A 144,179-nucleotide genomic window follows, 5' to 3' on the forward strand; every position below is an offset into this window, starting at 1 on the left:
CTCAATGCTATTTAAATGCCTGTCGGTGGTAAAGCAGATAATTGTCCAATCAGAGAGAGGCCAGGGAAACTGTGTCAAGGAACAATAAATAATGGATGACCAGCTTAGAAACAAAAATAGAAAAGCTGATAGAGACATATTACCTTGGCGGCTGTTTTAGACTCAGTGGGAAATATACTCTACTGCTGTGAAAACATCTTAAAAGTGTACAATGAGGTCGCATAGCTGTGAGACTAGGTACTTTATTTTCAAGGGCAAGCACTCGTCGGTATCCAGTAAGTCTATATAAACAATCAAAGACATATGACACAAAAGGCGAAAGAATGAATGCATGAAAAAGAGTTATTTATTGTGTCGGTATATAAAACCATCTACAATACAATAAATAAACCAGCAAAAACAATATACGTAAACAAGCCACAAGAGACAGAGCTCTAGTGGAAAGACTACTTTTGCATCTCTGGGTTCTTCGTTAATTTCTTTTCCAAAACTTAGAAGCCACATTTCACTTTTTCGTAATGTAGCCGACATGTTTTGAAGTAGCACCCGTAAAACAAAAAGAATTGCCACAGATATTGTTCTTATTCCAGTCTTGAAGATTGTTTATCAGTATTACCTGCAATGCTCAAGCAGCTCCAGACATAACCCGCGGATGAGATCCAGAGATTAATGTCCAGAGTTGGAAATCTGATATAAATTGGTGAATCTTATTGGGGTTTTCCATGCGCCATCAAATTGTCTATAAGGTAAATAAAACACTCTAAAAAGTATAAATGTTTTTGTTCGCTTTAGCATTCATAATAAAATGCAAGTATGGTTATCATTGCTTAGTGTCATGAGGTTGAGGTACAACTACTCCAACTAATGGCAAGCGTGAAAATGACATGGAATTTCTGGGTCGACTCTAGTGCAGTGGGACACCGCACCGGACACTAACTTCGGATGGGGACTCCTTTTTAGCAAGCATATTATGGTTTTAAAGCACCTGCTGCAGAGTTCCTTGTCACCTGCAATGTTCAGGCAACTATAAAAATGTCAAGATAACTCCGGTGATTAATGGCCTTCCTGGTGAGAGATCAAGTTTTATCTAGTGGAAGTTTCCACTCATCGCGAGGTAGCGAAGAGGGTTCATATTCTGCCTGCTGTAAAGAACGTGTACTATGCAGATTAGAAAGTGCATATATTGTAAATAGGTCTGTGGGTTATTGCTTTTGTCATAGAGGTGCTTTTTTACTTGCAGTTTCTAAGTTAAAATCCTAATATAGAACAGTAACTATTAACTGTCAACAATAAGTTGCATGAAAACTAAAAGGTAAAGATTAGAGCATTATGATTTTTTCCCGGTCTTTCTTTATAGTAAAGTTGCAAAAAGGGTTAATTTGGCTAGAAATCAATTCTAATTATTAAAAAGAAGCCTAACCATAGTTACATTTTAATTTCTGAGTTTGTGCTTCTCCAAACCAAGCACTATTAATGTATACTGTCTGCCAGTATGGATGACATGTGGCTCCCAAACTTGGTAATCCTCTGTCTTATGTAACATTTCCTATACACTGATTTTCACATGTATGATTGATTGTCTCTATGTAATGTGTGTGTGTGTTTGTGTGATGCACTCTGACCCCAACACTGGTATGAGTGGCACTATACAACTATTACATTCATCTAAAGGACAGTAGTTATGGAGACTTGAGGGGCACTGTTTAAGGGTAGTAGTGAGAGAATCAGTGTCACAGGTGGTAATTGGGGTGCACGAACAAAAATTGTCGGACAGGGCGTCACCATCTTTAAAGCAGACCTTCAGCCATTTGCCTCCAGCTAATGGCTGAAAGAAGCTAACCCGAATCACACTATCTCTGTACTTGCAGGTACTTTTGTTTGGTAACAAAAGCTATCTAGATAGTACATTACTTTTACTTTGAGGGCTCTACATCAGGAGTCATTGCATCATGGGAGTTAAGTCAAGAGATTTTCCATGACAGGAAAGGGATATTTCCTGTGCTATAAGTGCTTTTGCATTAATAATATACATAAATATGTGTGTGTATGTGCGTGTGTGCATGTGTTTGTTTGTGTTGCACTGGTGGCAAAAGTCCCCCTCTGAGTCCCCCTCTGCCTCTGAATCTTGTTTGTTGTATGGCGTTTTAGATTCCGAATGGATTTTCCCGATTCATGCCCCTATATAGGTAGAATTCACGTTGCCCTTATATAGGCATTGACATAGAAATCAATGGCCACATGCATCACTGTAAGTTTTTGCGATTCCTTATTTGCGATTTTTAGGGAATCGCAAACAAGGAATCGCAAAATGGGATGCATGATTTTATTCGCATAATATTTGCGATTCGGTAAAAATCGCAATTTTTTGCGAATCGCAAATATTATGCGAATTCCTAATTGTGATTTTGCAAATCCCATTGATTCCCATGGGCCAAAAGGCCCATAGGAGTCAATGGGAAGGCATTTAAGAATTGCGAATTTGAAAATGTGATTCGCAATTTGTTAATGCATTCCAAGGGTGCAGAGGGGGGTCCAAAGGACCGCCCCCCTGCACCCCTGAAATGTATTTTAAAGTGCATGTTTCACACACACATGTCCTAAGGTCACGTGTGTCTGTAACATGAAAGTTAAAAAAATGCATTTTTGAGCATTTTCATAATTTTTCACAAATTACCACGAGGTTCAACCTCGTGGTCATTTGCACCCCCTAATTGCTAATTCGCAATTTGAAAAACAACCATGCATTGCTTTTTTGCAAATTTGCGATTCCTTAAAAGCAATCGCATTTTTGGAAATCGCTAAAAATAGCGAATTTCACAAAAATGTATGATGCATCCCAAAAACTTATTTAGGAATCGCAAACGACCGAATTTACCGATTCGCACCGTTTGCACTTCCTAAATAGGTTGATGCATGTGGCCGCAAGCCCTTATGTAGAAATAGCCATGCAGCTCAATACAGGCATGGCTACTTCCATCCGTTCACCAAACATCACAACGATTTCTTGGAAAATCAGCTCAAGCCATTAGGGACTTCCCTTGCTTGAATATTGATTTCTCCAAGAACTCAGTTGATTTTACAATGAACATCTATTCCTTAGGGGCTCATTCATTAAGGTCATATCCCCGACTTTACGTCAAACTTGGCATTCCTAAACACCTTCAAGGTATAAATATACCTTAACTTGCTATGGCAAAGCACGGTGGTTCGAAGCAGTTCGACAACCTACTTGCCCGAAGCAGCTCGCTACAGCAAGTGTCGAAGGAAGCTGACTCTCCAGCTGACGCACTGACCAGGAAGCTGCCCTCCTCTGCTGAGAAATCGGAGAATTCTTTAAAAAACTTCCAGAGACAATATTTGACCTTATCCACATAACACACACTTTTATGTATTGTAACATGGAATGGTATCAGCCTTTTTTTCTGTATTTACGAGCCATTTCATAAATGTATATTTTCATGATTCATTCAGATAGCATTTTTTCAAATTTCAACTATATGCTTAGAATGAAACATTGCTTAAATGCATACAGCACAAATGCTCCTTTCCTGTACAACCGGTACCATTAAATTTTTATGCATTTTGGGTGGGTTTTAAACACTTGTTGTATAGATAGTATTTAGATTCATTTATTCATGTTTAGAACTTAATATTTAGAAGAAGTCATACATAAGAAAGCGGAGTGGGTGTTGTATGGCGTTTTATATTCCAAATGGATTTTCCCGATTCATGCCTTATATAAGTACAATTCACGTTGCCTTTATATAGGCATCGAAATCAAGCCCTTATTTTGGGAATAGCCCATGCAACCTAAATACAGGCATGGCTACTTCCATCCGTTCACCAAACGTCACAGCGATTTCTTGGAAAACCAGCTTAAGCCGTTAGGGACTTCCCCTTGCTTGAATATTAATTTCTCCAAGAACTCAGTTAGTTTTACAATGAACATCTATTCCTTAAGGATTCATTGATGATGTTTATATGCTAACTTTACGTCAAACATGGCATTCCTAAACACCTTCGAGGTATAAATATACCTTCACTTGCTATGGCAAAGCACGGTGGTTCGGAGCAGTTCGACGACCTACTTGCTCGACGCAGCTCGCTACAGCAAGTGCCGAAGGAAGCCGACCCTCCAACTGACGCACTGACCAGGAAGCTACCCTTTTCTGCTGAGAAATCTAGCTCCAGTGTTTCTGACTCCCCTTGCGGGGTGTTAGGAAATTGAGTCCCGAGACATAGATACCAGACTCCCTTCATTCTAAGGTATGGAGCTGTTTAGAAGCTAGAGAAACATTGGGTAGATTCTTGGCAAAAAGTAAACCTATGATAAAGACCATACTTACTTCTTCCCTCATACTAGACTTAGGTTAGGTACATTGGGGTAGGTGTATTTTAGAAGCACCACTTGAGTATTTTAGCCTATGTTATTTATGTATGTATTTTTATATCTCTTAGAAACCATACAATGCTATTACAGTATTACTTCATAATACTATTCTCGCTGTACGCATTATACTTTGCATTCTGTCTAACGATTGTAGCAGTTCACCTCTCTTGCATGAGAAAGAAGACTGTTCAATATACCTTTTATTGAAAACACCCATATCACTATTTTTCTGCAAACTCTGTAGAAACGAAGCATGCACGATTGACCCAGCAAAATACTTATCTATTGTAACATCAAAAACGGTTTCAGCACTGCAAAGACAATATTAGTAGAATTTTATATCACATTCAACTTCAGAGAAACTTTCTTTATACAGATAATATACACATAAGGAAAGAAGATATCCAGATTTGATACATGTGTTTCTTCTTCCAAAAACTTTTCTTTTATTGATCACAGAACAGCTACTTCTTCTATAGGCCAATTCATCATAGCCATAGCTAACGCGTTTCGTCTAACTAAGAGACTTCTTCAGGGTTTCAAATCAATAGTATAGGTTTATATTCCTCAAGACACGAAATAGTATTTATTCACAATGGCAATATGAGTGGAACGCTCGATAACGTATTCATATAGTCCTAAACTGGCATGATAACCGCACAAAAACCAATCCATTCAAGGGTGGATATCTTCTTTCCTTATGTGCATATTATCTGTATAAAGAAAGTTTCTCTAAAGTTGAATGTGATATAAAAATCCTACTAATATTGTCTATGGAGTGCTGAAACCGTTTTTGATCTTTTAGTATTTGTAAGATTTTTTTTGTACTCTTGGGGAGTGGAGAGGGAAGCACTCCCTGGTTTCGTGCACCTAGAATTAAATCAGGGGACACTTTTCATTTGTTAGGTGTAGATTTTATTAGCACCTGCCCTCTGCCCTTTTGTGTATACTTATCTATTGTTTCCACGACTCTGAAGATAGTTATTCCAGTCCTATGGAAGTAAAGGTGTCATATTTATGCGGTTGTCAGAAACTAATCCCTTCTTGTGAATTACGAGAAAGTTTCTAGTGACCTCTGAGCTAGCTGGCACTCACAATTAAGTTTAGTGTATTCGATAGAGACCTACTGACCTAAGTCCTACGTCATATCTATCAGATATATTATTCCAATGCACAGAGCCTATTGGGAATATAGGAACTACACTACATCTTGATACACTCCTCATAAAGCTTACCTTCCTTCTGTTCTTCTCCTTGACTCTAAAATATTTTTTGTTTTACAATCCGCAGTCCTTTTAGTCTCCTGCATGAATGATAGGCAAAAGCTGCACTCAATACTCCTGCTTACCTACCAGACCATTCCAGATAAGCACCTAAGAGTGATGGACATTCCAGAGGCGAATACAGATGCACCACCTAATTTTGCAATAAAGTGTAATTTTTCTTATAGCAGTCATATTTGGAGAACTGGGTGGGAGGGTTCACTACCAACATAGAAGAGAGAACATTTAGACATCTGATAACTTGTGCCTCAGGGGCAGTAGGACTGTTTGCAATGCATTTCATTTTACTGTGTCATACTCATTCCTTTGTTTCGTCCCACAACAGATTGATGAGGAATGATGTGCAACTCATTGCCCAGATCAATCTTGATCTTGTGTAGTGTTTGTCTTTTTCAAACCTTTCCCCAAATCCCTTTTTCCATCCATTCCTAAAACCCCTAACTCTCTTCCCTCGGGCTGTGTGATTCATTTAGGTGTGGGTTAATTTACACCATCGATGGATCACACAATTTGATGTGGCGTATGTGGTGAAAGCAGCACCAGCTCACTGCAGGATCTTCTAACCAATAGCCCAAACTGGCCACATTTTGCCTACTCGTGCCTAAAAGTGATCCATATTTTAGAGATATTATGAAGAACATCAGTCGTCAGTATCATCATTGTGTTGTGTAACTGTAAACGGCTTACCTAAGCTTGTCCACTCCAGACTTTGAGTCCATTTTTTATGACTAGAGAATTACGTAAGTTACTAGTAGCTCCCCATTGCTCAAGTTACTACTATTGCTATTTTTTGTTATTTTATCACTATCAGGATAGCTTATTGCATCATCATGTAGTAGTCTGGTCTCAATTCTTTGTAAAGCTTTGATGTCATATAAATCACTAACTCAGTGTTTTTATTTCCATTTAGTGGCCTGTGATTGATAATCCTTCCGATTAATCCTACAGTTGTAGTTCACCTGGGTGGAAGTGGAACCTCGCTTGTGAAGTTGTGATGACTTCCCTGTTATTGCTTCGACTATATTTAGGTAAGAGACTTTGGAATGATGTGAATCAGTTAAGTTAGTAATTAAGTAACTAACTGCTATTGCAAGTAACTATTTATCTAGGTTGTTGTAGACAATAGGATCCCCTCTATTGGTAAAGATAGTTAGAGAGTTATAACTTTATAGCTAAGTGGTATATTCTTACAAGCACATAAACACTAAAGGCAGCAGTGCAAAGTAAAAGTAAATTAAAATACTTCAGGCATACATTTCAATAAAATAGAATGTTTCCCCTTTATTTTCTTTTTACAACAAAGCCACTCTCTCTACCCACACAGGCTCATCCCTCTCTCCAAACAAACTGACCCAAACACCAATGTCCAAAAATCTGAAATGTCTAATGAACAAAAAAAGCCCAGTCCCAACTCCCTTCTCACATTCTCTGCCCACAACAAGTCTCTCTCACCAGAATAAAATTAATAAAGAACTAGAAGAAGGTATTTTGTATTTGGGTCGGGAGCTTGTCTAGGTTCCGCTCCATCATGATGAGCTGACTCTCTATAGTGTCCAGCCGCTGCAGGATGGAGCACAGTAATGGCCTGCTGTTGTCAGAGTGGAAGGTGGCAGCAGCAGTTGCTGTCGACTGGCAGTGCCTCTGGCAATGGAATGGCCAGGAAGTTAGAGGCTGAGGGGGACCGATTGCACTGGGGCCTGGTTGAGACTGACAGGTAGCTATTTCTGCCTCTTCTTCCTCCAGGACCACCAGCCACCAGTATTCTAACTGGATACATTCCAGCTTCTGCTGCCCCAGACGGACCACTATCTCCTGCCTCTTGTTGATGGGTGCTATTGGTGGGCAAGAAGGAGTAGCTATGCTGAGTAAAACAAAAAGAAAAAAGACAAATTGTAAATAATGCTCTGTGCAAACAATTGTCTGAAATTAGTAGGTGTTACAGAAGCAGTACACTGCTGGTGACCTAGGTCCTTTGGAATTTGATGTGATAATGATTAGGACATTCACAAGGCAAATTTTATTTTTTACCCACATATACCTCGTAAGAAAAGCACTGACTCTAGGCAGAAAAGTATTACGGTAGAATAAGAATAACAACAGATTAAAAAAAACTGTGATTTCATTTTTTATATTCTAAAGGCTTCTCAAGTAACCAAACAGAAAAATAAATTATGCAATATGGAGTTGTATGTTGTGCTAAATTAACAGAGCCATGCTCATTGCTAGTCAGTGCGTCAGGTATTTTGCTATTGTCTGAAGCTGGGGCGGCTGTAGTTGACAATTATCTGTTTTTAATTCCAATGGCCCTATTCTTCTACAAATGCCTTTCTCTTTCTATCCTGAGTCCAAAGAGGCAGATGAATAATAATTAAGATACTACATCACACACCTCACGTGTGAAATGCGGATATTATTATCATGTCTGCCGAATGTAGACTTTGGGGAAGACAATGCACTGCACTACAGGGAAAGGAAAAAATTAATGTAGAGTGTATATAGCACAATCATCACAGCATACACCATACACCAAACTTGACATCAAATCATAAACTTACTCCCACTTTACACACTGGTCTCACCCACCACCTCATATTATTTCCAACAAATTAATTCGCTGGGCATTAAGACAAGAAAACTTGACTTACTCTACTGCAGGGTAGGGTAGAGGACTTAGGCAGGTAAGGTAGAGATTCCCATATAAAATAGAGGCGTCACTACATTGATCATCAATTTGTCATCCTTGGCTCAATCAGTCACTGCACTAGTTGACGGAGGTCGAAAGGGAAAAATCTAGACAGGCGTAAAATAAATCTGTTATGGCAAATCATGACATATATTTTGGAATCACTTCACTTGCTATAACATCAAATGCAGCACATGCCAAGAAGTTTCCAATGTTTTGGTAGGCTGGGATGGAGGAAATTAGGAAAAAATAAAGGAGTGAAGTACTTTGAGGTGACTTAGTGGGCGATGGAAAATACACCCTGGGTGCTCGGTCTGCAATGAATTGAAAACTTTGTAAATGCTGCATTAACTGAAGCTGACACACATAGCCCAGCCAACACTGCAGTGCTGAATTGAACCTTACTGTATTTCAGTCATTAGTGGCAAAATCCCTTGGGCGGGGGGGATGAATGATGGGTGGGATACATCTTCCTCACTTAACAAATACAGTGAGTCAAGGGAATAAAACAAAAATATAAAAAATACCCACCACTTTGAACCATAGCTTTAAGAACCCTACATAAATGAAGTAAGCGACGTAGGTGAGCAGTATGCCCATCTCCATGAAAAGAGCTGCCTTGCTTATTCATCCAAGCAATCCAAATATTTATTTATCCTGTCTTTTTTATTCAACTATAGCCACCATGAATGAGCTTTACTTTCTCTCATCCAATCTTTCACCAAAAGTTCTAATCCATTATCCAGCCATTCGATATCCACCCTTTCGTCCAACCATGCTTTTTCCCATCCATCCCTATACACCTACGCACCCTTTCACCCAAGTTTCAACCACCCTCCCTCCCTTCCACCCACCCACCCACCCACCCTTTCACTCATATACCATTTTTCTTTCTTTTAACTCTACCTTCTTTCTCATTTCCCTCAAGCCACCAATGCTCATTATGTGAGCTTTAGGTGAGTTGCAGATAGAGGAGACCATATTAAGTCAACCACCACTGCAGCTGGTAAAGTTGGGGGATTCACAGTCATGAGTTCATGGTGCCCTTGTTAATAGTAATTGTCAATAAGCAAGGAATTTTGTGACTAACTAGAGTCCATCCCTGCCACTGCTTCTCCCCCTCCAACTGGTGGTCTGTGTGGCTAGAATGAAACATTATATATAATATTTTAGATGCCAGATATGGCTCCCCTCAATTTTTTCAATTAAGAAATATAGAGCCCTAATACATCACTACAGTTCTGTTGGATCACTGACAGAATACTGATGACCACAATTTCAAGTTACCAAAATATCAGGACATAAATATTGTTGGCAATAATATTAAATTCCTATCTTCATAATGGGAAGTACAAAAATATCGTGAAAAAATATCGTCAAAATATTGATGTAGAAAATATCTTTTTTTATATATAAAAAAAATAATGTTAAAATAAAATAAATAATACATTTAACTTAAATAACATTATTTAGATTTATTTGTAAATGTTAACAATTATAACAAATAAATGTAACAAAAAACTAAAACATACATATATAAAATGTAATATTTATTTACTTAAAAACAATGAATAAATAATAATTTAATGAATTTTAAAAGGTTATAAATATATTAAAAATCATGAATAAATATATATACATATATATACACAAAACAATAACATAAACATTCACAAATACAATTTTTTATTAGAAAGTAAAATATTAAAATATTTAGGGCCTCATTTATGAGAAATGGCGCATCGCTTTGTGAAAGCAGCGATGCGTCACTTCTCAGTGCGCCCTCCTTGCGACATGATTGATGCGTCATATTTACTGCATGACATATCATGTCGGAAGGAGTTACAGATACGTCAGTATTTCTGACGTATCTGTATGGTGCAAAAGTGACGCATTGCTGGAGTGTGTCACAAAAGTGACGCAACTCCAGCAATGTGTCCTTTCACATGGGACAAGTCCCATGTGAATGTGCCTGCATCAATCTTACGCCTGCTGTGAGGCAGGCGTTAGATATTGACGCATTTGTGTCCTAGAAGTGGCACAGTGAAATCGATTACACTGTGTCACTTCTATGACCCTTTCTTGCATCAGAAAGCCCCCCCCCATGCATATATTATACCTGGTGCAGGTATAATGTGGTTCAGGGGTTTACAAAGGGAAGCATCTACCTAGATGCGTCAATTTGTAAACATAGTGCAAATAAGCACATATTTTATGCCGCTGGTGCGTCACAAAAATTGACGCACTGGTGGCGGAAAAGTGACGCATGGCCTCATTAATAAGGCCCTTAATATTTTTTAAACCTACATTATGCAATACATTGAGTGCAACAGCAGAGAAAGTGTTGAATAGCGGAGAGGAATAATTTACTATTCCCACTCCAATGAGTGCAAAAGTAGGGAAAGTGTTGGATAACTGAGGGTAAAAAATTGCTATTCCCACTTAGATAGTGCAACATTAGGGAAAGTCTGGATAGCAGAGGGGATAACAAGACTATTCCCACTCCAACAAGTGCAACAGTAGGAAAAGTGTTGGAATGCGGAGGGGAATAATTTACTTTTCCCACTCCAACAAGTGCAACAGTAGAAAAAGTGTTGGATAGTGGAGGGTAAAAAATTACTATTCCCACTCCAGAGAGTGCAACAGTAGAGAAAGTGTTGGATAGCGGAGGGTAAAAATTTCTATTCAAACTCTGGCGAGTGAAACAGTGGGGAAAGTGTTGGATAGCGGAGGGGAAATATTTACTATTCCCACTCCAGCGAGTGCAACAGTAGGGAAAGTGTTGGATAGCGCAGGGGAAAATATTACTATTCCCACTCCAGCAAGTGCAACAGTAGGGAAAGTTTTGGATAGCAAAGGGATGAAAATGACTATTCCCACTCCAGCTAATGCAACAGTAGGGAAAGTGTTGGATAGTGGATCGAAATAATTGACTATTCACACTGAAGCAAGTGCAACAGTAGGCAAAGTGTTGAATAGCAGAGGGGTACAAATTACTATTTCCAATCCAGCTAGTGCAACAGTAAGGAATGTGTTGGATAGAGAATGGGTATGAATTAGAATTCCACAGAAAAAAAAATCATTTAAAAACAAACAAAATATCAAATACAATACAAAATATAATAAAAAAACAAAAACAAAACATATACAAAAATATGTAAAAATTACAAAAACATATACAAATATTTAATTGTAGCAAAAATCTAAACTTAACATAAAAATACATCTTTTTCAAATTTAGCAAACAATTTACAAACAAATAAATATGTTGTAATAGAAAATAATCTTAAATCAAAAAATAAAATTGACATAAATGTTATATTTCTTTCCTACCATATAACACACACAATTTACAACACATATTTAAATTAAACAAAAAAAATGTCCTCCATAATTAACACAATTAACTATCTATTAAATAAATAATAATAATTTTAACACACATTTAGAAATGTAAAAATTAATGTACAAACCAAACGTTACATCTTTTGAAGCTAAATCCCAAAACAACATAAAAACAAAACAATTACCAAATATATATATATATATATATATCAATTAATAAATGAATATTAATGAAAAAGTAATGATTATTTAATTTCAACAAAATTACTTTCCATCCTCTACCCCAATAAACACAAAAACACACACCTAATCATATTTACACAATTTCCATAACAAATGTTTCATTATTAAATTAATATCAATTAACAACAAATCATTAATTAATTTTTTTTATAAATTACTTCCCACCATTTACCACTATAAACCCCACAACTCACACATTAAATTATTACACAATTGGCATTTTTAAATATTAATTAAATAATTAGCAGTAATAAGCACATAATTAATCATTTATAAATAAATTACCTTCCACCATATTACCCTATGAATGCCACCACCAATTTAGTAAAACATGACACAATTAACATAATTAATAGCAATTAATTAACTAATGACAATTAACAAGCAACATATAAATAATTATTAAAAAACTTAATTCACATATTTAACAATAGAGAATAAAATTAGTTAAATATTATATTAAAAATAGTTATAAATGTATTAAAATTACATTACTTCCCACCACACTCTCCTATGATCCCACAACCTGCTCCTAAAAATAACAAAATGAACATATTTACCAATTAATTAATAATAAACAACCAAGTAATAAATAATTAATAATACATTAACTCTCACAATTAACCATGTAGAATATAAAATAATTAAATATTAATTAATAAAAAATAATAATAACATAATTATCATTAAATTACTTACCACCCTACTCTACTATCAACTCAGAACCTGCTCCTAAAAAAATGACACAATTAACATGATTAAAACACACAAGATGATGGACGGAATGTTGCACATTGGCAAAACATTCACCCCAGTCACAGATCTTGGTTTAATCCATCGTTATTTTGCTCACCACTCCACCCCAGTTCAGAAATGGCCATATCAAATCAGCCTTGACCCTCTGCCTCATGGGAACAGTCCTGCCCGAACTGCCAAGCCATGTTTTCCCTGGACCAGAATCAAGCATACTAGTACCGGTTTCTGGCTATCAGCCGTTATCAGCCAGGATAACTTAACTCCAGTGGCGTAGTGAACACGGACCCACGTCTGGGCATACCCTTCCCACATAGGGCGAACAGTAAAACACACAAGATGATGGACGGAATATTGCACCTTGGAACAACATTCACCCCCAGTCACAGATCTGAGTTTAATCCATCGTTAGGGAAGACATGGCCTGGCAGTTCGATCTGGACTGTTCCCTTGAGGCACCAGGTAAAGACTGATTTGCATATGGCTATGTCTGAACTGGGGTGGCATGGTGAGTAAAATACCAATGGATTAAACCCAGATCTGTGACTGGGGGTGAATGTTTGACAATGTTCAACATTCCGTCCATCATCTTTTTGTGTTACACTTAACATAATTGCCAATTAATTAATCCATGAAAATTAACAGCCAATTAATAATTAATTAATTCATTATAAATTACTTCTCACAATTAATACTATAAAATCAAAATAAATAAATACTAATACATAAAAATTAATATTCCATTAATTATAATTATATTACTTCCCACCCTATTCCTTTATAAACTCACAACCCGCAACGGATGTATGACATTACAACGCATGCTTTTACCACGCATGCCTTTACAACGCGGTTTTTACATCGCAATCCATTACAACGCATAACGCTTTGGGGTGCTGGATAGCGAAAAGTTTAATTTACTATTCCAACACCAGTCCCCGTGGACACTAGGGAAGGTGTTGGATAGCAAATTAAACTTATCCTAGAGCGCCCCACAGCGCAATGCGTTGTAATGGTTTGTGTTGTAAATACCGCGTTGTAAAGGCACTGCGTGGTAAAAGTTGCATTGTAAAGCCTGTTTACCCCCGCAACGGAACTAAAACGCTAAATTTAAATAAAATAAAATTAATTACTTCTAAACATTTAACACATATATTTAAAAACAAATGCAATACTCAAAGAAAAAAATAGAGCACGCACATTTAAAATACATACTAAAATACATAACACTAACTAAAAAAACAAAACATTTTTAACTATATTTTTCAAACAATATTAATGACTTGGATATTTGAGAAAAAATATTTGTTACCTCAAACTCGATATTCTTGACCACAATATACTTTTTTAGTCGCTATTTATGTATCTCGATATTTTGCACTCAATATTAGTGCAAGTCAACATTTACTACTCGATATTCTGAATCTTTACCAGTTCTGTTAGCACTGCAGCATCTTCTAATCTTCTAACAATAATATTACCCCAGGCATTTGGTTATTTGACAATTTTAGACAAGCCAGGGTTAGTAAAATGGTCAATGAAGACATTTAGGGGCCAATTCTGACCTGTGTCGGAAAGCTTTCCGACCGAGCCGGATCCGGAGTGTTTTCCGACCGAGCCGGAGTCCTGAAGTCCGACCGAGCAAGTACGATGCGGCCGTATGCTGCTGGACTCGGTTTGGTCGGACTCCCATAGAAGTCAATGGAAGTCAGTTGTACAACGTGTACATGGGCGCCCATTGACTGAATGGGTATGTATCGCACAAGCGCGCCCCCTACAGTGGGTACACATTGGTGCCATCCGCACCGTACATGCCTGTGTTCGGGAGACCCTTGGTAGTAGACAACAGAGTACCAAAAATGTGATCTTCTTAGGGCCCAGTTCCGATGTTGGACGGACCTGGGTCCGTTTCAACATCGGCTAAGAACCATGACCGAACAACCTACTGTAGTCGGTTACGGCCCTGCAAGTACAAAGCGACCAAACCATGTTCGGTCACACTAGTATGTTTCACAATGGGAGCATGCATTCCGAGCGGAATGCATGCCCACATTGTGAAATGGAGGGGTGCAGTTAATCCCTGCACCCTGTGGCCTGCACACCAAGGTGCCTGCCACCGGGTGCAGGGATGAACAGAGGGGCACCATAGGTGCCCCCAGGCCTTGTACCCATGGGGGCCCTACTGAGGACCCACCAAAGACAGTTTCCGACTGCCTTTTTGTGCCGGAAACACTAGCACGAAAAGGCAGTGAAAAACTACCATTGTACTCCCTCAGTCGTAAAGAGGCGACCGGGGAAGTACTGAAGGATTTCTACATGGCAGATGGGCTCTCAAAGCCCGTCGTAAGCCATCCAGAAATCCGAGTCGGATTCCTTTCCTACCTAGCCGTTTGCATTGGCTCGATCAGAAAGGAACCTGATCATCGTTCGGAGCCCTTCCGTCCGAAATCGGAATCGGGCCCTTTGTCTTATTCTTACAGTACCACAAGATTTATAGGCTAGAGGGAAAAATTGCCAACAAAGTAAAAGATAAGTGAACTATAGACCGGAAAAAGTCAGCTACCCAAAAAAAAACACCACGTAATATAAGGAAAAAAAACAGGAATGAAACAAAAATGTAATAGATTTTGCTTTGCAAAAGTGAGTTTGTATCCTGTCCTCATTCAAATGTGGAAAAAAGATGGCAGGTAAGGGTGTCCGAGAAACTTTATTTCTCACCAGCAACAACAGCCTCCAGGCAGCAACTCCCATCCTGGAACCCAGCACCAACATTCCAATACCCCAATATTCAATCCTAAATTCCCTGCAATTATAAAGTCTAAGAGAAATAACAATGATACATATTAGGACTTACTGAGGTTAGCAGAGCCCTCTGCAGTCTCACTGGTGCTCAGTGCCTCCGCTGATCAACTACACCTGACCCTATACAACATCCCTCTTCTTGCCCTTGGGTGCTGATGTAAGAAATGAAGATGAAACAAATAGATTAGTGACACAGCTAATCTCCTCAAAATTATTATGACAAGCGAATGTGGTCACATAATTGTACTTCTCTAAAATAGATCACCTATAGTACTAACAACTACTAACAACTATTGTTGAGGTGCCCATACTAATCCTAAGCATGGGCGAAATTTGCGAATTCGCGTTCTGCGAATTAGCGGATTTCCCCGCGAAGTCACAAAAAAATCTGTGAATTTGCGAATTTTCCCGCAAAATCGTGGATTTTTTTGCGATTTGCCCTGGAGTACTTTCTACTGGCTACTCCAGTAAGTGCTCCCTCATTGGGAAAATGTATAGTGCTTTTACTACACTGCAGCTGCGTAAAGGGCCAGAAGATGTGTCTCCAGTGACCATGTGTGCCAGTAACACAGGCACAGGTACACATGGTCACTGAAGATACATCTTCTGGCCCTTTACGCAGCTACAGTGTAGTAAAAGCACTATGGGGCAGATTTACAAGCCGCTTGCGCCTCTTTTGCGCAGCAGTTGTGTCACTTTTGTGACGCAGCGGCAGCACAAAAGATGCACATTGGTGCTGGGTATTAACAACGTGACGCATCTGAGAGATGCGTCACGTTGTAAAGGCCTGCGCCATCAGGAGGCGCTCCAGCGCAGGGGAGGACGTTCCTGCGCAGGAACGCCTCCTAAAAGTGGCTGCGTGAAATCTACAAGATTTCACTCAGTCACTTTTAGGCCAATGTTGCGTCAAAACCCTGCGCCTGCTTGAAGCAGGCGCAAGGCTTGACGCAGCATTGGGGAGATAGGGCCCCCCAGAGAATTGCTGGAGCTGCGTCACGCTTGCGACGCAGCTCCAGCAATGCGCTGCTTTTACGGCACAGATGCGAGACACATCTGTGCCGTTTTTGCCCCATGGGTGGCGTAGCTGTGGCGCACAATAACTGGCGCATTCCTGGGGATGCGTCAGGTATTGTAAATCTGCCCCTATACATTTAGCCAACGAGGGAGCAATTACTGATTAGACAGTAGAAAGTACTCCAGTTGAGTAGAGGTATTGCTCCAAAAGGTTTTTATATCACCACAGTTAGGACAGTGGACTGCTCAAAGAAAGCACCAATCCTAATATCACCAGTTAAATTTGTTAGCAAAATCCAGCGTGCACTTTCCAAATGCTCCCTGTCCCAAGAGCATTACCCAAACCTTGGGTAAAAAGTCAATGTTTGTCCTGTATGGAAAAGCACCGCTATACAAGTTGGTCTCCTCTGGTTAACAGAGACTATTCAACTTTTTTCAATTGTCCTCATATACAGACGCTGAGTCATGATATACAGTTGCAATATTCATTTAATGATCCATTTAAAGACAAAACATCAGCCAACGCGTTTCGTTCTGAGACCAGAACTTCTTCAGGGCGCAGCAGTTGAATTCGAGGCGTTTTAATTTCCAATTTCAATATTTTGTGGTATCGATTAGAAAGAAGCCATGTGTGTCATATTCTGTCTTCTAGTTTGATATTGTCTTTGACTATTTTTTCTTATTGACTTGCAGTCTTTAACAGAAATTGGGAAACGAAAAATCCTTAGTTTCCCCGCAAATAATTTTGTATTTTAAAGAAGCGTAATCTTTAGTAAAGGAAAATCCGTCATGTATGATTAATATATTTCGCCTCTTGTTCGTTCGAAAATAGTGGTGCTAAGTATCCTTATGGTAGTTGCCTGGTAAGTTGAGACCAGTATGTCAACTCTTCGGCGTCCTACGGTCTTAACACGCCTTCATCTCCGCTTCTTTAAACAAACATTGCTCAAAAAGGTGGCATATTCGTGGACAAACACGCAGGGCGGGATTCATTCTGCCCCCTATTAGACTCGTTTTTTGTGCCCTTCTGCCCTCTATTAGACTCGTTTTTCCCTTGTTTTTCTGCCCTTCTGCCCTCTGTTAGACTCGTTTTTCCCTTGTTTTTCTGCTCTTCTGCCCCTTTTTTAGACTCGTTTTTTTGTCCTTCTGCCCTCTGTTAGACTCGTTTTTCCCTTGTTTTTCTGCCCTTCTGTCCTCTGTTAGACTGGTTTTTTGTGCCCTTCTGCCCTCTGTTAGACTCGTTTTTCCCTTGTTTTTCTGCCCTCTGCCCTTTGTTAGACTGCTTTTTGTGCCTTTCTGCCCTCTGCATCACCACATCATCACTCAGCGCTACCCCAGCATCACTCAGCACCACCACATTATCACTCAGCACCATCACATTATCACTCAGCACCACCACAGCACCACTCAGCACCACCACAGCATCACTCAGCACCACCACAGCATCACTCAGCACCACCACAGCACTACTCAGCACCACCACAGCACCACTCAGTGCCACCACAGCACCACTCAGCACCACCACAGAATCACTCAGCACTACCACATTATCACTCAGCACCACCACAGCACCACTCAGCACCACCACAGCATCAGTCAGCACCACCACAGCATCAGTCAGCACCACTACAGCTTCACTCAGCACCACCACAGCACCACTCAGCACCACCAGAGCACCACTAAGTGCCACCACAGCATCACTCAACGCCACCATAGCACCACTCAGCACCACCACAGCATCACTTAGCACCACCACAGCATCGCTCAGCACCGCCACAGCACTAATAAGCACCACCACAGCACCACTCAGCGCCACCACAGCATCACTCAGCACCACCACAGCATCACTCAGCACCACCACATTATCACTCAGCAGCACGACTCAGCACCACCACAGCATCACTCAGCACCACTCCATCATCACTCAGCACCACCACAGCACCACTCAGCCCCACCCCAGCATCACTCAGCACCATCCCAGTTTCACTCAGCACCACCACAGCACCACTCAGCATCACCACAGCACCACACAGCACCACTACAGCACCACTCAGCGCCACCCCAGCATCAATCTGCACAACCATTCAACAACAACTGGTTCAAATATGTTCTCTCAATGTTTCAAGCTTTATTACAAATGCCACAAAAAGATGTTAATATTTCACTTCTGTTCTTGGATTTTCGTCACAATAAAATACACTGAACATAATCTTCACAAATTGTTATTTACAAAAGTTTAAGCTATTGCCATTATAAATTAAAATCACTTTTATTTAGGTATTAATTATTTAAAAAAATTAAAAGCCATTGTAATTTGTAATATCAATACATCTAAGTCACGTAAATACAGAACATGTTGCATTACAAATGCCATAGGTGTCACATTTGCGAAAGTTACAACTATTGGCATTGTAAATGACAAAGCTATTAATGTAGCTATTTTCAAAACCAACACATAAATAAAAAAATTGTCATTTACAAGAGCAATAGCTCAAACTTTCCTAATGCGATACCTATTGCATTGAAAATGCTTGTTTTTATATCTGTCAGTGCTTCCTGTTGAGGTTTAATTTTCGTGACAGGCGCCTCATTGCCTACTTGTAAATATTCTCTGACCCTGCTTCAAGGGTCAGAGCAAGGTCAGAGAATAGTTGCAAGTAGGCAACGAGGCGCCAGGAAGCACTTACAGGCTTACAGCAGCAGGTGCCCAAGTTGAAGTTAATTTCTTTGTAACCCTTTTGTAAAAGGTTGCAAAAAATTAGCTTCAACTTTTGCACCTGCTGCTGTAACCCTGTAAGTGCTTGGCTGAAAGTTCGTCCCCACTGATTCGCGTATTTTACCGCGGTTTCGCGAGATTCCCGGATAGCGAAATCGCGGAAAATCCGCAAATTCGGCGAGCGGAACAAATTTTCAGCCCATAATCCTAATCCTAAAATCCAAATTTCCTCAACAAAATGTACATTTGGAACTAATGGATTGCAGTGAATGATCTTTGATTCTATTCTCATTTATCAACCCCCTTTAAGGATCAATTCAGTCTTTTTGCAAAGCATAGATGCATACACATCGCTGTTAGCTTGGAACTGTAAGACCTACGTAAACAAAGTCACAGTGGGAACGCTAAATTACTGCTATCACTGATTCACTATGGTGACAGCAGGAGAGCAGTCTGCAATGGCTTATTAGTTAATCGGCTAAAGCGAGCGCGAATGAGGAGTATGATTGAGTAGCGCTGATCACCTGCATAGCAGAAACAAGAAAGTGGATTACATAATAATAATAATATTATTAACATAAACAAAATGTGACTTAACTCTGAGTGTGAGCTGCTATTTGGAAAAAATTCTAGCATTGTAGAAACACAACAAATAAATAATACTCACTGAGCCCCGGAATGTCGACCCCGAGCAGGTTGAGCAGGTCCTGCTCCCGGTTAAGAATATTCACCCAGCTGGATGGTGTGATGAACCTGGCTAGTACATAACACACACTGGCGCACCTTCCCTCACTGCAGCTGATGCTCCTGCAGGAGGTATCCACTACCGGGACAGCTACCAGCATGGAATGAGGGGGGTGCTGCACAATAAAAACCGCTAAATAATCCTCACTGAAGATCGCCTGGAGCTGCACACCCCTAAGGCAGACAACTCTCTGCCATGGCACTAAGTGGTGTAAAGAAAGATGAGATAAGAAGGAAAAAGAAGAAAGGGAAGAAGAAATGAGGAAATAAGGAGAAAAATAAACGAAATACAAAACACAAAAAACACCTGAAAAATTACAAAAAGCATAAGATACACAAAGACACACATTAATATAGTAAAAATATGAGGGGTGGATATGGTTGATAGAGGCAGTCAAGAGATTAGAAAAGGATTGGAAATGAAGTGCATCACCATAATAGAATTGAAAAACAAGATGGCCACACCCATGCGATCTGCGTGGTGCCATTCGTGCATGATTGAAATGCGAGGACACACATGAGAACAGTGAGGTGCTATTCGTGCCTGATTTGGAATGAGAGGATGCACTCCATGTTGCTAATCGATAACGGGTGCGCCGGTAAACTCCACTTACCCACAGACTGCTTGTAGCACGGTGAAGTATTTTAGCCAGGGCCAAGTGGCTACTGACGCTCACCTCACTTGCAGTCAGCTATTGGTCAAGTATGGGGTACAAGAGATTAAAATGTCTACATCTACCATGAGGCCCTGTACCTCAAACTCTGAACATGAGGCACAAGATTTGTTTGTCCTTACTCACTTGTCAGCCATGTGACTACTGATGTTCACCTCACAAGCAGTTAGTCATTGGTTAAATGTGGCGTAAGGGAGACTGAAATGACTACATCTACCATGAGGCCCTGTATGCCTAACTCTAAACAAGAGTAGGCCTGGGTGTAAAACTCCGCTTAGGGAGTTTGCACAATTTGGCAAATCAGCGTTCTGTGTATAACGCAGAGTTACAGATAACTCTGTACTCTGCAAAGGAGTAGAGTGTTTTTTTTGGTTGCCGTTCTTAAAAGGTTGTTTCTCACGTGAAGGAGCAACTTGCCAGGTGCTTGTGAGCACCCACAAGATTTCCTAGCCATTTTGGAGTGCCATGAGATTTGCTAGCCACCACCAACTTCTGGTGGATGTTTTTGTGACATACGTAAATGCACACGATATATCCCGGCTGCAACCTGGGGATGATTCTCTCCTCGTGAAGCATCTAAATCTTCCTGAAAGGGCAATTTTGAATAAAAAGCCTCCTCAAATGGACCGTTCACGTTGGTGTTTTGTGCGAGGAGTCCCTTTTTAAAACTTTTTTTCCAAGAGTAAGATAATGCTCCTGAGTCTCAAACTTCCTGTTCCTGTCCAGCAGGCTCCTCCCCACGCTTTGTCCATCTCTGGTCACTTTTCATTTGGATTTGGAGCTGTAAGCTCACTCTTTGTGTCTGCTGCATATATACCATTGGATTGAAGGACTTTGTATTTGAGATTTCACTAGTAATTCAAAAAACTGTTGTCTAAGGGTTTTGTTGATAGAGGGGATGCACCAGGATTTATTTCTACTTTTATATTATTTTTAAAACGTATTGTGTAGAGGTGGCCTGCAGTTTCTGTAGGGGCCAAGTTATTTTTTGCACATAATATTTCTTATTTTGGAAATGAAAGAAGTAGCACAGTACAATACATTTTCTCCATGTTCTTTAATACATTTGCAATATTCTTTTAATTCGCTATGTGGCCTAGTTTGCCAATGGGCCTTCCATCCAGTAGGTCTAGTACTAGTCATGGGTGTATGAAACAACTGTTTCTGTGGTGTCTAAAGAAATAAAACATTATTTAGTCCATGGATGGAATTGGATTAAAATACAAAATATATTCTTTGTGGTATTTCAAGTTTTAGTGTAAATGGTGGGGTAATGTCTATGGAGGGTGTGTGTCATTGTAAAAATTGTGAGTGTATTTACCATAGACCACCATTTGTCTTTTTTCCACATGCCATGTGGCCAGGGTTCATTTTGTATAGTCAGTGTACTTAGGCCTGCATGTGTTCTTTGTTTTTCATGCTGATTGCTTGTTGTTTTGACCATGTGGCTGGCGGGCATTTTGTGTAGCCGGCCAGTTTGCTTTTGCTACAGACCTGCATGTCTTCTTTGTTGGGGCCTTGCCTTCTTGCTAGTTGTTGTTGATGTGGCCATGTGACTGGTGGGCCGTTTTGTATAGGCAGCCAGTGTGATTTTGCCACATGCCTCAATGTTTTATTTTCTGTGGCATGCCTCCTTGCTTGGTGTTTGATAATGTAGTCTGTGACCATTTTGAGTAGGCAGCCAGTGACTTTTGGCATAGGCCTTCAAGTTTTCTTTGTATGCGGCCATGCCTTCTTGTTGGTTGTTGTTGTTGTTTTCTTGCATGTAATATTTCTTATTTTGTAAAGGAAAAATGTTACATAGTTCAGGATATTTTCACTGTGTTATTTAATACAATTCCAATATTCTTTTAATTCACTATGTGACCTAGTTGCCAATAGGCCTTCCAGCCAGTTGGCCCAGTGCTAGTCATGGGTACATGAAACAATTGTTTCTGTGCTGTCTGTTGATATGAAACATCATTTAGGCCATGTATGGCATTGGATTAAAATACAAAATGTGTTTTTGTAGTATTGCAAATTTTCTTTTCATCTGCAAACAGTGTATAGGGTTGGGTAATGCCTTTAGAGAATGTGTATTGTTGTAAAAATGTTTAGCCCTGTTAATTTCTGCTTTTGGCATTGCTGAATTAATGCTGTGTTCTCTATCTTACCACCATGCCTCATTTGCCTGGCCAGGGTGTGAGTGTGTTGGCCATATGCCACCATTTGTGTTTGTTACCCATGCCATATGACAATGGGTCATTTTGTATACTCCGTGTCCATAGGCCTGCATGTGTTCTTTATTTTCCAGGCTTCCTGATTATTGTTGTGAGCATGTGGATGGTGGACATGATGTGTAGCGAGCCAGTGTGCTTTTGCCATAGACCTGCATGTCTTCTTTGTTGAGGCAGCCAGTGTGCTTTTATATCAAGAATCCTATACTGGTTGTGTCGTATAGTTCCTATATATCCTATACAGTATCTGCACATTTGGATATCATAACCTGTGGGTTTGGTGGCAGACTGGTTCCGAGCACCCCCACCGGATCTGTTAGCCTGTTTGAAATAGCTAGATCACATTGCCACTAGAATCTCCTCTTACTGGGGAAAGAATAGCTTCTGGCAACCTCAGAACATGACAACCCTAATCCCTCAGAATCATGGAAACAATATACTACTTTTCGCTCAGTCACTCGTGCTCACTTTTTTTGGCTCAGAGAAACACAGAATAAACATTCTGGGCGTTTCAATTAGAACTTATTGAACAGTTGTTATTCTAGTGTAGAATAGATTTGCAGGAACAACCATTAGACAGTAGCAGAGATATATGATTAGCAGTACTATGAAAGAAAAGGGATGGTACAGTTCTACCATTTTACAGTAATCATGAATGTATACAAGTACATAAAACATATGATAAGAAAATGCGTACTCCTACTATGCCTCCCTAACTAGATGCACCTAAATGTACCTAGCATCTGTGTAGGTGTTATGTAGTATGTCAAGAACCCTCTAAGGTATAGTCAACCCCATTACCTGAGTAAGGAGATATTATGGGACCTCGTCCAGGTCTCGAGTTGGACACCCCTCGAGGGATGCATCTGCATGCAGTAATCTCAGCGTCTCTGGTCCGTGTGTCAGCCGGGAAGTCACTGTCCCCTCTGTCAGTCTAAGCAAGGCATGATGTATATATACCCACAGGTCTCCCCAGGGGTCCTACCTTGCTGTGTTACTGAGTCGGCCTAAAGGATGACGTCGGGCTTGAACTTTTTTTTAAACTTTATTTATCAGTTTTTTTTAAAAAGCACAAGGTAAATCGGGCATACAGGTTCACTGTCATCAGCGTAGCATCCAAATATTAAGGAAGGCAAAAAAGGCGAAGATAATGTGAAAAAACAACATGTTCTTATCACACATCAGTCATGGTACAAGCTGTGTAATTCCAGTAATACATTGACATATTAAAATAAAAGTAAAGTCCCACAGGGCAGTCCACTCCTGTGTATTCCGGCAGTTAGCGATTGGTAATACAAATTTGTCTCTTTTAAGTGGCCGCACATACATAATACATAGTACAGGTATTGTGTGAAGATGCATGCTTTACCCCTCGCCTTCTGGAACTATACCATGGTTTAATTGAGTGATAGAAGCCTGTCACTGTGTTACTGCATATGTTCTGTAGGGACCCCAAATCTCCCTAGGATGGGAAGAGCTTGGCAGGAGACCGGCATAGATCCCGCAATTGGTATTACAATAAGCCAGGCTACGCAGCCAGCCCGCCAATGTAGGAGAAGTCTTACGGCCCCATATCAGAGCAACTTAACGTTTAGCTAACAGTAAGCTGAGTGATGCAAAACGTCTGACTGATTTAGAAAAGTTGTCAGTGTTTCCCAGTAGTGCTACTTTCCGTATGGGGGTAAGGGTCCGTTTTGTAATAGTCCCTAGCGCGTTGTGTATTTCCTCCCAGTAGGTGTGTAGTTTAGGGCAAGTCCATGTGAGGTGGGCAAAATCAGCATAGAGGGCTGCGCATTTGAGGAAAGTATGCAGTCTGGTTGGGTCTAATCTGTGCGCCCTGGTGGGGTTAATATAAAGTCTATGTAGGAACTTAAAATGCAGGAGTTTATGTGTGCTGTTTGGAGAGACGTCATGATGGGGCGGCCTAAATCTGCCTCCCAGTCTGCATGAACTTTGGCAACATGCACTGGCCTCAAAGACGCTCAGGCTTTGCATAGTTTAGAAATAAAATGTGCCCCGCTAGTGCTTTCAATTACTAGTGTAAGGGGCAGGAATGGATCCGGCTCTAATGGGAAATTAGGCAACAGGGCGTGTAATGCAGAGCAGAGACGACTGAGCACAAAGATGTCCATAAACGTGCTTTCTTGAAACCGAGTGTCTTCTGATGGGGAGAAAATATGCCCCTCTGAGTATAGGCCCCCTAGTGTTGTGAAAGCGAATTTGGTTAAGGTGCGCTGGATCAACTTTTCGCCAGTGATTGGAAGCCTACGGGTGTTTGGGAGGGGTAAGGCAAAGTGATACAGCGTGGGGACGTTTGTGAACCATCTTAGCTTGTCCCAGGCACAGCTAGTGGTGGAGACAGTCTGTATGTCAGTAGGATCTCTGGGAGCACCTTTGGGAAGTAAGGTGGACAACTGTTCAGGGAGGACGAGATCTGCCTCAGCGCAGATAGGGGATCCGAGTGTCTGGGTGGAACCATACGTAGGCATAGCTGCATTGAGCCACCAAGTAATACAGTAGGAGATCTGGTACACCATAGCCATCTCTATCATATGGTAGGGGAAGAATTTGCCACCGGATGTGTGCCTGCTTGCCCCCCCACACTAGCCTTATATGGTGCTTATGCAGTTGTAAAAAAATCCGTTGGTAAGAGGAATAGGAATATTATTGAAAAGAAACAGAAATTTTGGAAGCACTATCATCTTAAGAATCACGACCTGGCCGGCGATGGACGAGGGTAGATGCAGCCATCTCTCAACCTGAGACTCCTGGTGGCCGACCACACTGGGAACAGCACCAACACCCACCAACCATGCACGCGATCTAGGATTTATCCTCGACTCCTTCCTCTCCATGTCTAAGCAGGTCAATGCCGTCTCCTCCTCCTGCTACAACACCCTCTGCATGCTCCGCAGGATCTACAAGTGGACCCCGACCAAAACAAGAAAAACGGTGACACAGGCCCTCGTCAGCATCAGACTGGACTATGGCAAAGCACTCTACGCAGGAATCCCAGCCAAAAACCTACGGCGACTACAACGCATCCAAAACGCCTCCGCCCGACGGATCGTCAACGTCCCCCGCTGCAGTCACATCACCCCCCACCTGAGAGACCTACACTGGCTCCCCGTTGACAAGAGGATCACCTTCAAGCTCCTCACCCACGCACACAAAGCACTCCACAACGCCGGACCAGCCTACCTGAACAGCAGACTCAGCTTCCACACCACCACCCACCAGCTCTTCTCCGCCGGCCTCCCCTTTGCCACTGTCCCCCGCATCCAACAAACGACCTCCGGCCGCAGATCCTTCTCCTACCTCACCGCCAAGACCTAGAACACCCTTCCTCCCCACATACGGCAGACCCAAGACCTACTCGCCTTCAGAAGACTCCTCAAGACCTGTCTCTTCGAGCAGTAGCAGCACCCCCTCCCTCCCCTCAGTGCCTCGGGACCCTCACGGATAAGTATCACGCTTTACAAGTACTCTGATTGATTGATTGATTGATTGATTGATTGATTGATTGATTGAGATTCAAGAGTGGTAATCGTGCACCCGTAGTTGAGGCAAAGAATCTGGGCAGTGTCGAGATATATATGAATGCCCTGTCGGGCTTGAACTTTAACATAGATATTATACAGGAGATCCAGACAGTCGTCAAAAACAGAGCTCTCGCTTCAAATACAAAATGACGAAGAGCAGACCCTTAAGTTGCTGGTGCAAAGTGATTCGTTTATTTGTGCCAGCGTGTCCGCCATGACGCATTTCGCCTCGGGAAGAAGCTTGATCACATGACATACTGCATGCTGGAAAGACAGACTTTTACAGTGACAGTGCAATCACGCTAGTGGTCAAGTTGTAAACATAGACAAAATACTGTGCAAAAGAACACAATGGAATAAATAAATAAATATTGTTCCATACATCAAAAGCGTTGAGGTAGCAGCATTATGGGGCACATTTAGAAATATCCATAGTTAAAAACATGTATAAAAAATTAATATGGTGGCAACAGTGAGATAGAAACTCTCTTTCCGTCGCACACATTGGTTTTTTTTGGGGCCCAAAAAAACAGAATAACCCCAATGCCTCCGGGCTCAATTACATAATGCCGCTAAAGATTATGTACCTCTGTTTCAAATATTGCACAATCCCAAAATTAAGGATAACAACTGTCCAATATACCATCCAGTTTCATACAGCCCTAGTGGGCAATAGCGATGGTACACGTCTGCCCAATGATTTAAAGTGCAAAGTGCAAAGTGCGAATGAAATCCTGCAAGATACTCTAATAGTGCAAAAGACAAACAGATCATAAAAATATTCCTATCTCAAGTAAATATACATCGCTCAGCCTCAACCTGTAATTAACTTAAATCACAAGAAATAATTTCATAGAGTCAAATCCCCCGGACAGGCAACATCTTACTGGTTAGTCTTTAAATACATGTGTGCAGGTCCTCCCTATCGTTTAATCCATTTGGATTTTTGCTGTCTAACTCCAATATATATCTCGTCTCAAGAAGACAGAGCTTGGCCTCTCGATCTCCTCCTCTCCTAAATGCTACTACAGTGTCAATGACATAATATTGGAGTTGACCTGGATTACCTGTATGTTTCCGTTCGAAATGCCTGGCAACCGGGTAAGCCTGGTCATGCCCAACAATCGCCCGGATGTGTTGAAGTATCCGTTTGTGGGCGGGTAACCTGGTACTCCAACACATACACTGCATATTCAGTCCTGCATGTTAACCTCTTAGTGATCTCGATTGGTCACTCTTTACTAGGTTCCAATTCTTATAGACTATCTTTTTAAGCTCCCCATGTTGACAATTATATGTTAATATCATACGTGATGGTATATTGGAATCCTGACCTCTAGCTTGATCTACCCTTGTCTTTGGAATCATTGCCTCCTGCCTAGTGATGGTCTGAGTGCGTTTAATGGCATTAGTAAGAATTTGGTTAGAATACCCTCTAACTAGGAAACGTTTCTTACTGTCCTCCTGAGCTGCCGCACATTCGGAATCTGTGCTACAAATCCTTCTGATCCGAAGAATCTCCCCGTAGGGGATGCTTCGGATCAGATGAGCCGGATGGTGGCTGGCAGCGTGTAAGACCGTGTTACCGGCAGTAGGCTTCCTGTATAACTTGGTCGCAAGGGTATTATTCTCAACATATACCTCCACATCCAAAAAACATAATGAGGTAGCACTAATGTTGGATGTGAAGTTGAGATTTAATCTGTTTCTATTCAATTCTTCCACAAATGCCATGGCACAAGCTTGGGAGCCCTTCCAGATAAAAAATAGATCATCTATATAGCGCAGATATAGGAGGATGTTATCCGTGGCAATCTCTAAGTGTTGACCATGCAGGACCTGCTCCTCCCACAGCCTCATGTGCAAGCACACGTAGCTGGGGGAGAAGCAGGCCCCCATGACCACACCCCTGACCATGCTGATAGATGGCATTATTGAAAATGAAAAAATTCTGCTCCAGACAGATCTGTGTCATGCTCAGTAGCATTTTATTATGGGCAGCAAAATTCATGGGACGCCTATTAAGGAAGAATTCCATGGCTCTCAGTCCATCATGGTGTCTTATAGAAGTATATTAGGCAGAGACATCCAAAGTCATTAAAAACATATTGGGTCCAAAAGAAAACTGCTCCACTTTGGGCAAAATATCAAAGGAATCCTTGACATAAGAATCTAATGACTTTGCCGAGTCCTGGAGAAAATAGTCAATGTACTTGGACACATTTTTCTGTGGAACTGTCAATCGCCGATATTATGGGCCATTCTGAGGGTCTATCAGCCCCCTTGTGGATCTTAGGGATCAAATAGAAAGATGGAATCACTGGGTGTTCTTTTTTTAACAACCAAAATTCGTCCTCTGATAATAGGCCCACACTTCTCCAGGCTTGCAATTTCAGATATTGATCCGCCCATGCCGCTTTTAAGATTTGGATATTGCTCCTTCGGTAGCATGAGGAATCACCCAGATGAACCTCAGCCTCCTTTACATACATCTGTCGGTGCCACAGGACCACGTTGCCACCCTTATCAGCTTGTTTTACTATGATGTCATGATTTAATTCCAATTTGCTGATAAGTTGATTGTAACACCAATTTTGTTTGCTAATACAGAATTTCTTTTTGTTAGTGGCGGTGTATAGTTTCTTCAAGTCCTGTACGACAATCTCCTGATAAGTATCCAAGTTATCATGGATCATGATTGGCTGAAAGATGGATTTAGGTTTAAAATGAGTATTGCAATGGCCCATGGATTCACTGCCGGAGCATCCCCTGGCCTGACTAGATTCCTGCTGTTCATTTTGTAGTGCCCAAATCCCCTCAAAGGATTCCCAGTCTTCAACTGCCAGGATTGCGGGACTATGGATTAATTCTGGCTGACTGTTCTTCTTCGGTTGTAGCTGGAAAAGCGTACTTAGCTTTAATTTACGGGTGAATCTGTAAATGTCCATTCTGGTGTCTGCATAATTCATGTTACAAGGTGGACATTATGATAATCCCAGATTCAGGACCGCAGTCTCGCCCGCAGTAAGTTTTAGGTCGGTGAGATTTATTACTGATCTTGTTGTTTCTGTTGTTCCCTTTCCTCTTCTGGAACCAGTTCCAGCGACCTCGTTTTCCCTGCTTGCCTCCGTTTGTATTTGCGGGTATGGCATTTCCGCTGCTCGCTCCGCTTGAAGTTTCCCCTTTGTCTTTTGTGCCAATAGGTTTTCGTGGCCTCAGTGTTTCTCGACGGTCCTGGCACAGACAAATGACTTCTTGTGCCAGGGATAGCTTGATAAACCCCAAATTCGGGTCTCTTGCTGGGTCCCCTTCCGGATCACTCTCAGCAGCTGAACTGAGGTCAGAGACCGATACTGATGTAGCCGTAATCTCACTGGCTGTACGCTGAGCTGATCTATTCCCTCTTGCCCTAGCCTTCACAGCCTCATATCGTCGCGCAAACGCGAAGACTTGCCCATTTTGGTAATCGGCTCGGTCTCTTTCAAATTTAAAGGCTTTTCTTCTCTTAATGGCTTCTTCATCCTTGTTCAGCCTGAACATCATTTCCTCCCTCATCCTTTTAGTCTGGTCCGTCAATTCCAATTTTGATAAGTCATATTCTAAGGCGTCAATTTCCCCTTGTAATTTAACGCGGTCACTTTCAGCATACTTGACCAGTATATGCATTAATTTACTGGAAGACTCCAAGTTCGACTCCGCCCACTCTGCCAACATCACAGGATCCGAGTTGTCGTAACTTGGGGCTATGGTAATCCGTAGCCCCCTTGGTACACGTCCAACTTATAAATACTGTGATAGGGACCGGTTGTCCCACCATTAGGAATGCTTCGAGCGCATTAATCGCTTCAGTTTTCTAAACAAGTCTCTCATGGTGGGGCTTCCAGTGTTGTGGTTGGTGTTACAGTAGTTGATCCCCCGGCCGGGGGAATCTGTAAACATGCAATCTGCTGCCTCAGCTTGGCTGCGCAGTACATCGGCGGACATGTTTGTATGCGCTTTAATGAATGGCAATATATTGAATGCACTTCAAAGGACAGCCGTTAGGACTTTAACAAAATGTCCTGCCCAGCGCCGTGCACACTCCCCACTGACAAATCCGTTCTGGTCCTACCTGGCACTGATTGCCAGAAATCCGCTCCAAAGCCCGGGACAGGACTCTCTGACTTCTTCCTCCCAGACAGTCAGTCAACAGGAGAAGTTCATCCTGCTGTGAGTCCTGCTATGCTTTCAAGAAGCCTCATGCATAATTTATGAGTATCGAACCAGGGAAAAACCTGTGTTCTGAATTCAGTGTCGTATCAACGTAAAAGGTCAGTCCCTATGAACTGTTATGTATGAAATATAGGGAGGGATATAGGTGAAAGGTTGCAGTGTTACCTGCGCCTATATAGGGTACCAATATGAAATATAACACCCACTCTTCCGACTGGACGACACATGTAAGCTATATGTGTACTACCACTCTAACTAGACGTTGGTAAGCACTAAGGTGCTAAAAATATTTCTTTAGTTAAAATGTTTAAAAACATCTAAAAAGTTATAAAAAGACTTAAAAACATAAAAATGGAAAGTTTTTGCAGGCCCTAGCTCTAAAATGCGTCCATTGTTATAGTCCGAACCACTATAAGCATTATTTGTATTTTTTTTATTTAATACGTTTTCTATAGTGCTGGCCTGACCCTAGGGTATCGGAGCGCTTTACAACAGGTGCATAGCAAATAATCATCAGATTCAAAATAGAAGAGCGACATATTACTAGAAGAAGACAAAATAAAAGAGAAACACGTAGTTCAGGACAGTTTTTGCCTTCAGGATTCCTGGAGTCTTAGAGCTGGAGCAGAGCTCGATGTCTGCTAGCTGTCCCGAGCTATCCACTCCCTAGGGAGCGGTTGAGGAACAGGGTTTTGAGTTGGCTTTTGAATTCTACAAAGGAGAGAATGGTTCTGATGTGAGGGGGAATGGAGTTCCAGAGTTTAGGAGCGCTTCCGGTGAAGGATTGATCCGCAGTTTTTTTTCTCTAATGTTTGGTGGGATGAGTAGGAGGGAGTTTGAACTTCTCAGGTTCCCTGTCTGGCTGGCTTTTTTGAGTTTTTTGCCAGGTATTCGGGTTTGCTGGTGTGAAGGGCTTTATGGGTGAGGCAGGCTGTTCTAAAGCTAATCCCTATTTCGACTGGAAGCCACTTAAATTCCCTGAGTGCAGGGAAGATATGATCGAATTCTTGATACCGGTGATCATTCTGGCAGCCGCATGCAACATTGTTTTGATGGGAGTCAGATGTGAATTTGAAATTCCTGAGAGGACTGCGTTTCCATAGTCCAGTCTTGACAGTACCAGAGATTGGGTGGCCTTGTTGAGATCATTGGACGGAATGAAGGGTTTTATTTTGTTCAGTAGTCTGAGGTTAAGGAAAGCACTGTTGGCCAAATTCTTAATGTGTCTCGTCATGTTCAGTTTTGGGTCTAGAGTGATGCATAGAGATTTGACAGAGTCTGCTAGAGTGAGATTCCCGTTGAGCGCATCGATGGCCTTTAACCATTCAGCAATTTGGGGGTTATCTTCCTAATTCGAGATGAGGAGTGTCTCAGTCTTGTCAGGATTTAGCTTAAGGTGGTTGCATGTCAACCAATGTTGGACATCTCTCAGTACATCATTGAGTCTTTGAATGTCCTAGAGATAGGTAGTTTCCAGATAAATCTAGTATCATCAGCGTAGAGATGGAAGCGAATGTTGGCTTTTCTGAGTAGTTTGGAGAGCGGTTCCATGTTGATGTTAAAGAGCTGCAGTGATAGCACTGAGCCTTGAGGGACACCCTTGTTGACTTGTTGGAGGTCGGAAGTAAAGTTTTTGATTTTTATTTTTTGTGTGCGATTGTGTAGAAAGGAGGAGAACCATTTGAGGACTACCTCTTCAAGACCAGCTCTTTCTTGGAGAGCCCTTATGAGGAGTTTGTGATCTACTGTGTCAAATGCTGCCGAGAGGTCAAGGAGAATGAGGAGGAAGCATTGGTCAGTCTAGTGATTCGTGGATATAGTCGATGATGTTGAGGATCGCGGTTTCTGTGCTACAGCCTTTTCTGAAGCCAGACTGGTGTGTGTCCAGGAGGTTGATGTTGTCCAGGTGTTGGGTTAGTTGATGTAATACGCATCTTTCTAGGGTTTTTGAGAGAAGGGGGAGGTTCTACACAGGTCTAAAGTTGTTCAGATCTGTAACGTCTAGGTCGGTTTTTTCAACAGGGGTCTGACTTGACCCATTTTAATGCAGTCTGGAACGACTTCGTTTTTCAGGGAGCTATTAATAATTGTGCTCCAGAGCGGAGCAAAAGCGCGCTTCAGTTTTTAGGTCAGTAGGGAAGGAATTGGGTCTAGGACAGGAGCTGAGGGTTTGGAGGTGGAGATTAGAGTGACTATTTCAGTGTCTTGAATGGGGCGCAAACTTAGCCAGGAAATGGAAGAGGTACCATGAGAAAGATCAGGAGACCCTGCCGCGATGCTCTTCGTGGGGTGCGTGTTGTTGACGTCCAGTGAGAGTTTGATTTTAGTGATCTTATCATTGAAGAAGTTGGTGAAGTTATTGCATAGTTCTTTGGACGCCTGTCTAGAGGAAGACACAAGCTTGGAGGTTTGTTGTCTGATGATGCTGTAGAGCTCTTTGGGTCTGTTTTTGGCACTGTCCAGCGCCAAACCAAAAAAGCTGGATTTCTTGTGATTGTTGTACTTCCTTCTTTCTTTGCCTCTTAGTTTTCTCCTTTCAGAATTAAGGTTGGAGTTGAACCATGATCTGGATGGAGTGGCTCAGCTCTTTTTCAGCTTTAGGGGAGGTAGCTGGCCAAGCATGGACACTAGCTTTGCGTTGTGGCACTCAGTGAGTTCATTTGTGGAGAGGTGGTCGTTGGTGTCGGGAAGAAGCAAGCTTATCCATTCTTCAAGGACTCCCATGGGCAGCTGAGAGAAGTTTCTCAACCATTTGGGGGGGTCTTGCATAGGCATTTGCAAGAGAGTTAGTTGGTTGATATGAAATAATATAGGTGGTCTGACCAGTCAACGGGGAGTATGTGATTGATTGTGATTGTGTTTCTTTGAGCGATGATAGCATCTAAGGTGGCTCCTTTGTAGTGCGTCTCCTCCGGGCAGTACTAGATTAAATTGTTGTCACAGAGGAGACTTGATAGCGATTGGATTAGCGGGTTGTTAGTCTCATTCCACCGCAGGTTAAGTTCGTCAAGAATTAGATTATTGGCATCTCCGAGTGCACCATGAGCTATCAAGTCAGATAAGTGTTCCCCGAATGCGTAGGTGTTGCCTGGAGTATGATAGAGAAGGTGGCAGAGTAAAGTTCCATTATCTTTGGTCTTAATGTTGGTTGAGAGACATTGAAATGTGCTGTAATTGCATGAATCTATTTCCGTGATGACCATGTTGTCTTTATGGATGATAGCTACCCCTCCCTATCGCTGGTCTTTTCTGTCTTTGTTAATGATGGAAAAACCTGGGGGTACAAGCATGTCTAAGCATGGTGAGGATAGCTCATAGAGCCAGGTTTCCGTGATGAACGCAATGTCGATGTCATGCGAGAGGATGGCCTCTGAGCAAGCAGTTGGTGAAAAGCTCTTTGTTGCTGGGGGTCTTTTATACTTTGGGCGCCCTAGGTAGGGTGGTGAGGATGGGAGGTCTCGGGGTCTTGTGCAGGGAAGGTATTTTCGGAGACCCGTGATTACTTGGATTTTGGATTTAGGGGAGTCAAAGGGAGGTGTGTCATATGAGGAGGCTAGATTGGCTGCTTCATTGTCGGACATGGCTGCTTCTGTTCTAGTGGGTCTTGAGGTCGGGGGTTTGGTATCAGTATTTGAGCATCTCTGAGCCCTATTGGGGACGACTGCGTTTCTTGAGGATTTTTGTGGCCAGGGTTCCGTTTCCAATCCTGGGAGTCTCTGAAGCTGAGTTTCGTTGGATTCTAAGGGCCAGGAAGGGCTCTTGTGGCTGATGGTGTTGGAAGTGGGGAACCCAGGGATGGGATTGGTGGGGTCTGTGTGCCTTGTCTAGGTTGGAGATGATTTTGGACGATTTGGACAGGCCTCGGGAGATCGAGTCTATCTGGTTTTCTAGTGACGCGAGTCGCTGCGCCACAGAGTCATGGAAGGGGGTGGGGGCATCTTGGGGGGATTCGCCTTCTGTGGTGTAGGTCAGGCTAATGGAGTGTTGTCTATTGCTCATTATGTAGGATAAGTTGTCACCTTTTGTAATCCTGGAAGGGGGGTGAATTGGGTCATGACATAAATTTGAGTTTCTGAGATCTGTGCGGGAACTAGTGAAAATAAGGGTCACTGTTGGCGGAGCTCGTTCATGAGGTTTCGGTGGGTGGGTCCAATTAGGGAGTGGAATTGTGTTTTCCTTAGGGAGTTGTAGAGCATTCTTAGTAGGGGTACTTTAGTGTGAGGTGACTCGAGGAAGGTGGACAGTGGGGGTATGGGGTGTGGTGGATTCTGTTTCCTGTTGGGGCCGATTAGCTGTAGGTGGGAGCTGGGTTGAGGCGGGACGAGGCAGGTGGGGGAGAGCGGATCGTAGTTTGGGGAAGAGGGAGTCGAAAGCTTCATGGTTCTCATTGTTTGCCTGATTGAGTACAGTGCCGTTAATGTAGATGGTCAAGGATGTGATCCCTCTTCTTGACGAACGATTAGGTGGCATGGATGCTAATTTGCTGCTGTGTGGTGTGGATGTGGTTTTTGCGATGTAAATTTGTGAGAGTGGAGATCCAGCCTTCTGGTCTCTCCGTGCGGAAAATTAGGTTCATCTTAATCAGACCTTTGAAAGAGGAGTGGTAGATGTCTGTAAATAGGGTTTCTCTGTGTTGTCGGATTCGTTTCTGTTTGAAATGTTGTCTTCTTTTATCCGAAAGGTGGGGGGAAGTTAATAGTGTATGAGTTCAGGCTGTGAGGATTCAGATGGGTATGTAGGGAATGGGTGGGGTGAGTTGTCGTGTTGTGAGTCATAGTGTGAATTCTGTACGAAGGGTGATCAAGCCTCTGAAATGGAGTTTAAGGGAGTTGGGGAGAAAGGCAGATCAGCAGTGAGTGAGTTGGATGTTGAGTTAACGGTTGTCGTCGGTGTTGGCCCTGGGCCTGTTTTGACTTAGACTTAGAACTCCGATGGTCGGGTGATGGCAATCTTAAGGCCAGGCAGAGTCTCGAGAGGAAAAGTAGCTCCACATAGGGCTTATGCTCTAATTTTCAACCTTCTTCTTTTGATCGTGAAGGGGGCCGATGGTAGCCCCTTATGTAGAGCCCTTGCCTCTGGTATTGGTTATTAGGGCTTGTCAGATGGTAGGCTGTGGTTCTTAGTGCTCAAGGGGGCAGCCATCATGAGGCCAAGCAGTCTCTGCAGGGGGCGTGGGGCTTCCTGAGGGGCTATAAGCTCTTGGAAAAAGTTCCTACTTCATTGCGGCAGAAGGGATCCTATCACAAGGAGTCTTGTGCCATAAAGATGTAAAGAGCCAGATCTAGAGGCTGAAGCAGCACAGCAAGGATTGGGGATCCGCCATCTTAAAGTCAGGTGGACTTAAAGGGAGAGGTTGCGCTTCTTTTAGGATTTGGACGTGCTGCAGTGCCAATATGGGGCACTTCTGGGCACAATCCTAGGGATGTGAGGCCTCTGATTTTGAGGCTGGGGGCCTTGGGGGTTGTCGGGCCCTATTAGTTGATGATGTGGTCACGCATGGTGGCCATTTTGAGGCCAGTCATTCTGCACAAGGATCTTTCCGAATCTAGGGTCTGCAGCTCTTGCTCAAGCAGGAGCACTTGTCTGGTCTCAGGTGCCCTTATAGGTAAATAGGGGTATGTTGCCTCTGATTTTGTGGTAGGGGGCCTTGGTGCTCAGTGAGCTCTAATCCTCGGTGGAATGGTCGTGCGTGGTGGCCATTTTGAAGCCTGCCATCCTGAACGTGCATTTTGCTGAGTCCAGGATCTGTAACCTCTGCTCAAGCATGAGCACTCGTCTGGTTTGTGGTTTCCTTTGTGATTGTTAGGGGTGTGTGGCCTCTGATTCAGTGGATGGGGGCTTTGTTGCACGGCGGGCCCTATTTCTTGATGGAATGGTCGCACGTGGTGGCCATTTTGAGGCCAGTCGTCTTAGACGTGGATCTTTCTTGGTTAGGGATTTGTGGCCCTTGCTCAAGTATGAGCACTTGACTGGTTTGGGGTTTCTTATGGATTGCTCGACTGTGTGGCCTCTAATTATGAGGTTGGGGGCCTTGGTGCTCTGCAGGCCTTAATTCTTGCTGGAATGGTCACGAGTGTCGGCTATTTTGAGGTCAGTCGTTCTACCTTAGACACTGCTTCGAGGCAGATTCGGGACAGGAATCCTTCCAAATTCAAGACCTGCAGGCCTTGCTCAGGCATGAGCATTCGTCTGGACTGAGGTTTTGTTTAGTGGTTTCTCATGTGTCCGTCACGGATCCTGGAGTGCTTGCTGGAATCATACACGGAGTCCTGGCAGGGCTGCTGGCAGTTCTGAGGGATCGGCGAAGGACGAATTTAGCCAGGCACTGCGATTTGCGTCGATGTCGTTTTCAGGTTTCGTCGTTCCGGTGAGTCACGTTATGCTGTGTTGCGGGGAGAGTGGGGTATCGGGAGAGGGATTCAGGAGGGGTATCACTGATGAAGTGAACCCGATCCAGGGTGCCAGGTTTCAGAGCTCCCTACCCGAGGCCACTTAAGATGTAAGCCATTAGAAAGTCATTTATGAGTTCCAAATTGAGCTTGTTATTAAAAAATGGCAAATTTCTTCCAGCACCCAACGAGCCAAAATGAGTCAATCGTTTATGTGTCCTAACTGGTAGCCACAACATTTTCGTTCCTCGCTTCCGCAGTAGACAGCCCTTGTAACACCTCTCAAATTTAGCACAGATGATCTTCTGCGCTGTCTACAGCCGGTGCTGGGGAGCCTGTGTGCTGGCCAAAGCCTGGGTGTCAGTGGATGAGCTGGTGTTCATACCAACAGGTGTAGTTACAACCACGGTGGCTCAAGGAATGCCACCAACAACATAGGAATACGTTGAGGACACTGCAGAACATGAGCCATTATTGGTTCCAGTAGAGCATTCACGTCTGGTTGCGCACATGATGGGTGTGTCAAACAAAGGTCTAACACACATTCTTCTCTGCAAAACAAGCATAGGAGGACAGGTAAGATGCAGTCCATCCAGACAGGTCAAAGTGACAGGAACCAAGATCCACTTAGTTGTGTCAGGCGTACCTTGGTGCAGTACCATTCGGTCATGGTATTTCCACTCCAGGAGGTCTTTTTCCATCTCCTTGGTGACTGGGATGTCCATTGGATAGCAGGTAGAAGACAATCAGGATACTTGCTATTAGAAACAGGAGCAGTGGAAGTCCTCTAAAGATGTTTCCGAATACGGAGTGTATGAAGTTTGGTATAACTCCAAGTACCCTCTGAGAGGTACATAGAAGTCCAGAACCTATGGTCTTAAATAGGTAGACAAAACCAGACATTGAAGATTCGATTTACCATTTCTACGAAATGAAAAGGGCAATTTGTATTAATAAGCGCCTGTATCTCAGTTGGAGACCTTGCGATCTCGAGTTCAAAAGTCTCTCGAGCAGAGGTTAAGGGCACAGACTTCTATAAAAGCATGGCTTTCATTCCACCTAGAGTATCAAACCGTTTTAAAGAAACATTCAGTTAAGGCCATAACGCCGCCTCCCTGACTGTATGTGTTGGTAGAAACAATACTTGCATTCAACAAGTAAACCTGGAAATCACGTTAATCAGATATGCGATGCCCGGGAGCATTCTGCAGCAGCCTTGACTGTTTAGCATCAAGTAACTCCCATTTGAAAGTAGCCCGAATGCTGGAATAATCACTGCAGCTGCGGCACCCCTCAGATGACAGGACAAGTTTGCTACAGAACCATTGCAAGTCCCGTGCAGCATAATATACTGACATATGAGTGATCCACTTAAAGCTAAACCTGTATGGTAATTCCCAAGATATATTTTTCTTACCCATTTTTTCATATTTGCCTGCCTGCCTTTGTTCAAGGCAATATTAAAACTGAAAAGTAGTGACCAGTAGAGTTATATGGCCATGCATAAGCAATTCTGTATGTGGTGATTCTGCCACTGTGAATGGTAATCTAGCCAGTTTTTCAATACGCAGCATTGTGTATTTTTCTCCCCTTTGTGCCATTTCTATCTGTTTATCTGTTAGATTGTACTCAGAAAATATAGACGTACAGTTGATAAAATGCCAAAGCACATAGCCTGCGCGCACAGATTGCAGCGTCCAGCTGAACAACATAATAGAACGTAACTGAGATTGCCTGTGTTGTATTATGGCCAAGTCTTGATCCAGTATGTCTATCAGAGAAGATACAATGTTTCCTAAGGAATATATCCTGGAGGTCAATGTTGCTACCGATTGTCTACCACTGCTAGAGATTTCTCTAAATGAATACTGTCTATTTCCTGTATTCTCTCTGCGGCCTCTTGTTGGGATATTTTCCAATTTCATTGTAGGCAGCATAAATGCTAGCATATTTGAAACTTTTCTGACGTTGCTTCGTGGGACCTAGTAAATCCCTAAGATCCATATCTTGTGTGAGTAAGGATAAGTGCTGTTTCACCTCTGTGAGTGTTGAGGTTTCTATCCAATCAAGGCACAACTTCCCAAGACTGTATGAAGTCACTACCCCTGAATGTTGTCTCTGTACATATCATGGATCTGACTTATGGATACTAAACCCTTCAGTTCTACCCATGAATCTTTTCCGACAACCATTGGTGTCTGTGGGCCAAATCAACCATTTCTTCCAACCAGGGTCTAATCAGTTGTTTGAATGATGTCATCTAATGTAACCTCCTCTTTTGATGTTTTATTACCCTCGGACAGTGAAGGTGTTGGCATCCAAGGTGTGTTTGTGTCCTTGCATTTGGCCAGGCCAAGGCAAGATGTCTGATGCACTCTCATTCAAAAACATAATCTGTTGAGGGATGAGGCATGCTCTAAATAAAGCTTATGTCCCCTGCACTTGCCTCTCTCTAGTACCCAACACAGATATTATGTCTATGGTGTATTTCCATAAGTCATAACTTTGTTCAGACAACTAGGCAATAAAGGATGCAGATTAAATCTGTTTAGTGTTCAACATATTTTTCTATGCTGATGTTTGTGCAAACTAATAATATGAGGCTGGGTCAGACATATTAAACCCTGAAAAATATGGAAACTTTAGTGCAAATGTTTTTGAACTGACTTTTGGCGGTGTTGGACAATGTTCCCACTGGTTATATGTGAACACATTTGCAGGATTAGCAGATTTATGCAAGAAATGATGACCATATTGCTGATAACAATACATTGTTTCATAATCTACTGAGCTCTCCAATGTTTCACTATTGGAAAATGCAGCAGATTTTTCTAAATTAGACAACATGTTATTAACAGTTTTAACATCCCAATCATCAGAAAATATACTTGAGGTTATGATATCACTTAATGATATATTATATAAATGTGGACTTTTTAAAATTTTTGCCGGGCCAAATATATCAAAATGAACCTTGTCCCAAACTTTACCATCCGGTATAGGAACTGCTGTAATGTTCACTGACGACAAGTCTCTTTGTTCACGATGAGATTATTGATGTGTTTTCAAAATTATATTTACCTTTTGGGCTGCAGAGCTTTGCCGAATGTATTGTCGACAAATAAGCATGTTAAAAACTAATATTAAGCTTAACCAGAAAATAAAGAAAAGAATCTCGGAAGATACCCATAGTTCTACCCATGGCGATACCAGGTAAGTCTTTCTAAGAAAGTACGAAAAGTCTTTAACTTGCTGCTTGCATATTTTCTGGGCTGGCGTTGTTTCAGGTTCACTTGGATCAAAAGAAAACTTATTAAAGTTTATGAAGTAGTCAGAAGCAGTTCGATCAGTTGTTGGAAATTCATCAGGATTTGTTGAAATCGTATTTTGCTCTTGTTGAGGCATGTTGACGAGGACGTCTGCATTTGGTCAAATCGCAACTTGAGAGTTATATTGAGTTTCATTTTGAAGTTGAATTTCAAGTTCAAGAGGAACAAGTTCCATAGCATTGTTGTATAGTGCTTTAATCCATACAGGTGACTCTTCAAATGTGATGAGTCTTTTAGTTTGAACTTCTTGAATAGTAGCGAAAGGAGGGCGTCTGCTACTTTGGAGTCCACGTGGACTACTACTTAGTAGTCGCCACATAGTGTGGTTTGATTAGGTCAATTGAGACAAATCTTTTCTTCTTTTTTTCAGCAAGAGACGGTAAAAGTACAATTCTCCTTCGTTCAATTGCTAGGACCGGTACAGGTCTTCTGTAGGACGGCCCAAATTCTTTCTTGTCTGCTATTTTCTCTCTGACCAGATCCTTGACTTTTGGGATCCAGACAGGTTTTGCCGTGACTGTTTTAACTTCCCCAGTGGCGGTCTGTTTCAGGTGGACGTTACTTAGTTGTGTACTGGATTCATTTAGTTCCTGTGAAACAGCCAAAGGATCATGGATGTCAAAAGGCTTTTCATCCGCCACTGCGCCTTCACAATAAAGATCAGGTACCCACATTCTTGTCCAAAATAGGACCTTATATGGAGTGAACCCCTTAGAGACTTTCTTGGCATGGTATTGAGAGCCCGCTGGACTCCATAAAGATGTTTAGGAACCTTTCATCTGCTGGCAGATGTCAGATTTCAAGACGTAGGGCTCCATTACGATGACGGGTGGATGTTCCGTAATGGAATGCAGGACCATCCGCAAGGGGTGCGGTGGTCCTGCACCTGAGATAAGGATGCCACTGCCACAGTGGTGGTGGCAAGCTCTATTCCCAACATTGTGGCAGGCGTTGCTCACAGCACTGCCCGCCACAATGCTGGGAATTGATGTTGTGTTTTGGCATGCATAAGGTGACAGGCACCGCCTGGTGCCTGCTACTTTGTCCATGCCAATGCAGGGGGTACTATAGGTACCCCCATGTGCACCCCCCACCACCCCAACTTTCTGGGGGCCCACTATGGGGACCCAAAGGTAAAGACTACATGCATTTCCACGGCGGCAACGCCACCATGGAAAGGCACATCTCCGCCTGCATGCCTATATGGACAGGAGTGTCTTGCAGACACCGGCAACATAATTACCATGTTTTCCGCCGGTCGATAAGTTGACCAGCGGAAAAGCGTCTGACGGTCTTTCCGTCTGCCGCGGACTCCCCAGCCATCCTAATATGTCGGTGGGTCTTTGAATGAATGAATGAATGAAATGGCATTTGTAATGCACAACTATGCCCAATGGGCATCAAGGCGCCTAACTCAAATAACTAGCTGTCAGCAATCAGAATCAGAGCTTACTGGTATGCTTTAATGAAAAGCCAAGTTTTCAATGATTTCCTAAAAAGGTCAAGAGAAGGCAGTGACTTGATCTCAAGGGGAAGTGTATTCCACATCTGGGGTGCCAGAATGGAGAAGGCTTTACTCCCCCAACTAGCCTTCTTGGCACGAGGGATTACCAGTTGATTAAGGTCACTGGAGCGTAAGCATCTGTTTGGGACATACCTAGTAAGTAGGGATCCAAGGGCATCAGCCAGACCTGCAGTTAGGGCCCTGTATGTAAGACATAGAAGTTTGAGCATGATCCTTGAGGGAACAGGGAGCCAATGGAGATTCTTCCTCGCCAAGGTCATAGATGACAGCCACGGCAGGGCAAGGGCAAAACGCGCTGCCGCATTTTGTATGACCTGCAGGCGCTGCAGAAGGCCCTTGTTGGCCCCGGCGTAAAGTGAATTACAGTAATCAAGCCTTGAGCCAACAAGAGCGATCACAACCTGCTTCCGTGCCTGTGGGGAAAGATAGTGGACAATCCTTTTCAAAGTCCTGATGACGCCCCAACAGGTGGCCACCGTTCTATTGACCTGAAGCTCCATAGAAAGCTGGGTGTCAAAGATGACACCAAGGTTCCTGGCAGATTGTGTGGGTGTGGGGCAGATGCCTAAGGATGGAGGCCACCACTCACCTGACCACATGCCCTGGTCTTTGCCAAAGACCAGGACCTCTGTCTTGTCCCCGTTCAACTTTAGGGAGTTGGAGATCATCCACTCTGCAACAAGTTGCATGCAGGACCTAAAGTTTGACGCGGCTACATTCACAGAGTGGGTGAGGGATACCATAATCTGCGTGTCGTCGGCATACGACACTACCTCCATTCCCTGAGATCTTACTAGTCTTGCAAGGGGGGCCACATAGACGTTAAACAGGGTCGGGCTCAATGCCGACCCCTGTGGCACCCCGCATTGCAAAGACTTAGCAGGGGAGAGGTACTCTCCTAGCATGACACGCTGCTCTCGTTGATGTAAAAAGGAGCTCAGGAGACTGAGGGCTGGTCCTTCTACCCCTGCCTCCCTTAACCTAGATGTTAAAGTAAGGGGAGACAGGGTGTTGAATGCTGCTGTAAGGTCCAGCAGTACCAGCACGGTGGTTTGACCCAGATCAACTTTCCTGCGGATGTTATCCATGACTTTAGTCAAAGCAGACTCCGTGCTATGCAGCTTTCTAAAGCCATGTTGGGACCCATCCAAGAAGCCTGAAGCATCGAGAAAGTTAGAAAGATGCGAGTTCAGATGAGTCTCCAACATCTTAGCAGGGGCCGGCAGAAGGGATATGGGTCTGAAGTTCTTCAATATGCCGGGGTCTAAGGTGGACTTTTTCAGAAGAGGCTTTACAATAGCTTTCTTCCAGACTAATGGGAAAGTACCTTGTTCCATGGCTCCATTCATTACTTCCAGCATCGGAGGAAGAATGATATCCCTACAGTCCTTTAGTAATTTCAAAGGAACTGGGTCCAGTGGGGAAGATGATTTAGTTTTGTCCAAAAGGAGATTGAGTCCCTCCAAAGAGAGAACAGGGAAATGGTTTAGGACCTGGGGGGCATCTGTATTCCAGGATTCCAGCAGTTTAATTCGAGAGGAGTCCTCATCACTAAGAGAGTTCCTCTGTGATTGTAGAGCTATGTAGATATCATCTATTTTTTTATAGAAGAAGTCTGATATATTATTACATAGCTCCTGAGAGACAACCACAGGGTCTGGTACCTGGAGAGAGCACAGCGAGTCCACAATTTTAAAGAGCTCTTTGGAGGATGTGAAAGAACAGGTTAAGTTGGTAAAGTAATCCTGTTTTTCCTTAATCACTCTATTTTTGTATTCTCGTAACAGGCTCTTATAGACTTCTCGATCTTTGGGATCCCAGGATTTGCGCCATCCTCGTTCCTTCTGTCTGCATTTTTGTCTAAGAAGCCTCAAAGCACTTGTGAACCAGGGGGCAGTTGGCTTCTGTCGAGCTACAGATTTCAGAGAGGAGGGGGCTAGTTCATCTGCGGCTCTGGTGATAGCATCAGTGAGTTCTTGAGCCGCCTCATCCACCACCCTCTGGGATGTGATGTTAGTATTGTGGATGAAGGGAGCCAGGGCCTCATTTGTAAAATTTCTGAAGCTCCTTTTGTAGCATTTTTTGCCTGTGCCCAAATCAGCATCAGGGCACGGGATATCTAAGGACAGTGGGACTGCTAGATGGTCAGACCAGGTTATCGGTACCGGCATGCCGACAGTTAATCTAGAGTTGTTAGAAAAAATCCCATCAAGGATGTGCCCCGCCTTATGGGTCGGGTGGAGAACTCTTTGGACAAAGTCACAAGCCTCCAGAGAATTAAGCAAGGAGGAGGTGTCTTTCGAGGCCCTATCCTCTAAATGAAAATTGATATCACCCAAGATGGTTAGATGAGATCTACCAAAGTAGGGTTCCAAAATTCTAAAGAGTTTTGGGCAGAAATTAGCTCTGGAACCAGGAGGTCTGTAAAGTAGAATTCCAGAGAAGGAGCTCGATGGAGAGTGCACAATACAGAAATATAAGGCCTCGAATGGGTCCGTGGGAACCGATAAAGGTTTTATAGTGCAAGAGAGTGTGGATTTAAGGAGAATAGCCAGTCTTTGAGGTGTGGATGGCGAGTTGATCGCCCCCGCCGGGCCAGCGGTGACTACCACCGGCCCGGCGGGGGCAATCAACCAGCCATCCTAATGGGGCCCTAGTCTTTAGTCTGCTTTGTTAAACCTGGCCACCAATAACGTTGTTTCAATAAAGAAACAGTCACCGAAACTTCAGCATGCGCAGAACCTATCCATTCTTGTGCTGCTAGGATTAAACCTTACCTACGATCCATGTTTCGAATAACTCTGCCCCCCCCCTCCATGAATATGAGTAAAAGGAATGTTATTGACATCTAACTTGTAGGAGTACTTGAGTGGAAATCTGTACTGCACCGCTGTTTTTGCCTGGCGCAATAACAGCCACCATAATCTCACTGTCTGTTCTCATTTTAGAACGAGTTATTGCAGCTATGGAAGCCATACGTACTGCCCCCTTCGCGGCTTCATCAGCCAATGAATTCCCTTCAACGTGAACGCCAGTGTATGTATCACGTAGTGTAGTCCTTGGTAGTACGGATTTCATCTCCACTTCCTGTTCCCATAGCATTCTATGCTTAATTTTTTCGCTTTTTGAAACCATTCTGAACCCAGTATTGCAAGTATTCATTATATGACTGCAAACAGTAAAAGGAATTGCACACAATTAGTGTGGGGAATTCTCGATCCATATTTACAAGTGCCAGTATCAGTGCTTTTAATTCTGCCAACTGTGCTGTGCAGTCTCCTACAGATTCGTTTTAAGACAACTTGGATGGAACTTTCCATCCTGCATCCGCGCTTTATCAATTGCACATGCCGTGCTACATTTTTGATTGCTTCCTATGGCCGTGTGAGCAGATCCGTCAGTGTAAATGATATATTCATACTGATCCAGAGGCATGATTTGATTAGGTAGAGGATATTCTTGTTCGTATTGCAGGAATGCTTGTGCCTTTAAATTTGGGTCGTACCTGTATTCTACATCTGTTGCAGTGAGAGATTTATCCCATTGTATCTACCTTGGATGTAAGTCATTAGCGTTAGGAACGCTTGTCTTTGTCGCAGCCTCTAAGGCTGGAACCGGAGTCAAGACTATTATTCGTTTACCTGAGCCAGTGCTCTTTCTCTCGCTACAGCAGTCTGTATCGTTGTCATAATCGTTTCAGTAGTTGCGAAGCACATCTCAGCATTTGTGTACAAATGTGATTTGTATATCATTGGTACTGTTTCACCTTCATTATATGTTAGATAGGTGTACCCAAATTGACCAGCAACTATATGGATCACCACGTTGCGTACGTTTATGCGTGTCTATAAGTGTTTGGAAGCTATCATGTAAGCTTGTATTGAATATAGTGTATCTGTGTGTTCATGTATCCAATTTTTTTGCCGAGAAATCAGGTTTAATTAAGTCGCAGAAAGGTTTCACTCTTTCTGCGTAAACTAAAATGTATGTTCTACCAAAATTTAGGAATCCCTGTATTGATGTTAGATTGTTTCAATTATTTTGGAGGTTGGAGCAACGCAAATTTTTCTACAAAATTGGCTGCCAGGCTTTTACCTTTACTTGAAAGCTCGACTCATAAAAACAGGACACTGAGGTAAGCAATTTTAGATTTTTTAAAGTTAAATTAGTAACCCTCAGATGCAAATCCCAAGCATATGGTATTCACCCTATTAAAGTGTTCATCTAGGTATCATCCATTAGATAAATATCATCAACATTGGACAATGCCTCTTCATCCAATTTTTGTAGTAGCTCTGTTACTCTGGCCGAAAACAACCCCAGGTAATACACGTACCCCTGGGGGAGTAGCTGAAATTGCTGCTGGAACCCTAGCGCGGAGAATGCTGTTAGATGCCTGATTTCAAGTGCTATATTTTGTTTTTTATTGTTTTCGCACAATGTTATTCATTAATGCGGCACTGTGTGCATTTTGAACTGCAAATGTCTGGGTGCAAGTGTTTAAATGCAGTAATCTAAAACTAAACAATATGTATTGTCGAGTTTCATGACTGGAAACAAAGGATTGTGCATTTGAGACGGACATGTTGAAATCCCCCCTTGGTAATCAAGTTGATCTAAGATGTCCCTGACCTATTTTTTTAGCTTCTTGCTTTATTGGATACTGCCTCTGTGCAGTTGGAGTATTTTTTAAAGGTATTATGTGGTGGGTTGAATCCTCATCCCATTCAACATGGTTTTTATATAAGGCTGGAGCTTGGGCTACTGCCCACTCCCATGCATATGTGTATTACAAATGCCTGGGAATATGGTCTGAGAATGCTGGGAGAATTACTGTTTCTCCTTTAGGGCAATCCATGACGAATGCTAGTGACCAATCTTGTTCAGCTAACAAAATGTCATAGCCAAACATAAGGTTATCCCAAAAAATACTTCTAACTTTTCTACACTTGTCACTTCTACATCTGGAGCATTATGTCATACAATGTATTTGGGGCAGAGACCCTAGGGTCAGGTGTTTCTACTGTGATATAATCATTCAAGTCTGCTGTCACTAGAAATTCTACCAGGTTCTGGCCGGTTATTGTTACTTCTGCCGTATTGTCTAGCATCGTCAGAGCCCATTCCCCGATCAATAGTGGAATTTTCAGAATTCTGGGCATGTCTGATCTTTAGACCTGCAACCTTCTTCTTTTTGCACTGTTGCTTTTGCTTTGGTTTTTTTTCTTTTTGGAGTGAAATCTTGAGTGTGCTGCTTGTCTATAAACTTTGTACGTTCTTCTTGTCTGTATTCTAACCGTCCATCCCTCTCTGAGTTTTTCGATGAACCCTGAAAGGAACAAGAGGATCATGTATCAGTATCCTGATACCTGTCAGGTTTTCTAATATTATTCCTATTCCTGAGAATATACCTCTTTTCAGAAGGCTCCTGTGAAGGAGATCTACCTCCTGATTGAGATCTGCTTCCCTTAAATATTTGTTGTTTTTTATTGTCCCCCTTCTTTTTAGAAGAAGCAGGTGTCTGCTTTGAAGTGTCCTTTTCAGGACTGCCCATTAGCTGTGGTTTTAATGCTTTCTCACCCAAACTGTCTATGCCTAATTCTGCATATGCAGTTTCAAATATTTTAGGTAGTTTGTGCTCCTGTTCTAAAGAACTGAACTCTCTTAGGCGTTGGCGGATAGCCACTGAAGCTGTTAATATTAGCTAAAATTATGGCTAATACCAGGGCATAGTTACCTAGTAACTTCATCCCTAAGCTCAGAGCAGGATCTGGTCCATACTCGCTCTGTACTTGTCTTAATATATCGGGTATCACTGCTAATGAAGGAATACCATGAGTCCAGGCAGCAAATACTTTACCCCAGGTGGTACAATCCTCTATTTGTGGTGTTATCGCCATGGGCAAGCAGATTGTTAGAATTCTGTGTTTTTCACATGGGGTAGTATTCGGAAATACTGCCTCTAATTGTGTTATTTTCGGAGCTACCTAGAATGGCATTTGTTTGCGTTTTGTGGGCATTTTGCCCATCACTGCATGTAATGTTTGTGGTGTAATTTTAGTTGCTGTACCCTGTGATTGAGTTCCATTTGTTGCAACTGTTGTTGGTTGGACTGTGAAAGTCCTCATGACGAATTGCGTCATGTTTCTATAGATTTTAATTACATTTTTGTGTTGCATGAGTAAGTTTCCTTGTGGCATTGTTTCAATGTCAGGATGTAGTGTGTAGGCTGCTACTATCCACCATGTTGCCCCTTCTCCTCCGAGTGGGCCTAATCTTATTCTACTTCTTGGGTGGGGTAAGGCACCTTTAAACCAGTAAAAATGTTCCCGGTACGTGAGTGGAACCTCTATGTACTCGAACGGACCACTTTCCAATGGTGCATGTCCTTCTGTGTAAGAGTGAAATGTCTTTGCTCTTGCATTTGCTGCTGGGAATGTAACCCACAAATAAAATACCTCTGTTTTGTTTGATTTGTGTGCCTCAATCACAAAAACTACTAAGCCACCCCTGGTTGTTAAATCATTTTCTAACAGTCTAATGGTAACTGTAAGTCTGAATTTTGGTGCCATTTGTATTGCTTCTGTATCCTCCTCATTTACGAGGGGGAGAGCTTGTTGTAGTGTGTCCAAAACCGGGTTAGTCATTGTTGTTTAAGAACACAAAATAACTCTTCAAGGAAACCAAGATAAGGTTTTTATGCACGATTTTAGGAACACTGTGTCCTTCAAGCTTTATTAACCAACAGCTAATAAATAGGATTTTTCACCTACTCAGCTGTGGCGGAGTGTTATGCCCACCCACTCCAGATGTTTCTGGTATTTTGTGAGTAGGGGTCTCTGAGACTAGCACGACTGAACTACTCAGATTCTATTGTTAAATAAGTACCCAGCCAATGTTGGGCAACATGTTGTGTAGTTCTTATATATCCTATACAGGATCTGTGCCTTTGGATAACATAAACTGTGGGTTTGGTGGCAGACTGGTTCTGCGCACAAAAATCCTGACAGCAGAAAACAAATCCAGGGAGATTTTTGGTATAGTCAACGACCTAGCCTATTCTGATAGAGCCTCACCCCAAATCCCTCCAACCCAGCCCCTGTGTGACCAATTAAATTCTTACTTTCTGGACAAGATTGCAACCATCAAGGCTAACATCCCCCCCCTCTTCTATTTTTGTTGATCCTTCCCCCCCCCACTGTTCAGTGCCATCTTTCCTCAATTCCCCCCCTCACTGAGGAAGTATTCTTGGAGATACTTCCTAAGGTCAAATCGGGTTCTCCGGCAGACATCTGTCCGGCACGAATCTTACAACAGATCTACTCTACTTGTCCCCAGCCCCCTATTACTTTCCTTAATAGTTCCCTTACCCAGGAAGTGGTGATCCCCGCTCTTAAATCAGCCACAATAGTGCCCATCTTAAAGAAGTCTGGCGCTGACCCGTCCATCTCAGCCAACTATCGCCCCATTTCCCTGCTGCCCTTCTTGGGCAAGGTGCTTGAGCGCCATGTCACCTCGGTACTCAGCACCCACGTAGAAGCAAATGGGGGCTTGGCATCTCGTCAGGCCGGCTTCCGCCCCAGGCACTCTACCGAATCCGTCGTGGTGTCGGTCCTGGACAACCTCAGGGAGGGCATGGATCACAACAAACATCAGGCTCTGGTGCTCCTCGACCTCTCCGCCGCCTTTGACACGGTGGACCATATCATCTTGCTTTCACGTGTCAGGGCGGCGGGAATTGAGGGCTCAGCCCTGGTCTGGCTATCCTACTTCCTGAGGGACCGCACCCAGGCGGTCCGGCTGGGGGATTTCACGTCTACTCCACTCCAAGTCACCTGCGGTGTTCCCCAGGGTTCCTCTCTTTCTCCCTTACTGTTCAATCTCTACATCTTTCCTCTAATCTTCGCACTTCAGCAGCTGGAGGTCACCGTATATAATTACGCGGATGACCTCCAGCTCATCTTTAACCTCTCTTCCTCTCCCCTCTCTATCTCAAATTTCCAGTCTACTATGATTTTGATCAGGGACTGGATGAACCACAACCATCTCAAGCTGAACCCGGACAAAACCGAGTTGGTTCTCACAGGTGGTTCTTCCAGTCCCTGGAACTCTCTCTTCTGGCCTTCTTCTCTTGGTCCTTCCCCCACTCCTTCCTCCACAGTTAAAACCCTGGGCGTCAAAATGGACAACCAACTCACTTTACACTCACAAATCAATTCTGTTATTTCTTCCTGTTTCCTCACTCTCCGAACCATTCGCACTGTTTCCCGTTTTTTTTCCCCCCAGGCACTCAAACTGATCATGTCCGCGCTGGTGATTTCGCGGCTGGGTTATGCCCATGCCCTGTACAACAGCATCCCAGCATACAGCCTGCGGAAGCTCCAGATGGTTCAGACCCAAGCGGCTCGTTTGGTGTATGGTCTCCCACGTTTTCATCACTCAACACCCCTCCTTAAGGAGCTTCATTGGCTTCCTATCAAGGAACGCTCCCTTTTTAAAACCGGCTGTTTGGTTTTTCAGGCTCGCCAGGGTACTGCCCCCGCCTTCATTTCCTCTCTGATTAACGAATATGCTCCTGTCAGAGAGCTTTGTTCTTCTTCTAAATCCCTCCTGCAAATCCCACGTTTCAAACGTAAAAAGTGGGGAGGAGCCAACTTTTCAACTTTGGCTCCTACCTTTTGGAACTCCCTCCCCGACCACCTACGATTTGCTACACACTATTCCTCCTTCCGTAAAGATCTAAAAACTTTTTTGTTTAAACAGGCCTTTTCCTTGTAACTTGTCCCTGCTTTCTCTGCGTCAGGCTTCCACTGCCCTGAGTTGCTGGACCTATCTCTATAGCGCCAAGAAACCGTAGGGTGAACGTTGCGCTTTACAAATGTTTTAAATTCAAATTAAATTCAAATTCCCACCAGACATGCTAGTCTATTTGCAGTAGCTAGCTCACAGTGCCATTAGAATCTCCTCTTATCGGGGAGAGAATAGTTTCTGGAAACCTCAGAAAATGACAACCCTGATCCCTCAGAATCGTGGAAACAATTTACTACTTTTTGCTCAGTCACTCATGCTAACTTAATTTGTCTCAGAGATACACAGAATAAACAGTCTGGGCGTTTCAATAAGAATTTATTGAACAGTTGTTATTCTAGTGTAGAATAGATTTGCTGTAACAACCATTAGACAGTAGCAGAGATATATGATTAGCAGTACTACACTGTAAAGGGATGGTAAAGTTCAACCATTTTGCTGAACTCATGAATATATATAGGCTTTCCGGTTTTCAGTTTCTATTTTTGGTAAATTCTGGTGGTGTTTTTTCAGTGTTTTCCAGTGATTTCAATATGTCATAAAAACAGTGCTTTTCAGTGGTTACTCGTTTTCGCGCCATAAAAAATAACTAAAACAGTGTTTTACCGGTGTTTATGGAACACTATTCTTTTATTATTGCTTGTTTCTGGAAGACATTTCGTGCAACCATCTATGCTACATCAAGTCAAGGAATCCCTCAACAGAGGCCCTACAGAAGATGCTTAACTACCAATTCTAAGGGTATAAGCATTGGTCTGATGCCTACAGCGCTGCAGCACGTTCCTCCCACATACAAGTGTAAATAAATGACTGCCACAAAGGTGCTCGTGAAGAGGGAATGTGGTGTGAGTTTCGAAACTTGACTGTGGCCGCGTACAGCCGGGGCTGTAGATGGCATCTCAGTTCTACCCCATTCTGAGATACCTCTCAGTCTATGTAGTGTCAGTGTCAGGCATCTCTTGTTGTGAGAGCAGTGTCCATAAGTTGCACCTCTTGTGCTCTGGGTGGTGTCTCTAACTAGCACCTCTCCTTGCAATGCTATCAGAGAGAGGCACCTCGCATTGACTGCGCCTGAGAGACACTGTCCTAGCTGTATTTGTGTAATTGTGGGATGGGGGTGGTATTCATCTGTGTAAGGATGGTGTGCAAGCTGGATGTGGAATTGAAAAAGGGAGTAAGTTTTGGGAGGTGGTGTAGGAGTAGATGTGCACATGGATAAAAATGTGAGAACGCTGTAAGTCAGTGTGTGCGTGGAGTTGGATGTGGGAGTGTGGGGAGCTTGTGTGTGTGTGTGTGGCTGTCCTTGTGGAATGTGAGAACGCTGTAGGTGTTAGTGGGCATGTAGTGCTGGAGGTAGGAGTGTGGGGAGATGGTGTGGGTGCGATTGTGGTGGTCTGTGTTGGAGTGCGGGAATGCTGCGGGTATGAGAGTAAGTGGGGTGGTAGTTTGGTGCAAGTGCTTGTTGGTATGAATGCCATTGTCATTTCTATTGTCCACAGTTTCCCTGCATACCCGGGTCTACAAGCTATCGGTCTGCAATCTGAGGATGCACAGGATAATTTTGTTCAGGTTCTTTGTCCATTTTCTTAATTTTATTTTTAAAGAGACACCTTCAGCCTGCTGTCCCCTCCCTCGGCCTCTGTTTCCTGAGCTCAGAAGCAGTTGAGGCCTGAGATAAGGATCGTGCAGGCGGGTCAAGGTGTGTGCAGCTTTTGATGGCGTTTCCTCTTTGCTTCACTACCCCAGACCCTGGCACCACCTGCAAATAAAATATCAAAGGAGCGTTGTTTGTAATGGGGGCACTTTGCAGCCGGCCTTTGTCTTGTGATGGGACAGGGTGCGGGGTGGGGGTGTTTGCATGTCTTATCAAATGTCTCCAACTATTGAGTGGCAAGGCCCTCCGCCTTAAAGGGCCAGAGGCTCCCAGCTATCTCTGGAACCGGCCACCCAATCTCCCAGATAAACTCCAAATCCTCTTTGAAAACACAGCAGCCACTAATGTTATGTAGTACCTGCTTCAATAGTGTGCCAGCGTGCAGCCGTGCTTCCATAGTACGTCAGAGTTAGGAAATGACTGAATTCCTTCTTGTATTTTTCATTATTGGGGCATGTATGCTGAAACTCTAAAAAAGCCCCCAGTCCCTCTTCGAGTTATCATATTGTTTAGGAGCAGCCATCATCCCACATAATTCCCAGGTGGTCAACGGGTTTCATTTGATTCATCACTTCAGTGTAGTGCATGTTAGCGCCTGGGATTGGAGCTCCTGGCTCCTGATCGACAGGGGCATCATATGGAGTGGCTGTGGACATTTCTGAGCCTGTGTGGAGATCCAGCAGCTGCTCTTTGCCATCAGGACTATACTGGCACGAGGACTAGGAGGGAGGTGAGGTCGGATCAGTACCTACATTTATGGGAAAATGTGGACTTCCAGCAGCCTGGGGCGCCCCGAGACTGAATAATCTTTAAAGAGCGCTATGTAAATGAAGCTTTGAGTGGAAAGAAAGGCCAGGGACTCGCTTGTCTGGCCTACATCACAGGTGTTTTATCGGCCTAGCTGGCCCATTGTCATGTGCAGTAGGACAATGGGCCAAACTGAAGAGGCACGGCATGTGGTGGGTTTCCTCCCATCCTGGGTGAGCGCGACAGTAAGGCCTCAGGGCGAGCACTAATGTTGCAGGGGCAGGGGGGAGGGGCTGTGCCGTGAGCTGGATTACCAGTGGTGGCCTGTTTAGAGGCTCTGACTTTTCCTCCAGCAAATGTCAGACGAGCGTGGGTGCGCGCTAGCACCTTGTCAATTTAAAAATTGCAAGGGGGGGGGCGTTCTCCATTGAACGAAAATAAAAAATGACGCATAACAACCAATAGGAGCAAAAAGAAAACGTTTTTTGACAACCCAATTACATTTTTTAAACGTTTCTGTGAAAAATATTCATCCAGGGACACAATGACTAAGGGAAGGTAGAAAACAAATGGAGTGGCGAGTAACAAAAGTGCAGAAACGATAGTGTGTGTTACCTGTGTGGGGTAAGGGACTTACGTGTGGGGAAATGTATTACATGTGTATGGGGATAGATGTCTTGTGTGGTTAGAGAGACAGGCTACATGTGCGTGCGTTGCCTGTGCATGTGTTGTGCGCTGGAGCGAGGCAGGGGCATTCGAAGCATGTTCCATGATGGCAGCAGCAGGCAGGACCGGTGCAGGCCACTCCGCACGCTAAGTGACACATGTACAGAAGCTGGTGACTAAACACACGCGCCAGGCAGACATACACATGAACAAACACTGTCTTCACACACATACAAGCGTGCACCATGCACAGAAGAAAAGCACACACCAGGCACACACACAAACAAAAAACATAGCCTTCACACACAAAAGAGGCACGTACGCACCATGCACGGACTATAAACACACACCAGGCAGAGATACACTTGAAGATGCACCGTCCCATCATACACACAACACATGCATATCATACACGGAGAACCAGGATTTTAAAATCCAATACGTGGGGCATTAGGACGTAAATACAGCATGCAAGTGAAAGGTGCATATCTTCTTGCTACTGTAATTTTACTATTTATGTCTGTTAATCTTATATTTCTTGGCTATTTGGTATTGTGTATTGAAGATATTGTGCCCCAAAGTCACTACAAAGCAAACCCAACGCCAACTTCCGAAGTGAGGGTTGTCATTTTCTACCATTTGAACATTTTTTTTTTCAACAAAGGACCTGAAACGTATCTTAAAACGTGTGCAGGAAGCACCCTTTTCCATTAAAATATATTTATATTATTTGATTTTCATGGTACAAAGCGCATCAATACTCTTAATGTACACACAAAGACGTTCCAGAAGAAAAATGGGAAGCTAAAATAAGTATAGATTCTACAGGGTTAGGCCCCTCGTGTTTTGCTGTTGTCTTGTACCCAGACATGTGCCAAAACCTCAATCAATAAAGACTGTTTCTGTGCTCGGCTTCGCCCCCAGGGGCTCTGAGAAGGGGCGAAAGAACAACAAAGCCTTGTTAAGCAAATGGTCTTTTTAAAGACCTCTGAAGTACTCGCGTGCGGCCGCAGTAAGGCAGACGGCAGACCGCAGATCACAACAGCTCCTCTTCCCCACGCCAACTATGAAAAAAAACAGTGACGCTCGGTTTAAACCGGGCCAGCTTTTTTTCATTTATTAGTGTACTTTCGGCTACAGTCGGTTTTAACCGAATTCCGAACAGCCTAAATATATACAAGTACGTAAAACATATGATAAGAAAATGTGTACTCCTACGATGCCTCCCTAACTAGATGTACCTAAATGTACCTAGCATCTGTGTAAGTGTTATGCGTTATGCCAAGAATCCCTCTAAGGTCTAGTCAATCACATTACCTGAGTAAGGAGAAATATGGGACCCCGTCCTGGTCTCGAGTTGGACATCCAGCAAGGGATGTTAGACCATTACTAGCTGGAGCGTCTGCATGCAAGAACCTCAGCCTCTCTAGTCAGTTTGTCAGCCAGGAAGTCACAGTCTCCTCTGTCTGTCTAAGCAAGACATGATGTATACATACCCACAGGTCATTCCAGGGGTCCTACCTTGCTGTGTTACTGTGTAAGCCTAAAGGATGATGTCGGGCTTGAACTTTAAGCTAGGTATTATACAGGAGATGTTTATCCTGCTGTGAGTCCTGCTGTGCTTCCAAGGAGCCTCATGCATAATGTATGTGTATCGAACCTTGGAAAAACCTGTGTTCTGAATGCAGTGTCGTATCTAGGCAAAAGGTCAGTCCCTATAAACCGTTATGTATGAAATGTAGGGAGGTATATAGGTGAAAGGTTGCAGTGTTACCTGCGCCTATATAGGGTACCTATATGGAATATAACAATTGCAGTGTCTTTGTGGCCGCGGGCCACAAAGATTGGCTGCTCCAGCCCCCCAAAAAAATCTAACCCCTTCTTCCACACCGGAACTGAAGGAGCTCGGGGGTCTTTCCATGCTTTAGCTACGTCTCTTTTGGCAATGGTCAGGCCCAATAACAATAGATGCCTCTTATATCTGTTCTCCCCCCACCCCGTCCATCACGTGCAGCAGACCTAAGCACGATGTGCGTGGGAGATCCCATCCCGAGACCTCGGTCAAACAATCCAACATTCCTTTCCAGAATCTAGCCAGTGAGCTACAACTCCACACCGTGTGGATTAACGTCCCCACCTCTCTCTCACACCTAAGACAATTTGGGGATGCAATGAGGCCTGCTCGCCACAATCTCTCCCTAGTATAGTAGACCCTGTGCAAGAAAAAAAAATAATCACATTTAAATTTAACTTTTTTATTTTTCTATTTAATTTTTAAACTGACTTTTGTGTAATATTTCTGTTTTATTTTAACTGTTTTCTATTTTTATTTAAATTTTTGTTAATAATATCAATTTTCGAATAGTTTTAATTTATTCACCTACATTTTTTCCCATTCTCCTAATGTCTGGCATCAAACCCATGTCTGTTATATGCGTGCAACAGCATTCATTGTCTAAGGGTTATTCTATTTTCACCTGCACGTCCCTGAATGCCAGATTCCACTCCTAACTTGATGCACATAATGTAAACAGTTTCTTCTGTATGTTGTTGTTATTATTGCTCTTTCTTATTCTTCCCGAGTGTACGCCATGAAAGTTTATGTTGATTTTGGCTTTACGGACGCATTGTTAATTATTGTTAATTATATTGTAAATTGTTTTTAGTAACTTAAGTAACCAGTGACCACACTAAATTATATTTTTGTTTATATTAACAATTGAACTGCAACAATGCCATGTTTCACTGATGTTCTTCTTGGATGTTTTCTTTCAGGTGCAAAAGTACAGTACATGCAGCTACTTGTCTATGATTGTTGGTAGTTGTAATTACTCTTGCCAAATTGTCATGAAATAAATTATTGTAAAAAGGACTTTTCTTCTCTTTTACTAAGCCCCTGCGTATTCTTGGTGCACACCTTATGAATTTTAACTTCTTTCCTTCTCCTTCATTCTACAATATCATTTTGGTTTTACAATCTGCAGGCCTTCTCTCTTACCCTACCGGGCCTCATCAGACAGGCAGGCACCCAAGATTGATGGACAATCCAAAGAGAATGCAGATGTACCTCCCAATTTGGCAGTACAGTATCATTTTTCTTTTAAAAATCATTTTTTAGAACTGTGTGTGTTATTTGTCTCACTCCTACATAACTTTATTTACTATTTCAATTTCCAAACCATGGAGACAGAACATTTAGATATATAATAAATACAACTTGGGTCTCTCTGGGGAAGCTGATGGACTGTTTGAGTTGCACTGCAATTAAGTTAACTGTGTCATAATAATTCCTTCATTTCCTTTTCCTCCCCCAACAGGTAATGGTTGGATGTTCATTGTCGAGGTGAGTATTGTCTTTGTGTAGTGTTTGTCTTTGTCACACCTTGTCCCATCCATTCATCAAACCCTTTACCCTCTTCCTCGGGCTGTGTGATTTATTGAGGTGTGACTTCAAAATGTACACCATTAATTGATCACACACTTGAAGGGGTGGATGAGGCGAAATCAACACCAACTCGGTGCATAATTCGTCATCATCATTGTTGTGTAAACGCTTACCTTGTTCCTTTCACTGTTCGAGTATTTTCTACTTTAGTTTTAATTGACACCATTGCTCTGAATAATTTTGTACTACATGTTATATTTTCACTATCAGGTATTCTTTATTGCTTAGTAGTCTAGTCTCAATTGTTTGTAAAGTTATGATATCATATATATAAGCCACTAACTCAGTTTTTATGTAACTTTAGTTGCCTCCAATGAATAATCCTTCTGATTAGTCCTACAGGTGGGGTTCACCTTCACTGTTAATGCACTAGCCACTACCACCAGCATGGCACCTTGGGAAAGCATGCTTTATCTATTCAGGTAAGAGAACTATGTAGCATTGTAAGACAATATAGACAGTGGAAAGTTGGAACCCCCCCACATCTCTATTTATTGGTTAATATTGCAAACTACAGAGACTACGAGATTTGTAGTAGTAGTACAAGGGTAACGCATAACTAATTGTTATACACCATCAGCTGATTTTAAAAACAGACAGCTGCTAAGGTAAAATGCAACAGTTCAAGGCTGATTTGCATATAGCCATTGTCTGACCTAGGGTGGTGTGGAGTGCAAAAAAACGATGGATTTAGGCCCAGATCTTGGTACCGGGGTGAATGTAAGACATTGTTCTGCATTCTGTCCATCAACTGTGCTTTTTGCAATTTTCACCCCGAGTGGGCTGGGGATGCTCAGACGTGAGTCCCAGGCACTCCACATCACTGGAGTCAAGCTATCTAGGCTGAAGAAGGCTGATAGCCAGAAACCGGTCATTGGATGCTTGATTCCGGTGTAGGAAAGACATGGCTTTGTAGTTCGAGCTGGACTGTTCCCATGAGGCACAGGGCCAAGGCTCATTTGCATATAGCCATTGTCTGACCTAGGGTGGTGTGGAGTGCAAAAAAACGATGGATTTAGGCCCAGATCTTTGTACTGGGGTGAATGTAAGACATTGTTCTGTATTCTGTCCATCAACTCTGTTTTTTGCAATTTTCACCCCAAGTGGGCTGGGGATGCTCAGACGTGAGTCCCAGGCACTCCACATCACTGGAGTCAAGCTATCCAGGCTGAAGAAGGCTGATAGCCAGAAACCGGTCCTTGGATGCTTGATTCCGGTCTAGGAAAGACATGGCTTGGTAGTTCGGGCTGGACTGTTCCCATGAGGCAAAGGGTCAAGGCTGATTTGCATATAGCCATTGTCTGACCTAGGGTGGTGTGGAGTGCAAAAAAAACGATGGATTTAGGCCCAGATCTTTGTACTGGGGTGAATGTAAGACATTGTTCTGCATTCTGTCCATCAACTGTGTTTTTTGCAGTTCAAAGTAAAGCACCTGAAAAAAGATTTGAAGCATAAATGATGTTGGGCCCAATACACAAAGTAAATTTGAGTCAAAAGTCTAACTTTATGACTTTTGGAATTCATAGAGGTCATTTCCGAGTCAAATCTTTACATCCGCAGTCGGGCCGAAATCTCTGTCTCACCAGCTCGGGCCAGATGAAGTGTAATCAATGGGCTAGAAAGCAATTTGTACAAACAAGAACATTCGGAATGGGAGGGAAAGAGTGTGGCAAGACACTACATCACATCCCAGAGAAGTTTGCTACTTTGCATCATGTTACATGCTGTCCACAATTTGTGCTCCCCTCACTGTTGACTGTAGTTTTATACCAACTTTGGTGTAACACTACAGTCAATATTGAGTTATGCAGGAGTGGGCAAGCAGACCCCCTACCCAGGCCAATTTCGATCTGGGACTCCGTCTCCCAGGTCCTGGCCTTATTATAAAGTAGGGGTTTAATGGGCATCCAGAGTGGGTCTTCATCAGGACAGGGGTGGGGAAGGGATAACATCCACTGTCAGTGGATCCTAATGAATCGGAATCCTACTGGAACCAAAAGTGCATAGAAGTGTCAGCCGTCCTTGTCCGATGTTTCTCTTTTTCAAAGCACAGGTTCGCCTTTGCGGCCACCCCTTAATTTACTTCAACCGGCTGCTACTTCAACCAGTTTTCTAGTGAAGTTTGCGTAAATAATTAGGACCATAACCTACCGGTATGAGTCGTAGGTGTCGGCTGACACCTCTATGCACTTTTTGTTCCAGTAGTATTGCGATTCATTAGGATCCACTGACAGCGGATGTCATCCCTTCCCCACCCCCTGTTCTGATGAAGACCCGCTTTGGATGCCCATTCATCCGCTCCAATTTCTAGGGTCGAAACATCAATGTTACCGTCATTATCAGTCCACGCAATCCTGAACTGAAAAGGAAATCATAATCCCTGTCGAAGGTTTATGCTTGTAATTTGGTCCTGACTATAAAGTGCCTTTTCCCCCCATTTGTATTCACATGTCAACCATGTCACTTTTGTACAGCACAATTGTCACCCATCATGATGAGTCACTTACTGTACATTTGAGCCCTAAGTAGTTTTTGTTGTTTGTGTATTGTGAAACATGACAGCCATTTCAATATACTTTGAAAAGTAAAGACACTACATCACAAAAGAGTACCTTTTACTGCGTATTCAAGTTGTGTTTTCTTGGTGTGTTTCTTGGAAACGTTTTTACGTATTGAATACCATGTACAAATCATTTGTCCTACCTGACAGAAACCGTTTTCCTTATTTTGTATACTAACCCAGGTTCTGAGGGACACAGGGTCACCCCATTATCTTTAATGGTTTATTATAAAGGGGAGGGCACGCATCCCCCCTACCCAGGCAAATATTTGTCCCAGAGACTCCATCCCTGGGCCTGCACAGTAAATAGTGGGTGCCCTGGAGCCCATCCAGGGCACCTTCTTCATATTTAAAAGGGGGAGGTGGCACGCAGCCTCCTCTCTGGGCTAAGTATGGCATATAAGAACTTATCTTCCAGGGCCGCTGCCTTATTCTTAAGGGGGAGGAGGGTATGCAGCTCGCTTCTCAGAGCCAAAGATGGCCCCGGAGTCCACATTCCCCAGGGCCTGGTCAGTACCCAAAGATAGAGTGGGGCATGCAGCGCCCCTCGCTGGACCAATATTGACCACAGGGTCCCTATCCCTGGGGCCTGTCAAACACTGATAGGGGAGGGGCATATAGTCCCCCTTCGTCGGACCAATATTGGACCCAGGGACCCTATCCACTGGGTCCAGGCCACGCATCACACTAAAGGGAAGTGGGTATGCAGCCTCCCAACTCATGCTAACATAAGCCCCAGGGACCCCATCCCCAGGTCTGGTGAAACATTAAAGAGGGAGGGGGCATGTAGTACCTGTGTATGGCTTTGTATAAGTGAACTACGAGACAGGCTTAACTTAGCAGGCAAGCTTAACTGAGGAGACAGGTGTGTACAGCATTTAAAAATACCAATACAGTAAATAAGTAAGACACAATACGCAATAACAATTTAACACCAATTTATAAAAATAGGAAATCTTTCCATCATTAAATAAAATGTCAGCAAAATGATAAAAATCCAATGAAGGGAACCAGAGATACACATTTTTGAAGATTAAAACTAGTGGTTAAAAGCAACTAGTGCTCAAACGGTAAAAAGGTGTGTACTAGATTGGGACAAAGTCAAGAGTTCAAGCTGCCTGCGATACATTACTTTTGTGCTTGCTTCCAGTAGTGTTTCTTTATATAAGAAAGTGTCCCTCAGCACCAGCCAAGAGTTCAGAAGCTCTGGTTTTCCTCTCAGGGTCTGGGACTCCTACTCCCACAATGCACCTGAACAGACTAAGTAAAATCAAGGTGAAGCTGGTCAGGTGTAATTGTCTATGTTGTTGATATCCTGTTGTACACTTTCAGTCCCACTGCATTGCTGTTATAACTGTGTCAGGAACATCATGGCCAGTGCATGTCTTCAGACTTATCAAACCCGAAGACATGTGCGTTTTAGAAGGGCTTCAAAATACCTACATTGGAAAAGGTTTCCCCCTGCAATTAGGACTGCATAAAGACATTTCCTACGCCAACTCAGAAGTTCACCAGAAAAGTGAGATGTACTTCCAAGATCTTGATCAGCAAACGAGTGCTTCTCAGAACAAAGTGTGCACGCTGCCAGTGAGGAATGGCGCACTTCAACTGAAATCTGTGAGGCTCTGGTAGCGTCTCACCTCGGCGCAAATTTTCTGAGGAGAATGTATGCCTTTTTTCAAAACCGATTTAGAGTCTTGGCACAGAAAAACGTGCAAGTTAAATTCCAGCAATATCCTCAATTTACCAGTCATACTCATCGTACCAGAATTGCTGAGTCTCCTGTTGGAATCCCAATGTGTATTCCAGATAGTGTCTCAACCTGTATGCAAGAATACACTTTCCAGTATGAGTCACCAACCAGGTAAGAAAAAGACTATATTTTTTTTCACTCAACAAGAGAACAGTACCAGAGGTAAAGCTCATGGAAGTACAGAAATGATTCTGATATAAACTGGTTACAACAAGACATTGGAAAAGCGTTTTTTCTGTACTAATATGAACTCCAACATTTTTACAGGGAGAATTCTTTGGCTTAAGTCCTACAACTAATATATCAGCTGTATCATACAAGAAATTAGCAATTGCCTATAATCTATTGGGTAATTAGAGTATACATTGACATGACATGTTTCAGACTGTAACTGAAATAGGAAGGTTAATAAGGTATGCTTGTATGACTCTTTATGCTATGCAGGTATAACATGATAGAGCCCAAAAAGAAGAATAGAAGGAGATTGAATAGAAGAACAATATCTCTTCTGCAAGGCAGTATCTCTTTTATCCACTTCCCTTTTCCCCCCTGCAGTTGCCCTCAGCAGGGGATAGTGCCTGTTGGTGGAAGTACTAGAAGAGGGGCTTTGGGTCCATCTTTGATCCCTGTGGAGCTTGACAAAGGTACCTTCTGATGGATTAAAGTGCCAACAAAAAACATTATTTCCACCTGAGTCGAGAATGGCGGAGGGGTTGGAATTAAAATCCCTGTCAGGAATTTTAGAAAGTCTGCAAAATCAATTAACCAGTGCAGTACAGGAGAATAAGGGTTTTAGAGAGGAAATACAAAGGTGCCAACAATAAATCCAAATAATTAATCAAAGAATTAAGGAATTTGTGGCTGGGATGTCCCCATTACTGGGCAGTGCAGATGCTGGTAAATGGTCAGGCTTGCACTCGGCATCAGAAGTAGCAACCCAGGTGATTCACTCAGTTTCTCCAATAATTCCTTTAGCAAATCCAGAAATATATAGTGGGGATCCACATAAGGTGCAAGAGTTTTTAACACAATGCTTGTTACATTTTTTATGTAGGACTGTAGTTTTTGCAGGAGATCAGTCAAAAGTCACTTTCATGATGTCTTATTTGAGTGGTGATGCAGCCTTATGGTCAATGCCTTTGATTTCTCCTAATCACCCCAATCTTACATAATTTTGAACATTTCAAAACAGAGTTTCTAAGAATTTTCGACAAGAGATCTGCAAACAAAGCAAATTATAATGAGCTATTGGATTTAAAAGAAGGGAATCCCATAGCTTTTATAGCTCAGTTTAATACATTAATAGTGGAAACAGAGTGGCCAGAAAGTAAACGCTCAGCAATTTTCAATTGTGGATTCAAGGATGAACTCAAGGGAGCCTTGACCCAAATTCTGAAATGTCCGCAAGAAATCTCTGAATTAATAGATTTGGTTTTACAATTTGAGCATAGGCTTTATGAAAGAAAATCAGAGAAGAAGAAAGAATTTCATCCTTTTGCTCCTCGATTGGACAGGATCAAATTTGAATATAATAAGTCCGAATCCCATACAAGTGAAGAACCCATGCAGATCGGATCCTTAAGAGGACCCTTTTCCAAAGAAGGATGAGAAAAGAGAAGATTGATGAATTTGTGCATGTATTACAAAAGTTCAGGGCATTTTGTGAAGGACTGGCCAAAAAATCCAAAGACAAATTCGGGGTTAAAAGACAGATCCTACCAGTAGAGGGAGTTTTCCTGGTGGGAAAAGAAAAGGAGCCAACTCCGGAATTTCAACAGGATATCAATACTTTTCAGTCTGTGGCTCCGCATTTAATTGTTTCATTAAAAGCAAGATTCTGACATATCGAAGTTAAAGAATTATCCGTTATGATAGATTCTGGAGCCCCTTGCAATTTTTGTGACCTAAAATATGCCAAAGAAATCGGAATCTGTTCCATCAAAAGAATAATCTTGAGGTGGTCAGAGCAGTGGATGGAACACATTCAACTTCTGGACCCATTACAGAAGAGATGGAAACTATTAAACTATTGGGTCTGAAAGGACATCAAGAGTTTTTAAGATTCAATTTGAATGATGCTCCTCAATTTCAACTAATACTAGGGTTGCAATGGTTAACAGAGCACAATCTGAGAATTGATTGGGAGAGACAAACTGTAGAGATATCTTCCGAATATTGCAAGAAACATTGTTTTCATGGGAAGAGAACAAAGTCTGAGGGTTTGCCTGATTCCGAATCAGCTCAGCTTTCCAGTATGATTTGTGTCATGGAATTGAAAGAAATTCCGAAGGAATATCAAACCTGGCTCATGTTTTTGACAAAAGGAATATGGAAAAATGTCCACCTCATAGTGAATATGACTGCAAGATAGAGTTGGAACAAGCGCCGATTCTTCCTTCTAGCAGTATTTTTGCCCTTACTGAGGCCGAACATCAATACCTCAAGATGTATTTAGTAGATTATCTAAGTAATGGGTTTATCTGACCATCTCAGTCCCCTGCATCATCTCCATTATTTCGCCTTCCTGAGAAGGATGGGAGTCTTCGCACCTGCATTTTAATTATTATTATTATTTGTCAAGCGCAAGATGAATCATCCCCATTGGGAACTCTCAGCGCCACAATAACAGGCAAAAGGCGTGGAGACAGCTAGTTAGTGGTTTAACATCCAGGTTTTAGGAGGTTTTTTGAATTGTGTGAGGTTAGTGCAGGAGCAAATATGAGCGGGAAGTTTGTTCCAATGACAGGGAGCCAGATATGAAAATGAGCGGCCGCCCATTCTGGTTTTGTTTTTCCTCAAGGGGCACAGCAACCGCTGGTCGCTACAGCTAAGTTGATGGGAAGGACTACACGGTTTTAGCTTCTTTTTCAAGTAGCCTGGACCCTTCCCCTGTAGTATTTTAAAGACCAGACACAGAAGCTTAAACACTGCCCATTTCCTTATGGGCAGCCAGTGGAGCAGTCGCAAGAGAGTTCGGATGGTGTCCGAGGGGGTCAATAAAGGGCTAGGGGAGCAGCTGTTTTCTGCACTACCTTCAGCCTTGAGAGTAGACCTTCCCTTATCCTTACCAGTAGGGAATTGCCATAGTCCAGTCTACTTACTATTAGTGCTTGAATCAGAGATTTTCTTGCTGAGAGAGGAATCCTTGGGAATACCTACCTGGGCATTCGCATCAGGCCGAAGCATGTGACCGAGATGCTTTTCACATGTTTATCCATGGAGAGTTTGTTATCCAATAAGACCCCAACATTTTTCACCCATTTTTTTGGGGTAGGAGGTTCACCCAGCTCAGAAGGCCTCCAGTCAGTAGACCAAAACTTGTCCGCCTTTCCGCATAGAAGAATCTCTGTTTTGTTTGTGTTGAGATGCAGAAAATTTGCAGTCATCCACGCAGCCGTTTTTAACATACAGTTTTTAAATTTTTGCCTAGACGTAACGGGGTCTGGTTCAATGGTTATAATCAATTGTGTATCATCTACACATGAGATGGTATCAAAGCCACAAGATCTAATGACAGTGGCCATGGAGGACACATACATCTTAAATAAAGTGGGGCTTAGAATGGATCCCTGTGGGACCCCTTTGTCTACAATCGAGGTCTGAGATGTAAAACAAATCTAATTGGACTAAATGTGTTCTGTCCGAGAGAAAACTTTCAAACCATTTTAGTGCCATTCTGCTGACACCTATCTTTCATAACCTTTGCACTAGGATTCAATGAGAGATGGTGTCAAACGCTGCTGACAGGTCTAGGAGGATCAACATGGTTGGGGTACCCTTATCTAAGGCCAGCTTAATCATATCCGTTACTTCCGTTAGAGCGAATTCTGTTCTATGTGATGCACGGAAACCTGACTGGAAAGGGCCAAGTAAATTGTTCAGTTCATGAAATTCTGTTAACTGCTTATTAACTAATGCTTCCATAATTTTAGGGAAAAAAAGGAAGTGGTGATATGGTCTATAGTTCTGCAGGTCCTGTGGATCGGCCAGGGTTTTTTTTAGTATGGGTCTGATTCGAGCCTTCTTTAATTTCTGGGAGAAGGAGGCTGTAGTTAGTGATAGGTTACAGACTTCAGTAATCGGTGCAGCTAGGGCCGGGTCCAGAGCTGAAAAGATGTAAGGAGGGGCCTGGTCAAGAGGAGAGTCTTATTTAATTTGTACTAGTAGGGCCTGGACTTGCTTCGGAGTGATATCATTAAAAACTTCCAAAGGGGAAGAGATTAGATCTGGAACCTCAATGTTATGCGATACTTCGCTTAGTTCCTCTTGATTGCTAAAAGAGCTGTAGATTTCATCAATCTCTTGATGTAAGTGAAGTGCGAGATCATCACAAATCTTGAGTCAAATGAATAGTTGGATAATTTACCCTAGGGTTAATGAAATCGTTAGGAATCTTGAAACAGCTCTTTGGAGCCTTGAACCAGGTTGCCGTCAACAATCTAAATCCTTTGCCTTTGATTTTACAATTTCTGGATCAAGTGAAAGGAGCGAAAATCTACACCAAGTTGCATCTGGGAGTGGCATACCACTTGGTAAGAGTGACTGAAGGCGTTGAATAGTTGACAGCCTTCTGAACCAAATATGGCCTCTACAAAAATCAAATGATGCCCTACAGTTTGAGTAATGCTCTGGCAGCTTTTCAGCATCTGTTGAATGATGTCCTGTGAGAATATTTGGACCAAGCAGCAGTAGTTTACATCAATGATATTTTGATATTTTCTGAGAACGTAGATGATCATGTGAAACACGTCAGAGCCATTTTGCAAAAGTTACTCCGAAAATCATCTTTATTTGAAATTAGATAAGTGCTCAAATCAAACAAACCCGGTGGAAGTTTTGGGATTTATCCTGTCTGCAGAAGGAGTGGCGAAAGTTCCATCCAAGGTTAAAGTGATAAGGAATTTTTCAAACCCAATGAATGTAAAAGAAGTCCAAAGTTTTGTAGGGTTTTCCAATTTTTACAGAAGGTTTATACCCAACTTTTCCTCGAAGGTCATCCCATCACTCAATTGTTGAAGAAAGAAGTAATATTTTTGTGGACAGAAGAGGCTGAACTAGCTTTTACATTTTTGAAAGAGACATTCACCACAGCTCCCATCTTGATGCATGCAGATCGGAAAGAGGCCTTCTACGGCAAAACAGACACTTCAGATCTTGCAACAGGTGGAGAGCTTTCTCAAAGAGACAGGTCAAATGCACCCAGTGGCTTTTCAATCCAGGAAACTGTCTGCCCCTGAAATAAACTGCTCAATTGTGGATAAAGAACTGGTGGAAACTTTATTGTTTGAATAATAAAAATCATTACAATGGTGAACGTGCGAACAATATAAAACATGTGTCATGAATAGTTATTAAAATATTTTCATTTGGACCCTCATAATGAAGTTAAAAAGTAAGATTTCATCAGAGAAACATTTGAAAATCCTAAAAACCTATTGTTAAAAGTGGTTAAAATCCTTGGTTCTCCATTCCTGTTTTTCCATCTAATCAAACCACATGCAGATATTTGCTCTTAAGAATTAACAATTAATAACTTTGATAGTGCAGTTCATAGTTTGTGGTAAGGATCCTCGGGTTACAGTCCGTTTATGTGATAAGCCCCCTGCATACAACGTTTCAGCGGATTCCAGAGATGCTGGCGAAGAACAAGTCAATTCTACGCCAGGACCATTGTCGGCTATTCTTGTATAATACAGAGGACTATACAAATCGGAAAGAATACAACATGGGAAACCATTGATGGCTTACAGGGTCTCGCAGTTTGTAAATTTTCTTGCTGTTCTTGTAACAAACTTGGTGAACCTGATGTTAAGCCGTGGATTATCCGGGTTCATTGATGCAAGAATAGCCTGACGGCGTGTACGAATACCAAGTTTGTTCCATTCGTTTTTTAACAATTTCCTCCTGTCGTCTTGAGCTGTAGGACAAAGGCATACCACATGCTCGATTGTTTCTGGACTGCTCCCACATCCTCTGCACGTTACGTTTGAATTTGTGCTTTGCCATCTCGGCAGGTGATACAGGAATGGCCATTCACCCATCCTGAGGGCCAAAAATCTTTTTTTCCACAGTGCTGAGTAGGTACATGACAGGTGTGGACCCATGATCCCTGTCTTAAATCCTGATATGACTGTCCAGGCGTGCTTTCGTTGAACCAATTGTGCTCTGTCCAAGTGGAAGGACCAGAGACGGACGTTTCTTTTGATGTGGGATTTAAGTACCTGCTGCGCTAGATTGGAAGCCCAGATTTCTTCGATATCAAGGAGTTTTAAGGAGTCCTGCGAATAACGCCGGTGAGAGCTTCCAATTTGGCAAGCTGAAATTTCCAGCCACAAGAGCGCCTCCAGGCTTTCCTCTCTGGAGCTGCGCAGCTTGTTGCACAGCCTTTGTACAATAGGTTACTGACTCTTGTCCCAGCAAGTTTTGGAGGATGGGAGTTAACTTTGTCTAGTAACTCTGGCAGGTCGGAAATGAAGAGGTTGAAGAGTAGGGGGGCCAACACACAACCCTGCTTAACTACACAAGTTGTTTGTGTTTTCCTAGAGATGTGTGATCTATCCCCAAGCTTTTTGCGAATCCATGTGTTGGAATGTAGTGCGATTATGGCTTGTAATAGCCTTGGTGGAATCCCCCATTTCTGCAGCTTGAGCCATAATCTGTTTCTGGGAACACGATCGAAGGCAGCCTTGAAGTCGACAAAACAGCCATGCATCAGTGTTCCTGAGATGGGCACTTTATCCAACAAGACAGAGATTGCGAGCAGGTTTGGTATGGTGCCTGATTTTTGCACAAATCCTGTCTGGTTGAAAGGTATTAGATGTTTTTTGCGGCCCAGGCCGATAAATCCTGAAGAAGCAATTTAGCGTAGTATTTCGATTCCACGCCCAATAGGGTGATCATCCTGTAGTATTTTGGATACAATCTCTTGCCACCTTTATAGATTGGGTGTATAATAGCTCCTTGCCACGATTCCGGCAAAACTGAGTTAATCCGGCAGTAGGAAAAAAGCGGAGCCAACTTGTTTGCCCAAAATTCTAGGTCCTGTTTAAACAGAGACTGGGGTAGACCGTTTGGCCCTGGCGCTCCATCTGAGCGACCCTCTGTTATAATTCGGGCGATCTTTCCCCTGGTTGTTTCTAGGGTTATTGGAGCGCTTTGTGATGTTTCTATGGGCTGTGGCAGAGATTCCGTATCGGTTGTTGTTAGTGCCCTTGTGTGTAGTTTGGCGTGGATTCCTGATGTCTTCACATCCATTATGCCTGATAATTATTCAATTTTGGGTTGTAGAGCAATGGCTGATGGTTTAACCAATAGGGTTTATTTTTCGGGTTCGTCAAAATTAGTTATTAGATAGGATACCCATTCAATTTCAGAGATATTCGTGCTGCTTTGTCCTCCTTGTTTGCGTGTTTCAGAATTAACAAGTGACCAGAAAGACTTTGGATTGTCATTCTTGCTTGCATGTATCAGTTTTATCCAGAACTGCTCAGATCATTTCTTTTTCTGAAAATAAATATTGCATTTCGGAGGGCTTTTTGAGCTTGCTTGAAGTTGTTTAGATTATGATCTACTCCTGGGAACCTGCGTGCCTGTCTTAAGGCCCTGTTACAGGCTGATTTTAATTTCCTGATTTGGCCGGTTGTTTGGCCTGATTTCCTTTTTCAGTTTTTCGTGTGATACTTGGATATTTCTTGAGCAGTTCTTGGTAGAAGACTTCCCATAATGTAATGGGCCGTGGCGTGTCAATACTCGAGCAATCATGCTGAGATCTACATTGGCTCATTATTGCTGGAATGGTTTAGTCAGTCCATTTCAGCCTTTTGAGATTTTCAGTGTAGTTACCTTCTGTGGTCTGGCTGGTCACGGCATGATGGGTTAGGTGAAATGACAGAGTGGTCACTTGGGGGTGATGGTCACTGTGTCCTCGAACTGCTATGGCATAATTCTCGATGAAAGGGAGGATTTCCCTACTACAGATGGTGTAATCTAGAAACAAATGGGTTTGACCGTTTGATCTTGTCCAGTTAGGAGGATTGTCCTCGGGGAAGCGACCATTTATGATTGTGTAGCCCAAAGCAATAAGTTGTAGCACCATGTATTCGCCTAGTTTGCTGTATTTATTGCCAGCGGGTTTTGTTTGTTCCATGGTGTCTGGCCACGGTACGTCGAACTCTTCCGGAACTTCTTGAAAAAGATTTGTATTGTAGTCACCAGATATTATGCAGGCTGTCTTTTGTAGTTGCTTTGTATATTACACAGAACCTGGATTAGATGGTTAAACTTCGTTTTTTTCTCCCTGGCGCTTGGTGAAATATAAATGTTGATCAGGATCAATTGTTCAGTCTGTGTAGAGTTGCTAATCAATAAGCCAGAAATCCAGTCTTCTTCAAATGTCAATTGTTTTATATTAACATTTAACTTGGTTGAAATGTAGATCGAAAGGCCGCCACTGGGTCGGCCGGACTTGTGCAACTTCTGGGCGAGTGTTCTATACTCCAGGTAACCTTCTAGTGGAAAGCTAACCAAAGACCATGTTTCCTGCAGTAGTATAACCTTGTGATCTTTAAGAAAATGTATCATGTCTATGGATTGAAGTTTTAATGGGAGGCCATTGATATTCCATGAACAAATTAAAAGACCGGGTTGGGTTCAATTGTGGTTACCGCCGTCCAGGGCCGCTGGCAGCCAGGCCCAGTCTGCTGCTGTGGTTTTTGCCTCCTAAATTTTTGGGTGGCTCACCCTTACTGGGGAACAGCCTTTGGCTGATCTTAAGACTGAGAGGGATCGTGGACCCTGATTATCTGGTATGGCCGAGGATTTTGCCAGGACCAAAGTATACCATGGTTCATCTTGCAGTACGACTTTAATGCCCCATTTGTTGAATAGGGCTAACCTTGATATTACTTCCTCCTTGAGTGCTACAGTTGAAAAGGTGATTAGCGTTGGTTCTATGAACTGATTGCTTCTCATCGGCTGAAACTCAATTGAGATTATTTTGTTGGATTCAATGTGACACAATTCAGGGATACATTTAAAAAGTTTCAAAATGTTCGCTCTGTTTAAAATGTCATGGGGTCCTTGACCATGATATTCAGGAACAAATAACAGGTTTTTTTTTTAATTGTTTGGTGTGGGGTCCTGGCAAGGGGTCTTATGGTTATCTTTGACAGTTGTTTGGGATAGGTCAATTCTCCTTTGAATGTGGGGCTATTGTAGCCTGTGTTCCGCATATTCTCCGGTGGTCTTGTGATTGTCTTCGACCCTGATTTGCAATAGGTCGGTTCTCCTTGGTATGTATGGCGGTTGTTGCCCATTTCCCCTGTCTTCACCTCGAAGATTATAATCAACTTTGTTGGGTAAAGATTTGCCCGTTTGCGATGTTTCCGGGATAAAGAACTGTTGGCGGTTAAAGTTGCCTTTCAAGATTGGCGACCTTATATGCTCGGAGCAAAGCATGTGGTAACTGTCTTTACTGATTATCGTAATCTTCAGTTGTTGAAGTCTGCCAGAACGCTCACTCCTTGACAATTAGGGTGGTTTTACTTTTCTGATTTAAATTTTGTAATAACATACAAGCCAGGAGCCATATATGGTAAAACCAATGCTCTATCATGATTACATGTGTCTGAAGATATTTAGGCTCTTCAAGCAGAACCCATCCTTCCGTCAATGAAGATTGTTTGTGTCACTCGGTTTATCCCATGAAAGATGTGGAATAATGGGCAAATGCAGATTCAAGAAGAAAAGCTGAGAATAATATTCCCTACTTTGAGAATACCCTTCACTTACCTACAAAAAACTCCAGAACAAGGCATTAAAGAGTTGCCATGAGGATCCAATGGCAGGCAATAAAGGAATAAAAAGACCATAGGTATGGTTAAGCAACACTTTTGGTGGCCTGACATGGTTGCTCACATAGGACAGTATGAATCAACTTGTGAAAGCAGCATAAAAGGAAAAACAAGTAGACAAGCACCCCATGGGTTCCTACAGCATTTACCTAATGCACCTCATCCTTGGCACACTGTGTCAATGGATCTAATTGTGGATCTCCCATCCAGTCAGGGGTACAATGCGATTTGGTTTTTGTCTACTCCTTCTTATAGATGAGTCACTTTCTTCCATTGAAATCTATTCCAACGGACTCTCAGTTAGTTCAATTGCCTAATCAACAAATAGTTAGATCACATGGTACACCACAGGCCATAATCTCAGATTGGATACCACAGTTTGTGTCAACATTTTAGAAACAGTTAATGCACAATTTGGGAGTTGATATTCAATTCTCCACCAGTTACCACCATGAAACTGATGACAAACTGAGAGTTAATCAGGAATTGGAAGAGCATTTGCGACTGTATCTTTTAGAACAGGAAGGGAATTGTTCAAATCTGCTTTGGACCGCAGAATTTGCTTATAATAATGCAGATCATGATTCGACAGGTTATACCCCATTTTATTATAGCACAGGAACACACCCAAGCATAGTGTTAGGGAAGAGTGATGATTCAGTTCCAGCAGTGAAGGATATGATAAAGAACTTGCATTGCACTTACAAAATGGCACAAAAAATGTGTCAAAGGCTAAGGCATCATATAAAAGGTATGCAGATAGGAAAAGGAGAGCAGGACCAGTTTATGTGGAGGGAGATCAAGTCTGGTTGTCTTTTTGTCATCTTCATTTAAAACGTAATCAAAAATGTAAACCCAGATTTATTGGTACATTTACAATTGAGAAAATAATCAATTCAGTGGCAGTAAAGTTACAGCTTCCAAAACAGTGCTGTATAATGTATAAATCTTTATTGCTTGATTACTTAAAATCATTGCAATCACAACAACTTCACATCGCAATCAAAATACCTAGATTACTCATTAAAAATTCATTTACAAAGACATCTTCCCAGGACATAATATAAAAACTATCCGATATATACAATTTTAAAACTTATCAAAAGAATAGAATTAATTCACATAACATCAATAATTACAGAATAACATGTACATTTTATATTTTAAAGGTGACGTTGTGCACAAAATACTATTTCCTTATACAAATGCAAAAATTCCTGAAACCAAAAATGTTCTAATGTACATTTCCTGCACAAATTACATTTCAAAGTACTAATGTGAATTCATTGCCGCAACCATCATATCAAAGCAATAATAAAGAGCGTCATTTTACTATGAAGTGCTAATATGCAATTATTGTACTAACCATCACATTAAGTCAATTATAAAGTGCGTCAATTTACAATAGTAGTGGCACGCCTATTTTTAAGATGTCACGTTATCACCCTTATAACATTATTATTAAGTGATAAAACGTATATGCCAGATAATACTGGAGATCTACCTTATTGTATCAAAGATTCTTCCACTGCCAATAACAATTTTACTAAATGACACAATAATTGAATCGATTCACCAGATAAAGACATGATTAATGCCCGAGGAGCAGATCTAACCCCGCTCTCCAAGAAATGAGGTCTCAAAACTGTACGTCAAAGCTTAATCAACTTGGGGCACACACACACAATATAGACAAGAGTTTCCTGTGGCCGAGCACAAAGTCTACAATAAGAGTCGAGCCACTGCTTAATCCACGACAGTTTAAAATCCACTCAGTTTTTCATGTAGCACTCTTAAAGAAAAACCCTCCGAATGTAAGGTTGCAAGAATCACCCATGTCAATAAGAGTAGATTCAGAAGAGGAGTTTGAAGTTAACAGAATTTTAGACACCAAGATCTCTAGGCACTAATTGTATTATCTGGTTGAGTGGAAGGGTTTTGTGCCAGAGGAAATATCTTGGGAGCATTCTCTCATGTTCATGCTCCTAGGTTAATAAGACATTTTATTAATACTAAAAGAAACCAAAATCCGTAGGAGCCTTCTTGGAGGGAGGTACTGTCAAGAGCATCATGGACAGTGCATGGTTTCAGAATTATCAAACCTGAAGATATGGTCGTTTTAGAAGGGCGTCAAAATACCCACATTGGAAAAGGTTTTCCACTGCAACTAAGACTGCATTAAGACATTTTCTACGCCTACTGAGAAGTTCACCAGATAAGAATTCAGGAAGGGAGACGTGCTTCCAAGATTTTGATTAGCGATCTAGTGTTTCCTGGCGCGCGGAGATCGAAGAGCGAAGTGCACACGCTCTAGCGAGGAACGTCGCACTTCAACTGAAATCTGTGAGGCACCAGTATTATTTCACCCCAGCACGGTTTTTCGGAGGAGGATTCATGGCTTTTTCCAAGACTGAGTTAGTATCTTAACACAGATCTTGCGTAGCGCATTTCGAATGAGTGTTTCTGACCTTTACTGGCATCAATTAGTTTTTTTCAGGGTGCATGTGTGGTGTTTTTTTAATTTTACCTATTTCCCTTAACATCAGTCAGTGTAAATAAAAGCACTGGTGAAAGTAGACTATTTATTAATTTCCTAGAAAAAACTTGAGCTCGAGTAAGAATTAATTTTTCAAAAAACTTGTGAGGTAAATTCAAGCAAAATCCAACATTTTACAGAGAGAATTCTTCGGCTTGAGTCCTACAACTATTGTATCAGCTGTATAATACAAAAGAGATGCAATTGCCTACAGTCTATTGAGTAATTAGAGTATAAATAGACATGATATATTTCAGAGTGTAACTGAAATAGGAAGGTTAATAAGGCATGCTTGTATGACTCTTTATCCTATGCAGGTACAATGTGACAGAGCCCAAAAAGAAGAATAGAAGACGGTTGAATAGAAGAACATTTTCTCCTCTGCAAGGCAGTCTCTCTTTTATCCACTTCCCCTTCCCCCTGCTGTTGCCCAAACCAGGAGATAGTGTCTGTTGTTGGGAATATTAGTAGAGGGACTTTAGGTCCATCTTTGACTCCTGTGGAACTTGATACAGGTACCTTCTGACATACTGTTGTTATTTTGTGCTCTGTTGTCAATTGCATTTTGTTTTCAGCTAGCCGGCCCACCTTGCCACTTGCTTTCCTGCGACTTTGCCACACCTGCCTTGCGAAACCCAGTACCTAGCGCCCTGCCCAGGACTTACTTGATAGAGGATGCAGCATGGAGATGCTAACAGCACGCCGAAGGCATACCAAAGGTAAACCTGTCTGTGCCCATTCATGCCTGGGTGGCAACTTGTGCCAGGAGCCCTGTTCTTCCACCCCACAAAGCTAGGCAGCCGCAGACCACCGAGCCCTAGATTGGTGGCGCATCAACAACAACTGCTTGCACACATCCCCAAACATCACCAAATGACCATTCTGCTACCAGCAATGCCACTTCACCTTCAACACATCAACAACACCGAAGACACCACAAACCCTACTGTGTCCACCACAATCAATCAATCAAACAATATATAGAGCGCGCTACATACCCGTGAGCGTCCCAAGGCGCTGGGGGGACGGGGGCTGCAGCTAGTGGTCGAAGAGCCAGGTCTTGAGTAGTCTCCTGAAAGTCTGAGGGTCTTCTGTCTGCCATAGGTGGAGAGGGAGGGAGTTCCATGTCTTGGCGGCGCAGTAGGAGAAGGACCTGCCTCCGGAGGTGGTTCTGTGGATGCGTGGGACGGCAGCCAGGGAGAGGTCGGCGGAGCGGAGTCTCATGTTGGGTGTGTAGAATGAAAGTCGGTTGTTGAGGTATGCCGGGCCGGTGTTGTGGAGTGCCTTGTGTGCGTGGGTAAGGAGCTTGAAGTTGATGTCGATGGGGAGCCAGTGCAGGTTTCTCAGGTGGGGGGTGATGTGGTCTCGGTGGGGGACGTCGAGGATCAGGCTTGCGTAGGCGTTCTGGATTCTTTAAAGTCTGCTGAGGAGTAGAGGGCGTTGCTGTAGGCGATGAGGGCGTGTGTGACGGTCTTTCGTGTGTCGGTAGGGATCCATCTGTAGATCTTGCGGAGCATGCGGAGGGTGTAGAAGCTGGTTGAGGAGACTGCATTAATCTGGTTGGTCATGGTGAGTTTCGAGTCAAGGATGACTCCCAGGTTGCGTGCGTGGTTGGTTGGTGTAGGGGCGGTGCCCAAGGAAGTGGGCCACCAGGAGTCGTTCTAGGCTGAGGGGTTGGGTCCGAGGATGAGGATCTCTGTCTTGTCCGCATTAAGTTTGAGCTGGCTTTCTTCCATCCAGTCTGTGACCACTTTCGTGCCGCGGTGGAGGTTGGCTTTGGTGGTGCGGGGTTCGTTGGTGAGGGAGAGGATCAGCTGGGTGTCGTCGGTGTAGGAGATAATGTTGAGGTCGTGGAGTCTGGCGATGCGTGCAAGTGGTGCCATGTAGATATTGAAGAGCGTCGGGCTGAGGGATGATCCTTGCGGGACACCGCAGATCGTCTTGGTGATTCCGGAGTGGAACGGGGGAGGCGGACTCTTTGGGTTCTGTCGGAGAGGAAGGAGGTGATCCAGTCCAGGGCCTTGTCGTGGATCCCTGCATCGTAGAGGCGTGTGCGTAGTGTGTGATGGCAGACGGTGTCAAAGGCAGCGGAGAGGTTTCAGGAGGATGAGGGCCGCTGTCTCACCATTGTCGAGCAGGAGTCTGATGTCGTCTGTGGCAGCGATGAGGGTGGTCTCGGTGCTGTGGTTCTTGGGGAAGCCCGACGGGGAGGAGTTGAGGATGTTGTTGTCTTCTAGGTAGCGTGTGAGCTACACTGACCAAGACCGGCACGACACAACTCCGGGGCATTCTCCTCAACGTACGATTGCTCAGCAAATCTGCCACAGAGATATGGGATGAAACCTCATCTTTCACCTGAAACCTACCTCCATGCTGGATATCACCATTTTCCACCACCAAAGGCTAAAATATAACGCACCAGGAAAAAAGCAACAAAGTCCCTTGTGATCTTGGTGTGGGACCAATGATGAAGCAAGCCACAGGTGTTATATGTGGGTGAAGACCCAAAAACATATATACAAATGTATATCCAAGAAATGTGGCGTGGGCACTAATTTACCTGGGTGCTATCTGCACACTCAATTGTGATTTTTTAAACGTCCATGCACACCACAATGCAATAGGTATAATAGAGGATTAATTGGTTGCACCCTCCCTTTTGTGAGTTGGTGTTGTGGACCATTAAGACCCAAGAAAGACTTCCAGAGAAAAAGGAAAGCCATGCTGGACCCTTGGACTTTACAGGGCTACCCGCAACATCTATAAATCAATCCTTGATTTTTAAAGTTCTGCAAATAACCTGTGAGAGTCTCAAGGTGCTGGAGTTTCTAATTGCTTTGTGGTGATCTGTTCATTCAAACAGCCAGCTCTTGAGTCCTTTCCTTAATTGTGAGAGCGATGATGCAGTTCTAAGGTGCAGGAAAGATTGTTCCAAACTCTGGCCACCAGGTGTAAGAAGAAGCGTCCTCCGCTGTTGCCTTGATGGATCCAGGGGATACCTAGGAGGAAGCGGGAGGAGTATTGTATGTGTCTGGTCGGTTCGTGGAAGGTAATGAGTTTGCTGATGTATGCAGGTTCTTCTTTGTGCAGGGCTTTCCATGCACGCGTCAATACCTTGAACTAGCAACTCTTCTGGATTGGAAGCCAGTGTAACTTCTTGCGGTGGAGTCTGATGTGGGTCTATCTGGGGAGGTCGATGATGAGCCTTGCTTCTGAGTTTTGTATTGTCTGCAGTCTCCTCAGGAGGTGTGCTATGATTTCTATGTAGAGTGTGCTTCCGTAGGGCCTGTTTGACGGTCCTTTTGGTGTTGACTGTAAGTCACTTGAAGATCTTGTGGAACATTCACAGGATGTGAAAGAAAGCAGGTGAGACTGTGTTTTCCTGTTTTTTCATAGATAACTTGTTGTCCAAGATGATGCTGAGGTTGCGGGCTTTCTATCAGGGCATGGTATGGGATGAGTTCAGCAGACCACAATGCATTGTTCCATGGTGATGTGTTGTTATCAAAGATGAGGACTTCTATCTTGTCTGAATTGAGCTTGAGACAGGTGCCCTTCATCCAATCCACAACGTTCATCATACAATTCTGGAAGTTGCCACTGTTCGTGGAGGGGTTTTCTGACAGTGAAAGGATGAGTTGGGTATTGTCGGCATAGGAGATGATGTATCGTCAGTGTGATTTGATGGTGTTGGCCAGAGGGGTCATGTGTGTTTTGAAAAGGATTGGACTGAGGATAGTCCTTGAGGGTACAGCAGATAATTTTCTTGGGTTCCTTGATGAATGATGGGAGAAGGACTCTCTGGATTTTTCCCGTGAGGTATGAGACGATACATTAGAGAGTGTCTCCCTGGATTCTAATGTGGTTGAGTCTGTTGATCAGTATGTGATAGGAGACAGTGTTGAAGGCAGCTGCTAGGTCGAGAAGTATGAGGGCTTGCATTTCACCATGGTACCGGAGGGCCCTGATGTCATTATTTTCTAGCACTTGCTTAGCTTGATACAGCTTTTGATAGCCCATTCCGGGTTTTGCGGAGAGCTGAGAGCATCAGGAGGCCAGACCGAGAGATAGCGAGCAGCGTGAAGAAGTGGGAGCATTGCACGGGAGCCAGGAGTGCAATCCACCCCTGTGCAAGAGAGCTTTGTCCAGACACCACCGCCGGTCACAGGTCCCAGATACTGTTGCATTGTCGGAGCATTCCCCCAGCCTTAGCTCCCCTCAGCAGCCGCCATTAGTGAGTGTGTGCCCTTGGGGGCACGGTGGAGGTGGCCTGAATAGTTCAGGTGCAGCCTGTGATCCTACCTCGAGTGCCCCGTTTGCCACAACTGGCCCCGCTTGCCACTTGCCACAACCCTTCCTTTTGACACTAACTTGTGCCACTGCAACAAAGCAGATATTAAGCAGGCTTCCAGTGGCAGAGGGAAGGAGGAAGGTAGAAAACACCAGAGGAATTCTTTTCCACTCGGATCTAAGGTACGAAAGGGGCTAGAGGTAAGGGTTGGTGTATAGAGGTGAGGGAACCAGGGTGGCAGCAGAATCCCAGCAAGGTTGGGTGTGGTTTGTGGCACTCCCGAGTGCTCACTCTCAGTTTTGCTCTTGCCCTGGGTTTTTACAACTTTAAGACACTGCTCAAAACCAGAAGATAAAAGAGGATCCTAGAAAGAAGGAAAGAATATAGAAAGCTATAAACTAAGCTTTTTACAATTTGTGCAAGGGACTATTGTCACGAGACACGATCCACAGTGAGAACCCCCGTAGCAAAATGGTGTATGAAAAATTGAGATCACAAACAATTTTCATGAAAAGATTGGGGACCGAACAAGCAATAAGAAAGAGTGCTGGAAAGAGAGCCCGACTAGGAATCTCTGTAAGGTGTTCTTCTTAGTTTCTTTCAGAAAGTGTTGGTACTGGTTGAGTCCTGTTTTGAAGGTGGCATGGTCTCCTGTCTTTTGGCTGGTTTGCCACTTCAGTTCTAGTTGCTGGCAGTTTATTTATTTATTTATTTCAATTTGTATAGCGCGTTATCACCCGGGGGTCTCTAAGCGCTTGTACCAGACAAAACATGCATTTGGTGGATTTCAGCTCCACTGTTAACCAGCTGGCTGTTCTGGCAGGTCCTTTGGATCTGGCTGGCATGGCGGGTGCCAATGTGTTGACAGTTTCTGTGATGCACTGAAAGTGGTCCTTCACTGCTTCTTCTGGGTTTGATGTTGTGTCAGGGAGGTGGGAGTTGAGTAACAGTGGGATGTCAACTACGGGGGCAGTGGCTTATCTGGATGCCTGTGGTAATGTCAATTTCAATTTTCAATTTCAAGACTTTATTTCGACTTCATGAAGAAACTTTAAAAGTAAACATAGACAATTTTTAAAAAGACATTGGAATTAATCAACCATAAAATCACAATACATGTTTACAAAATTTTTCTAAAACCAAATTCCATCAATATCTATTTCTGATCACCAAAGCTGATCTAATAAAGTTTAAAACTGCATTATTTTTAAAAAAAGAGAAAAGGGGATCAGGGAAACCAAAAACTTTTCGTAGCTAGAAAAAAAATATTATACGAAATTCTAATGAAAGAAGAAACAGCATTTTTACGTTGGCCCTTGTGTTCTTGATATCTGGGTGGATGGAAAGCTTGGATAAAAGTCATGTAAGTCCCAGATACAAATTGGGCCATCCCCCTCTTTATACTTGCAGGATCGTAAGTAAGGGGCTGTTTTCCTTTGCTTGAACCTAATTAGGACCAAGTCCCCTGGAATGTTTTTTGGCAAAGTGCCCAACCACCCCACCCTCCTAACACTTAAGATCCCCCCATCTAGGTCAGGTGGCAGAGGTCTGTTAGTCTGTAACCAAAACATGGCCTTATGTAGTAAGTCTTGGCGTGTTTCAACTTTTCCGTGAGTTAGTGGTGGAATCCCGGAGACAACGGTCACATAGGGGGCGGCTTCGGGGGTAGGTTTATTCGTGGCATTCTAATAGGTTCAATTTTTGCCTCAATGTGGTTTGTTTGTACCAACGATATAGTTTGAGAATGCGCATTCCTGCGGGAATTCAGTATGGGTTTTTCCAGGGCAATGAGGGGGATCGGAGGGTCTGATGATGCTGGTTTGGTTCCTGATGGAATATGTGTTTTAACTATCAGTTCAATGTTAGATATCCTGTCCCCCAGATCGTTGATTTTTTCCACCAATGGTGAAATTAGGGAGGTTAATAGGTGCTCGAGCTGGGCCAATAAAGTTGGTTGTGGGAATGATGGGGAATTTTCCATTTTTCCATGCTCCATATCCCCCGACACAAAGCTGACATTGGAGTAGTGCTGAGAGGGACTGGGGCATAGTTTTGGAGTTTTGGCTGTCTTCCCGTTGATGATGGCATCATCGGTCTTTCTTTTGGTGTTCTGCCCACCCGGTAGTGCTATGAGTGGAGATTGGAGTTTGTTAACACACAGAGGTGACATCTGCAGGGTGGCGTTAAAAACCTCTGGGTTGGTGTCTGTGCTTATGGAGGGTAAAAGGTCAGGGATATATTGAGTTCCACACATGGCATTAAGCTCCTCCCAGATAGACATGGTATGATGCAAAATAGCAAACAGTGGGCTGATAGAAATGGTAAGGGGAATCACAGTACCTCTTTGATGAAAAGGAAAAGTAAGGGTGGTGGCCCGTCCCGGCCTCTTTGTGCCTCTGAGGGCCACAGAGGACCCGCCCTTTGCCCGGGCTTAGCCCGGCGCCGTCCCGCGCGCGTCCCACGGGGTGGGAGGTGTTCCGCGTTCTTGAGGCACCTCCAGGCGCAGCGGGAGCGTCACGAGCGCGCCAGGTCCCGGGGCTGCTGGGAAATGTGGTTCCTGGTTCCCGGTTTGGCCTGGAGCGTCCCTGGTTTGTTGTCGCGTTTGCCGTTTCCCTCACGGCTGGATAGGTGAAGGGTTTTCCTGGCTGCTCCCCCCACGGCTCCCCACCGCCACAGGTAAGGTTTTCTGAGATGCCCCCAGGCACGCTCGGTGCTCCGCGTTCTTGAGGCGCCTCCAGGCGCAGCGGGAGCGTCACGAGCGCGCCAGGTCCCGGGGCTGCTGGGAAATGTGGTTCCTGGTTCCCGGTTTGGCCTGGAGCGTCCCTGGTTTGTTGTCGCGTTTGCCGTTTCCCTCATGGCTGGATAGGTGAAGGGTTTTCCTGGCTGCTCCCCCCACGGCTCCCCACCGCCACAGGTAAGGTTTTCTGAGAAGCCCCCAGGCACGCTCGGTGCTCCGCGTTCTTGAGGCGCCTCCAGGCGCAGTGGGAGCGTCACGAGCGCGCCAGGTCCCGGGGCTGCTGGGAAATGTGGTTCCTGGTTCCCGGTTTGGCCTGGAGCGTCCCTGGTTTGTTGTCGCGTTTGCCGTTTCCCTCACGGCTGGATAGGTGAAGGGTTTTCCTGGCTGCTCCCCCCACCGCTCCCCACCGCCACAGGTAAGTTTTTCTGAGTTGCCCCCAGGCACGCTCGGTGCTCCGCGTTCTTGAGGCGCCTCCAGGTGCAGTGGGAGCGTCACGAGCGCGCCAGGTCCCGGGGCTGCTGGGAAATGTGGTTCCTGGTTCCCGGTTTGGCCTGGCACGTCCCTGGTTTGTTGTCGCGTTTGCCGTTTCCCTCACGGCTGGATAGGTGAAGGGTTTTCCTGGCTGCTCCCCCCACGGCTCCCCACCGCCACAGGTAAGGTTTTCTGAGATGCCCCCCTGTGGTAATGTCGTTGGCAGCTGTTGTCAAGGCCCTGAGCTCTTAGGGCAGGTTGAGTGTGTTAGGTCACAGCAATGCAGAAGATGGCAGAAGCTTGTGCTGCTCTTTATAAGTTAAAACCACATTTCCCACAAAAGCATGATAGCAGTTATGCATGTGCCAATGTATTCACCGGGAAAGAGCATGACTGGATTGTTTTCTTCTTTTTCTGTCCTTGCACTGCCTCCAGTGACTGTCAATAGGGTAAAGGGCATGAGCGTGGGTAGGTGTTAAAGAAGGCAGCCCGTGCGCACAGTTGTGCAAAAGGAGCTAGTGCGCATGGTGTCAGTGTTGCTACGTTCTAAGATGGTGAAGTGGATGCTTTAGTGGTCGGTCTAGGTGTGCTGTGAGATGTGCTCTTACTTGACTCTTTCGCTCAACTTGAAAATGGGTCAAGCGTGTGTCCTGCGATTTGAGTAAGGTCGGTGGCAAGTTGCTTGAGGCTGATGTTGCTCATGCTTTCCAGGAGGTCATTGCGTTGGAGTCACTGGGGTCATCGAGGTGGAAGTTAAGATCCCCTTTGAAGATGTAGTGCTCGGAGGCAATGAGTTCTGGGATGGCACTGCAGAAACAGGGGTGTGGTCCTGGTAGTTTGTAAGTGAAGGTGCCTTTAAGGGTGCATTTTTCCAGCTGTGTTGAGGTGGAATTTGAGATGCTCTATATCGAGGTTGAGTGATCTAAGTAGGTCATACAGCGGATGGTGTCCTTGCAGCTGATCACAATTCCACCTCTGTGTTTGTTGGTTCAGTCCTGGGGTGTTACCTTGTAGCCTTTGGGTGGTGATGGTGAACGCCAGTGCAAAATCGGGGTTGAGCCAGCTCTCTGTGAGGAAGATGACATTTGGGGTGAGAGATTGTCTACCAGATCTCCATGACTTGTGTAGCGAGTGATCATGCATTGAGTAGAATATATGGGAGTTGTGCCGTGGTGGTCTCGTCAGCATCGTGGACGTAGTTGTGTTTGTTGAGTCTCCCGCATTTTTGGTTGCTTCGGTGTTGCAGGTGAAGCAGCAGTGCTGGGAGGAGAATAGTCCTCTGCTGGTGTGTGTGAATGCGCAAAAGCATTTGTTGTTGTTGATGTGCATGGGGTTCAGTGCTCTGAGGTCTTCAGTGATATAGCTACATGGGGTGGGAAAACTAGAGCTCCTGGCGCTGGGCATTCTCAAGGTGTAGATGGACTTATCTTTGACTTACCATTGGTGCGGCCATGCTGCAGCATCCCTTAGGTAGGAACTGGGGGGCGGGTGGAGGGTGGAGGAAGGTGTGCTAGGTGACAGGATGTAAGAGGTAGGAGTGGTGAAACGTCAGGAAAGCAAGTGAAGAGGCAGAAAGGTTCGCTGAAAACAAAATGCAAATTACAGCAGAACACAAAAAAACAATAGTAACATCAGTAAGTGCAATGGGGATAAAATGTTTTCTATTGGAGGAACAGATGCGATAGGTGGTGGTGGAGGTGCTGACGAGATGAAGAAGTAAAAGGTGTTGCAGAAACCAAAGAAGAGTCCTTTTTTGATGTTTTTGGTTTGGACGCCTTCTGATGTCTTCTTTCCACATGCACCAACCTTGTGGAATGAACTCGCCAAAAGTGTTTTCTCATTCCTGTGGTACTGAACCAGTATTGTTTCATATTCCCACAGAATTTTTTTTTATTGCATAGGTTGCAGGCATAACGTTTCGAACCATCCAGTTGGGAATGAAAAATAAAACCCATGCAAAGGATTCCTTAAATTTCTTCTCCCACTCCACCTCTACTTCCTCCTCTTGCAACACACAGGATCATCTCGTTCAGCTATTGCAGTTCAGCAAATGTTCAGTGATGGCTTCTGAACAAAAGATATTCCCTCAGCCAAAGAGAGCAACTTTCTTCTTTGAAGATAATAAATTGCATGGGGCTAAAGAGTGTACACTTCAGAGTTCTAACCAAATGTAATACTGGTTTGGGAAAGCTGTTATATCCTTCATTCATTCTTTGTATTTCCCTTTTAAATGTGTTTCCCTTTTATGCATGTTCTATTCCTTTAATTATGGCACATGCCTTACAGTTGTGTATGACATCACTTAGAATTGTATTGAGACCATTCTGGTTATGAACCTGGCTGTAAGAAGTACTGTGCTCCAGAAGATTAAAACCTCTTTCAATTTATCCTGGATTTGGCTTCTTCTTTGGAACTTAACATTGGGGACGAGGAGAACCTAGTACCTGCTACTATTGGGAGCCCAGGAGCGGTACAATTACTTTGGGATTTATTACTATTTTTTTTAACTCTTATCGTGGATTTCGTGGATTTTACTAACTGATTTCCATCTCCTCACCTTCGGAGAAATCTCTGCGTGCTGTTTGGGAATTTCTGGAGTTTTCCCATCATTTTATATTCAATTTTGAGCGTTTTAGCAATTTCACTCGCAAAGATTCCATGTTACCTGATTCTATATTTAAAAATCGCACTGTTTGTCGTGCACGTGTGGGCCCCGAGATGACAATTCTTCTGACAAGAGCTGCGGAGCTTCAGACGTCAGCTGCCGTGATTCCTTTGCAGACGTCAGCTGCGGTGATTCAGACGTCCGCTGCCGTGATTCCTTTGCAGACGTCAGCTGCGGTGATTCCCTTGCGGCGTGTGACGTCGACACGCTCTACATAAACGTCAGCATCAGCGTCGGCGGCATTTTGAAATCTCCATGACAACCCCGATGCGCACGGGAGCGCATTAATTTTCTTCAATCAATCAATCAATCAATGACACTTATAGAGCGCGCTACATACCCGTAGGGTCTCAAGGCGCTGGGGGAGGGGGGGTGCCGCTACTGCTCGAACAGCCAGGTCTTCAGCTTCTTCCTGAAGAGAGGTGGTCTTGGGTCAGGCGCAGGTCGGTCGGGAGGAAGTTCCAGGTCTTGGCGGCCAGGTAGGAGAAGGACCTTCCTCCTGTAGTCGCGCTTCGGATGCGGGGGACGGCGGCGAGGGCGTGGTTGGCTGATCGGAGGTGGCGTTTGGGAGCGTAGAAGTTGATCCGGCTGTTGAGGTAGCTCGGGCCTTGGTCGTGTAGGGCTTTGTGTGCGTGGGTGAGGAGGCGGAAGGTGATTCTTTTGTTGACGGGGAGCCAGTGAAGGTCTCTCAGATGTCCGGAGATGTGGCTGGTTCGTGGGATGTCGAGGATGAGTCTGGCTGAGGCGTTCTGGATCCGCTGGAGTCTCTTCTGGAGCTTGGCGGTGGTACCGGCGTAGAGGGCGTTGCCGTAGTCCAGTCGGCTAGTGACGAGGGCCTGGGTGACGGTCTTCCTGGTCTCGGTGGGGATCCACCAGAAGATCTTCCGTAGCATGCGTAGGATGTTGAAGCAAGCCGAGGAGATGTTGTTGACTTGCCTGGTCATGGAGAGGGAGGAGTCCAGGATGAAGCCCAGGTTGCGTGCATGGTCTGTCGGTTTGGGTGCGGTGCCCAGGGCGGGAGGCCACCAGGAGTCGTCCCAGGCGGAGGGTGAAGAGCCCAGGATGAGGACCTCCGTCTTGTCAGAGTTCAGTTTCAGGCGGCTGGTCGTCATCCACTCGGCTACCTCTTTCATCCCTTCGTGCAGGTTGGCTCTGGCGGCGGCGGGGTCGTTGGTCAGGGAGAGGATCAGCTGGGTGTCGTCGGCGTAGGAGATTATGCTGAGGTTGTGTTGGCTTGCGATGGCCGCGAGGGGGCTCATGTAGACGTTGAAGAGGGTGGGGCTCAGCGAGGATCCTTGAGGGACGCCGCAGATGACTTCGGAGGCCTCTGACTTGTACGGTGGTAGGCGGACTCTCTGTGTTCTTCCGTCGAGGAAGGAGATGATCCATTCCAGCGCCTTGTCCTGGATTCCGACGTTGCTGAGGCGCTGTACTAGGGTGCGGTGGCAGACAGTGTCGAATGCCGCGGAGAGGTCTAGGAGGATGAGGGCCGCTGTTTCTCCGTTGTCCATCAGGGCTCGGATGTCATCGGTGGCGGCGATGAGGGCGGTCTCGGTGCTGTGATTGGCTCGGAAGCCGGACTGTGAGGGGTCGAGGGATCCATTCGTCTCGAGGAAGGCGGCCATCTGCTTGTTGACGGTCTTCTCGATGACTTTGGCTGGAAACGGGAGGAGCGAGATGGGGCGGTAATTCTTGAGTTCGGTGGGGTCCGCTGTGGGTTTCTTGAGTAGAGCGCTGAGTTCGGCGTGCTTCCAGCTCTCAGGGAAGGTGGCGGTGTCGAAGGATGTGTTGATGATGTCTCGCAGGTCGGGTGCAATGACAGCGTCGGCCTTGTTGAAGACGTGGTGAGGGCAGGGGTCGGTCGGTGATCCGGAGTGGATGGAGTTCATCGTGTGGATGGTGTCTTTGGTGCTGATCGGGGTCCAGGCGTGGAGGGTGGTGGTGGGGGGTGGTTGTTCGGTCTTGGTGTGCGTTGGTTGGTTGTTGAAGCTGTTGTGTATGTCCGCGATCTTGTTGTGGAAGTATGAAGCGAGGGAGTTGCAGAGGTTTTGCAATGGGGTGATGTCGTTGTTTCCTGCGCTGGGGTTGGATAGCTCTTTCACGATGTTGAAGAGTTCCTTGCAGTTGTGTGCGTTGTTGTCCAGCCGGTCCTTGAATGCAGTTTTCTTGGCGGCGCGGATCAGCTGGTGGTGCTTCCGGGTGGCCAGCTTGAAGGTGGTCCTGTTGTCCGGTGTAGGTTCCCTTCTCCAGACTTTCTCGAGGGCTCGGCAGTTCTTCTTGGAGCTCTTGAGTTCGTCGGTGAACCACGGAGCTTTCTTGCTGCCGGGTCTGCTGGGCGGGGTCCTCAGCGGGGCGAGCTCGTACGCGCAGATGCTGATCCACTTCGTGAGGTTGTCGGCGGCCTGGCTGGGGTTCGCTGAGCTGGCAGGAGGGTGCTGGCTCAGGGAGGTGGCGAGCTGGTCTGCTGTGATCTTGTTCCAGCTTCTGCGGGCGGCCTGTTGCTGGTGGTGGTGGGTCGTCGTTCTCTTGAAGGTGAAGTGGACGCAGCTGTGGTCCGTCCATTGAAGCTCTGTGGCGTGGCTGAAGTTGATGTCTGTGCTGGAAGAGAAGACTGCGTCGAGTGAGTGTCCGGCGAGGTGGGTGGGGGTGGACACCAGCTGCTTGAGTCCAAGATTGGCGAGGTTGTCGAGCAGGGTGCTGGTGTTGCGGTCGTTGTTGTTCTCCAGATGGAAGTTGAGGTCCCCCAGGAGGATGTAGTCAGCTGAGGGGAGGGCATGCGGGCCGACGAAGTCGGCGATGTCCTCGCTGAATTGTGTGCGTGGTCCCGGGGGTCGGTAGATCAGGGTGCCTCTGAGGGTGGTGTTCGGGTCGGTGTGGATCTGGAAATGCAGGTGTTCGGCGGTGGTCAGGGTGTTGTCGGTGCTGGTCGTGAGACGGATGGTGTTCCTGTGGATGATGGCGATGCCTCCTCCCATCTGGTTGGCGTTTTGGTCCCTCCGGATGATCTTGTAGCCCTCTGGGATGGCGATGGCAATGTCGGGAGCTGAAGAGGCGTTCATCCAGGTCTCCGTGAGGAAGGCAACGTCAGGGGCTGTGGCGTCTAGGAGGTTCCAGAGTTCGATGGGGTGTCTGTGGACGGAGCGGATGTTGAGCAGGATGCACTTGAGGTGGGTGCTGCTGGTGTTCGACTTGGCGGGTGCTGGTGCGAGGCAGGTCCGGATGGAGGTGAATTTGCAGGCGTGGCAGCTGAAAGGTCCGTGGGTGCGTCGTGGTGTGGCTTGGTGGCATTCTGGGAGTCGGCCGGTGTTGAGTGCGATGAGGGTAGCGGCGGAGTACGTCAGGCGGGTAGGTCGGGGTCTTCGTGGGCCAGGGGTCCTGGCGCTGGTCGCGATCCGGTCGCGGACGGGCGCAGACGGGCTTACCTTTGGTGCGCCTTCGGCGCACAATCGGCGCGCCCGCTGCGCGTGACCGCTGCGCGTTCGCACGGTCGCCATATAAGGCGAAGTGCGCGGGTGGGCGGGGCAGCTGGGAGGCGGGAGCGGGGAGGGTACAGAAGGGAAAAGGGGCGTGGTAAGTGGCGGTGGCGGGAAGCGGGGAGGGAGAGCGGAGGTCGGCGAGGTAGGCTGGCAAACAGGAAGGAAAACGCAAAAACGGGCACAAATTTACAATATTACAATAACAGCAGGCACAAAGGGGAGAAAAACAAGACCAAGGCAGAAATAAACAAGCAGTAAGCGCAACACCGGCAGGCGAGCACGGACCACGCTGCTCGGCGGAGGGGGCGTGGTCAGCGGCAGCGAGGCAGGCAGCGAGGCAGTTAGGCAGGGCAGAGGAGCACACGCAGCAGCTGGTAGCCGTGCGGCGCGGGGGTGTCCCACAAGTGGGTCACACTCACCTGCGTCGCACGGTCGCCATATAAGGCCAAGTGCGCGGGTGGGCGGGGCAGCTGGGAGGCGGGAGCGGGGAGGGTACAGAAGGGAAAAGGGGCGTGGTAAGCGGCGGTGGCGGGAAGCGGGGAGGGAGAGCGGAGGTCGGCGAGGTAGGCGGGCAAACAGGAAGGAAAACGCAAAAATGGGCACAAATTTACAATATTACAATAACAGCAGGCACAAAGGGGAGAAAAACAAGACCAAGGCAGAAATAAACAAACAGTAAGCGCAACACCGGCAGGCGAGCACGGACCACGCCGCTCGGCGGAGGGGGCGTGATCAGCGGCAGCGAGGCAGGCAGCGAGGCAGTTAGGCAGGGCAGAGGAGCACACGCAGCAGCTGGTGGCCGTGCGGCGCGGGGGTGTCCCACAAGTGGGCAAGCTTCTCAACGCTGATGCGCACAGCAGCGGCGCATGTAATTTGCTTTACAAATTCAACCCCTGTACACGGCTGAATATTACTTTAACTTGAATATTTCTTCAAAGTGCATTCCGCCGGTTTCTTTGCGGGAGACCATTTTGAGTTTGAGTCATGAAAGTCATGTTGGTATCCCCTCAATGAAAAGACCTATTAGGTCTTTGTTTTGGAGGCCAGGAGTAGACAGGTTTGTTGACAAGTTGGTTAGGGAGTGCCCGGAGTGTGTTAGTAGCGAGAAATCTCTCAGATGCAGTCCTGCTCCTCTTATTCCTGTTAAGTGGCCAGAGTTTCCGTGGCAGAAAATTGGTATAGATTTTGCAGGGCCTTTTAATTTCTTGCCACAGAATTGTAGGTTCGCCATTGTTATGGTGGATTACCATTCTAAGTAGCCGGAAGTCAAACTAGTTCCAAGAGTCACAACCAGTAATGTTATTTTGTTTTTGAAGGAAAGGAAGTTTTTGCCAGAGAAGGTAATCCAGAAGTGATTATTTCCGACAATGGAGTGCAGTTGAAGTCCTGTGAGATGCAAGAATTTCTTAAATCACAAAATGTTCGTCGCATAACCACATCTTTGTATAAACCTCAAGGAAAGGGGCAAGTAGAAAGGTATAATAGAGTTCTTAAGCAGGATATACTTTGGACGCGAAACTTTGGTGCTGAATGGAAAGACAAATTAAGAGAGAAGTTGTGGTTGTATCGGATAACTCCCCATACCACCACTGAGGTCTCACCTTTCCGTTTACTTAGAGGTAGAGATCCTGTTTCTAAACTATGTCCTTGGTGGTTTAGGAAGGTTGTTAAGGATAAGTGTTCACAGCTGAGTAAGGATGATATTGCTCGTACTGTAGAGTATAAACAGACTAGAAGCAAAATCTATTATGACTCTCGCATGAAAGTTAAAACACAAGATTTTCATGTTGGGGATTATGTCAGAATACTTAAGCCTGGAATCTTACTCAAAGATGATGCAAGATTTAGTAGACCCTTGAGAATTGTCAAAGTCAACAAAAATAGTGTTGTCACCCAACATGGTAAAGTTTGGAATGTGAGACATGTCTCCAAGTGTTTTATGAACGAATAGTTTTTGTAAGGGAAGAGATGTGTTATATCCTTCATTCTTTGTATTTCCCTTTTAAATGTGTTTCCCTTTTATGCATGTTGTATTCCTTTAATTATGGCACATGCCTTACAGTTGTGTATGACATCACTTAGAATTGTATTGAGACCATTCTGGTTATGAACCAGGCTGTAAGAAGTACTGTGCTCCAGAAGATTAAAACCTCTTTCAATTTATCCTGGATTTCGCTTCTTCTTTGGAACTTAACAAAAGCATTACGGTAATATCTCAGTACAATTGCGGTACACATATACTTCACAACTTACAGCTACAATACCCACACATTTACCACTAAAAAACCTGACTAGCCATGAAACCCTGAATCCATCTCTTAAATAAAAAATATTTTTGTGGTGTAAATATCATGAACATTTTTTTGCAGAGGTACTGCATTACTTTCGAGGAAGCACAAGTGAAAGCAAAATGTTAATGCAGACAATCTTGAAGCTCATAATGAACTTTGACCTTTCTCAAAAGTGCTGCAGTAATAAAAAAAACACAAAAAACATACAAATTCAATTATAAAAACAAAGGTTTAAGATTAGTTATAGTTGGGAAAATGTAAATTATTATTTCTATACAAAACCAATTTAAACTACTCAAACCTTAAAAATGTAAATGTTATAGTTATAGCTTAAATGTATAATTTACACACCAAGTAAAACATACTATTACTAGTGTACTTCCATACACAGCCATTTTACATTATAGCATTCATAACAACATCCATGACATCTCAAATGACATAATTAATGAGAACACCATGCATGGTAGAGGGCTAAGTTATAGTTAATTTAGTCTGGCTAGCAGGTATGGCTGGTGCCTTAGGGCTATGGGGCTACGCCCCCATTCATTTGTGACCTCTCAGTTTAAACATTTATTTAAACAAATTTTAGAATAAAGCCTTTTGGTGACAGCTTTATGTCTGCCCTAAACCGACTGAAATTCAGGCACTTTCACAAGCTCCACGGGGCCTGTGTGAACACCTGAGCATGTGGCTGACAATGGGCTTCAGAGCTGACAGGCCTACCCAGACAGAGCTCCTATGTTTTCCAATCCAAAAATTCTTTATTTCGGCCATATAGACCATAAAAGATACAATACAATCGTTACATACATTAAAATACATTTAAAATACATTAAATAAAATCACTCTCCCAGCGAGGAAGGATTTATGATAGCACTAGCAAGTTCCGGGGGCTTCAGAGGCTCTTTTCTTCCTGATCAGCCATATAGCCATAAGAAATTTGGAAACAGCGAACACAATGTGGCCCAGGGTGCTAGTTTTCATGATCCTATATGCCTGTGCATACTCTCTAAACCCCAGGTTCTTACATAGCGGCGCTATCCAATATTTCCTGGGCCTTTGATATGCGGGGCACACAAACAGGATGTGGAGGTCATCTTCCACATGATTGTTACAGCAGGGACATGATTTATCGCCCCCATTTGTCCACTTGCAGGTGTATGAGTTGATGGGGAGTGTGCCGAGCCTCCATTGAACAAACAGTTTCCTCGCCAGGATGGGATAAATAAAATCCATAAAAGGTTCAAAAGCATATGAATTTTTGGATTCTAAAAATCGCAAGGTTAGGGTGCCGCTATTTTGAGCGTCCATCAAGTGTGCAAGGGTCCTGTCTTTGTAGATTTGTGACAGGGCTTTGCGCGAGATTGTTTGACAGCCTCGCGCAGGGTCCTCCCACAGGTCGCGAAGATTCATGGCAGACAGTTCGTTTTTCACAAAGGCGAGCCAGGGGATATTTCCACTGCAGTTTAAACTCATAACATGGGTAAGATCCTCCCTATAATGGTAAAGTTCATCCGTGGACCAAAGCCTGTGCCAAAACTTCACTGGCTTTGACACAAGCTCCTCTGCAATAGGGGGGAGGCCCATGTCCATTCTCAGAGGCTGGAGCGGCGTAGCACGTGGAAGAGCTAATAGGCGCCTTAGAAAACTATTTTCAACTGTTGATAAGTCCTTCACCGCTTTATACCCCCATAACTCACTGCCATACATGGCCGCTGCCTTGGCCTGGGTCCTGTAAGTTTCAAGGGCCGGACTTATGGGCTTGAAGGAAGAAGTGTTGGCCACCTTCAGAATTGCGCCCGACAGTTGGGACAGTTTGGCCCTGGATCGTACTATCTGGCGGTCCCATGATAGATTTTCCTGCAATGTTACCCCCAGATATATAAAAGTAGACACCCTCTCAAGGCTAGCAGTCCCCAAGGTGGGATTGGGCCTAGTTTTGTTTGGTGGGTTAAAGATCATGAACTTGGTCTTTTCCGTGTTCACCTCCAACCCATGCTGACGACAGAAAAGACCAAATCCCTCCAGGATCCTCTGGATCCCCATGGGGGATTTGGAAAGGAGGAGGGTGTCGTCGGCAAACATGATTGCCGGTACCCTCCTACCTGCCAAACATGGGGCGTCGTTGTCCTTGACGTTTTCCAGGTGTGAGATGACGTTAATGATGAATAGACAGAACAGGGTCGGTGCCAAGACACAACCCTGTCTCACACCTCGACGGACAGGGAACCTGGATGAGAGATTGCCATCTCTCCCACACCTGACATGCGCATAGTTGTTTTCATGCAGCCTGGCTAAGATGTTAAGTAGCTGGGCGGGAACTCCTAGCTTTTCCAGCACCTCCCACAGTTTCCTGCACGGGACTAGGTCAAAGGCTGACCTCAGATCCACGAAGACCATGTACAATCTCCCCCCCTCGATCCTCACCGTCTTCCAGTAGAGGAGGACGAGGCGGAAGATCTGGTCCATGGTCGACGTGTTTTTCCTGAAGCCAGCCTGCAAGGGACTCATGATGTCATTATCCTCTACCCAGTCTAGAAGGTGGTTCAAAATGAGACGCGCAAAAAGCTTTTGGGGGACATCTATAAGGCTAATTGGCCTATAGTTTGCCGGACTTAGGGGGGACCCTTTCTTGTAGATCGGAACTATTTCGGCCCCTTATGTTTTCCAAAGAGCAGGTGACCTACCTTGCTTACCTCTTCCTCCATCACAAGGGCAGCTTGAAAACAGCCTTGGGTGCTTTACCATCAAGCCCTGGTTTCAAAACACTCCATATCACTCAGCTGCTGTGTATTCTACCCATTTCTATTTAAAAAGAGTGTGTGGAGACCAGCAAGGCTTTTTGACTACACTCTACTGTATGACGAGATAAGAAAGGGTGGGTAAAGAAGCACATAAACTGACTTCACAGACCTTACATTCCTATTTTAGTAAAAAGTATGTACTGGAAAGCCCCTCACTGTATCCCAGGAAGCAGGAGAAGAGTGGAGATGAAAGTATATAAAAAATAACTTCAAATAGCACTCGTGACATAGACAAGTGTATGACTTGACTGGACCTCACGCCATACACATGCCATGATCGGAGTAGAGCCCTGCCTGAAAAAGTACACACAAGTAAGCTGATCCTCTTTATATCTTTGGAGTTTTATAGAAATTAAGTGAAAAAATATTCTCTACTGAGCTTTTCCCATCCATTCCCTCCCTGACTTTTTCCACTAGTGGTGCTGCCTCTGTAAAGCAGCAAGGAGTTCAGTGGTAGCTGACTTATTTTTATGACTAATTATGCATGGTTTATTTTCGCTGCAATATTAATTGCATATCCCACTTCACATTAAAGAGATATAAACTGCAGGTGAAATAAAATAATCATTAACAAAAATGCAAACTGTAGCTCTCAATTAGTGACTCTCTCATTACAGATGGACGAGACAGTGCACATTTGTGTGATTGGATTAGTGGGTTGACAGAGTTGTCAGGAACATGATTTGGGTGATTGGCAGTGAATAGCTTAATATACATGAGTGAATATGACTGGGTAGGTGAAAAAAGGTAGTGGGTGAGTGTGAATGAATTGTTGAATTCAGGTGGTTTAGTAAGTGAATGAAAGTAAATGGGTAGGGCAATGTGCGAAGGTTAAGGTAGCAGGATGAAAGAAGAGGTACCAAGAAGAGACTGGGATGTAGCATGCAGCCCTCAATAAACCTTGCTAATAAATAAAAAGACAACAGTGAAGAAGTGAGTAAATGAACTGAAATCAGTGTGGGTGAATAAGAATGTGTGCGGGTCGGAATCAAAATATAATAATAATGGTTCTTCAAAGGAATCGGGTCAGTCACAGTCACTTGCCTCCTGGCAGTATCTGAAACCTAAGTGGACTAATATTGCCACTATCCTCCTTGTTTGTATTTCTGCCACACCACTATTTGCAATCACCAGCTACCAATGCAACACTGTATGCGTAGGTGTGCCAGTTATAGTACGTGTTGCTAGGGGAGCAAATTATAACTTTAAGTTATAATTATAACTTTTCAATTTCTAAGGTTTATATAGCTTAACTTGATTTTGTATGGAAATAACACATGTAGTATACATTTTTATGGATATAACTAGCTGTACCCAGCAACGGATTGCTGTAGCTCAGTCTGGTTAAATGGAAGAGAAAGAATACTTTATTTTAAGAATGCAGTTGGTGCTTGTCCAACTGCTTGGAGGCAGACTGGGGTTGAATCTCTGTCTTGGCATTTGAAGGGACATTGTGTCTGAAACAAATTGTAAGTATGTCTAATGTAATTGTGTAGTATATATTCCCTCCAGACAGGGGACAGAGGGGCATTTGCAGTCTTCTGCTCTAGCTTGGATGACCACCTGCACCCCCTCTAGGCAGTACTTTGGGCACTGCTGAGGGCAGGCCAAACTATCAAGGCCAGTAAGTGTCAGATATATCAGGGATCCATTGTGTACTTGAGCCATCAAGTTCATGGGGGAAAAGTACAGCCACTCTAGCCCAAGATACAAACCATCCTGGCTTGGGAGCCTCCTAAGACCCAGACTGAGGTGAGAAACTGTTTAGGCCTCTGGAGATATTACAGGAGATTCACTAAGGGATATGGTACTATTATTACTCCTTTAACAGAGCTGACTACTAAGAAGCAACTTAAAAGGTTGATCTTAGACAGAGGTGTGCCAGAAAACATTTGATACCTTGAAGGCGCCCTGTGCACAGAACTAATGCCAAAGCATTCATAGAGCAGACAGATGAATCACTGCGTGATATTGGGCCTGTCCTCTCGCAGCTGAATGATGATGGTTTAAATTAGTCCCAAATTAAAAGGGAGAGGCCCAACCAAGGGACCAGGTGCCAACACAAACGTGTGAAATAAATTTGTCCCTTGGACTAATTCTACATTTCGATACTGAAAGTGAATTTGGATTTTGTTTAAACCCACGGCCGATATGGATTCCATTAAAACATATGGATTTAGTGAGGAACAATTCAATACAATTATCAACATGAGCACCAACAGAGGGAATAGAGTTACTATAATGTGAGGGAACAATGAAAAATGGGGAAAGATATTAAACTTGAAGGAAAAATAATCCGGACAGAAATGCACGCAGAATTTTTAATAGAATACATCAAAACGGGTGTGATTCCGATTGGTTTACAAGTTAAGAATGAGCCAGGGCTGTTTATTGAAAATAGGAAATTCTTGGAAACATGGTCCCATATATCTAATCGGTGTATCCCGGATTGGATCTTGCTCATTATTGAGACCCCAGGGGAAATCCAGGTTGGTATACCAACTACTGCCGAAAAGCAAAGAGGGATTTAATCAATGCAGTCAAAACAAAGGGGTCAGGGTTGATAAGTATAGCCAGGAAGAAGTACAGGGTTGCCATTTGCAAAGCGAAGGAAGAGTGGGAGAACCAGTTCTGGTGCGACCTGAAGATGGCAAGCGCTGGAAGAGACTCTAGGGGCTTTTGGGAAGTAGTTTGAGCCAAGAACAAACCCACTGATTCCCTCATAGCATGCAATATTCCCAAGGTGTCGTGGTTGGATCACTTCTCCCGATTATACACTTCAACAACGGGTGACGGGTGGGGATCCTTTGAGATACCACCATTGGACCACCTTGGGTTGAGTGAGGATCTACTGTTCACCAGTAAAGAAGTTGAGAATGCGATCAAGTCTCTCGTCCCCAATAGGGCTGCTGGGCCTGATGGGCTACCGGGGGACTTGTTTTGCATAAATGTGCCAGAATGGGGGAACCTTATTGCCTCACTGTTAAATGCAAGTTATCTTGATGCTCCCCCCCACCCCCTGAATCCTGGATGGGCGCTGAGGTCGTTCCAATCTTCAAAAAAGGGAGCAGGGACGACCCAGCAAACTACCCACCTATAAGCTTGATAGATACATCTCAGAAAGTTGCAGGGAAGGTAGTCCTGGGGAGGGTGCTTCAATGGGTAGAGGACAAAGGGATCCTCTCTGATTTCCAGGCGGGCTTCATATCAGGCACCGGGACCATTGAGCAGTCCTTTCGACTGCTGCTGCTTTACTGGAAGGTGGTCGTACTGGGCAAAGGCAGTCTGTACCTTGCCTTTATAGACTTGCGCACTGCTTTTGACCTAGTGTCCCACGATTGCCTATGGTACTGTCTGACTTGGAAATGCCCCCATATCTGCTGTCAATATTAATAAAGCTTCATACTGAAAACTTTGCGCAGGTGCAGTGGGGTAAACAGGGCCAAAAGACCGCCCGAATAACAGTAAATCGGGGTGTCCGCCAGGGGTGCGTCCTCGCCCCCACTCTGTTTTTATTGTATGTTAACGGAGTGGTGGAGCATCTCTTAAAATATCCCTCAGATGCTCCTACCCTGGCGGGCAGGAGAATACCTACCCTATTATTTGCAGACGATACCCTTCTGATTTCTAAAACACCGGCTGGGCTACAGAGTCTCCTTGATAGCTTTCACTCTTTCTGCGATTCTCGGGGTTTAAAAATTAACGTTGAAAAGACCAAATATTTGGTCTTGAATCCCCGAGAAAGCATGGCCGCCTACCCTTATTAAATATGGTGCCTCTGGAAAGGGTCAAGGTTTTTGATTATTTGGGGATTCGCCTGTCCGATAGCATGAAGTGGAATTGCCACCTCCAAAAGATGCTATTGACCCATAAAAGGGTGGTGGGGGTCCTACTTAAAGAACAGCGCTCATCTACTCTCAAACACATCTATAAGGCAAGAGGTGTTAGTTCGGCGCTCTATGGAGCAGAGCTTTGGGGAGCACAGAATATGGATCTATAAACTCGCTCAGAGAACAAGTTTCTGAAAGACTTAATGGGTCTTCCGTACAATACCCCTACCTTACCCCTGCTCCTAGATATGGGATGTCGGTCTATTAAAGACCAGGCTAGATTACGACCCCTTCTTCTTTGGGCTTGCCTATGGAGAGTCCCTGAACTCGCCAGCTATGCGGAAGGGCTAAAGGAGGTTTTGTCGTTGTCAGGCTGGTGTAAAATAGGATGGCTAAGGGATGTCAAGCATCTCCTGGGAGAACTGGGATTTGGTGAAGCTTGGCATTCTATGTGTGCACCCCCGAAGGCTGTCCTAAAAAAAGTTTATTGGCAGTGGGTATCGAACAAAAGGAACACTAATCCCAATCTGTGCCGAACTACTAGAGACTTTTTATTGGTAAAGGAAGTAACCCTATATGAACCTTATCTCGACGCAATTTCAAAATCTAGAGATAGAGCGCTATATACTAAATTTAGAATAGGAGTGCTCCCTTTGTGCAAACTGACCGCTCGCTGGAAGATCCAAGCACAGACTAGCAAGTTTTGTCTCTCCTGTGCCTCTAGGACTAAGTCGGTCCCCTATCTCTTATTTGAATGCCCTGCCTATAAAGTTCCTCGCCTCAGGTGGCTTAAACTCCTGTTTAAAGAGTTGGGTACCAGACATTATAGTCTAGCTTTGCGAATACTGAAATCTGATACACGCCTCCTATTTGTCTTTGGTATGGCGAAGTTTTTAAGCTGGACATGGCTAATCAGATCAAAAAGCCTTATGTACATTGTTTAATCTCTTTTTTATTCCGACTATTTTATGTAATTTATTGATGCCATTCACATTCCATTCTGTATGATTGTATTCTATGTGAACTGGCTCTCTTATCTTTTTAATATGTTTGTATAATGCTTTTAAAGATATGTTTTATATCGAAATAAAGCCAATTTGACTTGACTTGACATTATTGAGACTGCACAAGAATTTATCATTCTAGAAAGGGAAGAAATCGAGAAACTTGAGGCAGAAATTAAGAATAATACAGCCCTGGAGGATGCCAAAAGATATCTAGAAGAACTTAAAATCGAAGTAGATAGGTACAAGGATTATTTACAGAACAAAAAGACCAAAACATTCCAAAAAGATGTTAGTACATACACTATAGAACTAAATTACCCATTTTTAACACAAGACTATTACCTACAACAGAGACATGAGCCACACTGGGAGGGAGTTCCCCCACATAGACCAATTTACAAAAGAGGGGGCTCCAAACGTATAACTTTCTCTGAAAGTTCAGGGTCAAGGGATGAGGAAGAAGGATTAGGGAGACCAAATGGCAACCTATACCATCAAAAATCTGATCAAATCGGGGGTCCTTCTTCCTCCTCTGCTGTACCTTTTTTGGAACGTTTCTCCAGAGGCAGAAGGAGACCAAACAGGAATTATGGGAGGGGCCATTACTTGAGGAATCCTCCACAGGAGGGGAACCTCGAGACCAGAAACCAACGCTACTGGCGGTGAACAAAATGCCCATTATTAATCTTTCAGTAGGGTTTTAAATAAAACCGAGATCGAAGTTTTGGAAAAAGGGTTCACATTTGCACCAACATCAGACATCAACAAATGTAATTTGGAAAGAGATCTTAAATCTTTTTTGCGGAAGATCCGACTTAATCGTTTTTCCAAGATAAAGATTAGGTATCAGAAAATAGTGTATCAGGATTTAGACCCAAGTCTAACTTTACCCCAATTTGAGCATGGTCAACCAAAATGTTGAAGCTTTTGAGCGTATAGTAGAAACTAAAATAAGGAATATATGGAACAACCCTCCATCCAGTAATAGCAACATGAATAAACAACAGAGAGAAGCTATTTTTTCTCTCAAGAATGACCTTGAAATTACTATAATACCTGCCGACAAAGGCGGAGGGGTTGTCGTTTTTAATACACAGGATTATGAACAAAAAATTCTTGATCTGCTTAGTATCCCTGAACACTACACTAGGGTGCCCATGAAAAATTGGATTAGATTAAAAGATAAGGTTTTTGAGGTTATTACGGTGGCCAAAGAGAACCAAGTCATCACTGAGAGTGAATATAGATTCCTTTTACAAAATGAAGCCACAATTCCAGCAATATACGGACTCCCAAAAATTCACAAAAGTGAGACTAATCCACCCCTACATCCCATTGTGAGTTGTATCGGTTCCCCTTTGGAACCGCTCAGTCAATACCTAGATAGTTTTTTGAAACCAGTTATCTCAAAACAACAATCTTTTATAAAAGACACTACCCATATGATTAGCATAGAGGAGGGACTGAGTTTTAATGAGGGGCCTCAGTTTATGGTAACACTGGACATTGAGGACCTTTACACAAACATACCCCAGGATGATACCATCGCTGTCATCAGGCACATCCTGGGGAATGCTGATGTAACAAGGGAAGCCAATGCAGAATTCATTATTGAATGTACTGCTTTGGTGTTGAAAGAAAATGTCTTCTTATTCAAAGATGAGCAATTTTGCAATATAAGGGGACCAGCATGGGTACAAATTGCGCCCCAAGTCTGGCCTGTGCATATGTAGGTCATTTTGAGGCCAGACATATATTTAATGAATGTTCCCCGTTTTATGAAAATGTGTCATTTTGGCACAGGCTCATTGACGATATTTGGTCAAGCTCTGGCTCTGAACAACTCCTAATGGAATTTCTGAGTTGGATTAACTTAGGGGATACCAATCTGAGATTCACTGAACACCATAGCAATAGTATTGTAAGCTTTTTGGATCTTAATATAAAACATGTAGAGGGTAAGCTGGAATTGGAGCTCTATTCCAAACCAACTGATAAAAACACTTTGCTCCATTATTCTAGCTACCTCCCTAGATCCCAAAAAGACAATATACTATTCGGACAATTTCTTCGGATTTGAAGAAATTGTTCCACCCTTACTGACTTTTATAAACATGCAGATCTCTTCAAGCAAAAACTAAAAGATAGGGGTTACCCAAAAAGATTAATAAACCACTCTTTTAAACGAGCAAGGTTTTATGGTAGGGATAGCATGTTGGGAAACCCGTTGGGCAAGCAGAGAAAGAACACTACCAAAGACAGAATTGTTTTCAGTAGTCAATTTTCGAGTCTCAGTTATAAAGTGAAAAACATTATCAATTCCAACAGGGCACTGCTTAACGACAATGAACCCACTAAATTAGAACGCCCTATTTTTGCTTTTAAATGTAATCAAAAGATAAAAATAAATTTGGTACATACGTACCTTGAAAAGGCCAATCCCAGACAAACAAATTTAGAAGGAAATAGAGCAATAGTGAACTAAAGGTGCGGACATTTTAACAGTTGTGAGCAATGCATTGAAGGGAAAAGCATTACTTTTAATGACCGTACCATCACAGCAAAGGATCTTACTAACTGTAGGAGCAAAAATCTTATCTACTTACTGATATGTCCTTGTGGATTAGGATATGTGGGTGAAACGGGCAGGGAGAGGAGGACCCGCCTGACAGGAGCACAAGTCAGCAATCAGGAATAAGAAAATTAATGCACCCCTTGTTGACCATTACTTGCAACATTATCATATGTGTGAAAATATAAAATGATACATTATAGAAAGGATCAATGGCAGTATACGTGTGGAGATATGACCAAGAAACGTAAATTAAGAGAACAATGGTATATATTCATCTTTAATACCATAATAATAGGACTGAACTCTAAGGAAGAATGGGAGCGACTTCTAAATTGAATGTACATACGAGGAAGGTTATTAGATGACCATAATATATCTTTGATTTGAATATGAGAAGATATTTCCTTTTTCCCCACCTTTTACTAACGATGAACTAATGGTGAAATTATTTGATAGAGCAAGATGGGGCCAAATGCTACCTCTGAAGACACAGCGTTAGCATGACACTGGTCGTCCGGCCGCCCAGTGTGCATGATTCAATGTTGGGTAAGAATTGGTAGCATGGGCAATAGATGGGAATATAATACCCCAGAATTATTGATTCCCCACAAAGATCATATTTTTGGGGTAACCCTTTTTCGAAAAACACCAGTGTAGATTGTGTAATATATATGGAAAAAGATTCCTTATTAGAGAACCCGGGAAACATAAGGTAAAAACATTTTTTTTTTACCCCGGATTCAGAATCACAATGCTTAGATGTTGTAATTAATTATTTATTTTCGAATAGGGATTTATATTGTACACACAATGTGGATTTTAACTGGATTACTGGAGTTCATGTTTGATAATAGATGTGGCTCGTAGTTATGTCATGTCGCATCACATTTTTGGCCAATAAAGTTTTTCGATTTGTTTGTGGTCCGCGGTTCGGATCCCTACCGCAATACATGATGCGAAAGGGAACCATCTAGACAAGTGATGTTAGATCTGGAACAGTTTTTCGAAGCATTACGGTATTATCAAAAGACTCCATGATGACGTTGGTAACATGTGATCACTGCGGAAGCAGAGATCAACGCAGGTGATCTCCATTTGAGAAAGGTAGCACTATTTAAATGGTTCGAGTGCTAGCAAGTTTCCCTCATGAATGACGAAACCATATGGTGAACGAGGGAGTCACAAAAGGAGAGCTCCGCTTTTGAATAATACAGGCACGCCAGGGAGGCACTAGTGGGACAGTAGACCCATAGCGAGTTGGAAATCACATTGGCGATATGCATAAATATCAACATGTGAATTTGTAACGGGAACCTCTTTCATTTAATCGGGGTCTATGTTTTGTTTCAGCGAGGATCACCGTAACTGAGATCTTCAAACACTGATGCAGGTATAAACAGCCTGGCTTGACTTTCATGCTCCATGTGGCCAGCGGTTTGATGACGTTGATAACGCTTAAAGACCAGCTTTAAAATATAAGGTATGCGGTGGTACGGGCAAACTAGGGTGCTCATTAGGATGGCGGACGGATCTGCGTCCGTCTGCCACCACAGAGGAGGAGAGACCGTCCGCAGGGGCAGCGGCGGTCCCTCCAGTGCAATTAGGATGTGACCGCCACCCTGGCGGTCACATCCTCAATATTTAACATTGCGGCGGGTGCTGCTTGAAGCAGCACCCGCAGCAAGGTTAAATATGCATGCTTCGCATTTGCGTGCACAAAGTGGCAGGCACCGCGCGGTGCCTGCCGATTCGTGCACGCACATGCAGGGGGGTACCATAGGATGTGCACCCCCTACCCCCCGTCACCCTGGGGGCCCGTAACGGGCCCCCAAAGAAATCTCTGTATGCCTTTCCACGGCGGAGAAGCCGCCGCGGAAAGGCATCAGTTTTCCCTCATCCTAATATGGCTGGCGGTGTCTGTTAGACACCGCCTCCATATTAGAGCTTTTCCGACGCGGTCATAAGGCGACCGCGGCGGACGGTCTTCCTGACCTCCCAGCCATCCTAATCTAGCGGGGGTTTTTGAAGCCTCCGCAGCGGTTTTTCCGCATCCTCTGTGCCGGCGGACACTTCCGCCGGCCCGGAGGATGCGGAAAAACCGCAATCCTAATGACCCCCTAAATACTTAAACCGTCTAAATTGTAACAGCAGCATTTATGTGAGGTTTTTTGTTATTGTACTCGACAGGCACTATTTGTGAGGACTGGGTCGGCCCTAATGACATTAGGAATTACAATATCATAAGGGACCAGAACACAGACCATCCACATGATAGTGTGAATGAAAGTTCAACAGGTACGAACTATTGGACATGATTTAGAGAACTCAGAGCATGTCTTAGATCAGAGGAGGCTCCATAAAGTACCCCCCATAACACTTGATGTCTTCCTTTTAGAATGGAGGAAGTGGGCAGTCTATGAATATAGTTCCGGTTTTCTAGACTATCACGGACATTTTTATCTTGGTTAAATAAGTGATTTGAACATCACCGAAGAGAATCTGAGAGAGGTACATTGGAATTTGCATTAGTATAGAGTGAATGTAGATATTCATCACTGCACACTTATCTAATTATAATATAGATCAGCAATCTCACCTTTCAATGGGGGTACATGCACAAATTGAGGATATATTGATCCTGCCCTAATTCTAATGAATGAAGAATTAAGTATTATTATTAATAGCGAATGTATGTATGTTGGTTGTGAACAATCTTAACTAGTGGGGGATAACTATAGAGGACATTGCAAATGTGGGGTCCAGGGGGGTTGGTTTGGCATCAATTAAGGTACATTGCCCTTAGAAAAAGTGATAATGGAGGGGTGTGTACAAATTTTGCCAATCAGGTTGTGTTAATGGTTTAAAATAATGTTTTTCAATGGTCATTTACAAAAAGTAGCAATGAAGAACTATGGGGACAAGATATTGATCTGTACTTTTTATGTTTTTTAGATTATATTCAACAATAATAATTTTTTATACACGGGTGGTCTATCTCCCTATAGGGAATGGACTTTACCATGCCAATGCTGTAGATCTTTCCAGATTTTTTCACCTTAAAAATGAGAACTCCCATGACGGTGGAAAGTTCTCCCTGATATCTGCTAGGGGGGGGGGGATATTAGTCCTGACATCCTTGATGTAGCATTCCCCCAGAACCTTTGATTTCAGTATCCTTGTTTTGCTTAACCCGTTTTTGTGGTTGTTAGAAGTCCATTTGAACTCTGTGCACTTTACCCCTGCTAGCCAGAGGTAAAGTGCTAGTGCTCTCTCCCTTAAACATGATAGCATTGTTAGACATCTGCTTGACACATTTAATTCACTGATAAGTCCCTAGTAAATGTACTACATATACCCCGGTATACCCGGGACATGTAAATGAAATACTTCTATTGGGCAGCAGTACTTATTGTGCGGCTCACTAAAGTAGTCATGTAAAGTGTCCCTAATACCTACCACAGCACCCTGTAGTGCAGTTTTAAACTAACATTTTGACCTGGCAAAATAAACATTTTACCTTGCCAAAACATTCTTTTATAATACTTATAAGCCACCACTAAGTAGACCGTAAAGACTCAAAGGGCAAGGTGCCTGGTATTAAATGAGGGAACGGTTAGACAAAGGGGGATTTCCCCATACACAGTCCGGTATAGGCTATAAACATGGCATCTTCTGAACCCATCATCAGAACACTCTGGAACTGTGTGGAATATTCAGACGAATGTCTGCCCTTCTGTTCAAAGAAAGAAGACTGGATCTGCTTGCCTTGAACCCAGAGTCCCTAGAAGTGAATCCAAGGGTCAGCTGACTGACATTCAATGTGAGATACAGCAACAAAACAGGCTTCGAGAGCTTTCCCTGCAACTGCCCAGCTGACCAGCACCAACTGTATATGCTTGAGCCCTACCGCTGGCCTCCGGTGGAGTGACTCCGGACCCCACAGAAGTGTCCTACCAGGTTATGTACCCATGTATGACATCACAGTCTACTACTCCCACTGTAAAAATAAAATCCAGGTGAAAATCTAAAAGATTGGGGCTATTTGTAAGGATGAGTGGACTCTTCATGTCAGCAGCGACTGACCACTTCTGCTGCCAATGGGAAGTTCTGATAGAGACCTGTTTTTCACTTAAGCAGAGATTAGCTTGCAGCCCCAGCCAACACAAAGCTCTAACTAAGGCTCCTCGAGTGGACTTGGAATGAAAGCAAGTAAACTCTTCCCATTGATGAACATGGTTCCTGTATCCAACCTGTGATCAATTGCGATTGGCCTGTACTTGTGACTTTGACCTCGTCCAACACAACCAGATAACTGTGAAGGCGATTTGTGGTTCGGGCACTATTTACCCCTGAAGATTTGAAAATTCATAACTCCTGTTCTACTGATTGGATTTTGCTTGTTTTCAGTTTTTACTTTATTACTATTTGAGTACCGCGCAAATACTTTACACATTCCTTTTAAATTAAGCCTGGCTGCTTTTGCTCCAAGCTACCAAAGGGTTAAGTACATATTTATTTAGGGACTTCACTGGTTCATTCTGACAACTACTGTGTTTATTACATGAGTGGCTCTCCCACCCATCTCAAGTATAACCAATTTCTCACTGCACTTTTTCTATGTTGTACCACAATAAATGGTAAATGAACAACTAAGGTTAGGCGTGTGCATGATATAATTAGCATGGGCATATTTAAGAAAGTCAGAGGATCATACAATTGTTTATCGCGAAAAACACGGTAAAAGTTTTTTCACGACGTCTCTTGACTGTAATTAGCTTCAAAAAATCGTATGCATGTAGGCTACAGACGTATTTTTTACATGAAGTAGCATTCAATGTTTACTTTTGAGAAACTAAGATAACATATTAAAAAGCATAGTAATAAAATAAACGAAAATCAGCTGTAGGTGAATTAATCAGTTGATGCAAGTATTCAGTCATCTGGTCGTTATGTTGAGGTCAGTAAAAGCAAATAAGCATAAAGCTGCTTTGTTCGCTTAGTCATTTTGTAATGATAGTTTTTGTTGAGTGCATGAAATATTGCTAAATTCATCTCTATATTCCTAGTGACAGCAGCACCTATTTTTTTTCTGCATAACAGGATCACAGAAAAAATGTATTCTTCTGCCGTAAACAGCACAGTCATAACACCGAGGTTGAAGCAACATGCCTCATTACAGTTAGCTTCCCTCACTTAAATCTGCTTTCAAGGCTGAATGCTAATGTTGTCTCTATTGGGTTGCATATTGGGTTTGCCTTGCATCTGATATGCTGCATAACAGCAGGAGTTCTTCTCCGTGCGCTTATCAAGCACAACTTATAAAAGTATATTCTTCTTGATCCCTGAAAGCTCTAGACAAGATTTATATGTCTTCCCTGGAAAATGAGAACACAGAAGAGCTACAGTAAAGCAAAGTTATGCCAGACATCATTCTTCAAAAACAAAAGTGGGGTGCCAGTGCTGATATGGATAATTTTAATAAACCAAGTGACCAGACAGAACTTGAAAGAAAATTCAAGAACGGGAGTTACTACTTAATAGTTTTTTATTTTAACATTATTAGAAAGACAGAAAGCTTATATATTTTCATTTTTTACAAAGGAGCATATTTACAAAAGGACACATAGGACTTGGGAAAGTGACTAGTATTCATCAGTCATACAATGTTCCAGGCATATCACAGTCATTCAAAACACATTCACACCACTCAGGGGAGGGGGACTATAAAGGGCATAAACTTACAATCTACAAATATGTACCATCTATACTACAAGGAAAGCAAAAGGCCACAGTCTGCGGACACAGTTTAACGAAAAATGAAAAGACAGTTACTTTTTATAATGTACAATCCTAATTAGATCTACAAACAGAAACTTTTTTGGCTACAGAAACTTGGTATTGTACTAGCGACCAAGGAAGAATAACTGAATACTCTTGTCGCTCTTGCAGACACCATGTATAGCAAGGGCCTACGCGTTTCGAATCCCACTGATTTTCCTGGGATTCTCTTCAGGGCCTTGTGTAGTATCTATATGATGAGGGAAAAATGAAACAGAGGAAAAAAGACAGATTGAGGACAAGGATTTGCAAGATTTAATGTTACAGAGAGAAGACCAAACATCAGGCAACTTTGACAAAGCGCCTACTCATAACTCTCACATCTTACCGATAGATGGAAATGCCAGTTGGAGAGGGGAATCAGGAGGAAATGAGGAACTCAATTGTCTTTATCTACAAATACAAGAGCATACATCGGAATTAGAAATATTAGCGTATGGGTCAAGGAGGTTCTTTTGAGGATCTCAATGACTACTTGCCTGGTATGCACACTATGCAGATCTTAGTCTTAAGAAAATGTGGAGCCCGGTAGGATCTCGGGGAGAGCAGGAAGACCGAAGCGCAAGGTTTCTACCTGTTTTGAGAATGGAAAACTTTAGACTTAGCTTAACTAGTCATTTGCAAAAAAGACGGCGGTCTTTTAGAATCATGCTTACCAACAAAAGGAAGTCAGAATGACTCCAGTCGGCCGAATAGTTCTGTTCATTTATAGAGATTTTCTGCAAAATGGGAAAAGCGTGGGTTATTCAAACGCATGGGCCAGCGCGTTTACTGTAAATAACATGGGAATTAGCTATTACCTAAGTTGGTTTGGATACATCAAGCAGAAGAATTGAAAGTGCCAAGGTGGTGGGATTAGTTTAGGATCTAGGCAAAGAACCACAAGGAAGCTATTTAGTATATGAACAATCTTCGGAAACATTGTAAAAACGAAGCCGCCAAAAGGTTATGCTTACCGCTATTCTTAGAGACAGGCGGTATATCGGATAACAAAGATTCCAATGTGCAATTGCCTGAAAGAATATAATAGAGAATAGCATCAGGCGGTGGACAAAATCTTGCCTTGTAGCTGAAAATAATGTATGAGGAGTAGAACTTACCGCCTCGTGGATAAACAAAGGCTCTGCAAAGTTCGAGCCAGCAAGCAGATATGACTTGCTTTAAAGTGTAACTGAGAAAAGAAAGAAAAGAGCCAAGTTAGCGATAAGTGAATGGGGTAAAAAGGGGGGGGAAAAAGCGGCGAGGAGTCAAGGGGTTAGCTTACTTGTATAGTATAGACGCGACCGTCGGACCGCTGGCGTTACCGTCGGCACTGCTCCCCAGCGCATGCGTGTAGCAGACCGGGAAACGCTGCTTTGGGAAATTTAAGCGGTTTGAGAGCGCGCTTTGAAAGTGAACGCGAAAGCCCGGGCTGGAGTCATGAACGTAGTATAAAGGTGACTAAGGACTCTCTAACAGGGGAACGGGTCCGTGGTTTTCGGCATTACAATTTGCGGAATGCACAGACAGACGGTTCATAGCGAAACTTAAGTGGCCCAAACGGACACGTGGAGCTAAGATCCTCAGGTAGTTTAATTGAGGGATGTATAAATAACCGAGCTTGGTGAGATAACCTAGCAACATATACAGGCACCAGAGTGAAAAGCTAAGATCACACATGGTGGGAAGCGAAGATCACACGTGGTAAGGCTTACGTGGGAGAAACAACAAATGCCATATACCTCACAACACGCGGGGAACAGAGCATGTCCACCATAGAGGTCTGTGCATAACAAGGAGTTGTTGAAGCGCTTAGTGCTCCTATTTACCAGGACAAGGGGTCCTCAACAGGTTGAACCTTAACAGTAAACTTACTGTTGTCATAATTTAAAGATTTCGCTCAGTTCATTGAGACCGGACGTGGCTGTGTCAAATTTGACAATAAGATGGGCCTCTCTCTTGGACAATTGTAAGTTTATGTCTCCCCCACGAGGACCTTTTTCAATACGCGATATCACCGTCCATCTGAGATCGCTGATCTTATGTTGCATTTGTGCCCAATGTTGTACCAATGGAGCATTTTCAACTTTATGTCTCAGTCTCGATTTATGTTGAGAAATGCGTTGACGCACTTCTTGATTAGTTTTTCCTATATACAAGAGTAGGCAGGGACATATTATGCCATATACAACAAACTTGGTTTTGCAATTGCTGAACGAGTTGTGTTTCCAAGAGATTCCATTATGTTGAAAAAGGGTACCTCCAAGGGAGCAGTGCCTACGGGAACGCCAGCGGTCCGACTGTCGCGTCTATGCAATACAAGTAAGCTAACCCCTTGACTCCTCGCCGCTTCCCCCCCCCCCTTTTTACCCCATTCACTTATCGCTAACTTGGCTCTTTTCTTTCTTTTCTCAGTTACACTTTAAAGCAAGTCATATCTGCTTGCTGGCTCGAACTTTGCAGAGCCTTTGTTTATCCACGAGGCGGTAAGTTCTACTCCTCATACATTTTTTTCAGCTTCGAAGCAAGATTTTGTCCACCGCCTGATGCTATTCTCTATTATATTCTTTCAGGCAATTGCACATTGGAATCTTTGTTATCCGCTATACGGCCTGTCTCTAAGAATAGCGGTAAGCATAACCTTTTGGCGGCTTCGTTTTTACAATGTTTCCGAAGATTGTCCATATACTAAATAGCTTCCTTGTGGTTCTTTGCCTAGATCCTAAACTAATCCCACCACCTTGGCACTTTCAATTCTTCTGCTTGATGTACCCAAACCAACTTAGGTAATAGCTAATTCCCATGTTATTTACAGTAAACGCGCTGGCCCAAGCGTTTGAATTACCCACGCTTTTCCCATTTCGCAGAAAATCTCTATGAATGAATAGAACTATTCGGCCGCCTGGAGTCATTCTGACTTCCTTTTGTTGGTAAGCATGATTCTAAAAGACCGCCGTCTTTTTTGCAAATGACTAGTTAAGCTAAGTCTAAAGTTTTCCATTCTCAAAACAGGTAGAAACCTTGCGCTTCGGTCTTCCTGCTCTCCCCGAGATCCTACCGGGCTCCACATTTTCTTAAGACTAAGATCTGCATAGTGTGCATACCAGGCAAGTAGTCATTGAGATCCTCAAAAGAACCTCCTTGACCCATACGCTAATATTTCTAATTCCGATGTATGCTCTTGTATTTGTAGATAAAGACAATTGAGTTCCTCATTTCCTCCTGATTCCCCTCTCCAACTGGCATTTCCATCTATCGGTAAGATGTGAGAGTTATGAGTAGGCGCTTTGTCAAAGTTCCCTGATGTTTGTTCTTCTCTCTGTAACATTAAATCTTGCAAACCCTTGTCCTCAATCTGTCTTTTTTCCTCTGTTTCATTTTTCCCTCATCATATAGATACTACACAAGGCCCTGAAGAGAATCCCAGGAAAATCAGTGGGATTCGAAATGCGTAGGCCCTTGCCACATGGTGTCTGCAAGAGCGACAAGAGTATCCAGTTATTCTTCCTTAGTTGCTAGTACAATACCAAGTTTCTGTAGCCAAAAAAGTTTCTGTTTGTAGATCTAATTAGGATTGTACATTATAAAAAGTAACTGTCTTTTCATTTTTCGTTAAAATGTGTCCGCAGACGGTGGCCTTTTGCTTTCCTTGTAGTATAGATGGTACATATTTGTAGATTGTAAGTTTATGCCCTTTATAGTCCCCCTCCCCTGAGTGGTGTGAATGTGTTTTGAATGACTGTGATATGCCTGGAACATTGTATGACTGATGAATACTAGTCACTTTCCCAAGTCCTATGTGTCCTTTTGTAAATATGTTCCTTTGTAAAAAATGAAAATATATAAGCTTTCCGTCTTTCTAATAATGTTAAAATAATAAACTATTAAGTAGTAACTCCCGTTCTTGAATTTTCTTTCAAGTTCTGTCTGGTCACTTGGTTTATTAAAATTATCCATATCAGCACTGGCACCCCACTTTTGTTTTTGATACTCTGGCTCAGCCTTGCTGATTAGAGCCACCCCGTAGTTGTTCTTTCAGACATCATTCTTAACAAAATCATTTACAACCTGCGAAACCTGATAACCGTTGATAGAAAATCTTCTTTTTAAATGTATCTTCATTTTGAATGAATTCACAAAACTAGTGGTCTACTAGGGGCCAGATGTAGGTAATTCCGATTTACCAACTCTTAAATACCGAATCATACCGATTCGGTATTTAAGAGTCAGTAAATCGGAAGGGGGCAGATGTAGGAAATTTTAAATTGAGAATTACCGAATCTGTTTGATTCGGTATTTACCGATTTGGTAAATACCGAATCGGAATTGCCAATTGATTCCAAAGGGCCTTGAAGCCCATAGGAATCAATGGGCAATACCGATTCGGTATTTACCGAATCGGTAAATACCGAATCCTGCAAGGGTGCAGGGGGTGTCACTTTGACACCCTCTAGCACCCCAAGTACAGGCTTGTGTGCCATGTGGCACACATACATGCCCTAAGGGCATGTCTGTGTGTCACATGGCACTGGTATACATGCGCAGATGGGCTGTACACCTGAATTCGGTATTTTGCCACCCAATTGGATTGGGTGGTAAAATACCGAATTCTGAAGGCCTGTAGCACTGTAAACAGTGCTACCTACATCTGGAATTTACCGACTCGGTCAAATTACCGATTCGGTATTTTACGGAATCAATACATTTACCGATTCGGTAAATTTACTGAATCTGTAAAATGAAGGGCCCTACATCTCAAAATCCAATTACCGGTCGGTAACGGCCGAATTCGGCCGTTACCGACTGGTAATTGGCGACCTACATCTTGCCCTAGATGTTTTATTCAACAAATCATCACATTGTGACACTTCGATCAGGATAACCATTAAGGGGCCTTCAACTCATGCAATGTTGGCTAAATCCATTTCAATCAATCAACCAAACAATCCATATTTGTATAGCCCAGCTCCATCACCACTAGGGATCTCTGAGCCCTGAGGATGCTGGGTCTCTTTCAAAAAGCCATGTCTTATTTTATTTTATTTTATGTTGACAGTGTTGTAAGCGTGAACAAGACCCTTGCGGGTAACAGAGCGCTTTACAGGTCACATAACGGTGATTGACAAATACATAAGAATACGATGGGTTAAGCGAGTACATGGTAAAAGTTTAGCGACGTGCACATATCAACAAGAATATATAAGAAAGTTCAGGTAAATCTGGATAAGAGGATCGCTTTCAGTTCTTTGTTGAAGAAAGCAGCGGACAAATTCAATCTTGTTTCTGGGGGCAGGACGTTCCAGATCCTGTGGGTCATTCCTGAGAAGGTACGATTGTAAGGTTTTTTTTGGGGAGAAACGTGGTTTTAGTAGAAGATTATCAGCGCTCCTAGTAGTTCTGATACCAACCAATAGTACTAGTTTTTCGGCAGGTATCTCGATGTTTTTTGGTGCAATTCCTTATGAAAGAATTCTGTATGCATCTGAGTACTGGGGGATCTAGTCGGGATTTAGCAACAAAATGCAACAAATATCTAATATGCACCTAATACATAGACAATCAGCAAATGCTTCAGATATAGGATGACATTAATATAAACTAAAACAAATACATTCTGGTAAAAAAGTGTGAGTTGATTCTTTTCATACAGATTGAGACATATCGTAATATTAAAAACAGCAGTAAAAACAGACATAGATATCAATGAACATCGTTTTATACAAATAAATTCAAAATAAAAATCTGATACATAACAACAAGAATCACAGGTTTAAGTCGACGCGGCGTTTCGGTTTTCCTTATAAGACACCTTCTTCAGAACCGATTCTAAAAGGTTTTTAGGAAAACATGAGATTACCCACTGTTTGCTGCTGTTTTATACATTTTACACATGTTAAAAAAAAATTCTCACTCTTCATTAGGGAACAGCTCTATGTCACCCTAACCGTACGCATTTATACAATTTATATAGAAAGCATGATCTGGTGTTAGTCTAAGACAGACTTTCCTAAGTCAATGGTTTGTGATTCCATACTTATACCAGTCATGTGCATCTAAAAACTATGAAGCCTCAGTAGTTGTTGCTCTAATTCCATACCAATACCCCATAGAGGGATACAGTTCCAAAGGTCAGTCTATACTCATTGTGGTACATAGTTAGATACAGGGACTCGTATGGGAGTTATCCAGAAGGGTCCCTGCCAGTCACTTGCATATTTTGCAGCTGGGAGTTTAAAAATAATAATAATAATGATTTGACGGGCCCGGACAGGTCACCTTACCTTTTAACACTAGTCTTTATATTTGAGTCCACTTTAATTTTTAGTGGTATGTGGTGCCCCAGTCTTGTACGAGTCCCTGTATCTAACTATGTACCACAATGAGTATAGACTGACCTTTGGAACTGTATACCTCTGAGGGGTATTGGTATGGAATTAGAGCAACAACTACTAATGCTTCATAGTTTTTAGACGCACATGACTGGTATTAGTATGGAATCACAAACCATTGTCTTAGGAAAGTCTGTCTTAGACTAACACCAGATCATGCTTTCTATATAAATTTAATAAATTTAATAAATGCGTAAGGTTAGGGTGGCATAGAGCTATTCGCTAATGAAGAGTGAGAATTTTTTTAACATGTGTAAAATGTATAAAACAGCAAACAGTGGGTAATCTCATGTTTTCTTAAAAACCTTTTAGAATCGGTCCTGAAGGAGGCGTCTTATGAGGAAAACCGAAACGCCGCATCGACTTAAATCTGTGATTCTTATTGTTATGTATCGGATTTTTATTTTGAATTTATTTGCATAAAACGATGTTCATTGATATCTATGTCTGTTTTTACTGCTGTTTTTAATATTACGATATGTCTCAATCTGTATGAAAAGAATAAACTTGCATGTTTTTTACCAGAATTCATTTGTATTAGTTTATATTAATATCACCCTATATCTGAAGCATTTACTGATTGTCTATGGGCTAAATCCCGACTAGATCCCCCAGTACTCAGATGCATACAGAATTCTTCCATTGGACAACAGGTCTTGTGGACCTGCAAAAGCGGGACATCCCATAATTCCTACACTTATTCCCCCTAGTCCCAGACAACTACTAAGAGGGGGCCTCCTTAAAAATTTTTCGCAATTCCTTATGAGTCATGCATGCGATTTTCAACTGGATTCTGACCTCAAAAGGTAACCAATTGAGGGCATGGAGGTTAGGGGAAATGTGGCAATTTCTTCTGGAGCCTGTGATGAGTCTGGCAGCTGTATTGATTGAGGTTTTTAGCGGAGCGGTTGTTGATCTGAGAAGGCCGCAGAGAGTGACACTCCCGTAATTCGTGAGTCTCTTTATGAAGTTTGCCAGGGAAGATGCTGTTCGGAGGTGGAGGGGAAGATCGTTATGGGTCTTGGCTGCAATCTAGGAGAAGGAGTGTCGCCTTTATGGCTACAACGGATGCAGGGGTTGTGGGGGAGGGCCAGTGAGTAGGAGAGCATGGGTCTGGAGGGTTTATGGAATTTCAGTGAATAGTTGATGTTGGCTGGACCTTGATTGTAGAGGGCTTTGTAGGTGTGTGTGAGGATCTTGAACTGGCATCTCTTCTGTTTGGTTAGCCAGTGGGGGTTTCTGAGGTCAGGGTGATGTTTGACCCTTTGGAAAGGCCTAGAATGTGCCTGGCTGCCACGCTCTGTATGGTCCTTAGTCTTCTGAGGTACTGGGTAGAGATGCAAGCATTGAGGGAGTTGCCATATCCGAGGCAGCTGGTGACGAGTGGCGGTTTTTCTGGTGTTGATAGTAATCCATCTGAAGATTCTGCTGAGCATGCGACAAGTCCGGAAGGAGGAGGAGGTGACGCAATTGGCTTGTCCTCTCATGGTCAGATGTCTGTAGAGGATGATCCCTAGGATACATGTATGGTCTGCTCGTGTTGGGGGTTGGTCCAAGTTCAGCTAGCCACCAACCGTGGTCCCAGATGGAGGTGTTATACCCAAAGATCAGTACTTCTGTCTTGTCAGAGTTCAGTCTGAGGCAGTTGTCTCTCATCCAGTTGGCTGCATTGGTCATGACATCGGAGAAGTTGGTTTTCACATTGGTGGCATCCTAAGTGAGAAAGAGGATTAGTTGAGTGTCTTCTGCATATGTGTTATGGAGAGTAATTATGTGGTATAGTAGTCTGTGTTGTAAATGTAAATGTGTTTGTATGTATATAGCGCACTTCTACCCTGAGGTCTCGTAGTGCTGTATTCATACCGCTGTGGAACCCTTCCTGGCTTTCCTGTGAGATATCCACTCCTGGGCATCCCCAAAGTCAAGCCAGGCATCCAAGCGCTGCTGGGGCCGTTGTGGTGATTAAGCAAGCTATTGCCCAGAGTCACAGAGTGGGACCCATGATTAGACTAGGCACCGAGGCGAGAATTATCAGGTCCGGGGAGAATGAGTCCAAGAGCCGCCGAGTCGGGAATTGAACCCTGGTCCCGGGCCAGACCTCTGCATCAGGGTCTGCCGCTCTAACCATTGAGCCACGCTTCTCCACTGGAGTGGTAACCTCAGGTTTAGTGTAAGCTATAAGCTCAATGAGACAAAAAAGAAAGTAACCACTGAGGAGCACTTCTAGACCTAGTCAGACGTATGAGCAGGGCCACTGAATTATGCCACTGTTCAGATGCACCGATTTGTGCAAGATAATACATTTTTTTGCATTTGCCACATAATCCATCATCTGCTGCATAATTTGCAGATTTGAACAAAAAGAAACTTGTGCCTAGCTCAAACGTTACTAAAAATGCAGCGATAAGAGTTACAGTTTTTTGGAAGGCCCTTTGAAAACCTAGAATGGTCACCTGTTACTTATTGCTAAATGTGGGTGTTAAATTAGTACTAATGGTGTGAAAACCAGTCTTGCTTCTTTCTGTGCCTCTCTTGCTTCTTTATGCACCTCTCTTGTTTCTTTCTGCAACTCTCTTGTCTCTTTCATCACTTTTCTTGCTTCTTTCTGAAACTTTCTTGCTTCTTTCAGCACTTATCTTGTCTCTTTCTGTACTTCTCTTGCCTGTTTCTGCACCTCTCTTTCCTCTTTCTGCACCTCTCTTGCCTCTTTCTTCACCTCATTTGTTTCTTTCTGTACCCCTCTTACCTCTTCCTGCACCGCTCTTCCCTCTTTCTGTACTTCTCTTGCCTATTTCTGCACCCCTGATCCCTCTTTCTACACTTCTCTTGCTTGTTTCCGCACTTATCTTGCCTTTTTCCGCACCTCTCTTGCCTCTTTCTGCATTTCTGTTCTTTTTTCTGCACTTCTCTCGCCTCTTTCTATATTTCTATTGCTTCATTCTGTACTTCTCTTGCCTCTTTCTGGAGCCCTCTTGGCTCTTTCTGCACCTCTGTTGCTTCATTCTGCACTTCTCTTGCCTCTTTCTGGAGCCCTCTTGACTCTTTCTGCGCCTTTCTTGCTTCTTTCTGCACCTCTTTTGCCTCTTTCTATACACTTGTCACTCTTTATGCACCCATCTTGCCTCTTTCTGCACCTCTTGTGCCGCTTTCTGCAGTTCTCTTGGCTCTTTCTGCACCTCTGTTGCTTCTTTCTGTACTTCTGTTACCTCATTCAGCACCCCTCTTCCCTCTGTCTGCACCTCCATTACCTTTTTATGCACCCCTGTTCCTCTTTCTGTACCTCTCTTGCCTCTTTCTGCATTTCTGTTCTTTTTTCTGCACTTCTCTCGCCTCTTTCTATATTTCTATTGCTTCATTCTGTACTTCTCTTGCCTCTTTCTGGAGCCCTCTTGGCTCTTTCTGCACCTCTGTTGCTTCATTCTGCACTTCTCTTGCCTCTTTCTGGAGCCCTCTTGACTCTTTCTGCGCCTTTCTTGCTTCTTTCTGCACCTCTTTTGCCTCTTTCTATACACTTGTCACTCTTTATGCACCCATCTTGCCTCTTTCTGCACCTCTTGTGCCGCTTTCTGCAGTTCTCTTGGCTCTTTCTGCACCTCTGTTGCTTCTTTCTGTACTTCTGTTACCTCATTCAGCACCCCTCTTCCCTCTGTCTGCACCTCCATTACCTTTTTATGCACCCCTGTTCCTCTTTCTGTACCTCTCTTGCCTGTTTCTGCACATCTCTTGCCTCTTTCCGCACTTCTCTCGCCTCATTCTGCACCGCTGTTGTTTCTCTTGCTTCTTTCTACATTTCTGTTTCTTCTTTCTGAAGTTTTCCAGCATCTTTCTACATTTATGTTATTTCTTTCTGGACTTCTCTTGCCTCTTTCTGCAGCCCTCTTACCTCTTTCTGCACCTATGTTGGTTCTTTCTGCACTTAACTTGATTCTTTCTGTACTTCTCTTGCTTCTTTCTGCACTCCTCTTGCCTTTTTCTGCACCCTCTTTCTGCACTTCTACTGCCTCTTTCTGCATCTATCTTGCCATTTTCTGCAGTTCTTTTGCCTCTTTATGCACCTCTATTGCTTCTTTCTGCAATTCTCTTGCCTCTTTCTACATTCCTCTTACCTCTTTCTGCACTTGCTGGTTCTTTCTGCACCCCCTCTTGCCTCTTTCTGCAACCCTGCCCCTCGTCTGCACCTCTTTTGCCTGTTTCTAAAACTCTCTTGCCTCTTTCTGCATTTCTCTTGCCTCCTTCTGGCTCTCAGTTGCTTCTTTCGGCACTTCTCTTGCCTGTTTCTGCCCCTGTGTTGGTTCTTTCTGTACTTCTATTGCCTCTTTATACATTTCTGTTTATTCTTTCTGTACTTCTTTTACCTCCTTCTGGATCTCCGTTTCTTCTTTCAGCACTTCTCTTGCCTTATTCTGCACCCCTCCTGTCTCTTTCTGCACCTCTGTTGCTTCTTTCTGCAATCCTCTTGCATCTTTCTGCATCACTCTTACCTCTTTGCATACCTGTTGGTTATTTCTGCACTTCTGTTTATGCTTTCTTTACCCCTCTTGCTTCTTTCTGCAAACCTCTTGCCTCTTTCTCCAACCCTCTTCCCATTTTCTGCACCCTTGTTGTTTGTGCTGCACCTCTCTTGCATGTATTTTATTTAAGCTTGTATAGCAAGCCTTTCCAAGAAATGGGGGGTGACCCGGTGCTTGTACAGGCAAAAAGGGGGTGAGAGGGCTCACAGGACATTAGGCACAGGAGAAAAGCCAAGTCTTAGGATCTCGGCGGAAAATGTATTCTTATTTTTTTTAAAGCTTTTATATGTCTTGCTTCTTTTTAAACCTCCCTTGCTTCTTTCTGCACCCCTCTTGCCTATTTCTGCACCCCTCTTCCCTCTTTTTGCACCTCTCTTCCCTATTTCTGCACCTCCCTTGCCCTTTTCTGCACCCCTGTTTCCTCCTTCCGCACCTCTCTTGCCTGTTTCTGCAATTCCCTTGCCTCTTTCTGCAGTTCTCTTGCCTCCTTTTGCACTTCTGTTGTGTCTTTCTGCATATCTCTTGCTTTTTTCTGTACCCCTCTGGCCTATTTCTGTACCTCACCTGCATCTTTCTATACCTCTCTTGTCTCTTTCTACACCTCATTGCCTCTTTCTGTACTTCTCTTGCTTTTTTCTGCACCTCTCTTGATTCTTTCAGCAACTCTCTTGTCTCTTTCATCAATTCTCTTGCTTCTTTCTGTGCCTCTGTTGCTTCTTTCAGCACTTCTCTTGTCTCTTTCATCAATTCTCTTGCTTCTTTCTGTACCTCTATTGCTTCTTTCAGCACTTCTCTTCCCTGTTTATGCACCATTCCTGCTTCTTTCTGTACCTCACTTGTTCTTTATGCACCCCTCTTGCTTCTTTCTGCACCTCGCTAGTATCTTTCTGCAGCCCTCTCGCCTCTTTCGGCACTGCTCTTTGCTCTTTCTGCACCTCTCTTGCCTCTTTCTGCACCTCTCCTGCCTATTTCTGCAGTTCTCTTGCCTCTTTCTAAACCTCTGTTGGTTTTTTCTGCGCTTCTCTTCACTTTTTATGCACCCTTATTCCCTCTTTCTGCACCTCCCTTGCCTGTTTGTGTACCTCATTTGCTTCTTGCTGCACTTCTCTAGCCTCTTTCTACATTTCTGTTCCTTCTTTCTGCACTTGTCTTGGCTCTTTCTCCACCTCTGTTGCTTCTTTCTGTATTTTTCTTGCTTCTTTCTGCACCTCTCTTGCTTCTTTCTGCCCCACTCTTGCCTCTTTCTGTACCCCTCTTCTATTATTCTACACCTCTCTTGCCTGTTTCTGCACCTCCCTTGTCTGTTTCTGCAACTCTCTTATCTTTTTTTACAGTTCTCTTGCATCCTTCTGTCCCTCTGTTTCTTCTCTCTGTACTTCTCTTGCCTCTTTCTGCACTTCTCTTGCCTCTTTCTGTACTTCTAGTGCCTCGTTCTGCACCTTTCTTACCTCTTTCTGTACCGTACTTGCTTCTTTGTGCTCCCTCATGCTTCTTTCTGCACCCCTCTCGCTTATTTCTGTATCACTATTCCATCTTTCTGTACCTCTCTTGCCTCTTTCTGTACCTCTCATGCCTCTTTCTGCAGTACTCTTGCCTCAGTCTACACCTCTGTTGCTTCTTTCCATACTTCTCATGCCTCTTTCCGCACTCCTCTTCCCTCTTTCAGCACCCTTGTCCATCTTTTGGCACCTCTCTTGACTGTTTCTGCACCTCTATTGCCTCTTTCTGTACTTGTCTTACCTTTTTCTGCACATCTGTTGCTTCTTTCTGGACTTCTCTAGCTTCTTTATGCATTTCCTTTGCTACTTTCTGCACTTCTCTTGCCTCTTTTTGCATTTCTGTTCCTTCTTTATGCACTTGTCTTGCCTCTTTCTATACCTCTGGTGTGTCTTTATGTACCACTCTTTCCTCTTTCTGTACCTTGTTTGCATCTTTCTGCACCTCTCTTGCATCTTTCTGCAGTTCTCTTGCCTCTTTCTAAACCTCTGTTGGTTTTTTCTATATTTCTCATGCCTCTTTCTGCACTCTTATTATCTCTTTCTGCACCTCCCTTGCCTGTTCCTGTACCTCACTTGCTTCTTTCTGCACTTCTCTTGCCTCTTGCTACACTTCTGTTGCTTCTTTCTGCACTCCTCTAGCCTCCATAAATTTATGTTCCTTCTTTCTGTACTTTTGTTACCTCTTTCTGGATCTCTGTTGCTTCTTTCAGTACTTCTCTTGCCTCATTCTGCACCCCTCTTGCCTCTTTCCGTACCTATCCTCCCTCTTTCTGCACCTCTCTTGCATCTTTCTGCACCTCTCCTGCCTATTTCTGCAGTTCTCTTGCCTCTTTCTAAACCTCTGTTGGTTCTTTCTGCGCTTCTCTTCACCTTTTCTGCACCCTTATTCCCTCTTTCTGCAACTCCCTTGCCTGTTCATGTACCTCACCTGCTTCTTGCTGCACTTCTCCTGCCTCTTGGTGCATTTCTGATGCTTCTTTCTGAACTTCTCTAGGCTCTTTCTGGATTTCAGTTCCTTCTTTCTGCACTTGTCTTGGCTCTTTCTGCACCTCTGTTGCCTCTTTCTGTATTTCTCTTGCTTCTTTCTGCACTTCTCTTGCTTCTTTCTGCCCTACTCTTAGCTCTTTCTGTACCCCTCTTCCATCATTCTACACCTCTCTTGCCTATTTCTGCACCTTCCTTGTCTGTTTCTGCAACTCTCTTGTCCTTCATTGCAGTTCTCTTGCATCCTTCTGTCCCTCTGTTTCTTCTCTCTGTATTTCTCTTGCCTCTTTCTGCACTTCTCTTGCCTCTTTATGTACTTCTAGTGCCTTGTTCTGTACCTCTCTTACCCTTTTCTGTACCTTACTTGCTTCTTTGTGCTCCCTCGTGCTTCTTTCTGTACCCCTCTCGCCTCTTTCTGTATCACTATTCCCTCTTTTTGCACCTCTCTTGCCTCTTTCTGTACCTCTCATGCCTCTTTCTGCAGTACTCTTGCCTCAGTCTGCACCTCTGTTGCTTCTTTCTAGACTTCTCATGCCTCTTTCAGCAGTCTTGTCCATCTTTTGGCACCCCTCTTGACTGTTTCTGCACCTCTATTGCCTCTTTCTGCACTTCTCTTGCCTTTTTCTGCACCTCTATTGCTTCTTTCTGGACTTCTCTTGCTTCTTTATGCATTTCTTTTGCTTCTTACTGCACTTCTCTTGCCTCTTTTGCCATTTCTGTTCCTTCTTTATGCACTTGTCTTGCCTCTTTCTGTACCTCTGTTGCGTCTTTATGCACTACTCTTCCCTCCTTCTGCACCTCGCTTGCCTCTTTCTGCACCTCTCTTGCCTCTTTCTGCAGTTCTCTTGCCTCTTTTTAAACCTCTGTTGGTTTTTTCTACATTTCTCATGCCTCTTTCTGCACTCTTATTATCTCTTTCTGCACCTCAATTGCCTGTTCCTGTACCTCACTTGCTTCTTTCTGCACTTCTCTTGCCTCTTGCTGCATTTCTGTTGCTTCTTTCTGCACTCCTCTAGCCTCCATACATTTCTGTTCCTTCTTTCTGTACTCCGCTTACCTCTTTCTGGATCTCTGTTGCTTCTTTCAGCAATTCTCTTGCCTCTTTTTGCATCACGCTTACCTCTTTGTGTACCTGTTGGTTCTTTTTATGCACTTCTGTTTCTTCTTTATGTATACCCCTCTTGCTTCTTTCTGCAACCCTTTTCCCATTTTCTGCACCCTTGTTACTTTGTGCTGCACCTCTTTTGCATGTATTTGTTTAAGCTTGTATAGCGCACAGCTAACCCCAACGGGGGTGTCCCAGTGCTTAGACAGGCAAAAGGCATTGAGAGGGCTCACAGGACATTAGGCATAGGAGAGAAGCTAAGTCTTAAGATCTCGGCAGAAAATTGATTCTTATTTTTTTTGCTTGTATGTATCTTGCTTCCTTTTAAACCTCCCTTGCTTCTTTCTGCACCTCTCTTCCCTATTTCTGCACCTCCCTTGCCCTTTTCTGCACCCCTGTTCCCTCTGTCTGCACCTCTCTTGCCTGTTTCTACAATTCCCTTGCCTCTTTCTGCAGTTCTCTTGCCTCCTTCTGCACCTCTGTTGTGTCTTTCTGCACTTCTCTTGCTTCTTTCTGTACCCCTATTGCCTGTTTCTGTACCTCACCTGCCTCTTTCTATACCTCTCTTGTCTCATTCCACACCTTACTGCCTCTTTCTGTACTTCTGTTGCTTTTTTCGGCACCTCTCTTGATTCTTTCAGCAACTCTCTTGTCTCTTTCATCAATTCTCTTGCATCTTTCTGTACCTCTGTTTCTTTTTTCAGCACTTCTCTTGCATATTTCTAGACTTCTCTTCCCTCTTTCTGTACCTCTCTTGCCTCTTTCTTCACCTCTCCTGTCTCTTTCTGCAGTTCACTTGCCTCTTTCTAAACCTCCGTTGGTTCTTTCTGCACTTCAATTCACTTTTTCTACACCCGTATTTCTTATTTCTGCATCTCCCTTGACTGTTCCTGTACCTCACTTGCTTCTTTCTGCACTTCTCTTGCCTCTTTCTGCATTTATGTTGCTTCCTTCTACCCTTCTCTTGCCTCTTTCTGCATTTCTGTTCCTTCTTTCTGCACTTGTCCTGGTTCTTTCTGTACCTCTCTTACTTCTTTCTGCATTTCTCTTGCTTCTTTCTACACCACTTTTGCTTCTTTCTGCCCAACTCTTGCCTCTTGCTGCACCCCTCTTCCATCTTTCTACACCTCCCTTGCTGTGTTTACACCTCTCTTGCCTGTTTCTGTAAATCTCTTGTCTTTTTCTGCAGTTCTCTTGCATCCTTCTGTACCTCTGTTTCTTCTATCTGTACTTCTCTTGCCTCTTTCTACCCCCTCTTGCCTGTTTCTGTACCTCACTTGCCTCTTTCTGTACCTCACTTACTTCTTTGTGCACCCCTCTTGCTTCTTTCTGCACCTCTCTAGCTTCTTTCTGCACCCCTCTCGCCTATTTCTGTATTACTCTCCCCTCTTTCTGCACCTCTTTTGCATCTTTCTGTACCTCTCGTGCCTCTTTCTGCAGTTCTCTTGCCTCAGTCTACACCGCTGTTGCTTCTTTCTATACTTCTCATGCCTCTTTCTGCACTTCTCTTGCCTCTTTCTGCACCTCTCTAAGTTTTTTCTGCACATCTCTTCCCTCTTTCTGCACCCTTGACCCCTCTTTTGGCACCTCTCTTGCCTTTTTCTGCACCTCTGTTGCCTCTTTCTGCACTTCTCTAGCCTTTTTCTGCACCTCGGTTGCTTCTTTCTGCACTTCTCTTGCTTCTTTATGCATTTCTTTTGCTTTTTTCTGCACTTCTCTAGCTTCTTTTTGCATTGCTGTACCTTCTTTCTGCACATGTCTTGCCTCTTTCTGCACCTCTGTTGCGTCTTTATGCACTTCTCTTGCTTGTTTCTGCATCTCTCTTGCAAGTTTCTGTACTACTCTTGCCTCTTTCTGCACCCCTCTACTATTTTTCTGCACCTCTCTTGCCTCTTTCTATACCTCTCTTGCCTGTCTCTGCAACTCTCTTGCCTCTTTCTGCAGTTATCTTGCCTCCTTCTGTTCCTCTGTTGCTTCATTCTGCACTTCCCTAGCCTCTTTCTGCATTTCTGTTCTTTCTTTCTGCACTTGTCTTGCCTCTTTCTGTACCGCTGTTGTTTCTTTCTGTACTACTCGTGCCTCTTTCTGCAACCCTCTTCTATCTTTCTGCACCTCTCTTGCCTGTTTCTGCAACACTCTTGCCTGTTTTTCACCTCACTTGCCCCTTTCTGCACTTCTCTTGCCTCATTCTGTACTTTTTGTGCCTCTTGCTGCACCTCACTTGCCTCTTTCTGAACTTCTGCTTTTTTCTGCACCTCTCTTGTTTCTTTCTGCAACACTCTTGTCTCTTTCATCACCTCTCTTGCCTCTTTCCGCACCTCTGTTGCCTCTTTCTGCGTCTCAGTTGCTTCTTTCTGCACCTCTCTTGGCTGTTTCTGCTCTTCCCTTGCCTCCATCTGCCCTTCTCTTGCCTATTTCTGTACCTATGTTGCTTCTTTCTGTATTTCTCTTGCCTCTTTCTGCATTTATTGTGCTTTTGCTGCACTTCTGCCTCTTTTTACATTTCATTTGCTTCTTTATGCATTTCTCTAGCCTCTTTCTGGACTCCTCTTGCCTCTTTTTGCATCTCTGTTGCTTCTTTCTGTACTTCTCTTGCTTCTTTATGCACCTCTCTTGCTTCCTTCTGTACCCCTCCTGCCTCTTTCTGCACCCCTCTTCCCTCTTTCTACACCTCATTCTGTACCTCTCATGTCTATTTCTGCAGTTCTCTTACCTCTTTCTGCAACTCTCTTGCTTTTTTCTGTACCCCTCTTGCCTCTTTCTACTCCACTGTTGGTTCTATCTGCACCCCTCCTGTCTCTTCCTGCACCCTCTTTCTGTACCTCTCTTGCCTGTTTCTGCACCTCTATTGCCTCTTTCTGCACTTCTCCTGCCTTTTTCTGCACCTCGGTTGCTTCTTTATGCACTTCTCTTGCCTCTTAATGCCTTTCTTCACTTCTCTAGTCTCTTTCTGTATTTCTGTTCCTTCTTTCTATACTTGTCTTGCATCTTTCTGCACTTCTGTTGCGTCTTTAAGCACTTCTTTTGCTTCTTTCTGCATCTCTCTTGCTGGTTTCTGTACTTCTCATGCCTCTTTCTGCACCCCTCTTCTATTTTCTGCACCTCTCTTGCCTGTTTCTGCAACTCTCTTGTCTCTTTCTTCAGTTCTATTGCCTCTTCCTGTACCTCTTGTGCCTCTTGCTGCACCTCACTTGCCTCTTTCTGCACTTCTCCTGCTTTTTTCTGCCTCTGTATTCTTTCTTTCTGCATTGCTCTTGTCTCTTTCATCACCACTCTTGCCTCTTTCTGCAACTCTGTTTCCTCTTTCTGCATCTCAGTTGCTTCTTTCTGCAACTCTCTTGACTTTTTCTGCACCCCTGTTCCCTCTATCTGCACCTCTCATGGATGTTTTTGTACTTCTCTGGCCTCTTTCTGCCCTTCTATTGCCTCTTTCCGTACCTCTGTTACTTCTTTCTGTACTTGTCGTGCCTCTTTCTGCATTTCCTTTGCTTTTTTTGTACTTCTGTTGCTTTTTATGCACTTCTCCTGCTTCTTTCTGCACCCCTTTTGCCTCTTTTTATACCACTGTTGGTTCTTTCTGCACTCTTCCTGCCTCTTCCTGCACCCTCTTTCTGTACCTCTCTTGCCTGTTTCTGCACCTCTCTTGCCTCTTTCTGTACTACTCTTGCTTTTTTCTTCACCTCTCATGTTTCTTTCTGCAGCACTCTTGTCTTTTCATCACTTCTCTTGCTTCTTTCTGTACCTCTTTTGCTTCTTCAGCACTTCTCTTGCCTCTTTCTGCAACTCTGTTTCCTCTTTCTGCAACTCAACTGCTTCTTTCTGTACCCCTCTTGCCTACCTCTCTTTTTGCACCTCTCTTGCCTTTTTCTATACCGGTTTCCTATTTCTGTATCTCTCATGCCTGTTTATGTACTTCCCTTGCCTCTTTCTGCACCTCTCTTGCCTCTTTCTGCACCTCTGTTGCATCCTCCTGCACTTCTCTTGCTTCTTTCTGCACTTCTCTTACTTCGTTCTTCATCCGTCTTGCCTCTTTCTGCACCTCTCTTGCTTCTTTCTGCATCTCTCTTGCTTCCTTATGTACATCTATTGCTTCCTTCTGCACTTCTTGTTGCTCCTTCTGCACCTCTGTTGCTTTTTTATGCACTTCTCTTGACTTATTATGTACTTCTCTTTCTTCTTTCTGTACTGAAATGGGTTTTGCAAGCTGTCGGTTTTAAAGGTCTGCATGCTCTTGTGACTGAGGTACATGTCTACTTGTACATGTAGACTCACATGTTATGCATCTGAAGATTGTAGCTTAAAAAGTGGGTAGGTTCTCCTATAGGTGGTCAAATCTTCTCAGTTCTGCTCTGTCTTTCGGTTGCACAGGCAGACATGTCTTATGTATATAGGGGTTATAGAGCCCCCTCAAATATACTATTGAATACCCATGTGCCCTGTATTATGAGCCGAAATAAATACATACACCTTCTTATACACACATTTCCAGAGTATGCTATTTGAAACATGGGCATTCAATTATTTGTATGTTTATTTTTATGTGAAAAATGACTAGGTAACAGTACAGATACAAGCATGCATACCATCACAAACTTAGTAAGACTTACAACAGTGATATTTTTAGGATTGCTGATTTACATTTGGTAGGCCTGACATTCTGAGCGGTCGATAAAAAGTGAACCTTTAAGAGAGGTTTACGACATCTTGGGAGAAGGATTAGTGATTTGGCTACTTTGTATGAGTGTGTGGAAAGGAACAGTTGAAGTAGGCCTCTTTCTGCACCTCTGTTACTTCTTTCTGTACTTCTCTTGCTTCTTTCTGCACCTTTCTTCATCTTCCTGGACTTCTGTTGCCTCTTTCTACACTTCTCTTGCTTCTTCTGCACCTTTCTTCCTCTTTCTGTACATGTTCTACCTATGTAGGCATAGTTGGAAATTAGCATTTAAAAATCCTTTGAAATTCACTGAAAAAATGATAGGTTTCAGGACTTTATAGTTGGGCTGACATTTAACTCGTACAAAACCGGAGAAATTTAGTCGTCATAGTTGGCTGAGGTAACTAGAACTTGCGCCCCGCATTGCACTGCTGATGACCATGAGGAGGTGTGATGTCATGACATGGACAGTGACATCACTGATGACATCATCCTGTGAGTGTTTTGAAAAGATTTAAGAATGTTATGTATATATATATATATATTCACTGAAAAAAACATAGGTTTTAGGGGCGTTCTAGTTAGTTAAACATTTCACTTGTACAAAACCAGAGAAATTTGAATGTTATAGTTAGTAGAGCTAACTATAACTCGCGCTCCCGAAATGCACTTCTGATGACGTCGCATATTACATCACTGATGACATGGTCAGTCATCTCAAATGACATCACTGATGACATCACTGATGAAGTCAATCAGTGAATGTGTGTTTCTCTAAAGTTTAAATATATTTTATATATGTTAATGCCAAAGTGTATTGAATAATGAGTTGGTGTATACATGTCTGGGTGGAGGATTGAATAGGTGTGTGACTGACTGTCTAAGTGAGAGATTAATTGTGTCTTACTGAATGCATGTATCAGTCTCTCTGTTGTTGTGTAAGCTGCTGCATGGGTTGATGGGTAGGTACATGACTGTTTATATTGGTTACTTATTGGTTGCATGAGTAACTGTATGGGTGCCTCAGTGCTTGTGTGGGTGGGTGGGTGTGTGGTGTGACTTTATGCCTACATGTGTGAGTGGATAATTTACTGGGGGTATGGGTTCAATAGTGCATGTGGAAATAGCTTTATAGGTGAGTGAGTGTGTATATCAGTGTGTTGGTGAGTGAATGTATGTCTCAGTGGTATATTTTTGAGTATCTACATATGTGAAAGAGGGTATATATGAGTGTTGGAGTATATAAATGTCTATTAAAACACACCTAGCTACATGACTAGCTAGGTGTGTCAATATCTCTATGGATCAGTGACAGTGTATGTGTGTTTGTATAGGTGTATGAGTACATATAATAGTGCTGTATTGATGAGTGACTGCATGTATGAGTAACTGTATGCGTAAAGGAATCAATGTGTGTGTGTAGCTATTAATTAGTCAGTGGGTATATAGTAACTGCTAATTGTTTATTTATGGTTTCAAAAATAGTAGTCTGTATTTTAGAGTGAGTGTATCAAAGGTTATATTAGAGTATGAGGAGGTGCATCAGATTATCACGTGGATGATGTCCTCAGTGATGTCAGCAGTGATGCCATTTGAGATGTCATCAGTGATATCATGAGTGATGTTACTGACCATGTCATGAGTGATGTAATATGTGATGTCATCAGAAGTGCATTGCTGGGGCACGAGTTATAGTTAGCTCTACTAACTAAAATGTTTGAATTTCTCTGGTTTTGTACAAGTGAAATGTCCTAATAACTATAACGTCCAAATAATTATAACGTTTTCAGTGAATTTCTACGGTTTTTTAAATGCTAATTTCTAACTATAACGTCCATGAAACCTATGGTTTTTTCAGTAAATTTCAATGGTTTTTTGAATGCTAATTTCTAATTATAATGTCCATTAAACCTATAGTTTTCAGTGATTTTAAATTATCATTCCATTCTTAACCTGGTGACTACTGCCGATATTGCCAGTTTTCCAGCAATAGCTTCCTCAAAAAACAATCGTCACAAAGTAGAGCCACAACTAACGCTAATAATATGCAGCGTAGGTGTTCAGGTGCAAAAAAAATACAAAAACTCCACTTCCTGATATCTGGGGTGCGATCCAAAAACAGACGATAAGCAGCATTAGCAATAGGAATCTGACATCTGCCTTTTACTGGTGTAAAGCAGGACAACTATCTACAGTGTGAAAGGGAGCCCAGCCCAGAATCACATCTGGAGACCAACACATGTCATAGAGCTACTGATCATGCACCTCCGAGAGAGCCCTGCCCAGGTCATGGTGGATCACTCGTAAGCCTGCCACGCTTGCTGCCTCTCTCCTGAAATATTGAAATACCGCTCTTTTGCACATTTTTTGATTAATTTTAAAAAGGAAAGTTTTTAAAAAGCATTTTTACTCTGTGTTGCTCAATTTTATGGCATTTGCATCCTGCATCTGGTGATCTCTCTCCACAGCGCGCCCCCACTTCCTGCTGAAAGCACTTCCGGTTAGTTCCCAGTTTAGTGCACAAAATAGCCAGCCGCTGCACAGCAGGGCTGAGTGGGGGGTTTGTGGAGCCTCAGACTATATTTACCAAGCTAGAGCTAGGGCACAGATCAGAGAGCCCTGCCCAGGTCATGGTGGGTCACTCGTAGCGCTGCCGTGCTTGCTGCCTTTCTCCTGAAATATTGAAATACCCCTCCTTTGCACATTGTTTGATTGATTTTAAAAAGGAAAGTTTTTTAAAAGCATTTTCACTCTGTGCTGCTAAATTTTATGGCATTTGCATCCCGCATCTGGTGATCTCCGCTCCACCTCGTGCCCGCACCTCCTGCTGAAAGCACTTCCGGTTAGATCTCGGTCTAGTGCACAGAATAGCCAGCCTCTGCACAGCAGGGCTAAGTGGTGGGTGGAGCTTCAGGCTATATTTACCAAGCTGGCGCTAGCGTGCAGTGCGCGTGCAGCAGCATGCGCACTGCAGGCGCGCCGAAGGCAAGCCCGTCTGCGCCCATCTGCGCCCGTCCACGCCCGACAGGGACCAGGGGCAAAGACCCCTGGCCCTGGCCTTCTTTACTTCCTGGTAGAACTCCGTCTCCTAAATCATAATATAGCGCCACTTAACAACACAGTAGCAGCCATACTCAAATCAGAAGGGCTGCTAAGGCCACAAAACCATACGGTCGACCACAATCACCTAAATCTCTCCCCGAGATCACTCGGACCCCCTAACTCCCCGGGACATAGTTTTGCTACCCTGAACACTCGGTCACTGCAAAAAAACAACTTAGAGGTGTTTTTGTTACTTCAAGATGACACTATAGATATTTTAGGTATCCCCGAGATCTGGCTTGAGGAATCCTCAACTCCGGATCTGGTAGATGCCATGCCCCCAAACCACGCGGCTCTATATCATAACAGACCCAGTAGTACTAGAGGGGTCGGGGTCTCTTTTCTTTGCCAACAGTTCCTAAAGGCTGAGATGCTCCTTACAGAGAGCATTGAAGGACGGATGTACTAGGAACAAAGTTCTGCTCTCATTCGGCTTGCGTTGTCGTCCTGATTGTGTACCGCCCCCCGAGAACATCGCCCAAGTTCATCAAATGTCTGACGAACTGACTCACGACATGCGCATATCAATGTTTAGTAGTAATGGGAGACTTCAACTTCCATTGGGAGCAATCCCCCAAAGAGAGCCAAGCTAAACTAATGGACGAGGCATTGACCACACTAGAATTACACCGAACTGTGATAGGTCCTACCCACGAGAAAGGATATACACTTGACCTGGTTTGGACCTCCCAGCCACAGACCGACCCCCCGGTCATCAGACTCGGCTCATGGTCTGACCACTATATCATTAGTGGCCTCCTCCCACATTTAGAGCAGAAAACCCATCCACCCCCAGAATGGAAAGTTCTTAGGATCTGGAAGAAAATCAGAGCTGAGGACCTGGTCTAGGTCCTCAGAAAATCCAGTCCTCACAGTCCCACTCTTGGAGACCTCGATGTACAAAGTACTGCCCTTGAGCAAAGGCTGAATAGTGCTATCAATACACTCGCACCTGCACGAAGGGAAAGAATAAGGGACAAAGGGAAAAGGGGCACCGTGGTTCAGTGATGCCCTACGTAGTATGAAACAACTGCTTCGCCGAATTGAGAGAGCCTGGCGGAAAGCCTACGACCCCGACACTCGATCAGAATATCATGCAAAATTTGCCACGTACAAAAAAACAATTCTAACAAGAAAATCGGATTTTTTTTTTTTTTTTTTTTTTTGTGTTTAAACTGCTTTATTGTGGTGATCTGCAGAGGAACATGCGGTGCATCGCCGCGGGGTAGGAAAAATGCATCACATGCGCATCAGTGTACAAAGCTCCCAGCCCCAAGTGTCATCAATGAAGCTGATCATTTACGGGTCCTCATTCTGGAGTAGTACTATCATCTGCCTGGGCCAGCAAATAGTCAGTCAGCGGGCCCCAGATATCTTTCGGGCGGCTAGGGATCGGTAACAATTCAGCAAATGTAACGTGTTGTTCCTGACAGTAAGTCATATCTGCCAGTCATTCCTTAAATTTAGGTGCTCTGCCTCGACCCCAGCGACATGCTACTCGACGCTTTGCCAAGAGCAGCGCGTTGTCAATACATTTTCTACAGGTTTTCGGGATGTGCGGCGTGTGCCCAAGCAGCATGAGGAGTGGGTCCTCCGCTATGGGCTCCTTAGTCATCGCTGTAAGAGCGTCAGTTACCTGCTGCCAGAATATGCGAACAGGTGGGCATTCCCAGGCCAAATGTAAAAAACCCACGTGCTCGGCATTACAGCATTCGCATCTGTCGGTGTCTGTTAGGGTGAAACTGTGTTTTTTTACTGGTGTATAATATAACCTTTGCAAGAACTTGTAGTGTATTATCTTAAGTCTACTGCTGGCCGATATCCAAGCCGTGAGGGCGCAACAGTAGTGCCATTGGTCGTCAGTGAGCGCGGTAGCCAGGTCAGCGCTCCAATGACCATACAAGCCGGAGATCAAGTGTGTTCCTTCTTGTGAGCATAACAGGAACTGAAGTGGAAGAAGGATCTCGGTTTCATCGGGGAACTCAGGTAGAATGTCCTTCATCCCTTGTCGTAGGCGCAGGTAGTAAAATACGTCAAGCGGGGTGTGGTCTTGGGAGGCAAAGAACTCATCTGCAGCTTTAAATTTCCTGTTGGTGAAGAGATCGCCCCAGGAGGTGATCCGCAGTCGTTCGCAAAGCAAACCAAAGCCTCGTTCCTGCAGTAGTGCAAGGGCAGGGTGGAATATCAGCTGTAGTTTAGGAGAGTATAGGAAACAGCAGGATAGCCTCTTAGCTATAAGGCGACACGCGTCGAGAGTGCAGGAAACAGAGGTATTGGACGTTTGAATCAGCGCTTCTGGGCAGTGGAGCAGGCCATTGAGCGGAACGGGGTGCACAATCCAGTCCTCCACCGCTAATTGTGGCATGAAGGGTGTGGGGGCCAGCCAGTGATAAGCATAATGTGCCTGCGCGAACAGGTAATATGCCTCGAGATCAGGCACATCAAAGCCACCGGAATCATAGGGCTGGGTCAACGTGGTCCATTTCAACCGTGGACTCTTGCCTCCCCAGAAGAGCCGACAGAGTTCTGATTTCAAGGTTTTGAAGAAGAAAGCACCCGGGTAGTATGGGATATGGAGAAAGAGGTAGAGAAATCGGGGCAGCACCACCATTTTGATGAGGGATGCTCTGCCAGCCATGGAAAGCGGAAGGGTGATCCAGCGATCCACTGCAGCTGTGAGTTTTGTGATCGCCACTCCGTAATTGGAGCGGATCGTCTCATCCCTATCACGCGAAATCTGTATGCCAAGGTATCGGAGCTCCGTCCGACACCACTTGAGTGGGTAGTCAAGGGGGAAGGTCGTGACCGCATCCGTGAGAGGGAAAAACTGCGACTTGGACCAATTTATGTGTATCCCCGACATTCCTCCAAAACTTACGAATTCTCTCAATAGCGGTTTAAGGTGTACGTCAGTGTGCTTGACGTAGAGTGTAATGTCATCAGCGTATAATGACACATCTTTTTGTCTCTGGAGGCATTGTACCGTACCCTCTCTATGCAGCTGGCGAAGCCTACAGGCTAGCGGTTCAACCGCTATCGCAAACAGCAGAGGGGATAGGGGGCATCCCTGACGCGTTCCCCTGGCAATGGCAATGGAGTGTGATAAACGCCCGTTGATGAGGACCTTCGCCATAGGCTGAGTGTAGAGGAGCTGTACCCAGGAGATGAAAAGTCTGGGAAATCCCATGGCTGACAGGACTGAAAACAAGTAGGGCCACTCTACCGAGTCGAATGCCTTGGTGGCATCTAAGAAAACGGCTGCTACTGGGAGATCAGGGTGAACGGTACGAAGCAGAGAGAACAAAGTGCGCAAGTTATGTGAGGTGGACCGACCAGGGACAAATCCAGATTGATCAGGCAATACAATTCTAGTCATGAGTAGGGAAAGTCTGGTGGCCAGGACCTTCGCGAGAATCTTAATGTCGCAGTTTGGGAGGGAAAGTGGGCGATATGAACTACACGAGCTAGGCGTCTTGCCCGGTTTCAAAAGTGAGTGTATGACCACCTCCCGCATGGAGCAGGGAGGACGCCGTCAGCGAGCGATTCTTCGTATACTTCTCGGAGAACCGGGCCATAATATCTATGTAGGTTTTATAAAATTCGGCAGGTATGCCATCCAACCCAGGCGCCTTGCCGTTCTTAAGTGACATAATGGCCTCGCAGATTTCATCCAACTCAAAGGGGGCTGCTAGGAAGGCCCTATCACCATCGCTGCGCCAACAAAGTGTGGCGTCTCCCAGGAATGCTGCATAGGATATATCAGCTGCTGCAGTAGTAGTGTAAAGGGAGTGGTAGTGAGATGTGAAGGCATCTAACAGTGCATCTGAGTCTCTGATCGTGTGCCCTTGGTCATCGGTGAGCTCAAGTATGGTGTTGTGGTCTCGTGGGGGACGCGTTAACACCGCTAAAGCTCTCCCCGGCCTATCTCCCTCGCAATACCTTCTGGCCTGCCAGTGTTTTCCCATGAATTTTGCCTCCCTGTTAGCCTCCTCCTCATATTTTGATAATGTGTCCCGGATTTCTGCATGTAACTCAGGACTGTCCTTCTCTACCATCCTGAGTTCCAGTGCCCTCAGATCCCCATGCAGTTTACGAATAGTGATCTGTATGTCCCGCAGGACCCCAAAGCTTTTAGATATGCAATAACCTCTGATGGTGTCTTTGAAAGCTTCCCAGATGTGTTCTACCGATTCTACTGATCCCTTGTTCCTAGGAAAGAAGTCAGCTATTTCCTCACCTAGTTCGGCACGAAATAAGTTGTCCAATAGTGACGCCGGTCGTAGCCTCCATTGGGGTCTAAGATTATCCCACCCAGGAATTTGTGTGTGCATTATGACAGGGCTGTGATCCCAGTATGTTCTCGGCAAGTGTCTAACCCCCAGTACCTCCGGAGTATGTGGAGTAAGAGGAGAATGTACGAATTCCAGCCCATTTGCTGGCAAAAGTGGCCTGCGTCTGGGGTGACAAGTGAGTTTCCTGCTGCATGGCAACATGAACATTATGTCTGTTAAGATATGCTATCACATTACGACACTTTTTGGCATCATCAAGCCCTCTAACATTCCATGACATGCAATTAAATTGAGCATCAGTTCCTAAGGTTGCCATAGACAATGGAGTTTTGATGTGTTCCCCCCTGGTGGTCGGAGAGCCGCAGCGACCAACACATTCAGACGAGTCAGTGTAGTATAGCATTTTGTGTCACGATCAAACAGTCCATGTGTGCCTATCATTTCCCCAAAACAGTCTACCCCCCTCCCACTACAGCATCCCAAACATGCCAGCAGCCATCTGTACCCCCCTCACCTCACCCCCACTCCCCCACTCCCCTCAACTTCAACAACGTAAAGGTTTGCATGGGGAACACCCGATAGGGATACAACATCAAGGTCGCACAGCCACTTCACCCGCTGATGGCCTCCGAAACTGTACCGCCCTTGGTGGAGGCCAGGGTCAGGAAAGTGGTCCTTGGAGTACGTTACCACAGGAGAGATGAGCCAGCGTGCTTCCATCGTGTGTGGTCGCCGCTCCTCGTACACTCGAAGCAAGAGTCAGTGAATGACAGTGTAAAGGAATAAGAAGTCCAGTAGATGCAAGTGATCAGTGTTCATCCGCTGCCGAGGATGGGTCCTTTTCCTCCAGGTCCGCCTCAGCGTTGCGCTCTCCTCTTCGAGCCTTATGGATCGTTTTTAGGAAATCTTCTACTTTTTGAGGATTTGTAAAGAAGGGTTGTTTCCCCTGGTGTGTGATCCGCAGCTTCGCCGGGTAGAGCAGAGCATAATCCAATTGAGCCTCTCGCAGCTTCTTTTTCACAGGGATGAACTTGCGTCTCTCTTCCTGCACCAGAGGGGTGAAGTCCGGATATAGGGAGAAAGTAATGCCATTGTATTGTAGGGTTTGCTGAGACCGGGCCGCCCTCAGCGCGACATCGAGATCACGATAGTTCAACAATTTAGCAATGATTGGTCTAGGTGGCAATCCGGGCTTGGGAACAGGTGCTAATGATCGGTGTGCCCTCTCGATGATAAATTGAGGTGAGAATGCGTCCTCTCCAATCGAGCCTTTGAGTAGCTTTTCAACATAGAGTTCCATTCTGCCCGTGGATTCCGGAATGCCCGTGACGCGTATGTTGTTGTGTCGGCTACTGGCTTCCAAGTCCTCATTCTTGGCCGCTATGACTCTGAGCAGGTTGTCCATTCGGGCCAATTGCGTGGTGTGAGAAGAGGTGATATCGTCATTATCAGAAATGCGCTGTTCCGTAGCCGTTAGTCGCTCCTCATGACAATCTACTTTGTGAACCATGGCTTCTAGCCTAGCGGTCACGCCGTCAACCTTTTCCACCACAGTGGCAAACCCCTGCCTCATCTCCTGTAACAGGCTGTGCAAGTCAAGGTCTTTAGTGGGAGTAGCGACGGCCCTCGATTTAGTATCGCTCGGTCCAGGGTCAGCAGGCACCGATTTCGGTCCTTTCTTGGCGCCATCGAAGCTCAGTTTTGTTTGGCGATTCTCGGGGCGCACCATGTTGGTGGCTGGACGCAGCCTCTCCGCCGCCTCACATCCCACCGCTGCCGTGCAGCCGAGTGTCTACCGAGGGGTAGTAATACAGTCTCAACAGTGGGCGCACCTGCGCTCTGGTAAACCACTGTGCGTGCCCCCAGTGCCAGCCCAAGCTGAATGCAGCACCTCTAGTGCCCGATAGCCGCTCCTTGGGGGGTACAGGCCACCAGCCACTCCTCGCGCCACCAATCTCCCTGTAATAGATCAGCAACAGGCACCGTTAGCACCAATAGTACAGCTATAGCCGCGCTGTAAGAAAGCAGGCCTGAAGTCAACACCGCTGCATGAAAGCGAAGACACAGGTCACGAGCCTGTGGCAAATATTCAGGGCAGTGTCCAGTTCTGTCTATGACAGTGGCATACGTCCACTGCAGCCCAAGCGCGGGTTAAGTCCAGTTCCAGCAGGTCACCGCCGTGGGTGTAATTCAGGCAGTATGGTCCCAGAGGCCAGGACCGCTTCGTACGTGTAGGGACAGGGAGTATGCAGGCATAGTATCAGCAGGGGGCCCACCCGCAGCCTGACGGTCGGGAAGAGACGATGATACTCGGCTCCCCACCGCCTGCAGAGACCGCAGAGGTGGTGTTCTCCGCCAGGGTCGGGCACCGCTCACCTCGTATTGCTCCGTGGAAGGAGCAGCTTATGTCCGGTTCCTCACAGCGGCGCCAGGAGTCGCAACGCTACTCTGAGCGCTCCCACGAAGTTCAGTATTCCTTTCCGGCCAGGCAGGCTCGGATCGATCCCCCAGCCGGGGGCGAGGAGCATGCGATAGCGATAGTGTCGCACTCCGGTCCCAGGCAGGCGTCGCTCAGGCTCTGAATGCACAGACGCGACCCGGGCCTACCTCCTCGTGGCAAGCCCCGGACTCGCGCAGTCCACCACAGGCGGCCTCCTCTGCTCGCGGTCTCCGCGTGTGCTGGCGGTCAATTTTCAATCGGCGCCGACGCTGGCTCCGGTCACAACAGCAGCCTCAACTTCAGGTCGAGTGCAGAGGGCAATCAACTGCAGCAAATGGTGGGTGAATTTGCTGTTTTCTCGCCCTGTGGCATAGGATAATTGTCGGATAACGTGCCAAGGAGCGGGAGCTACTTAGGCAGCCATTCCGCTTGTGCGCCCTCTAGCGCCCCCCGAAAATCAGAAATTTATGAAGTCAAGATTGCGTCCGCTAACAATACACAGAAAGAGACTTTCAAAATCTTGAAAGAACTAAGACAAGTGAAGGAACAGAAGCCTTCCTTCTGGATGGAGGATAGCAATAAATTTCAAGCGTTCTTCACATCAAAAGTGAAGGACCTCCTGACTGAAATTCAGCACACTCCCACGCTTTTATGCCCTCTTGAACCGACACCCTAGGTCCCCTTTTGCGACAAACCCCTCACCTTCTTCCATACGCTCACGCCTGAGTCTTTAGCTCTACTAATAGGGCGTGTGAAATCAGGATCGCCTGTTGACCCTTGCCCCCCCTAGGATCTTCAGGATGGCTTTCCCGGGGATTAAAGCCGAGATCACGTCACTCCTCAATTCTTCCCTAGAAATAGGACTAATCCCTAGGGACTTCAAGGAGGCACATGTCATCCCACTCCTGAAAAAATATGGGGCCGACACTAAGAACCTAACGAATTTCCGTCCAATCTCCCAACTCCCATTCCTTTCAAAGATTCTGGAACAGCATGTGTTACTCTCCCTTTCACATCATCTGGAAGTCAACCATCTCTTAAAACCTAACCAGGCAGGATTTCGAGCCCACCACAGCACGGAACTATTTATGCTGTCAGTATTAGATGGATTAAGACTGAGGGCAGACACAAAGAAACCATGCTCCCTGATCCTGCTAGATCTATCTGCGGCATTTGACATGGTCAATCATGACCTACTCCTGTCGTGGATCTCTGATCAAGGGAACCAGAGTAAGTACTAGCATGGCTCAAGTCCTTTCTGGATGGCCACTCCCAGAGAGTACCGCTGACCGACGCTGTGGCCAGGCACACTTCCCTGCGGGGTCCCACAGGGGTTGGCACTGGCACCCCTACTGTTCAATGCCTATCTCCAACCCTTGATAGCCGCATTGAATCAGATGGAGTGCCAGATTAATAACTATGCCGAATACACCCAAATTATCATTCTAATTGATCATTCTCCAACTGCCCATGCTAGAGTCCAGAACATCCTTAAATGTACAGTCAACTGGATGATGGCCAACCCCCTCAAAATCAACCCAGACAAGACAGAGGTGTTGGCCGTCACCACATATGCCAACCCAATAAGCAATCTCTTTTGGCCACAAGAGCTAGGCAAATACCCAGAGCCAGCCTTGGTGGTAAAAAGCCTGGGTATTAAAATCGATGCCAAATTGTCCATGACTCTACAATAGTTGGCACATGCACAGGCTTGCTGAGACAGCTGCGTAAACTGGCCCCCCTTATCACTTTCGACATCCTTAGACTAGTGGTATCAGCACTAATTATAAAAAGATTAGATTATGGCACTTCCCTCTACCTGGGCCTCCCGGGAAAGCTACTGGCAAGACTACAGATAGTAATGAATGATGCTGACAGACTGATCTTCAGAGTGCCCAGACAAACACATGTCATGCCTCTCCTACGCCAGTCACAATGGGTCCGAATCAGGCAGAGGACAAAGTTCAAAAGCCTTTGCATCACACATAAAGTCATCTATGGCCAAGCCCAGAGATATATTAAGAACAACCTAGCCAATTACAACCCAAGCAGAATGCTATGGTCATCGGAGGTCAGTCTGCTGGTCTGCCCCCACTCTTGTTTGTCCTCCATGGGAGGAAGAACATTTTCAACCTGCATCCCTCAAATCTGGAACAAGCTGCCTGAGAATGTACATATGGAACACTCTCTGCTTCATTCAGGAAAAAGCTCAAGACTATACTGTTTCCGGAGGCATGGGGCACGCAGTAATTTACTCCACTCCTACCAGGGCTAAGGCAGTACCCTCTCACAGCCTTAGAGACCGTATGGTGATAACACACTCTACAAATAGCAATTACCTCCGATAACCAAGAAGCAATCAACACCCACTGCCACCACCCTCAGGACCTCCCCCCGGACCAACTCCCTCCCTACTACCACTGAGGCAGCGCAGAACAGGACAGCATACCTTCCAAAAACAGCATGGTCCCTCAGCCACACATTTGCTGAATGTTGGGAGATGTGGCAACCAAAAATGTGTGAAGGACGCAAGTCACTCATCAATAACAATGCACACAATACCAAGTGTAATGGTGATGTGATGGACAGAACTCAGTATGCAGAGCACAAACCTCTCCATGTGGACATATACTGCTGGTAATTTTAGTGTTGTGCACAGTGGAAGCAACCATGTTACCTCAGGCAGCTGGGAAGATCTCGGTCATGTAGCTGTGTTGTCCCCCCCTGGAAGCGGAAGCGGTGTGGGCTGGTCCAAGGTACTCCACTCCAGCGTAGGAATATGCATAAATAGGCTGGGGCTCTGGGTGTGATTTACTTGGGTGGCGGCCCTCACCCTGCCATGAGGCCTCCGCCATGACTGCTGGCCTCCTCGACACAGGGCCCCTGCGAACCCAGAGGCACAGCACCACAGACTTATGTCTGTACAGACTACTGCCTTTGATCTACACTGCGAACAGCAGGGCTCACAATTCAGATGGAGTGGTGATTGCAGTTGACGCAGTCCAGTAGGTAAGACACCTTGCTCCCAGTGCGGCCCGCCCAGACCACACATCATCGCAGGCTGCGCACACACTGAGTGCCAGAGGTACCACTAACTCAGTGCATCACAAGTCAACGGCACATGGCCTTATTAAGGTATAATTCATTAGACAAAATACATTGCTACCAGTGCGGCCCACCCGAACCACGCATCATGGCAGGGTGCACACACGCTGTGTGCTTCAGGTGACACTAACTAACTGCACCACAAGTCATCACCACGTAGCCTTATTAAGGAAGAATTCATTAGGCAAAAGACATTGCTACTAGTGCGACCAGCCCAGACCAAGCATCTTTGCAGGGTGCGCACACGCTGAGTGCTTCAGGTGCCACTAATTCAGTGCACCACAAGTAATTGCCACGTAGCCTTATTAAGGCAGAATTCAGTAGGCAAAAAACATTGCTACCAGTGTGACCCGGCCGGACCACACATTATTGCAGGGTGCGCACATGCTGAGTGCTTTAGGTGCCACTAACTCAGTGCACCACAATTCATCGCCACCTAGCCTCATTAAGGCAGAATTCATTAGACAAAAGACATTGCTAACAGTGCGGCCTGCCCGGACCATGCATAATTGCAGGCTCTGCACATGCTGGTTGCCTCAGGTGCCACTAACTGTTCAGCGCAACTCAACGCTACATGGCTGTAGGACCTTGCTGACCACTGCCTCTGGCCTGCACTGCGGTCAGCAGAGCTCACAATGTTTGATGTTTGATGTTTGATGTTTGGGGGGTTTTATATAGCGCACGCACACTCCAGGGAGCATCTTGGCACTGTGACTTCATTACTAATAGATTGTCAGGTGGTTTTAACTGAGCTTTAGGTGTCATTTAGACAAGGGTTTTGCACTTTGATTCGGACAGTCCATAGATCCAAGTTTTTAGTAATTTTCTAAAGGTTTTTTCTGATGGGGATGCTCTGCGGTGAGCCGGAAGTGTATTCCAGGCTTTAGCGCCTAGGACTGCCAGTGATTTTCCGCCTTTGGTGGCCAGTCTGAACTTAGGGATGGACATTAAGTTGGCCGTAGCTGACCTGAGTTCTCTGTTCGGATGGTATCTATGAAATTTATTAGACAGATATTTTGGGCCGCGCTTATGAAAGCCTCTGAATGTAATCAGGAGGATCTTGAATAATATACGTTTCTGGATGGGGAGCCAGTGCAACATGTCCTAGGCGGCTGATGCTGATGACTTTCTAGGCCATCTCAAAACCAGCCGAGCCGCCGCATTTTGAACCATCTGTAGTTTATGCAGGGTAGATTTTGCCACCCCTGCATACAGACTGTTACAGTAGTCAATTCTCGATGTAATAAGAGCAATTGCTACTGTGCGACGGGCGGGCAAAGGCAGGTAGTCAAAGAATTTGCGAAGGCCTTTGATGATGTTAAAACAGACGGCAGCAACTTCCTTAGTTTGTTGTTTAAAGGATAGCATGTCGTCAAATTTTATTCCTTGGGTTTGTGTTGCACTGATGGTGTTTGGGGGGGCTTCCGCATCCGAAGGCCAACAGGTGTGTGTGGGGAGAAGATATTGTTTTTTCCGAAAGGAAGGATCTCTGTTTTGGCAGAGTTGCATTTAAGATGGTTATTATGCATCCATTTGAAAGTCGCAGTCAGACACTCTTTCAGGACCTGTTCGGCCCTATCTGTATCCTCATCCAGAACTAGGACCAGTTGAGTGTTGTCTGCGTATGCAACTGTGCTTACATTATGGGAGGCAATTAGATTGATCAGGGGTGCCATATACAGATTGAATAGGGTAGGGTTCAGGCTAGTGCCCTGAGGCACCCCTGAACTGATCTCCTTCTCCTCTGAGTGGAACTTGAGAAATTGAGCCTTGATTCATTAATTAGAGTCCTGTAGGCAACTAACTACAATGTCCCAAAAACCTACATAATAAACTTTCAGTATCCTTGCTTCAAGAACTTGTTTTATATCAGTTATGGATTTACTACAATGACCATATTAATCTTGCAAGTCCAAACGAACACTGAATGGCAGTCTACAGTGCGGACAGCAGAGCTCACAATTTGAACTATAACGTCCCTGAAACCTACATATTTTGACAATGTATTCCATACATATTTCATGTTTTCTTCCATATGCATACACTGTGGTCAGCTGAGCTCACAATTTGAATTCAGTCTTGTTTTATTAATTGCAGAGAGAATTGTGCTCTATGTCATTGGATTTTGTTAAGAGGATGTGACAAAAAGCATTCCTTGATGTCTGTGCTGACTACTGACTGCGATCTACACTCCGGATAGCAGGGCTCACGTTTCAAATCGAGTCATAATTGTAGATGACGCAGTCCAGTAGGCAACAGACATTGTTGCTAGTGCAGCTCGCTCGCACCACACATCATCTCTAGCTGTGCACACGCTAAATGCTTCTGATGCCCCTCTCTCAATGCAAAACAATTCATGGACCCTTTATGATACAATGTTTTGTGTATAATTTTACATCTGCCTTCCATACCTCAGTGTACCACAAGTCATGGGCCCTCTATGATAGAATCCTTTGTGTATTATTTCACATCTGCTGCCCCTACTTTGGTGCAGCACAAATCATTAACCCTTTATGATTGAATCTCTGTGTCTGATCCAATGATAACTGTTGTACTTGTTACCAGCACCAACCATTACCGGAGGGCTGGCTTACACTCATCCCACACACATCTAGCACAGAAATCACTGGACATGTGGCCCTGGTAATAAAAAGGAGTTGAACGCACATGCCTGTACCCAGTTACACTATCTATCCGTGTCTGTGTGTTCATTATGTATGCAAGATGCTGCCCCTGGGCCCTACCACATTACATTGTGCTGTGGACAGCATATGCAACCATGTTACCTTTGGCAGTGGGGGAAAACTTTGGTTATGTAACTTTGTCTCGGTCATTGTACAAGTACGTACGTAGAGACTGGATTATTAGAGTACTGCAAGGAGAGTGTATAGTAATTTTATAAGTGCTTTGGGATTGGTGGAGTGAAATATAACTACATATGTTGGCACAGCCTAACCCCGAACACAAGCTTGGCTCTAATTGGCTGCCCTCCTTGTGCCAAAAATGGAAACTTGAACATTCCATGGCCCTGTATTGCTACAGCTGCAACACTCCACTGAATGTGCAATAAACATTCATATCCACAAAGATGTATCATGGCCACCATTTTCATGTGTGGAACTATGGATGATTGTAGGGTTACTGATTCCCCGTATCTTCCATGTTGGGCATGTTGTGGGGCTTGGCTCACAGAGTGACACATTGGCGCTTGTGACCTGGGTGATGGCAGCACTACAACATGGATACCCACATCAGTTGATTCCTCATACAGCTCATGACGGAGCCACCCCCATAGCTCCGGAGTCATTCTTCACAGCCTCACTCAGCACTGGCATACGCAAGGCCAGCCCACTCCACTAATGCTTGCAGGGAAGGACAACACTGCTACATGGCCCAGATTTTCATTGCAGTGATCTGCTGGTCACAGCCTAGTTCTCAGTATGCCACAGCCACTCCCTCACGGCTGGTATACACCCACACCACACCCATCCAGCACAGATGTCACATGACCCTGCCAATAAAAAAGACAGGGCGTGCGTGCTCTATGCCATTTCAGAGTTGCTCGCACTGGATGCACTGCGGCCGGCACAGGCACACAGGCACGGGACGGTGACTTTCGGTCCACTAAGGTATGGGTACTGTACCTGCTGAGTGGGTGTGCAGCCTGCAGTGATGCCCCGTCCCTGCAGTCTGGACAGCTCAGGATTTGCGTGCCCTGCTGTAGGCCTGAGCCATCAGACAGCGCAGGCCTACCACCACGTGCCATCGCATCGCTGGTCACAGAGATAGTGGCAGCACAAGGGCTGAGCGGGTGTGCAGCCTGTGATGAGAAGCCGGGTGCATTGGTATGTTCTCTGCCATGGCGAAATCAACACTCAGCACCAAATTTAAGACCTGGTGGCCTACGGAGCGGGCTGCATGATATGCAGGGTGCCCTGTCTGCGGGCCCGGGGCTTGGGGCTTACAGCGGCATGTGGTAGTCCCTCTTTTCTACACACAGGTTGCGAAAGGTGAGCAGAGAGGCTTGTTTGCGCAGCGGCGAGCACCTACCTCCTGGTAGTGGTAGTGCATGGGGTGCAGCAGCCTGGGTGGCAAGCAGCGGGCAGTCACCTCCGGGCAGTGAGAGTAGATGGGATGCAGCAGTCTGGGTGTGCCGCGGCGGGACAGCTATTTAGGCGTGCACAGTTGTATGTACTCTGCCATTAATCATTCCATACTACGCTTCAGATGAGTAAGCTTGAGGGTTTTACTATGTTCCAGCACGTGGTTGGAGAAACACTGGTGGCGGAAAGGTGAGCTGTGAGGGTTTTTACCACAGTGTGGGCTCTCACTGTTCTTCTACATCTCTTCCTTTCTCTCCCTCAAACTCTTTCTCGCTCTTTTCCTCTCTCTCTCACTCTATCTCTTTCTCTCTCTCACACTGTTTCTCTGTTTTATTCTCTCTTCCTCTCTCACCCTTTCTCTCTCTCACTCTTCCTCTGTTTCTCTCTTTCTCGCATGGTTTCTTTCTCTCTCTCTTCCTCTCTCTCACTGTTTGTCTCTCCCTTCCTTCTCTCTCTCACTCTTTCTCTCTGTGTTCCTCTCACTCTTTCTTTCATTCTTTCTCTCTCTTCCTCTCTCTCTCTCTTTCTCTCTCTCTCTTCCTCTCTCTCTCTTTTGATGGGCGCATGATGCACAATCTTATCTTGCTTTTGTCTAGCAGGCCTGCGATGATGCATGGTAATCCTGCAATCAACACTCAGCCTGAATTGTGAGCTTCACCACGTGCACACAATGGGTGAGGAGGTTCTTTTGGCACGTGGTGGACCCTCTTCGGCACACGCTGGTGGCGAAAGGTGAGCAGAGAGGCTTGTTTACGCAGCTGCGGGCAGTCACCTCCGGGCAGGGCGAGTGGATGGGGTGCAGCAACCTTCTTGAGCAGCGACTGTCATACACCTCTGGGCAGTGGGAGTGGATGGGGTGCTGCAGTCTGGGAGCGCAGCAGTGGGCAAAAACCTATGGACAGAGGGAGTGGATGGGGTGCAGCAGCCTGGGTGTACAGCAGCGGGCAGACACCTATGGGCAGTGGAAGTGGATGCAGCAACTTGAGTGCACAGCGGTGGACAGTCACCTCTGGGCAGTGGGAGTGGATGGGGTGCAGCAGCCTGGGCCCGCATCAGCGGGCAGTCACCTCTGGGCAGTGGGAGCGCATGGGGTGCAGCAGCCTGGGTGTGCAGCGGCTGTCATATACCTCTGGGCAGTGGGAGTGGATGGGGTGCAGCAGCCTGGGTGCGCAGCAGCGGGCAAACACCTATGGACAGCAGGAGTAGATGGGGTGCAGCAGCCTGGGTGTACAGCAGCGGGCAGACACCTATGGGCAGTGGAAGTGGATGCAGCAACTTGAGTGCACAGCGGTGGACAGCCACCTCTGGGCAGTGGGAGTGGATGGGGTGCAGCAGCCTGGGCCCGCATCAGCGGGCAGTCACCTCTGGGCAGTGGGAGCGCATGGGGTGCAGCAGCCTGGGTGTGCAGCGGCTGTCATATACCTCTGGGCAGTGGGAGTGGATGGGGTGCAGCAGCCTGGGTGCGCAGCAGCGGGCAAACACCTATGGACAGCAGGAGTAGATGGGGTGCAGCAGCCTGGGTGTACAGCAGCGGGCAGACACCTCTGGGCAGTGGAAGTGCATGGGATGCAGCAATTTGGGTGCACAGCAGCAGACATTCACCTCCAGCCAGTGGGAGTGGATGGGGTGCAGCAGCCTGGGTCCGCATCAGCGGGTAGTCATCTCCAGGCAGTGGGAGCGCATGGGGTGCAGCAGCCTGGGTGTGCAGCAGCTGTCATACACCTCTGGGCAGTGGGTGTGGATGGGGTGCAGCAGCCTGGGTGCCAGTGCTTAATTTGTGCCGGTGCTTTCCGGTGCTTAGCACTGGCACTTAATTATCAGGGCCGGGTCTACGCATCTGCTGCGCACCTTGATGTCTTTTAAAATGTACCTTAATGTACTCGGTGCAGCAGCAGCGTGTTCACGTCTCCCGAGTGTGATTCACGGCGGTTTACAGAGGTGTCGCGGTCTGTGAGACTCCTTAATCAGACTGCTTAGCCTGCCCTGAGGCAGTGAGGCTGCCTGAGCCCAAGAGAAGATTCATTAATTAATATATATGTTGATCAGGCTGCCACGGGCAATGGACCTTAGTTCACTGCAGTATTGAGTTGACTGTTCACTTGCCGGTGGGCGGGCCGCAGGACAGACACACAATGATTTATTTGAGTG

This window comes from Lissotriton vulgaris, chromosome 1_1 (assembly GCF_964263255.1).
Source record: "Lissotriton vulgaris chromosome 1_1, aLisVul1.2, whole genome shotgun sequence".
Lineage (NCBI taxonomy): Eukaryota > Metazoa > Chordata > Amphibia > Caudata > Salamandridae > Lissotriton > Lissotriton vulgaris.